Source organism: Lampetra planeri, chromosome 53, assembly GCF_965212315.1.
Source record: "Lampetra planeri chromosome 53, kcLamPlan1.2.h2, whole genome shotgun sequence".
Classification (NCBI taxonomy): domain Eukaryota; kingdom Metazoa; phylum Chordata; class Hyperoartia; order Petromyzontiformes; family Petromyzontidae; genus Lampetra; species Lampetra planeri.
In genome coordinates this window covers 8,733-152,911 of record NC_136159.1, presented here as the reverse complement: position 1 = coordinate 152,911, position 144,179 = coordinate 8,733, and the positions used below count along the sequence as shown (strand labels likewise).

At 49.0% G+C, this 144,179-nt stretch overlaps 1 protein-coding gene and 2 long non-coding RNA genes across 3 annotated transcripts; 2 read left to right on the top strand and 1 right to left on the bottom strand.

Annotated features, from left to right (window-relative positions):
* Positions 1 to 27,147: 27,147 nt before the first annotated feature.
* Positions 27,148 to 119,637, bottom strand: LOC144734908 (atrial natriuretic peptide receptor 1-like). Its single transcript, XM_078617349.1, has 22 exons — positions 118,251 to 119,637; positions 89,991 to 90,187; positions 85,662 to 85,775; positions 85,016 to 85,151; positions 82,343 to 82,437; positions 76,440 to 76,548; positions 74,872 to 74,953; positions 72,376 to 72,496; positions 70,350 to 70,424; positions 67,754 to 67,831; positions 64,950 to 65,054; positions 56,715 to 56,786; positions 54,232 to 54,391; positions 42,621 to 42,776; positions 41,520 to 41,688; positions 35,646 to 35,792; positions 34,710 to 34,833; positions 32,466 to 32,534; positions 31,226 to 31,400; positions 30,921 to 31,019; positions 30,281 to 30,372; positions 27,148 to 28,633 (listed from the first exon to the last, which is right to left on the bottom strand). The coding sequence occupies exons 1-22, from the start codon at positions 118,978 to 118,980 to the stop codon at positions 28,565 to 28,567; spliced, it is 3,174 nt and encodes a 1,057-aa protein (XP_078473475.1). The 5' UTR covers positions 118,981 to 119,637; the 3' UTR covers positions 27,148 to 28,564.
* On the top strand, positions 59,934 to 74,111 carry LOC144734909 (uncharacterized). The gene is made up of 2 exons (XR_013588568.1): positions 59,934 to 64,098; positions 70,395 to 74,111. It is a non-coding gene; the product is annotated as an uncharacterized LOC144734909 (long non-coding RNA).
* Positions 119,638 to 139,714: 20,077 nt separating the features above from the next.
* Positions 139,715 to 143,842, top strand: LOC144734763 (uncharacterized). Its single transcript, XR_013588543.1, has 3 exons — positions 139,715 to 142,188; positions 142,449 to 142,521; positions 143,682 to 143,842. It is a non-coding gene; the product is annotated as an uncharacterized LOC144734763 (long non-coding RNA).
* The last annotated feature ends 337 nt before the right edge of the window (positions 143,843 to 144,179 follow it).

Sequence of the window (144,179 nt, the reverse complement as noted above, 5' to 3'; positions counted from 1 at the left end):
ACAGTGGTTGCATAATGGGAAAACGGCCCCCACCATAGGAATGTGGAATTTGGTATGTTGGAAAAAGATTCCATAACATACACGGTATAGTGGTGGTGCAGTGGTTAGCACTGCGTTATGAGGTCAACAAACTGAGCTCCAGTCGCAGCCACGGATAACATCAGTGGCAAGTGATCATCTGAAGCGGCACTGGCCTCTGGCACCCTTCACTGACCCAGCACTCTTGATGTCGGTAAAGTTTGGTCAAGTAACCTCCACGACCAACCCAGCATGAGGAGGCCTTCCTCCAGTTGGCTTGAACAACTCCTCTAGGGTGCCACAGTGTCGAAATGTGAACTGCCTTGCCTGGTATATGTGATGTCTTGGGTTTTATCCTGACCCTGACACCTGTTGTATATTTGCAGTTGGCATCTCACTCTCCCTGTAGTGGCATGGATTTTTCTCCTCTGGTTTTTCCCTCCACATTTAGAATCAACATGCTGTTCGAATATTTGGCTGCTCTAAATTCCCATAAGATATTTCTACTTAATAATAATTTGTGGTCAGGTCCCTTGTGAAAAAGAGTGATATAGCTCAGTGGGCCTTAACTGATAAAATAAAATAAAAATTTATAGTTTAGTAAAAAAATTGTATTTCCGAACGGGCGGCGAGAGAATATTCAGTGTGCGATCTCTACCCTTGATTAAATCACTCATCCTCACCACAGCCACCGCACGCTCACCACAAATGTGCCCGCTAAATATTGGCTGCCGAGCGTCACACCCTTTTGAAGCTGCCCCACCACAGCACACTTTGTCCGTGCGTCACGCGGTTTCTTTTAAGGAGCATAAAACCTCCTGCCAGTGAACCGTGCAGACCCGGTATCCTCCTCTGCGCTCATCAACAAAACAACTCAACACGTTCGTCGATAACACTGTGTGTGCGCGGTCTCAAAAGAACAAATACATAATCGGCCATGACGTTTCTTGAAATGTACCATATTCATGGGACATATGTAAAGAGGTTAGAGAGATAGAGTGGATCATAACGGTTGGAGACTGCACTAACTTCAATGGGGCCTGATGAGAATTACACGTTTTAAATGTTCCCTGATGACCAGTTTATAAATAGGCATGTAACAAGTTTCGTACTCGTTTTTATTGAGTAACAAATCCCCTTAAATAATCACAAAACGTATTATAACTTAATTTATATTAAAAGTACATTTGTAAAATGTTGCTGTAACATTGCATCATGGGAAGATGTGTTCTTGTGAGATTAAGGCACAATCCACCCAGCAGTCCATTCCTGGGACTAACCGCCATCTCGTCTGCACACAGATCGCCGCTGTACAACGGCGATATGACGATATATCGTACCAGAGAAGGGTCACGATAATTGTATCGTGCGTTTAATTAATTATCTCTAAAGCAGTGGTTCTTAACCTCGGGTGCACGCAACCCCTGGGAGTGCGAGATGCACATTGAGGGTGCGAGACACGCCAGATGTTTTTAGGAGGCAAATAATCGAAATGCAAATGAAGCATGGGCACGTAAGTACAACTTCTTTGTTTTATCAAAATCCAGTGTGCTTATTAGCAAAGCCAAATGGGTGCAAGGCTGCAGTAAAGGTTAAGAACCACTGCTCTAGAGCATGGTGATTATAGTCGCTCGTTTGTATTTGTTGTCATGTTCTACTTTTTCTGACAATACTTCTGACAATACAAACTGTTACAGAAGCAAACCAAAATGCAATAATTACAAATTGAAGTGCTACATGAAGAGCTAGTATCCATCAAACTAGTGCTTTGATGAAATGCCTTCCAGAGTGATTGACGTGTGATGGTTATTAGTTTCATTATTTGATATATTCCGTGACTGATGGCCATGCTCATGACAAGCATGACTGAATGTATGAAGATGCTATCGTTAAAACATTTCTTGTGGTGGGTGACTGGTTTTGAGTGAACTGCAGACGATTATCTTTGCAACTACTATTTATCAGTCAATCATCCCTCCTGGGTCGATGATATGAGTATCACTTTGCTAGGAAGTAGGAAGTCACAGTGGTTGTTCTCTGGAGAGACCCCCCACCACCATAGGAATGTGGAATTTTCACCACTGGCTACTCAGGGCTGGACAGTGGAGAAAATGACCGATGCTTCATTTCTTAACAAATCACCCTGACACTGTCGTTGTGAGACGCAATTTGGAATCTCCTTCGTGGTATTTTTTTTATCGTGTGGTGAAAACTAATATCGTATCATAACAAGAATGTGATGATGGCAGAGCCTTTCCCACAATACAGGGAGGAGGGCATCCGTTGCGTCTCATGGCAGCGATAGCGAAGTGGAGAAATGGAAAATGTATCAGGCAAAGGCAACCATGGGTTGGGCAGGATTTGTGAAGTTCGTTTCCACTTCATGACTGACAAGGGGAGTTCTGCATCCTTATTATACTGAACATGGCTACTGACTCAGAGAATCGAGCCGACTGTGCCCTGCTGCGTGATCAAAGGTGCTGCCAGCACCACAATCAGCATCGATGTCTTCGGTAAGAGTCGTTCGCGCGATTGAAGTCTGTATTGAAAACTCACCTCTTTAAAGTGGCCTTTCCCCCACCGTAATTCTGGCCGTGTATCCTGCAGCTTCTGTTCTTTTTCCTGCTTTTAATACACGGGGCACATTGGGGTCTGCGTTAGAAATGCGCCACTTTACAAATGTAAACAATGATAATAATGTTTAGTAAACGTGCAGACTCAATATTCCCTGACTTTGGTCCAATATTTCTAGGTGTGTGAATCTTAGCTGTATCCACAGACGTTACATAAGGGCACACAGCCACGACACCCACCCGTGGCTGTGTGCCCTTCTGCTTGGGTCTGCGTTCTCTATGGGTCGTTGAAGGGCACTCGCCTTAGAGTTCAAGGTTTTGGATGCCTCCACCAACAACCTGGCCAGATGTACTATCCGTTCCTTAGCGGACACGCAAGGTCCAACAGACTCGTGTGCCAAGTCGGTTACCAATTTCACACTGCCCGAACCACAGATCAAAAATCCACATTGCTACAGTCTCCGAAATATATTTACGCGATCTAACCCAAAAACCTCTATTATGGATAATATTGGTCGCGAAAGGCTACGTGTTAAACTCCCTGAAAGGTATTGGAAAATGTCATAACTGAGAACATTTCTCTGTCTCCAGCCATTTGTGTAACGATGATGATGATTCCAAATGTTAAATAAGGAGAGCCACAAGGCTCTTTTAAGGAGGGTTCTGCATTGGGACGTTTGGGCAATACCTTGAATAATCGGCATGTCAAACAAACACTGGAATATCTGGAGAAAGCCAAGGTAATAACAGGGGTGACGATGACTACCTTGCAGCCTCCACACCTACAACACCTGGCAAACCTTGACAGTCGCCCATCCAGGCACTAACTGGGCTCAACTCTGCTTAGCGTCTGAGATTGTGTAAGATGGTAAACGCACTCGGGGTGTGTTAGTCGTCGGCTGCAAAGAGAAGGAAGAGCGAGTAAACCAATGGATAATGGAGAGTAACACAAAATGAAATTCTGACAGAAAGAAACGAAAGTGTGAGGAAGACGCAGAATGATAATGACATGGCGTTAAATACATTCATTCGTGATACTGCGTCGGCAGTGTCACACTGGCACAATTAACAACAGCAGCAACGCAAACTCGGACACATCCGGCAGTAGCACTGTGTGTGGCCCTACAAGGAGCAATGTATAAATGGCGACGTTTTGGGCAATGGCCCTTCATGGCACGTGAATCGGTGTCAATATATAGATGGGTATTTGAGATCGTAAGTCGTGTATTGTATTTCGCCAGCTGCAAGCCACGGCCTTGTAAGCTGCGCACCTCTTACGGGCTGAGTTCGTTACTGCTCACTGGGAGACGTCAGCCGTTGCAACACCAACAAAAAATAGCAACAACAAAATAATCCAGAACGCAGCAATGTTTTCGCTTTCTCAAGCGCCTGTTCCCACCGGCCTTATCTGCACGGCCTCTGGAATAGCTGCGTGTTTACTCAAACGATAAGCTAAAAGGGCCTTGCTCTGACACCAGGAAATGTCAATGCCCCAGACCACGTCTTGCGTTTCGTTAATTGATGGGAAAAACAATCTTGTATTTCGGTTTGTTTTTACTTGTGGGGGGTTGGGGGAGGGCGGATTGTGTTGTGCAGGATGTGGAGCGTTTGTTGTTCGCCTGTGGACCTGCGATTTGCATGGTTGGCTACGTACGGTATGAAAGAAGTTCAACATACATACAGTACATGTCTTGTACTTGTCTTCTTACATACGTATATATCTACATTTGTACGGTTCGATTGAGCGTAGATTCTGGTCGAATACTACCTCTTGAGAGCCCACCAAGAAGTCAGAAACATCAACAACTGGGTTGATTTTATTTTGTAAAAAGTTGGGGTGTCTCGAGTTTGATTTAACAATCATCATCATCATCATCATCACTCGATCGAATGTATATTTAATTAAAAAAATGCGTAGAGGGGAAGAGGTTCGGGACTTCGTGACAAGTAACAGAGAAGGAGAACAAACAACAAGAACAGCAAACCAATTATGAGCGCACCGATGTCCGTAAATAAGAAAACTGACCGAAGGTAACATCCAAAAACTCACCACTTTCGTTAATCATAACACTGTGTGGCCTTACAATTAGTCATATATAATCGTTTCAGGCATTGACTCTTCTTTATAGAACATTTAGAGGCCAGAAAGGGCAGAGTGGATGAGAAGAGTTGGAGACTGGACAGGGGTACACCGTGGGGCCTCATGAGAATTATTTAAAAAAATTCTGATGACCGGTTTTTAAATGAATATGTGAATAGTTACCAAATACAGCAGTAGCTGTTGAGTAACGGACAAGCCCCGCAATCATCAAACAATATTTATGACTAAATAAACTCATTTCTATTAAAAGTTAAATTGTAAAAAGGTTGCTGGCACAAAGCATTGTGTAAATCTTCGTTTTTGGTAAAATTGATATTATTTTATATTTATAGAATGCCTTCGCTTTACTAAGTTCAAAAAGCGGTAAGAAAAACCGAGCGGGTTTTTAGATGGCAGGGGCATGTCAGGGCCGAGGAATGAGTGACCGTAACAGAAGGGCGAGAGGGACAGGAAGGAGTGGAGGGGTGAGGGGAGTAACAAAAAATGGAATGGGCAATAGAGAAGAGGTGAGGCTTTGAGAGAGGAATAAAAGTCGATGAACGAGGGGAACTGCTTAATGTACAGGGGCAGTGCTGAGTCTATGGGCAGTGTTCAGTCGATGGGCAATCTTGAGTCTATGGGCAGTGCTGAGTATGGGCAGTGCTGAGTCTATGGGCAGTGTTGAGTCTATGGGCAGTGTTCAGTCTATGGGCAATCTTGAGTCTATGGGCAGTGCTGAGTATGGGCAGTGTTGAGTCTATGGGCAGTGTTGAGTCTATAGGCAGTGCTGAGTCTATGGGCAATCTTGAGTCTATGGGCAGTGTTGAGTCTATGGGCAGTGTTGAGTCTATGGGCAGTGCTGAGTCTATGGGCAATCTTGAGTCTATGGGCAGTGTTGAGTCTATGGGCAGTATTGCTCAATGTACAGGGGATGTTGATTCCAGTAGAGGGGTGCAATGAGGGTGAAGAATCGAAAACGGGATTCGGCACAGGGAGAATGAGGGACAGAGAGAGCAGATTGAGAACGAAGAGGACGAGAGGAGGGAACATGGCAGGAGATGAGAGGCGAGATCATATATTATTTTTTTTATCAGAAATTCAGAATTCAGCTTTTTCCTGTAAAGTGCGTGACTGTAGAAATGAAAGGCATTCCATCTTGTGAGCAAATATTTCTCAGCATCTCCTCACAGTAATGGGTTGATGCATGGCCGCTCGTGATTTATTAACGTGTTTTGCAAGCCTTAAAAGACAACTTTATTTAAATTAATAGTAAAAAAATGGAATGTGCTATAATGTATACCATCAACATACCCACGTTATTGCTCCCTGATGGGTTTTCAGGTCGTGCTGTCTGTCGTTCGGCACGATGTCCGACGTTTCGCTCCACCTTCCGGGAGCAGAATGGAGTTTTTTAAACTGAATTTATCTCCTGGAGCTGCAAGTTTGTGCAGCAAATCGTCGGACATCGTGCCACGAATGCGAAAACCTGCACGGTAGTACCATGTCACTCAATGTTAACTCCCTTAGGGTACACCAGGTGTAATCATCCAGATTGCACTCGGTCTAATCACATCAAGTAGGGTTGAGCCTGTATAGTGCTTGCATGGGTGACTACCGTGCACAGGTTGTTATAGCTATGGAACCCTTTCGGCAATATAAAGCCTGATTTTAATCGTTCAATAGGTTTCCATAGGGCTGTGGGACTTTCCAGTAAACATTAAACTGTTGGATCAACGTTGGCCCAACGTTTCCATCCACATGCCGACATTGGTGTGTTTACTGTGTTGTGGTGAACAGAAGGCAGTGCTGCAAAATCCGTTGCTGTACTGTAATTACAATATCATCACGTCTCTGCTCCCTGCCTTCACCACCCTGCACTCACCCATGTGGTGAAGTTGGCCAGAGGCCCTCATCCAGCAGTGGAATGACACAATTATGCCGTACATACACAATCGCGGATCTCCCAAATTCTCAACTAATCGAAAACTATTTTTTATTTTACCAGGTAAGGCCCACTGAACAATATGGCTCTTCTTCAGAAGCGGTCTGGCCACAAATGACAGCTCAACGAAGTTGCTCAGCATGTGGAAATTTATAGCAGGCAAATACTCTAAACGCATGTGGATTCTAAATGTGGAGGGAAAAACCGGGGGACTCAGAGAAAAAAACCTAAGTGACCACAGGGAGAGAGAACGAGACATGCAAACTGCAAATATACAGGCAACGTCAGGGTCGGGATCGAACCCACGACCTCCTTCGTACCAGACGAGGTAGTTAACATCTCGCGACTGGGGGCATCGACTGCGGTTGGCCGTGGCACACCTTTATGGGGTGGGGGGGGGGGTGTTTAGGTAGCTGAGACAATATTTTTTCCGTGATTCTGCTGAAGTTCCCAGTGAGCCTGTGGTGCCCATCTGTTGCTGTGGAATCGCCAAGGCTGCACGATACTCGTCTTTCATCGCGACTGTTTATGTTCATTTCGCGATCGCCTTTGAGGGCTTCTGTGTGAACGTCAGCAATCGCCGTGTCACCTGCCTGCCGGGAAAGCCGCGTGTGAAGGGTCAGTGGGTCACACCGCGCCGCGTGTGAAGGGTCAGTGGGTCACACCGCTCCGCGTGTGAAGGGTCAGTGGGTCACACCGCGCCGCGTGTGAAGGGTCAGTGGGTCACACCGCGCCGCGTGTGAAGGGTCAGTGGGTCACACCGCTCCGCGTGTGAAGGGTCAGTGGGTCACACCGCGCCGCGTGTGAAGGGTCAGTGGGTCACACCGCTCCGCGTGTGAAGGGTCAGTGGGTCACACCGCGCCGCGTGTGAAGGGTCAGTGGGTCACACTACGCCGCGTGTGAAGGGTCAGTGGGTCACACCGCGCCGCGTGTGAAGGGTCAGTGGGTCACACCGCGCCGCGTGTGAAGGGTCAGTGGGTCACACCGCGCCGCGTGTGAAGGGTCAGTGGGTCACACCGCGCTGCGTGTGAAGGGTCAGTGGGTCACACCGCGCCGCGTGTGAAGGGTCAGTGGGTCACACCACGCCGCGTGTGAAGGGTCAGTGGGTCACACCGCGCCGCGTGTGAAGGGTCAGTGGGTCACACCGCGCCGCGTGTGAAGGGTCAGTGGGTCACACCGCGCCGCGTGTCAAGGGTCAGTGGGTCACACCGCGCCGCGTGTGAAGGGTCAGTGGGTCACACCGCGCCGCGTGTGAAGGGTCAGTGGGTCACACCGCGCCGCGTGTGAAGGGTCAGTGGGTCACACCGCGCCGCGTGTGAAGGGTCAGTGGGTCACACCGCACCGCGTGTGAAGGGTCAGTGGGTCACACCGCGCCGCGTGTGAAGGGTCAGTGGGTCACACCGCGCCGCGTGTGAAGGGTCAGTGGGTCACACCGCGCTGCGTGTGAAAGGTCAGTGGGTCACACCGCGCCGCGTGTGAAGGGTCAGTGGGTCACACCGCGCCGCGTGTGAAGGGTCAGTGGGTCACACCGCGCCGAGTGTGAAGGGTCAGTGGGTCACACCGCGCCGCGTGTGAAGGGTCAGTGGGTCACACCGCACCGCGTGTGAAGGGTCAGTGGGTCACACCGCGCCGCGTGTGCGTCTCCCTGTCGTGTTCTATCGATGTGCCTGGCCAAAGCAAACCATGTAAATGCCATTTGTGATGTTAGCGATGTACCACTCCTGACTATGACTCAGTATTGGCTTAGTGGATTGTATTATTCTTCCTGGAACTTGTTATAAATATGTATGGGCAGTCCTACACCTACGAACGTCCGATTTACCAACATCCACACTTAGGAAACAGCTTCCATTAAATATAAAAATGTACATTGCTTTATAACGCTAACTCGCACTTGCAAACTGAACTGCAGAACTATTTTGTTCAGCGGAGCGATCCTCCGTGAGATGTAGTGAGTCGGTCTCGCACTCCGAGTGAGTGTTTGTGCGTGTGAGATTGAGTGTGTGGGGAGCAGCATCATAGCGCGGTTCGTGCGCTGCACTACGAAAGCAGCGACCCGAGTTCGAACCTCGCTCACTGCCAACACGAGTAAGGATTTATCTGAACTGGTCCTGGGCCTCACCTAGGTCAGCCTATAAATGAGTACTTGGTGTGGTGTGTAACCATCACCACTGGGGAGACAAAGGCGGCCGGGCATGGTGTTAGCCACCCACCCCCTCGTGTGCCGTTCCGGCCATCATAGGTGCGACTCGCTAAATGCACTTGCCTCAACAGTCTGTTAAGGCTATACAGAGGATCTTTGTCTTGTGTGTGGGAAGAGTGGAAGTGCAATGGTTAGCGACCAGAGTTCGATTCCCCTTCCCACTCACTCAACGAGTCACTCACTAACCACTCACTCACCCACTCACTCACCCACTCACTAACCACTCACTCACACACTCACTCACCCACTCACTCACCCACTCACTCACTCACCCACTCACTTACCCACTCACCCACTCACTCACACACTCACTCACACACTCCCCCACTCACTCACTCACCCACTCACTCACCCACACACTCACTCACTCACCCACTCACTCACCCACCCACCCACTCACCCACTCAACTCACCCATCCACCTCCTCACCCATCCACCTACTCAACCACCCACTCACTCACTAACCACTCACTCACTCACCCACTCACTCACGAGGGTTGCCACCTGTCTAAATATGAGCCAGACATTCTGGGAATTGGTATCTGTGTACGGGTGGCAGTACATTATTTGTGCTGATATCTGGAACGAGTATTGAGTTGAACTTTACGGAATTTGCCGTTTTGATGGACCTAAGCTGACTGGGATATGTGTCCGTGATTGGTTCACGGTGGTGAGATTTTAACTACCTCGCCTGGTATGCAGGAGGTCGTGGGTTCGATTCCGACCCTAACGCCTGTTGTATATTTGGAGTTTGCATCTCTCTTTCCACGTGGTCGTCTCGATTTTTCTCCGGGTCCTCCCGTTTTTCCCTCCACATATAGAAACATGCACTTTGAGTATTTGGCTGACATAAATTTCCATTTGTGGCCAGGTTGCTTCTGAAAAGAGCTCTATGGGCCCAGTAGACCATACCTGGTAAAATACAAAGAGTTTAGTTTTACTTTATTTTTTTAAAGGTGGCAACCGTAATACCTCCTCTTGCATGGAACACCTGTTCAAAGTATGATGAGCCAACTAAATCATCTTGTTGGGCCTGCAGAACACGTGCAATTACACATTACACTCAAAAGGCCTATTTCCATGTCCCATACCACTGGAGTTTTTCTAGAACTGTAAAAGAATAGTTTGTTTTCGTTATTTATCTGTTTCTACTTCTCTTTCACTTCGTAGAGGTGGCTGCTGTGGGGGATGACGGTCGCCGCTTGTTTCAGCAAGTCCAGAGCCACTGCCACGCCACTCCCTCTCTACCTCGTCACTCCCTCTCTACCTCGTCACTCCCTCTCTACCTCGTCATTGTGTCTCTACCTCGTCACTGCGTCTCTACCTCGTCACTGTGTCTCTACCTCGTCACTGTGTCTCTCCCTCGTCACTGCGTCTCTACCTCGTCATTGTGTCTCTCCCTCGTCACTGTGTCTCTCCCTCGTCACTGTGTCTCTACCTCGTCATTGTGTCTCTACCTCGTCACTGCGTCTCTCCCTCGTCACTGCGTCTCTACCTCGTCACTGCGTCTCTACCTCGTCATTGTGTCTCTCCCTCGTCACTGTGTCTCTCCCTCGTCACTGTGTCTCTACCTCGTCACTGTGTCTCTACCTCGTCATTGTGTCTCTACCTCGTCACTGCGTCTCTCCCTCGTCACTGTGTCTCTACCTCGTCATTGTGTCTCTACCTCGTCATTGTGTCTCTACCTCGTCACTGCGTCTCTACCTCGTCACTGTGTCTCTACCTCGTCACTGTGTCTCTCCCTCGTCACTGTGTCTCTACCTCGTCATTGTGTCTCTACCTCGTCACTGCGTCTCTACCTCGTCACTGTGTCTCTACCTCGTCACTGTGTCTCTCCCTCGTCACTGTGTCTCTACCTCGTCATTGTGTCTCTACCTCGTCACTGCGTCTCTCCCTCGTCACTGTGTCTCTCCCTCGTCACTGTGTCTCTACCTCGTCATTGTGTCTCTACCTCGTCACTGCGTCTCTCCCTCGTCACTGTGTCTCTACCTCGTCACTGTGTCTCTACCTCGTCACTGTGTCTCTACCTCGTCATTGTGTCTCTCCCTCGTCACTGCGTCTCTACCTCGTCATTGTGTCTCTACCTCGTCATTGTGTCTCTACCTCGTCACTGTATCTCTACCTCGTCACTCCCTCTTTACCTCGTCACTGTGTCTCTACCTCGCCATTGTGTCTCTACCTCGTCATTGTGTCTCTACCTCGTCACTCCCTCTCTACCTCGTCACTGTGTCTCTACCTCGTCACTGTGTCTCTACCTCGTCACTGTGTCTCTACCTCGTCACTCCCTCTCTACCTCGTCACTGCGTCTCTACCTCGTCACTGCGTCTCTGCCTGGTCGCTCCATCTCTACCTCGTCATTCCGTCTCTGCCTACCGCCATTGACGCCGTACGGCACTTTTGCTGTTTTGGTCAACACTCTAAGGCTCCAGAAGCCGGCGGCAGCAGTCCGCGGCTCTCAGTGAGCACTATTGTCCAGTATCAGCCACACGGGTAAACATCGAGCGGGGAAGGCAGGCAGCGTTCCTTGTGCCAAGGCTTCTGAAGTGGGGCAGGGGGAAATGTCAAAAAAGCAAACGGCAGTCGCTCTCTTTCATTTGCCTGGTGTTTTTTTGCTTTCTGTCTTTTCTCCTACGGCTCTGTCTCTTTGCTTGCGACAGCTCTGGGAATTTATCGTGGCTTTGCGAAGCCATTTACTTTGTCCAGATTTATATTAATCATGGCATTGCATCCAATCACGCGAGCCGTAATTCTCGAGACCCATCGCCCTGATTTGTGCTGGCACGGCGTGCGTGCAAGGAGGGAGGCTCTGTGAAATATTCCAGCGATTCCAGACCTAGCGGCTGTATATATGAAAAATGTAAGAGAGCAAACTTGGTTTTAATTTTGGAACAATGATCGTCCTAAATTGTTGTTATATAATATCAAGTGTAAACAGATCGGATATGAATTTACATTCCTGCGTCTAAACAAATATGTTTTTAAATTAATATTTTTAAAGTTTGGTTTGTAATTAAATGTGGGGAAAATATGTATTTCTGTTCTTCGTTCGAGGTTTTTCTCGTGCATACAATGCAGCAGTGCGGGAGCGGTGGCGCAGTTGTTAGCACGCTGTGCGACGAACTCGGTGGCCAAAGTTCAATTCCTGGTCTCGGCTACCCTCAGCGGCAACTAATAGTCGCTCGTTGAGGACCCCGCCGTCACTTTGTTCTGCCAAGGGAACTACGGTGGCTCCACCAGTCGCTTTGGGACAGCAACCGCTCGCTACGCACACCTCTTCCACACATGGGAAGTTAAAAATAACCCCCACGCACAATACAGTGACTGAGGCCACCTGAAAGTTTGTTACCGCATTACCTGATTTCAGATGCGCTTCTGCAGCCGTCTGGAACGCTCTTCCTTCCGATATTAGGAAGTTAATGGAGCTATACACTTTCTCCCCCATAAACCAATGAGCCCAAACCAGAGCTAATTAACTTGTCGGTACTACATGTGATGGCGTCACTTTAGCGGCTATGTGCCCAATAACGGTGAATTATGCGATAACCGTTTGAAATGAGTTGGATTATCAAGTAATCCGCTCTTGTTGGCCATGTAAATCAATCGGCGTGACTAAAGTTGTGGTACATTAGGTGGTACTGCCATCTGCTCTGGCCCCAGGGGCTGACTCCCAGGAAAGCACAGATTGAAAATAGCGGCATGCAATTTGGCAAAAAAATAGCTACGAAGGAAATGCTTTGTTACGCTAAAAATTAAGAGAAAAACATTGCATTCCTAAGCCGCCTCATGCTTTGCCCCACATGTTACAAAGATTGGCTGCAAAGTAACAATGTTTTCTTTTTTGTTTTCATATTCTTTGGGTCTTTCGGTAAAGTCACGTAGAACATTTTTTTTTAACTACGACGTTTCGATCGCAACACAAGCAATCGTCATCAGGAGAAAGAAGAGCAGGAAAGCTGCTGAGGCAGGCTGTTTGAAAGGTATTCTTAGGTTTTTTCGGTAAAGTCACGTAGGTAAAACATCAAAATTAATGAAAATAAAAGAAAAAAAAAATCACGACGTTTCGGAGGCTTGTGTTGCCTCCGAAACGTCGTGATTTTTTGTTTTATTTTATTTTATTTTCATTAATTTTGATGTTTTACCTACGTGACTTTACCGAAAAAACCTAAGAATATGATTCCTTGCAGTCACGAAAGCTTCAAATCTAGAATGTTTGAAAGGTTTTAAATGGGTGTAGCCCAAGGGTCATAAACGAAGTGGGCGGGGCTCGTGATGTTGAAGTGAGAAACTTGCAAGTCAATGTGAGATCGGAGAGCGGCCTCCACGGCGAGGGCGCGGAGGTGGCTATTAATCTCTCACCATACAAAGGCAGCCGGGTGTGGTGCTGGCCACCCACCCCATCGTGTGCTGTGCCAGTCCTTCATAGGTGCTGCTCGCTAATAGCACTTGCCCCAATAGTCTGTATAAGGCTGTGCGGGGGGGGGATCTTTGGTGTAAATTGTGGGTCATCTCGAGATTCATCTCTCACAATGCAATGGCCACCTCCGCGCCCTCGTCGTGGAGGCCGCTCTCCGATCTCACATTGACTTGCAAATTTCTCAATTCAACATCACGAGCCCCGCCCACTTCGTTTATGACCCTTGGGCTACACTCATTTCAAACCTCTCAAACAGCCTGCCTCAAGCAGCTTTCCCGCTCCTTTTTCTCCTGATGATGATTGCTTGTGTTGCGATCGGAACGTTGTAGTTTTTTGTAAAAAAGAATTGTTCTACGTGACTTTACCGAAAGACCCAAAGAATATGAACTCCTGCAGTCACGAAAGCTTCAAGTCGAGATAATTTTTTGTTGTTTAAGAATAGGGTTAACATGTTTATTAAGTTATAGATAATTTCATAATTTACTTTAAAATTATAAATTCAAAACACCACAAAATAATAACTGCAAGCCCGCCATATTAGAAGGGGGCCTGCGCACTTTAAAAATATTGACAAAATGCCAATTAAAATCTGAAACACATTTTTATTTATTCATGCAGTGGCTACTCAATGAACAGCCATGCACAATGCATGTCTGTGTATGGATATACAATGTAAATGTAACATTCAGTGTATATATATACACACATTAATTTACAAAGGGGATGCTACTTTGATGTACTGGCTAGCACATCGATCGTGAGGTTTGATTCCATCTTCTGGCGTGGCAGTTTAAACAATGGGCTATTGTCTCTCCATCCAGCAGGCAAGTTTATGGGCACACCGTAGTTCACCGATCGGCACGTCACGTATGGTAGTGCTGGGCGCCACGGTGGTGAAATGTTAACTATCTCGCCTGGTATACAGGAGGTTGTGGGTTCGATCCCGGCCTTGATGCCTGTATATTTGAGTTTGCATGATCTCCCGGGAAGTGGTCGCGTGGATTTTCCCCGGGTCCTCCGGTTTTTCCCTCTATATTTAAAAACATGCGTTTTGAATATTTGGCTGCTATACATTTCCACATGATAAGCCACTTTTTTAGGCTATAATTTATTACCGGGTTGCTTCTAAAAGAATTATATATAGCCACATGGGCCTTACCTGGTAAAATAAAACATTGTTTATAGTAAAAAAAATGTTACATCAGTTTCAAATTAGTACGTGGTGTGGTGTGTAAACATCACCACTAGGGAAACAGGCAGCCGGGTGTGGTGCTGGCCACCCACCCCCTCGTGTGCTGTGCCAATCCTTCATAGGTGCTCGCTAACAGCACTTGCCCCAACAGTCTGTAAATGGCTCTGCGGGGGATCTTTGGTGTAAATCGTGGGTCATCCCGCCTCTTCCAAGACGCACTGGCGAGCATAAACAGTAGGCCAGAACTCCCCTCTGGACGTGCACTCGAGAGCTCCCCTTCTCGTGGAGGCCAGCAGTGGCGTGGGCTGGCAGTGCAGGGCTGTGCCTTTATCTTCACCACTGCCTAGACGCTTTCGACTCGGCCCGGGAACTCTGCAAGGGGTGGCGAGGTGACTCGCTTGGCACCGCTCGTGAATTTGCACAGTCGAGGAACGAGCAGTTTCGAGCATTGGCTTCTTCCACCTTCGAGTCGCATTATCATTACCCCGTCAGTTTGACGCGTTCACAATATCAGCATAAAGCCGTCCTCGGCTGAGTTTTTGGCACTGCTCTCAAGGCTAAGCGAAAGCAGATGTGCTGCTCTCCTCTCGCGTCCGCGCTTCTCGGAATTGTTCTTGCAAAATTTAAGTGCATCAATTTAAAATGCTCCGACAGTGAGTAGTGACTTACATTCTTACTTTGAATTCCTTTCTATTTTCATGTGTGTGCGTGTGTATATCTATATATGTGTGTGTGTATACATATACAGCCGGCATCTCGAGTTTGATTACCGCTCATGACCAACACCAGTGACGATTATCTGAGCCCATCCTGGGCATCCCCTTGGTATACTCAGCCTCAGATGGGTACCTCGTGTGGTATGTAAATATCCCCCCCCCACCCCCTTGTTGTGTGCCGTGCCGGCCTTCATCGGTGTTGGCTTGCGGCATTGCCCCAACAGTCTGTTAAGACTATCGGGGGGATCTTTGTCTTTGTGTGTATATATTGACGCACACGGAGCGTTATTGCCACATGCCATCCTGTAAATAACACAAATGTATAATTAATCATTTAAGAGGCCCTTACAGGCAATAGAGAGAATGACTTCTAGTGAAAATCCGAAAGATTTTCATGATTAATTTCAAGTTCCTTCCTTCAATCCAGAAAGGCGTTTTTATATTTCTGTCAGGATTTTATTGTTTAAGTTGTGGCATGAAGTGAGAAGTGAGATTTATGTAGCAAGTGAGTTCCACAGTACCACAGTGTTTGTGCTAAACAGAGCAATATGTGTGAATCTTGAAAGTGCTTGATATTAGTATAGTGTTTCCTTTTATACGCAGGTTTTCACGATGAATAATACGATTGACAATTGGTTGTATTTGAGTCAGATAGTCGTGTCGGTGTAAATTGAATTTTACAATTATAACCCTCCACCACCAGACAGAGATAATCGAATCAAGTTTTGTGTTGTAGTAAAATTTGTGAATTGATTTGGTTTTCCAACAAACCCGAAAAATGTTAAAGTGCAAAGCTAAATGTTGACAATTTGTGTGCAACGTTTTTGCTGTAGATTACATCCGCCATCATGAGGTTATTTAACAGAAACTCATATCGGATGATGGTAAATTACCTCCTTATATTTTGGAAACAAATGGATATTTTAATGCTTAGGTTTTCTCAACCAATTTCATGAATCGTAATTGATTTTTGGGGTTAGGCCATATAATGATCTGGCCACCCGATGCAGTCGAATACATTAAATGGTCATGTGTGCCGGCGTTTAACAATGCACCAATGATTGTGTCAACTCGCTCACTGCGGCAAAATTGAAGAAACATTCTCACAACCAAATGTAGCAGTTCGATTTGTGACGTTTCACTTTAAGGGAGTCCCAAAGGGAGGGGGAGTAGTGCCTAAAACGGTGGCCACAAACCCAGAGACCCATAGACTAACATAGCGACCCATAGACTAAGATAGTGACCCAGAGACTGACAGTGACCCAGAGACTAAGAGAGTGACTCAGAGACTATCATAGCGACCCATAGACTAAGATAGTGACCCAGAGACTGACAGTGACCCAGAGACTAAGAGAGTGACTCAGAGACTATCATAGTGACCCATAGACTAAGAGAGTGACTCAGAGACTGACAGTGACCCAGAGACTAAGAGAGTGACTCAGAGACTATCATAGTGACCCATAGACTAAGAGAGTGACTCAGAGACTATCATAGTGACCCATAGACTAAGAGAGTGACTCAGAGACTGACAGTGACCCAGAGACTAAGAGAGTGACTCAGAGACTATCATAGTGACCCATAGACTAAGATAGTGACCCAGAGACTAACATAGTGACCCAGAGACTAAGAGAGTGACTCAGAGACTAACATAGTGACTCAGAGACTAAGAGAGTGACCCAGAGACTAACATAGTGACCCAGAGACTAAGAGAGTGACTCAGAGACTGACAGTGACCCAGAGACTAAGAGAGTGACCCAGAGACTGAGAGAGTGACCTAGAGACTGAGAGAGTGACTCAGAGACTGACAGTGACCCAGAGACTAAGAGAGTGACCCAGAGACTGAGAGAGTGACCCAGAGACTGAGAGAGTGACCCAGAGACTGAGAGAGTGACTCAGATACTATCATAGTGACCCATAGACTAAGAGAGTGACCCAGAGACTGATAGTGACCCATAGACTAAGAGAGTGACCCAGAGACTGAGAGAGTGACCCAGAGACTGAGAGAGTGACTCAGAGACTGACAGTGACCCAGAGACTAAGAGAGTGACCCAGAGACTGACAGTGACCCAGAGACTAAGAGAGTGACCCAGAGACTGAGATAGTGACCCAGAGACTGAGAGAGCGACCCAGAGACTAACATAGTGACCCAGAGACTAATGCAGAAAACCGTAGACTAACATAGAAACCCATAGGATAGCACAAAGACACCTATAGACTCACATGGAGATCCATAGACTCATACGGAGACCCAAAGACTAACAAGGACCCAGATACTAACACAGAGATCCAGCGACCAGATATCGCAAACGGGTTTTGATTCATCTTTTGATTCCTTACCCGTACCCGTACCCGGCCGCACCAGGGTCGCAAACGGGTACCCGTACCCGGCCGGGTACGGGTACGGATATCGGGTACCCGATTGCGACCTCTGCCAGCGACTAAAATAGAAACCCATATACCTACTGTAATCATCCATGAATGTCTGTTCTTAATGCTCGTGACGTCACGCCACATCGAACAGCCCCCCTCATTAATAATCATGAGCAGGTGACGTCCTCCAAATGGACACCCCTCCATTCATAATAATTAGCGGCTGACGTCACTCCACATGGGGGGCCGAGGCGCCTCCTCCCCACTCCTCAGCGTCAACTGACAACCCTCACTATGAATGCAGAACCCTCACGTCACGCGATCTCCGCCACGCTGTTCAGACATCAAAGTAAAAAAGGACGTCACGATGAACAAGGGATTATAGCCTTAAAATGAAATAGCTCTGTGTCACCGCGCCCTTACTAATTGCACACGCATTGATGCAATGAAGATCACGTCGCGGTCTGCTTTTCGCTTTCAAGTTTCAGATTTACTGCAATACACCCGTCCTTGGATGGAAAGAGGCTAGTACAGTCCTTACATATTGACCCAGAGACTAACACAGAGATGCAGTTGCTAACCATAGAAACCTGTAGACTAATATAGAAACCCATAGACTCACACAGAGACCCATATACTCACGCAGAGACCCGGAGACTAACATAGCATAACCAAAAGAATTAGCCGACACTCCGACGAGCACAGAAGCCTTGACCGGGTTCAGAAATGACCGCCCTTGCTGGCTACCGCAACTTCCCCGGCATTTGGCTGCGAACGATACACACGCTTTTGGTTAAATGCTTTTCTCCAGCCACTCTTGTGCACCCGCTGTTATTCCTTCCACTTCAAATTTCCTGAATTAATGTTTATTTTTTGCGAAGTATTTTATTATTATGCTGTATGTGCATGTTTGTATGTTTGTCACGATTAGCATGCTGCGCTATGAACCGGCGAACCGGATTCGATTCCCGTTCACAACCAACACCAGTGACGATTATCTGAACCGGTCCTGGGCCTCCCCTAGGTCGTCTCAGCCTCAAATGAGCACCGGGTGCGGTGTGTAAACATCGCCACGAGGGAAACAAAGGCGGCCGGGCGTGGTTACTGGCCACCCACCCACCCCTCGTGTGCCGTGCCGGACTTCACAGGTGCTCGCTAACAGAACTTGCCCCTACAGTCTGTAAAGGCTATATGGGGCGTGTTTGTCTTGTATTGCGGGGGGGAGTGGTAGTGCAGCGGTGAGGACACCGCTCGACAAACCGTGCAACCTGAGTTCGATTCCTTTTGCGGGCCAACGTCGGTAATATTTGAGCTGTTCCTGGGACCTTCCCTACCTCGACTCGGCCTTAGACGTGAGCACTGAGGAGACACGGTGGGCCGAGTGTGGTGTTTGTCCTGGGTCTCCCATGGGTCGACTCAGCATGACATGGTGCCGTATGGTTAACACCAGCACGAGGCATGCATGTTTTGGCCACGTGACCCCCTACCGTACCACTCTGGCCTCAAATAGATACTGGCTCACAGCGCTTGGCCCAACGGTGACAATAAAACACGTGATGAAAGTCAGGAACTCTTTGCGAGCATCACAAGCAACAGCGACACTTCGAAGTGACGTTTGACGTAGTTTGCTATCCGTCGCCGGGGCATCGATTCCATTGTCCTGCTGCTTCTGCATGTGCAACCACTTCCTTTTGATTCCCCCCCCTCCCCCCGCCATAGGAATATGGAATTTCCACCACTGGCTCTGTGGGACCGTAAATTCGCACCTCCAGTTAGCACGTTTGGCTCCGTGGTGCGAAAGAAGTTCATACATAAATAGGACATGAGCATCGCCTCTAAGCTAACTCAAGCTGGAAATCTCTTCGACGAACTTGCTTAAACAACGCAACCCTATCTCACAATGTCGCGTTGCGAGATAAAGCCTTACTACACAATCGACTCTACATTACAAGCGGTATTTTTGTTTTTACTAAACAAAACAAAATTACATTAACGATTTTGCACTCGAACCAAGAATGAAAGCCTGCGTCCTTTCAAAGCAGTGGCCCCAATGGGATTAGGCCTTGACGAGACGCAGCCTCAGTCGTGTGTCCCTGCTGTAGCAAGCAGAGGTTTTGCCAAAATTATCTGGCCGGCTTGGCTTCACCGCCAAGAGATAATTTGATTGTGTGACCAGTCGAGGGGCTTGGGGGGTGGCGGAGACAGCACGAACCGCGGTGGGGGGCATCCCAACCCTCCGTGGCTATTGCAGCAGACGCCCCCCCCCCGCCACCTACCCCCCCGCCACCGATCCCCCCCCTCCACCGCCCATCTCACTTTTGGAGCCACGTCTGGCGCTGCTTGCGTGGATTTTATCGTCTTCCGGAGGTTCTGGAGGAGGGTGGGGGGGTTGATGGATTGAATTACAGAGTTTCTGCAGAGAGGGCCTTGCTTGTGTGCTGGTGGCTGCTACTGCTGCGGCTGCTATTGCAGTGAAAGTTGGGAGTGGCGGCATCGTTTGGGTTATTTTACTTGGGTCGCAGGGCCAGAAACGCTCGCCGTTTTTATACAAAATTTGTAAGACAGGGTTTTTTTTAACCATCTTGTGTACTATATGGGATGCTGCCATGGTATTATTAATTGATAGTACGCTGGAATCGTATGTAATCCAGGGGTTGCCGGTTTGGTTCAATCATCACCACCCTCTCATCCGAGACATCTTGGTCTGGTTACGACGGCATCTCTGGTCCGTCTTGGGGATTTCCGACCCGACATCACTTCCCTTTCTCATTTCCCATTCATTACATCCTTGACTCTACTACCATGAGACCTCCTTTACCAGTGGCAAAATATAGTAATAGGTTTTTAACCTTTCAACTGGTACAAAAACTGACACCTTTATACGAGGTGTCGTTTTTTTTTACCAGTTGAAAGGGTAAAAACCTATTACTATATTTTGCCACTGGTAAAGGAGGTCTCATAGTGTAAATTCGTACCCCGAGCTCTCAATACTCTGATAGTGCGCTGGCTTTGAGTTGTACGTCTTTTGGCGTCATCTGGTCCAACACCAATGGAGACTAGGCTCTAAGAAAAGCTGTCTCGGGTGTGGACCAATCAACTTCAAGGACAGTGCATATCATTATCAGAGTTGTTTATTTTTGTTTGAATTTCGACTGCCTGTGTTGTGGTTATTGCAAACATGATGCCTTGTATAAAGGTGTCCGTTTTTGTACCAGTTGAAAGGGTAAAAACCTATTACTATTCTTGACTCTACTTCCATTCCCATGGTGTACGACGGGTACAATATTTTATCAAGCCTTAAATAGAGGACTTTCATTTGTTTGAAATGTTTTGTTCAAATGTTTTAACAGTTATTTATAATTTTTAATCATCGTGTTTATCCGTTGTATTATCTTTTCCACTATCATACAATATCTCACTTTCCTGCTGTGCAATTGCTTTTTTACGTTTGTCTTCGTCTTTTGTAACAAATTTCTCTCTTGAGAAAGATACTTCAAGTCTAAACTGGATTTTCACCCGGTTGTAAAGTAAATAAATTAACAAATAAATCGCAAATAACGGTGTCAAAATATCCATCGACACACCACTGCGGAGGCTTTTCGCAGTTGCCCGTACCCCATGTTGTTCGGCGCGGTGTCTGACGTTTCGCTCAATGTGCTGGAAGCTTCTTCAGGACCTGAACTTAATTCCCACACAGCACGTGGAGTGGACCGTAACGCAGCGTGCCGAACAATAATCGGTACAACTCGAAAAGCCTCGAAGCGGCTGTTCATCCCTGAATTTGGACAGTGTGGTGCATCGTGCTGTCTGTCCCATATTCAAGCTGTTGTACAGGACAACCTCTGTTGACGCGACCAAGCAACCTTGGCTGTGTCTGCTGGGTGAGAGATCCCCTCACGTCTCGCCCGCAGCCCGCCACCGCCGATGTTTGTTTGTGATTACTGTGCCAGCCTGGTTAATAACGCCATTGGCCTGTGTCAACGTACGAGGAATTTATTTTCTAAAACAAATTACGATCGTTATGTCTCACACGGCCGATTTACCGCAGGCATCAAGATAACTATCACTTTGAGAGATTGCAGCGTCATTTTTCCTCGCCCCCACCCCATGAGAAACAGAGAACTCGTTGAGTCCAAGTTAGGTCACTGAGCTGGTGAGATGTGAAATCTACTTATCGGGTCGTGGATTCTGGAATCTTATATATGCATGTTGAACTTTCTCGACCTTACGTAGCCAACCGTGCTAATCCGAGGTGCGGGGGAAGGGCAACAAACTAAACACAAAACGCAGTTCTAAAGAAATTAGTTTTCAATCTCGATTTAAAAGTGATATAGCTCCAGTGGATTCGCAATACACCGTTCCAGACGAACGCAGAAGCGCATCTGAAAGAACACGATGCTGTGACCGTCTTTGTTCGATGGTTAGAACCGTAGGGCGTTTGCAACTTCTTTGATACAACCTTTGCTCAATGTGCCAATCCAAAGTTAACTTTAAATTCCAAACTCCAGATCTTATTCAGTTTGGGTACATTACCTCAACTGATATTTGCAGTGGAATTATCATTAGAACAAGGCCATGGCTTCTTGGATCCTGTCCTGATGATGCTTGACGTAGTTTCAAGGGAAACGTCGCATATCTAACATAGCTAAATCCGCTCATGGGGATCGTTTCTTCTTCAACAGTGCGGATGCGTAAGCGTGTACACCACTTGACCATTCAATTTGTTAATTACCTCGCCTGGTATACAAAAAGTCATGGGTTCCATCGCGATCCTGACGTCTGTATGTTTGCTTGTCTCTCTCTCCCCATGGGCGTGTGGATTTTTTTCAGGGTCCTCCGGTTTTTCCCTCCACATTTAGAAACATGCGTTTAGAGTATTTGGCTGCTATACATTTCCACGTGATAAGCCATTTTATTGAGCTATCATTTGTGACCAGGTCACTTCTGAAAAAGAGCTACATAGCTCAGTGGGTCTTACCTGGTAATAGTTTCGTTTTGCTATGTCGGGTGGCAGAGGGTCTCGACAGCACAGATTTGGTTAATGTATCCACGAGCACGGCGGATAACGAGATTGCCACACAGTCACCCATTTACTTAACGTTTTCGATTTACATTTCACGTCCAGACGTTTCTCGTCGTGAACCAAGCAAACCCGTGCACCGATAAATGTGTCTCCGTGCTCACTGACCCACACGTAGTGCGGGTGGGATGTATAGGCTTCGTCGAATAAAATAATAAACACGACGACCGATCGCAGTGTCTCACCAACTCTGAGACACAGACACCATGTTTGTTTTCTTTGTCTTGTACTCGTAACGACAGTCTTGCAATGGCGTTTCTTGTTGTGGGGTTTTTCATGCCGTCTCAATGATTCGGCAATGAAGGAAACCAACACAACCTCAACCCTAAATGCCATATGGGCTCAATGTTTACATTCATGTCAGACTGACCACGGATGTTGCTGCACCGAGTTACAGAGTTTTCTGCAGAGAGGGCTTTGTGTGGTGGTGCCGCTGCTGCTGCCGCTGTGAATCTGAATCTTTATTTAGACTGCAGCAAGAGGAATCCGATGAGCTACTAAGCTCTTCGTCACAGATGTCCTCCAGTAGGGGCAGGTGGTCAGCAAGTTACAACAACAAACAATACAACAACATCGTAAGAGTGCAACATAGAGAAGAAGCTAATCAAGTAAATATAAGTAAATATAAATAAAGTATTTTAAACAAAAAAATGCAACACTAAATGCAAGCTTGGGCAAGGCAGCAAAATAACAACAACAGTCTCAGACTACACCAAGATAACACACAATAAAGTGGCACATTAAAATGTAACTATCAATACACGGGTAAGCATCGACGTTAAAAATCACATTTGCAAACGTGATTGTACGGTATGTTGCCACTGCTATTGCTGCTACGAAAGCTGTATGTTGAACTTCTTTTGCACCGTACGTAGCCGACCGTGCTAATCGGAGGTGCTGTTGCTGCAAATGCTGCTACTAATACTTGCTGTTGTCGCAAATGCTGCTGATACTCATGCTGGTGCTGCTGCTGCTTATTCTATTGTTGCTGTTGCAAATGCTACTTCTGCTGTTGCTGCTGCCTGTGCAGTGAAAGTTGTTAGCCGTGTCGTGTTTTCCCCTTAATTGTCGGGCCTTAAACAATTGCGGTTGGAGGTCTTGGAAAAATATTGTGGAAAATGTACAGACATACAAGTCGTGTATTACTATGTGGGATTATGCCATAATGCTCAGCACATTTGACTTGCCATCTAAAGGTCGCTGGTTCTATCTACTAGGACGGAAGTTGAAAATGAAGTTGCTGAAATCTCTCCGTCTCTGTCCTCCCAGCAATGTAGATGGGAACACCGCGGTTCTGTTATTGGTAGGTCCGCGTGGCAGGGGGGAAACGCGTGGGTGGTCCACCCTGGGGAGATATTAACTCCCTCGCCTGGTATGCGGGAGGTCGTGGGTTCGATCCCGACCCTGACGAGTGGATTTTTCTCCCGGTCCTCCATTTTTTCCCCTCCACATTTAGAATCAACATCACACGTTGAGAGTGTTTGTCTGCTATACATTCGCACGCGATAAGCCACTTAGTAGTTGAGCTGTCATTTGCGGCCAGGTTGCTTCTGAAAAAGTGCTTCATAGCTCATTGGGCCTTACATGGTAAAATGAATCAAATAGTTATCCTCTGGACAGCGTGGAAGAGTAGGCCTAATACCGTTCAGGGGGGGGGGGCTCCCTAGAGCTTCCTCTCATGGGAGGCCCTTCCACCAGCAGTGGCATGAGCGAGCAATTGCAGGGCCGCAACTTTATTGAAGCAGCTAGGAATCAGAATATTTATACTGGAGGATCCGATTAGCTATGAAGCTCCTTTTACAGATGTCCAGTAATAAATGAAGACGCCTTGTTAATTCGTCCACTGGACACTGTCACACGAGGAATACGTGGGACACGTGGCCACGTGTATCACCAAACCATCGCCCTCAGTCCATCCCTCCAATCCCCGCCACTCCCACGTGCCCCGCGCCTACTCAGTCACGCCCTACGAACCTCCTCGTCAATGTGCCTGGGACGAAACCCCCCGCGGGCAGACACGTGTCGCTCACAAACGCGCGGCTGTTTTGCCCCACCGAACTGTTTATTTGGTTAGCTTTGTAAGTGACAGGCGCTCAAACACCCAGCAGGGAAAGCTAACACACACACACGCGCACGTGCTACATTACACGAGCGTGCATGTTTGCGCTCCATGTAACGTGGCTTAAAAAAACCGGACCATTACAAATGTGTTTCACTTGCAAGACACCTTTGTTTTGTTAATCCAAGTGGTAGATCCTGGGGGCTGAGGGGAGGGAGGGTTGTTGATTGGCGGGCAATTGCAACAGCATCAACAACTGCAGTTCACCACGAAGTGGCGGTGACGTCAACACGGCGCTTGTACCATACTAGGTGCACTTTGAGGTCAAGTGAAGTGTCAAAAGCCCACTGGCAGGAGGTCACGGAACAGACCCAGGTGCCATGGGTTGACTGACCGAGATGGCTGGCAGATGCACCAACTGTGCCCCCTACTGTGCCAACTCTCTGCGCTTTAGCCACCCGGCGCTCCGCTCATGTTTGTGAGCGGCGCTCCTCTGCTCTCCGTTGTTGCTGGAGGGCGACTGCCTCCAACTCCCCAGCAGTGTCCTCCATGGATCTCTACAGGCAACTGCCATCACCCTGTCACACCCCTCCGCCCTCATGGAGACCCTAACAATGGCTATTCTATTGAGTTGCCATAGAAAAATATATGGAATGGTTTCGTATTTTAACGTAGGTCCCTATTTAATTAGATGGACATTTCTGGACCTCCCCGTGTTCCCCACCTCCAACCCAAGGAATTTTTTAGATCTGGCTCTACTCGGTCAACTCGTGGTGGTGAGATGTTAACTACCTCGCCTGGTATGCAGGAGGTCGTGGGTTCGATCCCGACCCTGACGCCTGCTGCTGTATATTTGGAGTTTGTATGTTCTTCCTGTGGGCGTGTGGATTTTTCTCCGGGTACTCTGGTTTTTCCCTCGACATTTCGAATCAACATGCGTTTAGAGTATTTGGCTGCTGTACATTTCCACATAAGCCACTTCATTGAGATATCATTTGTGGCCAGGTAGTTTTTGAAAAACAGCGATATTTCTCAGTTGGCCTTACCTCGTAAAATAAATATAGTTTAGTTGAATGTTTTTAATTTAACTCTTGTACATTTCACCGAGGCTTCTGCAGATGTTTATCAAAACACGGCCCTCTCGCTGTGCGTCAGTTGCAGCTGCCGGCGTCTCATCCGGCCTTCAGAGCCCGAGAATGAAATGCAAGGCATGTCCTGTATGTACGTTGAACTTCTTTCTCACCATATGTAACCGACCGCGCTAATCACTAAGGCGCGACTAACCCGGCGAGAGTTTTTGCGATTCCTTCAAACCAGTCCGCAATGATTCAAGACCTTTGCATACATCCACACTGTGGCGGTTGAGATGCACAAATAAACTCTCACGCGAAGCCGGTGAGGTGCTGACATGAGTCCACTGCTTGTTGCACCTTATTCTGTTTCTTTGGACATGTGGGGGTGGGAGTTGTCCTACGCAACCTCTAGTCCCCCCTGCTGCGATCTGTATCTCGCAGTGGCAGATGTATATAGTTTATGATCATTTGGTTCCAAAATGTTCTTGCTGTGGCAATCTCTAACATTCCAGATGCTTCTTCGGGTGACTTGGTAAACATGGAGCACTGGCCCAAAGCTTGGGCAAACGTTGGTCAAACGGTTTCATCCACATGCCAACGTTGGACTAATGTTGGCATATTTACTCGGGAGGTGCAGGTATTATCACTTGTGTGCATATTCGCACCATGATCTTACCGTATTTGTCGTTTGGCACCTCTGAGCGCAATACTTGTTTATTGATTCATCGTACTTTTTGAGTTAAGCAACATGATTTGACCACTTCTGTCATAAAACCGTCCATCACCCAACATAGCCAAACAAATTAAATTGTCACGTACAACTTACTATTGTTTTAGTTTGGATTCTGGCAGAAGATGCTTCGTGCAGTTTCAAGTGAAACATTATCTCATTACCAAATTTGTTTGTGAGAATCGCTCAACTCGCCAAAGAGACTCAAGACACACGTCAGCAACAGTATCAAAGACATATAGAACAGGTGCCGTTTCTGTCAATGGCCCTTTATCATAGCACACAGTGGCCAGAGAGAGAGAGAGGATAATGAGTTGGAGATTCCAATTAACGCCATGGGGCCTGATGAGAATTAATAATAATTAAAAAATTGCTTAGCGGTGGGTGAGCTATAACATTAAGTCGGCACGTTGCTGAACACTTTGTACACCACGTGAGTGTGGATTTTGAGTTGGTTATCTCAGGTGGTGGGGGGGTTTCACAACAACAAAACATTTGTCCACATCATTCCGTATGTGGCCTAACCAAATACAAATATAATTATGAATCCAAATATTGGCTGGGAAAACCGACTGTGCGTTCAGCTTCTGTTGTTTTTGGTGAGTTTGGCAGCTGCTTTAACATAACTTCTGAATGTGTTGCTTTGCACCATTCCAGTCTGAAAATATCACAAATTTGAAAGAAACATTAACACCAACAGTCGAAAAAGCATTTTAATAAATAAATGCAATCATAATTATAGAAACGCTGCATTATATTGTCAACAATAGCAAATACGGCAATTCAAATAACTAAACTTGGAAATATTTGTGAAGCTTGTAATATATACCGTATATTTGAAAATAATTATAGATTAGCTTCTATGTACATTATCTACAATAATATACCAACAAAATCACGCGAGGCAGTCTTTACACTAAGTATTTAACATTACAGTAGGAACCTCTTGAGAAGTACAAAAGGCAACGATATAGGCTGATGTCTCTTAAAGGTAACAAGTCATAGCAGCTTGATGCCAATGGTTTACAAAAAGGTGCCGACTGAAAAAAAATACCACGATGACAAAAAAAACACGAAATAAAATAAACATCACATGACAATTAATACCTCTTCTCCACCGGCATACCCGGGCCGAGCCAGCACAACATGGGTGGATTTTCCACTCTATATTTGCCATGCCAAGCCGTAGCAAAATCGTGATATGCTGGCCTAATAGGAAGGTATTCTTTGGGTCTTTTGGTAAAGTGAGTAGATGGCTCAAAGAAAATAACAAAAAACTACGACGTTTCAATCACAACACAAGCAATCGTCATCAAGATTTAATAGGAAGGTGTTTGAGTCTAGCTTGGGGCCAAGCAGGGCCAGAGGCGAAGCTAATGAAGCATTCATTTCACGTGAAATCAGTCAGTGCACTGTGAGGACGCGCAGTCACTGCGTCACCGACAGGAAACTCAACTACTCTAACTATTTTTTATTTTACCAGGTGTAAGGCCCACTAAGCTATATCGCTCTATTTCAGAAGCGACCTGGCCACAAATGATAGCTCAAGTAAGTCACTTGTCACGTGAAAATGTATTGCAGCAAAGCACTCTTAAGCACACGTTGATTCTAAATGTGGAGGAAACAACTAGAGAACCCAGAGAAAAATCCACGCGACTACGGGGAGAGAGCGACACGCAAACTCCAAATATACAGCAGGTGCCAAGAGTCGGGAACCAACCGACGACCTCCTGTATACCAGGTGAGGAAGTTAACGTCTCGCCATCTCGCATCTCAACTCATCCATTCCATGTGATGTCAGTTGCACGGCTCGGCTTCTGTAGGGGAAAAACAACGCTGGCGTTGCCTTGAACCGCGTCAGGCACGGCCCCGGCGCGATGCGGGTTTGTGCCAGTGGTACATGGCATCAGTGTATAAATCTGCTGGGTTGTTTTGCTCACGCACATATATGTAGTTTTTTATGTTTCTTTACGCCACTACGAAATCATTGGATATGCACTCGGGGGGGGGGGGGGGTGAGAAAACAGAACGCACGTCGTACGGGAGGACTGCACGGCAGCATCCCCTGGGGGCTCGGCTAGAGGAGCGGTAAACAGTTCGGACTCGAGCGCTCGCTAGCAGAGCTCGTTCAACGTTTCCGGGTCCTCTCCAAGAAGCCAGTAGGTGGTCATCTTCCCCTTCCCCTGCAGACAAAGCGAGACGCGAGGGTAGGCAATTTTTACGGCGTTTAGGGCGTGCGCCTAAAACGCGTCCATAGAAGGCAGTTGGGCGTGCTTATTTCATTAGGGAGAAATAGGCAGGAAGTTATCGGAAAACGAGTAAAGTCTGGAGACTGGACTTACAACTGGAGCCTGAACTTACAGAGAGAGAGACCCAGAGACTCGCATACACGTACGTGATCGACACATAGACTTACACAGAGACTTGTATCTTATCAACGGAGAGACCCGGTATCCTGCTTTTAAGCCAGTAGTCCCATCATTACATCTGGTTGGCTGTTCGGATTTTCTTTCTCCACGTGCTTCTATTTATAAGTGCCGCATCTCTAGTCACATAAACTAAAAACTAAACTATTTTTATTTTACCAGGTAAGGCCCACTGAGCTATGTAGCTCTTTTTCAGAAGCGACCTGGCCACAAATGATCGCTCAATTAAGTCACTTATCACGTGAAAATGTATTGCAGCCAAATACTCTAAACCCGTGTTGATTCTAAATGTGGAGAGAAAATCCGGAGGACCCGGAGAATAATCCATGTGACCACAGGGAGAATATGAAAATTCCAAATATACAGGCGTCAGGCTCGGGATCGAACCTCCGACCTCCTGCATACCTGGTGAGGGAGTTAACATCTCACTACCCTTTCACAGCGTGAAGTTGTAAAACGAGCGGCACGCGATAAGAAATGTATGGAGCCCTTATTCCATGGTGCACTCACGCCGTGCACCATGGAATTGAAAGAAACATTTATTTTTTTAATCGCGCTGATTGCGCACGCGGGCAGCGGGATGACTATCACGGGCGGCATCACGGACATGCTCGAGCGATTGCATCGCGAGTAATTTGACGACGCACTGCTAATGGCCCTGCTAATGCGGGTTACGGGATTATTTAACGTTAACCTCCTGCCACCTCAATCTGAAGCGTTGCTTCACAGCAGAATGAGATGCTATCAGATGTCAGCTGTTCCACTCGAGTGATTAAATCAATACCTACTGGGTAGTTTTCCACGAGAAGCCTGTTTGCTGTATGTGCCACGAGCTCGCTACGACTTTACCGGACTCGGCTACATTTCCTGCACTTTATTCAGGCTCAGATGTCTAGCGCCTCCGAGCTGGACAAACTGAGATGGCGGGTAGCACTCCGTTAACGATTGAGCTTACATCGGGTTTCGCAAGCTCAGCATGGTGAAGTATGGCCAAGTTTCAGACACAAATTTCAAGTTGATTTTGTTTACCAAGCTGAGAACTCAGCAGCCCAGGATAGGAATCTCATTTGCACAGTGACCTGAGTCACCACAACGACAAAAGCTTGAACGTAAAATAAAAGGACGGCAGTGGCGTTAACAGGACACCGTTAAAATACTACACGGACATAAAGATATAGGAAGTGAACTAAATGTGTCGAAAGGAAACTTGCCTTCAACACAAAAACGATGTGAGTAAATAAATAAATAATCGCCCCATCGCTGCACCCCCTCTCCATTCCCGTCCCCCGGACCCTGCACAGTGAGAGGACGCGCTTACCCAGCAGCCAGCGGTGAAGCCACAAAAGCAGTTGAGGTCTGAACATCGTGGGGCCATGTTGGTGACACGGCGATGGTTGACCTCACCTTCATTTCCACGTCGCCTCGTAATTCCAGCTGGAAGGACCCCAACTCATCGAGCACCTCTTTTGTTGCCAGTGACACGTGGATCTTCAAGGCTGAAATGGAAATCGAACAAAAAAACACGACAAATGGGCAAAGCAAGGCATGTGGTTACAATTGGTGGGTCTGGTCAGACCCTGAAAAATCGTGTTTTATTGATAATTACCGGGAAAATATACACTGAGTGTTTCTTGTAAGAATAATGAAAGTGTGACTCCCGTCCCCCTCTTCCCATTCCTTCCCCTCCCCTGCAAATACACTACTCCCGATCGTCATCCCTACGATGGTAGGCTGTGAGCCCAAGTGCCTCCAGCAGGTCCCCTCTTTGAGGTTATGGGGTGAAGGTCATGGGGACGGGTGGGTGAAGGTCATGGGGATGGGTAGGTGAAGGTTATATATTTGGATATTCTTTCTCACGTCCGGCACGGTGATGTTGACGGTGCGGACCTGGTGAGCGGGTGAGCAAGCGGGCGAGTGTACGAGAGAGCGAGTGTGCGAGCGAGCGAGCGAGTGTGCAGGCGAGTGTGCAGGCGAGCGGGCGAGCGTGTGAGCATGCGAATGGGTGAGCGTGTGGGTGGGCGAGGGAGGGCCTCGTCCTTCTCACCTTGGCTGTTGGACTCCATGCGTGAGGCCGTGTTGACGGTGTCACCGAAGAGGCAGTACCTCGGCATCTTGAGGCCCACTACCCCAGCGCACACCGGCCCTGCAGCCACACGTGACGCAACACAGACGTCACATGCTCGATAATGATGATGATTAGAATTTTTTATTACTAATAATTTTGTTCACCCTGGAAAGCCTCGCCGAGTCTCAAAAGGCCCTACGTAATCGGGAAACTTGGCCCTGCCAAGTTTCCCGATTACGTATGTACGACCGTGCTAATCGGAGGTGTGGATGTTGGCGTGGTACCCGTGTGGATGCCGATGCGGAGCTTGAGCTGGTCATCGGGGCAGTGGCGGATCCGGAACGAGCGCACGGCGTCGAGCAGCGCGAGCGACATGCGAGCGATCTCGCGCGCGTGCTGCTTGCCATTCCGCACGGGCAACCCTGACACCACCATGTACGCGTCGCCAATCGTCTCCACCTGCCACCACCACCAACACCACCGCGATCGTCACAACTGTCACCACCACCACCGCCATCGTCACCATCACCACCACCGCGATTTCCACCACCGTCACCACCACCATCACCGCTACCACTACCACCATCACATCACGGCCACCACTACTATCACCGTCACCACCACTGCCGCCATCATCACCATCACCACCACCACCACCACCACCGCGATTTCCACCACCGTCACCACCACCATCACCGCTACCACCACCACCATCACATCACGGCCACCACTACTATCACTGTCACCACCACTGCCGCCATCATCACCATCACCACCACCACCACCACCGCGATTTCCACCACCGTCACCACCACCATCACCTTTACCGCCACCACTACCATCAATCATGTGCTGCCACACTGTGCCTCGCACATTGGTTAGTGATCGACTAGCGAGGCAGGTGATAGTGGGGTTTGAGTGCTGTTGAAAACCCTGAACTTATGAAAAGGAAAGCAACGTACTGAAGTGCAACCCTTCGTCTTGCCCCCTCCTCTCTCTCTCACTCCCCCCCCCCACTTTCACCGACGATATCAAAGTGATGATTCAAAGGGGAGGGACAAAGAAGTTTGCAATGCTTTAACGACGGCAACAAAAACCCTGAGCTTAACAGTGCAAAGGAACAAGATGGTGCCGTAATAATTAAACCGACTGAACCACATCAGCAGGCAGTGGCATGAGAGTGCGATCCAAAACATGTTTACTGCCTTCACAATCATCAGTGGCTGCATTGAAAAATGAAAAATACGACTGTGTAGGAATCACACTGTGTGGAGGTGGAGTGGTGTTGCGGCGGTTGGCGCATTATGCTGCAAACCCGGTGGCCTGAACTTGATTCCCGGCCACAGGTAATAAAAGCCTCCTGATGCCCCCCACCCCACCTTCATCAGCTCACACTGACCATCGTGGTGAAGTACGGTCAAACAAACCCCCAAGACCAACACGGCATGGGGTATTCATCCAGCAGTGGATTGACAAATGGCAGCAAATTCGTACATATTGTTAAACTTCAAAGGTATTCCTCACCTTATAGACGTCGAAATTGTCGATGATAGCGTCGAAGCAGGTGTACAGGTCGTTGAGTAATGTCACCACCTGCGGTCGCACACACCCGGGCGCATTGTTCACGCGATTAACACAGCCGCCCGGTGAGGTTTTGGAACCAAACTCCTCAGCGGGTTCCCACTGTCGGCAACTCACTATCGCCAGGCATCCATGCTGTCGACTTCCTGCTTCGGGTTCCCACCTCGGAGGTACGAAAGAAAACGCACTCGAGTGGCCGTCACTACATAAAAGTGGGATAGAGGGAGCAAAACAAGACAAAGAAATGGAGGGAGGGGAGCTGCCAGCTCACCACCATGTGTCCTGGTTGAGCCTCCCAGGAATTTGGTATATTTAGGCAGCAAGTTCAACCTCAGGTGCTATAATTACAGGTGAAACTAGCATGTGTTGAATTAAAATGCAGTCAGGGAGCGGAGGCGATGCTTAATGTACCGGTGAGTGTTGCTGTGCTGTCGCCAGACCTGTCCTCCCAGGGGATTATACGTGGATTTCTGTTGGCGGTAAAATCTGAAGCGGTGCTCCCTGCCTGCCTGACTATGGGCCAACTACAATGTTCCTGGTGAAGGCAGCAGGAGGGTGAGGGCAACAGGAGGGTGGAGGCAGCAGGAGGCAGCAGGAGGGTGAAGGCAGCAGGAGGGTGGAGGCAGCAGGAGGGTGGAGGCAGCAGGAGGGTGGAGGCAGCAGGAGGCAGCAGGAGGGTGAAGGCAGCAGGAGGGTGAAGGCAGCAGGAGGGTGAAGGCAACAGGAGGGTGGAGGCAGCACGAGGGTGGAGGCAGCAGGAGGCAGCAGGAGGGTGAAGGCAGCAGGAGGGTGAAGGCAGCAGGAGGGTGGAGGCAGCAGGAGGGTGGAGGCAGCTGGAGGCAGCAGGAAGGTGGAGGCAGCAGGAAGGTGGAGGCAGCAGGAGGGCGGAGGCAGCAGGAGGGTGGAGGCAGCCGGAGCGTGGAGGCAGCTGGAGGCAGCAGGAAGGTGGAGGCAGCAGGAGGGTGGAGGCAGCAGGAGGGTGAAGGCAACAGGAGGGTGGAGGCAGCAGGAGGGTGAAGGCAGCAGGAGGGCGGAGGCAGCTGGAGGCAGCAGGAAGGTGGAGGCAGCAGGAGGGCGGAGGCAGCAGGAGGGTGGAGGCAGCCGGAGCGTGGAGGCAGCTGGAGGCAGCAGGAAGGTGGAGGCAGCAGGAGGGTGGAGGCAGCAGGAGGGTGAAGGCAACAGTAGGGTGGAGGCAGCAGGCAGGTGAAGGCAGCAGGAGGGTGGAGGCAGCAGAAGGCAGCAGGAGGGTGGAGGCAGCAGGAGGGTGGAGGCAGCAGGAGGGTGGAGGCAGCAGGAGGGTGAAGGCAGCAGGAGGGTGGAGGCAGCAGGAGGGTGAAGGCAGCACAAGGGTGGAGGCAGCAGGAGGGTGAAGGCAGCAGGAGGGTGGAGGCAGCAGGAGGGTGGAGGCAGCAGGAGGGTGAAAGCAGCAGGAGGGTGGAGGCAGCAGGAGGGTGGAGGCAGCAGGAGGGTGGAGGCAGCAGGAGGGTGGAGGCAGCAGGAGGGTGGAGGCAGCAGGAGGGTGAAGGCAGCAGGACGGTGGAGGCAGCAGGAGGGTGGAGGCAGCAGGATGGTGGAGGCAACAGGAGGGTGGAGGCAACAGGAGGGTGGAGGCAGCAGGAGGGTGGAGGCAGCAGGAGGGTGGAGGCAGCAGGAGGGTGAAGGCAGCAGGAGGGTGGAGGCAGCAGGAGGGTGGAGGCAGCTGGAGGCAGCAGCAAGGTGGAGGCAGCAGGAGGGTGGAGGCAGCAGGATGGTGGAGGCAGCAGGAGGGTGGAGGCAGCAGGAGGGGGGAGGCAGCAGGAGGGTGAAGGCAGCAGGAGGGTGGAGGCAGCAGGAGGGTGGAGGCAGCAGGAGGGTGAAGGCAGCAGGATGGTGAAGGCAGCAGGAGGGTGGAGGCAGCAGGAGGGTGGAGGCAGCAGGAGGCAGCAGGAGGGTGGAGGCAGCAGGAGGGTGGAGGCAGCAGGAGGGTGGAGGCAGCTGGAGGCAGCAGGAGGGTGGAGGCAGCAGGAGGGTGGAGGCAGCAGGAGGCAGCAGGAGGGTGGAGGCAGCAGGTGGGTGGAGGCAGCAGGAGGGTGGAGGCAGCAGGAGGCAGCAGGAGGGTGGAGGCAGCAGGAGGGTGGAGGCAGCTGGAGTCAGCAGGAGGGTGAAGGCAGCAGGAGGGTGGAGGCAGCAGAAGGGTGGAGGTCTCGCCTGCATGGGCGTGCTGGCAGCCGAGATGGCTGTGAAGCCCACGATGTCGCTGAAGTAGATGGTGACGCTGTCGAAGGCCTCGGCCGCAACCATCTCCCCGCGCTTCAGCTGCTCGGCGACGGGACTGGAAAAAGGGGGATGAGAAATAAAACGGGGAAGGCCCAGAACCCATTCAAATATTTTGCCAATGATGTTAGCCATGGCTGGGAACTCAGGTCGCCAGGTTCGTAGCAGGGTACGGTAAACCGTTGCACCATCTCTTTCCACATACAAATCAAAAGCAATATATTCCTACATGCAAGATTTCACGCAGTCTTCAATTTAAGTATGAGACAGACAAGGCCAAGGCGAGAGTCAAAGCCTGAAAGATCTTGAGATTGAGGCCAGTGTCAAGGCCGAATCCTCTAGAACATGTGGTCTGCAAACCACCGGTGGTCTGCAAGGCTGTGGGAAGCAGTCTACAAAAACATTGCAGATACTGAGATTTAGTCGTTTTCATTTTGAAAAATTAGCTTTTTGGTGGATGGCAGTTTCATGAAACCATGTTGGTGGTTGACAGTGGTGTAGGGGTCCAGAAAGGTTATAAAACACTGCTCAAGACTGAGGCCAGTGTCAAGTCCAGTCAAGGCCAGATCCTCTTGACTGAGGCCAGTATCATGGCTGGTCAAGGCCAGATCCTCTTGACTGAGGCCAGTACAAAGGCCGGTCAAGTCCAGGTTCTCTACACTGAGGCCAGTGTGAAGACTAGTGCCTCTAAGACTAGTCATTGCATTGAGGTCACATACCTGAGGCCAAGGTCAAGAACGAGAGTCAGGAAAATGTCCCCGAGCCGGCCTCGAGGACTGGTCTCGAGAACCCGCGGCTGACTGGATGCCCTGTCATGAGCGTAACGGTGGCTTAGACCGGTTTTAATTGATGCGTTGGAAGCGCGCTCACTGGGGCAGGATCTGGTAGAGCAGGGCTTCGGCCTTGCGTTTTTCCTCCAGGTAGGCCTGTGTCCGTTCCTCCACGAGCCCTTCCAGGTTGTTGGCATACTGCTCCATCCTGGACAGCAGGTTGTCCAATATGTTGCTGCTGCGCTCTCTGTGGGCAAAGCACAACAGTTTTTGTAGAAAAAATAATTGCCATGATCTCTGGATTAGAAGATGCTCGGTGCACTGTAAGACACACCCCAAAACTTGTGCCCGGGTATCAATGAAGTGAAACAAATCTGGTATCACACACATGCACATACCTACCAGATTATAAGACGCACCCCAAAATTAGCTTGGAAATACAGAGAATATGGTAAAAGCAACGCAATTAAACAAGGATAATATTTTATATTCACACCATTCTCATAGCGCAGGGCGGTCACCACGAAAGAAGGCGTCGTGTTTCAGACACAGGCTGCTGCTGAGGTAGAGTCACGGTAAGGAGCGATGTCGCTGTGCGTGACCCCAAATTGAATAATAAGCAGTGTCATTTTTTTTTTATCTGGCAAGTTGGGACCTTGACAATTTTCTATTTGCTTCGAGTGACGTTGGAGGATCTCAGAGGATCTCTGATGGCCGCTTTGAATCAGATGGCATGTATTTTATGGTTGACACACCCAGAGTAATAACCCCATGTTTGTTAATGTTATTCCTCGATCAGAGATCTTGCCGCGGCAAGATGGACTGTCCTATGCCAGAGGGCTCTGTCCTCGGTAGATCTTGAGAATTGTCCCATACTCAGCCCTGTCCAAGTAACAACAGTGTCGTCAATCCAGGTTCAGGCCTCACAACCTACAATTAGGGTTTATGGATCATCTAAAAGCAACCACATCTCAAGACACTATACATATGAGAGGGAATATCTGCGACTGCTGAAAACGTTTTTTTTTAACTCAACTAGTTTTATTTGACCAGTTAAGGCCCACTGAGCTACTATATAGCTCATTTTCAGAAGAGACCTGGTCACAAATGATAACTCAACGAAGTGGCTTCTCATGTGGAAATTTAAAGCAGCCAAATACTCTAAAAGGATGTTTTTAAAATGTGGAGGGAAAAACTGGAGAACCCGGAGAAAAAATCCACGCGACCACAGGAAAGCATGCAAGCTCCAGATATACAGCAGGCGTCAGGGTCGGGATCGAACGCATGACCTCCTGCATACCAGGCGAGGTCGTTAACATCTCACCACCTTGGCAAGATGTTACAGGCAGCAGAGGCCGGTGCAGTAACATCCATGTTTGTACTGTACTTGTGCTCCCAAACGTATGCTCTCCCTGAACTTCACCAACTTGGCACTGACCAGAGTGGTGAAGTACGGTCAAACTACATCACCAACACATTTGTTGGGAGGCCCTCATCCAGCAATGGATTGACTAAAAGCGCTGCGCGTGTTTGTCTAGAGAGTTTGAAGAAATATTTAATACCAGGAAATTATGGGTAGAATTCCACAGGCCCGAGAAGAAACTGAGGCAGCACTGGTAGAAGGAGGCCTGTCGAAACTCATTTTCCCTCCTCCACACAGGACATTGATGTGGACCCCCAAATCAATGTCCATCTTCCCTATCGCCATATTGAGCGTGTGTAAATTAGTATTGTTATTCACTATCCCTCATGTAAATTTGCTCTATGCTCGTATCTGGCTTGTGTTCATCAGTTACACAAATGAATTTTTATATAAATTTCAGGCAAAATTGATCCTCCTGACTGAGTCCAGTGGCAGGGCCACTCAAGACCAGATTTACACTCGGGGCCACATGGCGTTACTTACACCGACGCTAGCTATATTTACTCTCCAGTTGATCGTGAAATTAAATAAAACATCTTACAATTGGTGCAGTTGTACTAGTGGCAGGTGGATGCAAGGTGGGAGAGGGGGCGGTGGAGGGGACATAACCCCCCTCCGCCACACCCCATCCCCTTTGTTGAGACACAAAAAAGTGGTGTTTTTATTGATGTTTACCAAAAAAAATGCATTGTCTTTGTTCATTATAATTAATTCTGCTACTCCCAATCGTTCCCCCGTGTGTTGTAGGGCAGTGAGCCCAAGTACCTCCCAGATGCCCCCCCCCCCCCCCCCCCCCCATTTGAGGGTGTATCGTTCTGGGTTTGGAACATGTTCGTGATTTGTAGCTTCCTCTGTGATGTTTGGGTTCTTGAAAATATATATATAATGAATCCAGGGCCCTATTTAATTAAAAAGCTTCAAATTTCGGGATCCCCCCCCCACCCCGCCGCTTCCCACCCCCTTTGGGAAGGTTCTAGATCCGCCGCCTGTGAGTGGTTGTCCCTCCTGTGCCCCTCCTATCTTCTGGGTAGGAGGAGCACGTAGGGAGGAGACACTTGATGGATATACCGCTCATCTTGGGAACGCAGACCAAGCTGCCATGGGAGGTCCGAGGGACGTCCTTCCACAAACTGCTCAAGTCGCGCGCGGGCCCTGCACTTCTATTTTTGGCCTCTCTTACAGCCGAGCGAGACACTGCAGCTCTGAGCGGCAACTGCCGCTGAGGAATGGCGTTTTTTGTTTACAATTTTTTTTTACTTTATTATATTTAATGACTAACAATCGAAATATATTAAGGACATCATAGTTCATAATGTTCCTTTACATATTCGGAAGCGACTGGAGCTATGCACGTTTGGCGACGTACGTGCGAAATAAGTTCAACATATATACATATGTGGTAGTCATGCCGGGACACGCGCGCGTCAAGCCACAGTGCTTACCATTGCGAGGTGGTGGGTCAGCCTCCCCTAGGTCCAGCTAGCCGGAGGGCCATGGGAGCAGTTAGCCCGGTGGCTAGGGTACGTGAGCCCGGAGACTGCACCTCCCTAGGTCGTGGGTAGGCCTCGGCAAGGTAAGGTAAATTACCCTTTTTACTGGGTAAAAGGGTAAAGGTGTCGACATGCCAAGGGGTAAGGTAAAGGGTAGGGTAAAGGTAGCTCGGAAGAATAACCCGGTAGGGTAAAGGTAGCGCAAAGTATTACCCGGTAAATACGGTACCTTGTTTACTGCTAAAAGCTCCGTGGCACAGTCCGTGGCCTCCATTTAATAAGTAATATTTAAAAAAGTTTTTTTTAAAACACGCTTTTATTAAATGTACTAGTAATGGAAGAACTCCACGACTCCAGGAAGTGGCCCCGAAGCTTGCCATAACGTAAGGGATCGTGGCCAATTACAGCCAACGTCAGTTGAGCGTGGACAATTAGAGCCAAGCCGAAACATAGCATAAAAATAATGTTTAAAAATATATATTTTTTGATAGAATATAGTATTGTCATCAGTATGACGTAAGTATACCAAGTTTGCAGTCGATACCACATTGGGAAGTGGGTTAAAATTGAGTTACAAGATTTGAGCATACGACAACGACGATGACAACAACGACAACAATGACAACGACAACAAGCGTGTAAATTTAGAATCATTGAGAGTATTCTATATGAATAAAGCGCTCTACCTAGCATTTACCGTTATAAACCTTGTTCATGTGTAGTAGTTCCCTAGTAATTACCCTGTAATCGGGTAATTTGTATGGGGTAAGGGTAAAAGGTAGGGTAAAGGTAGGCTCGTTGCTTTTTACCTTTTACCTTTTATTTTACCTGCTAAAGGGTAAAAGGTAGGGTAGAGTGATTGTATTGTGGTAAGGTAAAAAGGTAGGGTAAAGGTAGGCTCGTTGTTTTTACCTTTTAACTTTTACCTTACCTTGCCGAGGCCTAGTCGTGGGTGGGAGGGGCCGTTACCCCTCCGTGTCAGGGACCTCGTCGTTGTGTTGCTGTGATGATTCTAAATAAAACGTGTTGCCTCCTACGACGACTCTGTCTCCAGACGAGACGACTACACGGACATTATACGTAACGTGCAGAGTATCAAAGCTTATCGAGTTCACAACACGGGTGCGTCGACTACTACAGGACCGCTCCACAACCGTGCAAAATTAGGACATTGTCATTCTCATTCAGGGGTGCCACCTTGGCGAGATGTTAACTCCCTCGTCTGGTATGCAGCAGATTGTGGGTTCAATCCCGACCCTGACCTTTGTAAATTTGGAGTTTGCATGTTCTCCCCGTGGTTCCGTGGTTCCGTGGATTTTTCTCTTGGTCCTTTGGTTTCCCCTCCCTATTTTAGAATCAACGTGCATTTAGATTGAGCTGCTATAAATCCCCATGTGATAAGCAACTTCGTTGAGCTATAATTTTGTGGCCAGGTCACTTCTGAAAAAGAGCTATAAAGCTTAATGGGCCTTACCTGGTGAAAAAAATATATTTTCATAGTTGAGTTATTATTATAGACTCAACTCTGCACCAAAGACTAAGGACTGCCATAGATTCAGCACTGCCCATAGACTCAACACTGCCCATAGACTCAACACTGCCCATAGACTCAACACTGTCCATAGACTCAACACTGCCCATAGACTCAGCACTGCCCATAGACCAAACACTGCCCATAGACTCAACACTGCCCATAGACTCAACACTGCCCATAGACCCAACACTGCCCATAGACTCAACACTGCCCATAGACCCAACACTGCCCATAGACTCAACACTGCCCATAGACCCAACACTGCCCATAGACTCAACACTGCCCATAGACCCAACACTGCCCATAGACTCAACACTGCCCATAGACCCAACACTGCCCATAGACTCAACACTGCCCATAGACCCAACACTGCCCATAGACTCAACACTGCCCATAGACTCAACACTGCCCATAGACTCAACACTGCCCATATACCCAACACTGCCCATAGACTCAACACTGCCCATAGACCCAACACTGCCCATAGACTCAACACTGCCCATAGACCCAACACTGCCCATAGACTCAACACTGCCCATAGACCCAACACTGCCCATAGACTCAACACTGCCCATAGACCCAACACTGCCCATAGACTCAACACTGCCCATAGACTCAACACTGCCCATAGACTCAACACTGCCCATAGACTCAGCACTGCCCATAGACTCAACACTGCCCATAGACTCAACACTGCACCATAGACTCAACACTGCCCATAGACTAACACTGCCCATAGACTCAACACTGCCCATAGACTCAACACTGCCCATAGACTCAACACTGCCCATAGACTCAACACTGCCCATAGACCCAACACTGCCCATAGACTCAACACTGCCCATAGACCCAACACTGCCCATAGACTCAACACTGCCCATAGACCCCACACTGCCCATAGACTCAACACTGCCCATAGACCCAACACTGCCCATAGACTCAACACTGCCCATAGACCCAGCACTGCCCATAGACTCAACATTGCCCATAGACTCAACACTGCCCATAGACTCAACACTGCCCATAGACTCAGCACTGCCCATAGACTCAACACTGCCCATAGACTCAACACTGCACCATAGACTCAACACTGCCCATAGACTCAACACTGCCCATAGACTCAACACTGCCCATAGACTCAACACTGCCCATAGACTCAACACTGCCCATAGGCTCAACACTGCCCATAGACTCAACACTGCCCATAGACCCAACACTGCCCATAGACTCAACATTGCCCATAGACTCAACACTGCCCATAGACTCAACACTGCCCATAGACTCAGCACTGCCCATAGACTCAACACTGCCCATAGACTCAACACTGCACCATAGACTCAACACTGCCCATAGACTCAACACTGCCCATAGACTCAACACTGCCCATAGACTCAACACTGCCCATAGACTCAACACTGCACCATAGACTCAACACTGCCCATAGACTAACACTGCCCATAGACTCAGCACTGCCCATAGACTCAGCACTGCCCATAGAGTGTGGCGACGCTAAACTCGGGCACGCACTTGTTAAACTTCCTCAGCAGGATCTTGACATAGCCAAAGTCTGGCCTCTCGGAGGGCTCCTCGGCCCAGCAGCGCCGCATGAGCGTGCCCAGCTCCTCCACGTGGCGGCTCGTGTCTGTGCTCGGCCGGAAGTGGGGCCGCTGCCCGTTCTTCACCTTCTGAACGATCTCTGTGGTGGGCGCGCAACAGAGTGCACGAAGCGAGGCAGGGGAGCGGGCAGGAAGATGTCTGGGGTCAGGGCTCATGGCACACGGAAGAGGTATATTCCATTTAACACGTCGGATTTCGCGACCAATATCATCCATAATCGAGGTTTTTGGGTTAGATCGCGTAAATATATAAATGTGTTGTTAAAACCCACCACCACCCAACACAGCCAACTAGTAAGAAATCAAAATAACTTTAACCGTTCGGATAGTTACCGCCTTAGTGCTGTGTGGAAGCAAATCATCAAATAATACGTTATTTAAATGCATTCCTACAAAGGGCAGCGTACTTCAATAGTGATATCCGTTGGTAGGGCTATTTTAATAAACACAATAGACAGGAAGGACAAGTTCAAAGGGCTCACATAATGCACATGCATAATGTACGTTGCCTCAATAATCCCCCCCCCCCCCACCACATGGTGCAATATACGTTTGATGATCGTGGTTGTTTCTTGTTGTTGAATTATGCATAACCTTGACATTTGAGCATAATCGAATGTTTAGGGGTCGCTATTGGAGAGAAGAACCTTCAAACTAGTATACCTTTCAACTAATATACCTATTGCAAAAAATATTCACTTAAAGGCATCTCAGACATGCTTCTGTGATATCTGCTTTCTCTGCTGGCTGCTCTAAACCAATTATAAACGGCAACTTCAACACACATTAAATAAGATCGCGATAAAACGATTAAAGACATCATCATATCTAGATGCTTGGTCGGGGATGTGCAAAATGTTTCCGCATACCCAGCACACCACATCCACCATACCTCTTGCTGTGACTGTAGCGACGGCAAGTCACGTCCCATCTACGTCGGCCTACCGGCAGTGACCCTGAAGAGACTGAGTGGGGAAACGATCGAGTGCCCGGCGCAAGGTGCAAGCGGTGCCTTTGGGACTTAGGTCCATGTTTTCGATGTAGAAGGGGCCGCAGCGGAACGCGACCTCCTGCAGGATGATCCCGAAGCTGTAGACGTCACCCTTCTGGGAGCCCTGGGGAGGGACCACTTCCATCCTTAGCAGCTCAGGGGCAGTCCACAGGACCTCTGTAGCAACAACAAACGACAGCGGTCACGGATTCACTCGGGTCACTCGCACACTGTCCGTCATCAGTTGCCCGCTTATCGTGGCGATTTTTTTTTACTCAAAATGAGCCCAGTACAAAGCATGAACTGTAACCATGCGCAGAGGGGGCACAAAAACTCCGTGGACAAAACTCCCAGGGCTCGTTGCTCCTGGGTTTAAGGAAGGGGCGATAAATTGGGGGAAGGAAGGATCGGGGGGTAGGATAACAAAAGTATAGAGTACTTACTCTTTGGGTCTTTCGGTAAAGTCACGTAGATATAAAAACAATTTAAATCATGACGTTTCGATCGCAACACAAGCAATCGTCTCCAGGTGAAAAAATACAGCAGGCGGACAGCTGAGGCAGGAAGAAATATAGCGGCGTACTCCATTTGTGCAGGTAACTATAGAGTACTTACCTGCACAAACGGAGAGGCAGTCAGACACATGCGTGAGCATTATCTGGACCGTGCAGCCGACGAACGACATGGCTCCCTATTGGCTGAAAGAGCGCACCTACGAATAAACTCACTTGCCGTTGGTGGAGGAAGATGAATGACGTCAGACGTACCTTCCGACTCGGAAGGTGAGAGGTCGGAAGGTGCACGAAGGAACTGGGAGATGAAAAGAGGTATGACGAGGGACTGGAGGAGAAAATTGATTGGAAGGACAGAAACGGGAAAAAGCAGGAAAGAGAGAGGATAAGAGAATGGGGGAAGGCTCGGGGCTTTTGATGGTGGAAGTTGACATGAACGCAAGCTGCAGAAGATAATCAAATCTTCTTGCACCTTTTCTACAACCAACGTGTTGGAGTCATTACAGTGGTGGCAGTGGTGGGATCGACGACAAGATGTCTCACGATGGTCGCAAAAGGAACCCCACTGAGACTCCAGGAGAAGACGAGGATGGGGCAGCGACCACCCCAAGCGCCCCGGGCCGAAATGGCCCAGAAGGCCGACCATTAAGAAGCCTGTTAGTGGCCACATTCCACGAAGGGGCAGAGCTGGGGCAGCAAGCTGAAGAGAGAGATGCTGGATACAGAAGGGCCACAGACGACCAGGGGATGGAGACGGATGGAAGAGCGAATGGATCGTCTCACAGATGCCGTATTCCTGCTACTACAACAAATGTCGGAGGGAACCGGTCAAGCAAGGGGACTACCTTGCTTGGCCGGACAGACAGGAGACGCCACAGCAAGAACCACCTCCAGGATCGTCAAACAAGTAAACCCGTAAAAACAAAGTTTTTCACTATAAATCCTTTATATGCGTGGCAGCGAACTTAATATAAAGGATTTAAAAATATATTCGCCTGTGGAGGACGCGGGGATCGATCCCGCGACCTTTGCCATGGGAAGCGAGGGCGCTACCAACTGCGCTACTCCGCCACGGCCTGTGGATGGGTTACGCTCTGGGCTCTTACACTCTGACGTTCAGCCAAAGCCATGAATGCGTTCTATTTGAATATATGTAAAATAAACATTTTTTGCCTAAAAAGTGTAAAATTTTGGGAATTTTTTTTCACGACCAATAATTGTCTGGCACAACGAGTCTGTGTGGAAAATGTCAGCTCGATTGGATCACGGGAAGTGGGTTAAAAAACGACCGAAAGATTTGCACGGTCCTAAGCAAGCAAGCAAGCACGCGAACTTAATATAAAGGATTTAAAAAACCACATCATCAGACAGTGCTTGCAACAGGGATGGTGTCCACCATTACAGGCCCAGCCACAGAGGCTACCGCGCTACCCAGGGAGAATCCTCGATTGGAGGGAGAACTGGAAAATTGCTCTCTCTTCCTCGGGGAGAGTGAGTGACAACAGGTGAATATACCTGTGGAAGAAGAGAGAAAGTCACCTCGACAGTCACAGAGGACGGGCAGACAAGAACGAAGAGAGGCAAGCAGGAGACAGCCATCTCCATGTGAAGAACGTGGAGACCATGGAAGGAGGGCCTGGAACCACAAGCTGGGTCCCATGAAGGAGTTGATGGTGGTGAGAGGCGACTGGGGCGCTTTTGTACGGCGATTTTAAGTGTCCTACAATAACCTGGAGTGGTCAGAGGAAGAGGCGCTGAAAGCCCTACCCACAGTCCTCGATGGCGACGCCTTGACCATCTTCTCAACAATTCCAGAGGCAAGAAGGACCGAGGTCGCGGGGGTGGATACCCAACCTGCGGTGCTCTCTGTGCAGGCTCTGGTCAGAAAGTCTGTCACTATTCTGCCAGCAGCACAGATGCTGGTCCCTCTTCGACATCGAAATCCCTTTGTTACAACATGGCCAGATTCCCCTATTTTGGTTACTCCGGTGGAATCCCTGCCTCACTTGATGCAGCAAATCTGGCTGTGACGGTCCCACCTGATGACGGAGACTTGTATTGCCTCCGAAACGTCGTGATTTTATTGTTTTATTTTTATTAATTTTAATTTCATTTTTTACCTACGTTACTTTACCGAAAGAACTAAGAGTATGAATCCTTGCAGTCACGAAAGCTTCAAATCTAGAGATTCTGGATACCAAATATTTTTCAATAAGTGTTGACTCCACCCCAGACCTGTCACATGTGGACCAATTAACGTTCATATTCTGGTTTGTTAACAGCAGCGGGAATGTGGTGGAGCGATTCATGGGCTTTGAGCCAATTGAGAGCCAAACTGGTAAAAGTTTAGCAGACTGTGTGACTTTGATGGTGGAGGGCCTTGGGTTGGACCTCTCAAACTATGGAGGTCAGTCATATGACAATGCAAGCAACATGTCAGCAGAATACAATGGGCTACAGGCCCACCTGAAACAAAAAAAAACCTCTGATAGAGTATGTGCCTTGTGCAGCACATTCACTTAACATAGTTGGTGTTAACACCTTAGACAGCAGTAGCCCAGAGGCTGACGAGTTTTTTAACATGTTGCAGTCACTACACATTTTGCTCTTCATCCACACACAGATGGGGGCAAGTCTTTCGGAAGACAGATGTCAGACTGGCGTTATGTGACAGGTGTCTCTCACTCATCTGAGCACGATCTTCAGCGAGAGAGGAAACGCTAAACATTTGCAGATTAGAGCTCAGAGCCAGGTGTGACACTTGAGGGGAGGGAGAAGTTAAAAATAGAAACATTTTATGTGGTCATTAATAAGCTAGTGGCATGCCTTGAACATCGCTTGGACGCTTACAAGCGCTTGACCAGTCTCTTTGGAGTTCTGTTTATGTCAGAACAGGTGTCTAACAGTGGTGTCATAGTGGAAAAGGTCAATGCACTCTCCGCTGCATATCCATCAGACCTGGACATGAACTTTTCTAACGAACTCATCCAATTAAAGTATTTCATGTCTGACTCTGAGGGTGAGAATTGCCCAACTAAATTGCTTCAGACGTTGCAGGCACTTAATCTGCAGTCAGTGTTCCCCAACGTTTTCGTGTCACTTCGGATTTTTCTTACTTTGTCAGTGACAAACTGCCAGGGTGAGCGGACATTTTCCCTTTTAGATGTTATTAACCATGCAAAAAAGATTTAACTACACATATTTGGAGCATTTTTGGCAGCGATTTCAACCGCACCACCTCTACATAATAATAGGCTCAGTCAACCATTCTACACAACAAAGACTAATTTCCTGGCAGCGATTTCAGCCGCATCATCTCTACATAACAAAAAGGCTCAGTCCCTTTTACACGCACCTTTACATCATCCGCACCTAGTTTACACAACAAAGGCTTATTCCTAGCAGCGTGCTTCAGCCACACCGAACCTCACAAAAATAATATTCAGGGCCTACCTTGGCTCCTCCCACCCTCAACCAGTATATATAAAACACGGTTTTCTTGGAATTTCTCTCACTTGATACAGCTATCGTGCTGTGACTGTTCCACCTGAAAACGGAAGCTTGTGTTGCCTCCGAAACGTCGTCATTTTTATTTTTATTTTTATTTTTTAATTGTACTTTTATTAATTTAAATTTTTTACCTACGTGACTTTACCGAAAAAACCTAAGAATATGAATCCTTTCAGTCACGAAAGCTTCAAATCTAGAAAGAATAAAAATGAGCTGCAGAGTAGCATGTGCCATACACGTCTCAGCTCATTGTCACTTATGTCAATAGAGTCAGACCTTGTCAGACAGCTAGATTTTGATGATCTAGTGGATGATTTTGCGAGGAGGAAGGCAAGAAAGACACGAATATAGGAAAGCGGTTGGGGGGGGCTCCAAAAGACATGTGCCCAGAGGCCTCACGGGACCATGATCCGGCCCTGTTCCGAGGTCAGGAGGTTTGTTGGCTTTGTGTTATATTACCGCCGCTTCCTGCTGCAATTTACGAGCATTGCCAAGCCCCTGCATGCACTCACTGGCAAAAACCAGAGGTTTCACTGGGGGGAGGCCAAAGAATAGGCCTTCACTACCTTGCGTGATCAGTTGACCAAGGCTCTGACTCTAGCATACCCTGATTTTTCTCTGCCGTTCATTCTTGACACTGATGCGAGTGATGTAGGCATCGGGGGAGTTTTGTCACAATTGCAGAATGGAGTAGAGGTGGTCATAGCCTACAGCAGTCGCGTGCTGTCTCCGGCCGAGCAACGCTATTGCATAACCCACAAGGAGCTACTGGCGGTTGTCCACTTTGTACAGCAATTTAGGCCATATCTCTGTGGACGACTGTTCACGGTGTGCACAGACCATGCAGCACTTCAACATTCGTTATGCATGGCCCATCCATCGGGTCAGATCGCTTGCTGGATGGAACGACTCCAGAAGTTCAAGTACAAAAGTGTGCACCGAAAAGGCTTGTGACACAATAATGCTGATGCACTATCACGACTGCCACCATTGGAATCCTGCTCATGTGATTCAGGGGCGGCTCATTGCAGACAGCAGCGCCCTAGGACATCATCTGTGGTTGCGATGGTGCAGTCTATAGGGGACGGTCATGCTATGGCTCCAACAGACTGTCACCTGGCATGGAATGGATCACGCTACAATTGGCTGAGAGCTCCTTTTGAGCGCTACAAGAACGGGTAGAGACACACACACCACAAGGGGAGGTGTTACTGGAGCTGCACTTCATTGTGTGCCACGGATTCTCGATGTCTCAGAGGCGTTGTCTTGTACTACCAGAAGCTCTGCATCAACAACTATTCCACGAAATCCACATTAACCGCTTGGTCCATCTGGGTCACCGAAAGATACTCTTAACCTTGAAACAGAACTACTATTGGTGGGGAATGTTGGTAGATGTGCAGAAATGGGTAGCGGAATGCTTGAAGTGCATGAGCCAGAAACTACCCGCTCAACCCATACAACCCATACAACCCATAAAACCCATACAACCCATAGAACCCATACAACGCCCCTTTCAGTCCATTAGAAAAGGGGATAAATGGGCGGAGAAGGGCCCTTATCGTGCTTCTATTGTGACCACCACAGACCCAGTTGTGTGAATATATGTTGATTATTATCTTATCTTATAATTATATAACGCTTTTATCCAAGGCGCTTTACAAAGGTTATGAGTGGTACAATTAGGGGAACTAAAATGATATGGTGAATAGGGATGGAGTATAGGGAGGGCGGTTAGTGGGTACCGGAATTACGGGGGTGCCTAGGGATGGAGGGAAGGATGCACCAGGGAAAAGCGGTGGGTTTTCAGGGAGGAGCCGAAACTGGACAAGGAGGGTGCTTCTCGCTTAATGTGGAGGGGAAGTTCGTTCCAGTGCAAGGGTGCAAGTGGGAATAAGGAGCAGAAACGGGATTGTGCACAAGGAGAGGGGGGACGGTTAGGATTAGGAGAAATTGAGAGTGGAGCAGGCGGGAGGGGACACGAGACGAGACGAGGGAAGCGAGGTAATGAAGAGATTTAAATACTCGTGTAAGGAGCTTTAATAGACACCGGTAGTAGATGGGGAGCCAGTGCATTTCTATAAGAAGGGCAGAGGTGTGGGAGCAGTGTGGTAGGCTGTAAATGAAACGCGCAGACGCATTTTGGATCTGTTGTAGTGGAATTAATGCATATGTAGGGTCATAAATGGTGTCACTCTATTGTAGCAACAATCGCGAGTGAAGAGTGGTACTGTATGTGTGGAGCCCCTCTCTAGCACCAGAGTGAATATGGCATGGAAGGGCTCAATAGAGGACGTAACAGTCTGGGTGAACCCGTGAGGGCACGTGACTGGACGAGGTGGTAACGAGGGCCAAAGAGGAGGTGAGAGGGACACGTGATGTGGGCCCTGAGTCTCCGAGAAGGAGCTGGAAAGGGGCGTGGCCAAGGGCTGGGCCTGGCCACACCGGAGTGGATAAAGGCCGAGTCCCGAGAGTGATCATGGCGGTTCATCTCTGGGAAGAAATCCTCCATCTTCGAGCCTGGGTTCTCGGTCTTGCGCACGTGGAACAGGCAGCGTGTTCGCTGTCCTGATCCGACTTAGTAATTATCCCGTCCAGTGTGTAGATAGTCAGCCGTGGTGGTCACCACCCTAAGTCATTATACTCTTAATGTTAACCTGTGGTATTAGTTAATAAACGTGTTGCCTCCAAGATCAAGAGTGCACCTCAATTGAACCCACTCCACATATGCTGGGAGACCGAGTAGGAGAGAGTTATAGTAGTCTAACCGAGGGAAGATGAGTGAGTGTATTAGTAGTTTGGCAGTGGATTGAGTGATGAGAGGGAATATTTTGTGAATGCTGACAAGGTGGAAACGACAGGTGCGGGTGATGGCGGAGATGTGAGAGGGGAGGGAAAGGGAAGAGTCAAAGAGGATACCAAGGTTGTGGGCATAGGGAAAAGGGGTGAGTGAGAAGGGTGTGAAGGTGATGGTGTGGGTGGGTGAAGGAAAAAGAGCAGCGGGGAAAAATAAAACCTGGGTTTTAGAGGGGTTGATGGCAAGGAAGTGAAGCGACATCCAAGACTGAAGGGCAGTTAAGCAGGCTGCAAAGCGAGAAGAGAGGTCCGGAGTTAAAGTGGAGAAAGAGAAGAACGTTTGGATGTCGTTGGTGAAGAAGTGGTGGGAGAAGTTAAAGGAGGAGATAAGTGTTTCGAGAGGGGAGATGTAGAGAGAGAAGAGAAGGGAGCCCAGGATAGAACCTTGGGGAACACCTGCTGTGACGGGTGAAGTAGCGCTGCAGAAGTGATTGAAGGAGACCGAGGACGAGCGTGCCGGAATGCCCAGATTAGAGAGAGTCGAGTTGGATGATCGACAGTGCCAAAAGCCGAGGAGAAGGAGGACTGAGGAGAGATGTGCGTGGGCCGAGTTAGTCAGGTGGTTCTGGAATGGTAATGAGTGCAGTTTCTGTGGAGTGGAGTGGAGCGTGCGAAAACCGGATTGATGAAGTGGGTAGAGGGAGTGGGTGAAGATTAGGTTGTTGAGGTGGGAGTGGACAAGACGTTTGAGAACTTTGGAGAGGAAGGGAAGCAGGGAAATGGGACGGTACTTTGAGATGAAGTTGGCATTGAGGGAGGGTTTCTTAATGAGAGGGGTAATGATGACCGACTTTCAATTAGCAGAAAAGGCACCGGAGGATAGAGAATCATTTAAAAGGGAGAGTAAGTAGGGAAGGATAGCGGGTAGAAGGGAAGTAGGGATCGGGTCAAGGGGTGAGGTGGTGAGATGGACTTTGGAGATGGTAACGGAGAGGTCCGCTAGACTCACGGGGGGCATATTGGTGAAGGCAGACGGAGTCGGGTGTTGGTGCGCAGCTAAGGATGGAAGGGTCTGGATGGGATACGGGGAAGCTTAGAAAGAGGAGCGAATGGCATACGTTTTGGAGAGAAGAAAAGAGCAAAGTCAGTAGCAGAGATGCCAGTGGAAAGGGCGGGGAGGAGTTGGGGAGAAGTGTGCAGAGGTTATTAAGGGTAGAGAAGAGTAGGAGGGGATGAGAGGAAAGGGAGTAATGTGTTAATGTGTTGATGGTGGAGTGTAAGATGGCAGAGGCAGCATCTGGGTGGAGGGAGGAAAAAGAGGGCAAGGAAGGCAGAGAGATTAGGGATGCGGAGTCTCTAGTGAGCGGAGATCGTGGGAAAGAAAGTGGTGGGGTAGGATGGGGCTGGTAAGGGGTGGAATGGGTAAGGTGATGGTGAGAGAGAGGAGGAAGTAGTCCGATGGAGGGTGGGGTCGGATACAATGGGGGAAGCCTACCAATCTGATATAAAGATGAGGTCGAGGGTGCTGCCAGAGGTGTGAGTAGGGGGCGAGGGAAGGAGATAGAGATCGAAGGAGTTAGTGAGGGGAAGGAGGGTCGGGGCAATCTAGAGAAGACTAAGATCCAGACTTAAATCACCTTGAAGAATAAAAGGGTGTGGGAGAGGGAGGACAGTGGAAAGAAGACAGTCGAGGTGGTCAAGGATAGAGGGACTGGGGGGACAATAGATAATGAGGAAGGTGATAGAGTGGGGGGAGTAGAAGGAGGATAATTGGTGTTAAAATGAGGGAAGGACAGGATAGAGGGGAGTGTAGGCGCAGGGATTCAGGATGGAGGATTGAGCAAGGATATGCCTCCACCTTTGCCCACCCAAAGAGGGGTGTGGGAAAGGAGGAGGCAGAGGATGAAAGGGTGGCGGGGGTGGTGGTGGTGTTTAATGGGGCGATCCAGGTTTCTGTGATAGCGAGGGCGGTGAATTTAAGGGAGAGAAAAGCATCCAAGGTGGAGGCAGATTTATTGCACACGGAATGAGAGTTCCAGAGGCCTAATTTGAGGGAAAAATCAGCAGATGGCGGGGTCGGAGGGAGTGCAGGTGTATGTTGCACTTCTTTTGCACCGTATGTAGCCAACCGTGCTTATTGGAGGTGAGGGGGAAGGACAGTAAACTAAACACAAAAAGCATTTCCAAAGAAATTAGTTTTCAATTTAGATTTGAAAGCGCAAAGCTCCAGTGGCTTCCTAATATCCGCAGGAAGAGCATTCCAGAATGCCGCAGAAGTACATCTGAAAGCGTGCGATGCGGTGACCATATTTGTTTGATGGTTCGCCAAAAGCTGCTGTGAGGATGGCCGGAATTTGCGTGATGGTGTATGCTCCTTTAAGAGACTAGAAAGGTATTATGGTTAATTTCTGGATAACACTTTGTGTGTAATGAGCTGTTCCCCTGCACTTGACTCGTTGTTTCCTACAGGTTTAATGGCATTAGGATGCCAATTGATATTATTTTTCTGGACACATAGGCCTGATGCTGTAGGCCGAAACACCTCTGCGGTGTCCAGGATTGCTTACAAGTCTGAAATACATCATTTGAACCAGGCTGGGAGGCACAGTTTTAAGGACAATTAAAAAAGAAAAATTCCCCACTCCCATTTGTGCATTATTATTTAAGCAAACAAGTGGTAGTCAAACATTATAAACTTACGAAAATAAATATTTCAGCGTTGTCGTGCCTGTCTCGAGTTAAGCAATAATAGAAGATTTATGTTTTATTATTTTACGGTGGAAAAGCACATCGCGATTTACAGTCGCGTATCTATTAACCACAAATATTTCGCTCACGGCCGCCGGGTAGGGCGGGCGGTGCTGCTGCAGCTCAGCGATAATGCTCTCGCACGTCAACCATAAAACACTCCTGTATGCATCAGGCACTTGAAAATATAATGGCTTTTCCATAAAGGTATCGTCCATTATTCAATAATCATTATTGGACCTTCCCTTCGCTGTAAAAAAAAGTTCCTACATAAAACTAAAATAAACTTTATTTTTTATTTACCCAGGTAAGGCTCACTGAGCTATATAACTATTTTTCAGAAGCGACCTGGCCACAAATAATAGCTCAATGAAGTGGCTTATCAAGTGGAAATTTATAGCAGCCAGACTCAAAATGCATGACCCTAAATTTGGAGGGCAAAACCAGAGGACCTGGAGACAAATCCATACGACCATGGGAAGACTATGCAAACTCCACATATATTATCTTAAAATAATTTATACAGTGCCTTAACAAATATACAGGCATCAAGGGTGCCTCGGTGGCGAGATAGTTAACTACGTTGAAATATTTATTTCGAGATAGTTAAATATTTATTTAGTTAACTATCTCGCCACCGAGGCACCCGACATAAGTGGGGCAGTGAGCCCATTATCCCCCCTTTCCCGCAACCCGTAAGCTCTGTGATCGGTCTTCTGCCCACAAAAATGTTGTACCCCCCTTCCTTATTCTTGCTCGCGTTCTGTTCCGGGCTGTTGTCTAATAAAATTAACAAAATTATAAATGGATGGCAGTTTGGACCGTGTCGACGAAACATTGGCAACGTTTTCCTTACGCACTTAAAGTAGTTTTTTATGTCAATGTCAACACCCGAGCAATCTTCAACGGCACGTAACAAAGTGTTTCCAAATGATCGGAGGCGACACACTAGCGAGCCCCTGGCACTCTCTGGAATGTCGGTTCGATTCGTGCCGCCAACACTGTGGAGGTGGTGGTGGTGGGCCACTGGTATCAGAATTCTCATTCTCAGTACCTGGATCTCGATTATTTGACTTTGAGACATTTTGGCCGGCACTGTAAGCTTCTTGACTCAACGTTTGGGGTCTGTTCGCTGCCAAGCACAGCTGAATCAGCGGCTGTAACTGCCGACACTGCCGACGGTCCTGGGCTGTGGTCTATCTCCATATATATAAAAGGCAAAGTTGTGAATATGTGTGTCTGTTCAAAATGTTTAGCGTACAACCCGACATGCAACAAACTGCAAATTTGCCATGTGGGAACTTTCCAGACTGTACACCATGCAAAAATGAGAAAAATACACTTTTTTTGGGGGGGGGGGGGGGGAGATCAATAATGCATATGTTTTTTGCACGGCAAGTGAGCTGTGACGTACCATCTGTCACGTGACCCGCGCATGTGGAAGCGTAATGCATTGTAGTGTAGTGGTTAGCGCGCTGCGCTACGAACCCGGCGACCCGAGTTCGATTCCCGCTCACGGCCACCACCGGTGACGATTATTTGAACCGGTCCTGGGCCTCCCCTAGGTCGACTCAGCCTCAAACGAGTAACTGCTGTGGTGTGTGAACATTTCCACTGGGGAGACAAAGGCGGCCGGGTGTGGTGAATCCAAGTCCCGGGCGATGCCAGGTAGTACAGCTAGTTGGTTTATATGTAGCTCTATATTGGTCTCTGTGTACCCGATGGATCTCATGCAACTCTGTGTAACTGCAGTGTCCTGTAACTAACCACTGCAGTCTTGGGCTGTGATCTATGGCTCTCTATGTAACTCTGTGGATCTATATGCAACCCTATGGATCTCTGTGAAACTCTATGGCTCTCTATGCAACTCTGTGTAACTGCAGTGGCCTGGAACTGCCACCACTGCTGACCGTCCTCGTTTGTAGTTGTCCTTGCAACAGAGCTACTGAGCTCATTGGGGCCTCATCAGCTGAAGTAATAAAACCTGAGTGTGAGGTTTGAGGAGGCTTAGCCACCGTCAGCCAGAGCCACACACCATCCTCCCACCTGTGATTACCACCACTTACTTGCGAAGAGCATGGTGCCCTCCGCCGCCTCTGGGTCAGAGCGGAGGGTGGCCAGGCCATAGTCGGTGATCTTGAGGACAAAGCGACTGTCCACCACGCAGTTGGATGACTTGAGCGCGCCGTGCGAACCGATGACGCTGGCGTGGAGGTAGGCCATGCCCTGCCGGGATGGGAAGAAAGACACAACACACACCGTGCTTGGAGACACGACTTGTAGCGACGCTTGCAAGCGCGCTAGCTGCTACACCACTGCTCTCTCCAAAACTCGTCCATGGTTTTGTAACGTCCAGGCCAAAGAGCTTCCCAGTGGCTCAGGAGACAGACAGCTTAGCTGGCACCACAGGGATCCTGATGATGAAACCAGGGTCATCTACAGCAGCGAGCGATTTGAAGTTTTTGGCCCAGTTGCCAGTGACTGGCTACACAAAATAATGTTACATTTGCATTTCCACTTAACTTTGGCTAAAGTCTAGCTGTGAGAATTTAAAGCATCACTGTCTTACTGTCACGCGATGAACATTTCTGCACCTCCGATGAGCACGGTTGGCTACGTATGGTGCAACAGAAGTTCAACATATGGTACATTTTCTTGGTTCTTTCGGTAAAGTCACGTAGAAGGGAAGTAATAAAATAATTAAAATAAAACATAATAAGATAATTCTTCTACGTGACTTTACCGAAAGAACCAAGAAGATGAATCCCTGCAGTCACGAAAGCTTTAAATCGAAATATGGTACATTATTTCTGAGCCCAGCGACCTGAGACCGATTCCCAGCCATGGCCGGTCGTTAGCAACGAGTGAAATCTCAGGCAACCCTGGGCTCCCCCACTTCACCAAACCGACAATGACCAACATGGTGAAGTATGGCCAAACAACCCCCAACCACCGACACAGCATGGAAAGGCTGAAAATATTGGTTGATAAAGGGTTGAAATTATGAATATTAATTTATTACATCGTTTTACCTCCACCTCTCTAAAATAAATACAAATTCTGATTCTGTTAAATGTTTTGTCATTGAATTTTTACTGATCAATATCATCATTGTCAGCCATGATCAATACACTGCGGGATGAAGGCCTCCCCCAAGCCGGCCATGACCTCTCGTGATTTCATGATGCAACAAACCACCCAGGACCTGCCCGACATGAGAGCCGATTGCAAGGCTCCATCTCCTCGGAGCATGTCCTCTCGTGGCTCGTTCTATCCCTATCCCTTGGCTGCCCCTCCGCTATTATTCTTGACCGTCAGCCGTCGTCCCCTTCTAGCCCACAACAGGCATCGCCCAAGCCCCACTCACTTTCCTTAACGGTCTGAATGATATTCTTGGTTCCTTCGGTAAAGTTGGATGCTGCTAATCCTGCATAATGCACGGGCATAAGTAGTACTAATCACATACCCGCATTTTCCATATCCCCTCCATTGGATGCTGCTAACCTGCATAATGCACGGACATAAATAGTACTAATCACATACCTGCTTGTCCCATAAATATGCTGAATTCCTCTTTATATGCAAATTATTTTGTCAAGGCGCCCTTTCCCCCCCCCCTCCAACCCAGCTTATATATATGCTCCAAGCACGTGTGCTGTTTCATTCAGACGCTGTCGCCTCGACAGACCTGGTTTCACCTGAGGACGGCTGCTGGCGTTGTGGCCGAAACGTCGTGAGAGTTGTTTTGTTATGTTTTATTTTTATTATTTTATTACTTCCCTTCTACGTGACTTTACCAAAAGAACCAAGAAGAAGAAAAAGTCACGTGACTTTACCGAAAGAACCAAGAATATGAACCCCTGCAGTCACGAAAGCTTTAAATCGAAAAAGGTCTGAATGATGTCATTAACCTGCGCGTGTCCTCCTATCCACGCGTCCCTCTCCCTGGCTCCTTGTGTAAGGGGACACCACGGTTGTAAGATGTTAACTACCTCGCCTGGTATCCAGGAGGTCGTGGGCTCTATCCCAACCCTGATGCCTGCTGTATATTTGGAGTTTGTGTGTCTCTTTCTCATTATCATCACGGTTGTAAGATGTTAACGACCTCGCCTGCTATCCAGGAGGTCGTGGGCTCGATCCCAACCCTGACGCCTGCTGTATATTTGGAGTTTGTGTGTCTCTCTCTCCCCGTGGTCACATGGATTTTTTCCAGGTCCCCTCCGGATTTTCCCTCCACATTTAGAAACAACATGTCTTTAAAGTATTTGTCTACTATACATTTCCACACTATGAGCCACTTCGTTGAGCGATCATTTGTGGCCAGGTCGCTTCTGAAAAAGAGCTATCTTTATAGCTCATTGGGCCTTACTTGGTAGAATAAAAAATAGTTTGCTGGAGTTTAGGAATTCCACACGTATCTCTCCCAATCGATCCACTGCTGCGCCCGTCGCAGACAAAAGTCGGAAGCTGCCATTAAATTTAAATCCATTTTACTGAGGGCCGATGGACCTTAAGCACTCAATAGCGTGCTCCTGACAGTGGTATTCACCTTGACGATGTCGTTGATGAGTGAGAAACGAAACATCCAATCCAGGTTTATGCTTTCGTTTTCCAAAATATCCTGAAAAAATAGTTGGGAAAAAAATACATAAAGGTTAAAATGCATTATGAGCTCACGAGTTTAAAATATATATATATAAATAAAGAAAAACCAGGTACATGCTTTAATTTTCCTAAATATGTATTTTTATAATTTACAAGAAGCTTAAAATGCATTCCGAATTGACAATGGAATTTTCTACTTGCATGTATATGTAATGCGGGCGTAAGCGACCTTCCGGAGGTGACGTCACGGGGGGTGGAGTCATGTGACGTGGGGGTAAGGTTCGGGGCTTTAAGCGGGTAAACCGGAAGGGGAAGTCAGTCGGGGTGTGAGCGGAAAAGAGTGAGGCCACGCGGGCAAGTGTGGAGAAGGGGGGGCGCCGACGGCGATCGGGAGCCAACCCCGAAGATAAGAGCAAGCTGCGGAGTGGTGTGCAGCTGGGGAGGAGACAGCCAGGAGGGCTGCGAGTTAGAGGCAGCGGTGTGGCTGCCAGGAGGAGCTGCGGAGAGAGAGAGAGAGGGGGCTGCTTGATAGAGGCAGCGGTGTGGCTGCCAGGAGGAGCTGCGGAGGGAGAGAGAGAGAGCAAGAAGCTGTGAGAGCTGCGGAGGGAGAAGAGCAGCAGAGAGTACAGCCAAGGGGGGCTGTGTGAGAGAAACAGCAGCGGAGCTGCTGTTGGGGATCGGGCCGACATTGGAGTCAGCACCGTGGAGAAGCTACAGAGTAAAGACAGCCGTGTGGGTGTACAGCACGAACCGAATAATAAAGGACACTGAGCCAGACATCGTGGTCCAGTCGTTTATTACACTGGTGTCGGAAGTGCAACGGCATGTCGAAACAAGTGAGGAAGAAAGTTAATCCGGCGCCTGCATCGGCTTCTTCGTCCGACGACGACGAACTCCCTCCAACCACGGATCCTGTTGGGGTGGTGGAGGAGAGCCAGGCTGAGGCGACCACGGGAACGGGTGTGGAGGATGTTGGCGCGGTGGCGGGTCCGTCGACATCATCAGACGCGGATCAACGATGGCAAGCGATGGCGGTACAACTGGAGGCACTTCAGGACGTCCTGGCGCATCTATGCCATCTCGTCGCGCCTGGGACGATGGATGATGCAAGTGGTGCTCCGCGGGCCGCCACGTTGCCTGTCCTGCCGCCGCCATTGCCCACGCGGCAAGAGGCCGCCATTTTGCGCGCTCCGTGGCGCCAAACCGCCATCTTGGCCACGCCGCGGGCCGACGCCATTTTGAATTTGCCATCACAACCACCACCATTGGAAGACGGCGGGAAGAGGAGTCGGAGTCGCCACCTTACAACAGTTAAAGAATTTTCCGTCGGTGGGGACTGGAGCGCGTTCGCCTGCCGCTTCTTGGCGGCGGTACGCACAGCAAGATGGACCGATGCGGAGGCTTTGGAGGTGTTGCCGACTCTTCTGGACGACGAATCTGTCCGATTCTTCCGTTCCATAGCGACCGATAAGAAGGCAACTTTATGTGGTGTTTTTCAAGAAATGGCCGATGCTTATGAGCCACCAGATGATGCGCATCGGCGATTCGCTCAACGACAACGAGCACCAGAGGAGTCGCCCGTGGCGTTCAGGGGTGCGGTGCTGGAGCTGGCCATGGCAGCTTATCCTGAGACGCCACAGGACCTGCTTGAGCCTCTCATATTAGGGAAAATGTTGGAGTTGTCTCGGGATCTAGGGATCCCCATGCCTGTGTGTGGGCATGAGAAGCTAACTTCCCGGATGGCTGCTAAGTGTCTCGATGCGCAATTCAACCTCCGTCGCTGGAAACAAGTGACGGCGTGGACGGGGGGGCCCGTCAAAGAAGGGGATGCGCTGGGGTGGGACCCTGCGCAGGCCGTCTATGTTCCGGATGACCGGGGCCCTCAACAACTGACGGCCGCCTCCGCTCCATGGACGGGACGCGGCGGGCCGAGACCGCGCGCGATGCTACCAGAACGGGGCCGTCAGGAGGCGAGGCCTGCGCTTCGGCGCAACGAGGCCGAATGTTTCCGCTGCGGGCGTAGGGGCCACTACGCCAGAGACTGCTGGGCCCGCTTCCCGGCTCCGCCGCAGCAGGAGGCCTCGGCACCGGTCAAGTCGGCTAAAGATCCTCCGAAACAGGCATGTCGGCACGCACCAGACACTCGGCAAGGCTTTCCACCTCACCCACCACCTGTGTTGCGCGATCCTATTGTTGTTGTTAAAGAAAGGCCATCGACGGGGCCTTGTCATTCAGTTACGCAGTGGCGCAAATTGGCACGGAGAGTTGTCGCGGCCGCTACGGGTTCGTCCACTGTACCGGGGTCCATACAAGGTGTGGACGTGCGCATTTTGGTCGACTCGGGGGCGTCTGCGACTATTATATCGGATGTCATTTTCCATCTGTTGGGCATTCCGTCGGGGGCTGTGCGTCCGGTTTATGGGTCGTGCGTCGCTGCGAACGGGGGTAGCATGGGCATCGTGGGTCAGGTGGATGCTAAGATATCTATTGGGGATGTGTCGGCCTCGGGTGTTGTGTTGATATCGAGATCTTTGGCGGTTCCTTGTTTGTTAGGCACCGATTTTTTGGCTAAGATGCCCATTTTGATCAAAATCAATGAGAATTGTATTGAACTGCCGGGGGGCCGTCAAATCTCGTTTCTGCCGTCGCCCTGGGGGCGACCTGCTTCGGCCGTACAAGTGCAGGCGCTGTCCGTCGCATCTGTGGACATTCCACCTGGTACACAGATGCTTATACCCTTGCGGTATCGGAAGCCCCTGCCTGATCGGCTAGGAGCAGTAGGGGTCTTGTTGTCACCGTCCGCCACGATAACAACCGGGTTGGCGTTAGTGGGGGCACAGACCATCGTCCGGCCGGATCAATTACCGTTTTTACAGGTGCTTAATGCGGGGGGAGAAAACGTCCGTGTCTCGGCCGGTACGGTTGTGGCACATGCCACTACGGCGTTTGCGACCCATGATTGTCCACATAGCCGGGGAGTTGTTGCTGGGGTTTCCGAGCCAAGGAGTTCGGATGATCGTTGGGTTGCTCAATTATGTGACGAAAATTCTTCCCTGTCCATGGAGCAACGTGGTGCGCTGCGTAAATTGTTGTTGACATATTCCGATGTGTTCAGCTCCGATGATTTGGATTTGGGCCGCACTTCCTTGCTTTACCATCACATTGAGACGGGCGATGCTGCCCCTATTCGATTAAATTCGCATCGGATGAGTCCTGCGGAGCGAGAACACGTACGGGGGGCAGTGGAAGACATGTTGGCTGCGGACATTATATCGCCATCTAACAGCCCATGGGGCGCTCCAGTCGTCTTGGTTAAGAAGAAGGATGGCAAATTGCGATTTTGTGTTGATTTCCGCAAATTGAATAAGATATCGGTGGCAGATGCGTACCCCCTGCCGCGTATGGATGACTCCCTCGACGCATTGTCGGGGGCTAAGTTCTTTTCCACACTGAACCTCTCTTCGGGATTTTGGCAGCTTCCCCTTGACGAGTCCTCACGGGAGAAAACCGCTTTCCGTACGCCGCAGGGGTTATTTCAATTCAACTGTCTCCCGATGGGATTGAATGCGGCCCCTGCTACATTTCAAAGATTGATGGAGCTCGTTTTGACGGGGTTGCAGTGGGAGACATGTCTTATATATTTGGACGATATCATTGTCTTCAGCCGCACATTCGATGAACATTTGACGCGGCTGGAGACAGTGTTCACGAGGATGCGTTCTGCCAAATTGAAATTCAAACTAAAGAAATGTCACCTACTGCAACGGTCCGTCCGCTATTTGGGGCACATTGTGAGCGCTGAGGGAGTGTCCACGGATCCGGAAAAGACGGCGTGCGTCCGGGATTGGCCGACTCCGGCCACCGTGGGGGATGTTCGGCGGTTTTTGGGATTTGCCTCGTATTACCGAAGATTCGTGCCGGGTTTTGCGACGATTGCGAGGCCTTTGCATCTCCTTACGGGTAAAGGACGGAAGTTTGGTTGGGGACAGCCGGAGGAGGCGGCCTTTCGGAGTCTGCGTGATCTATTGGCCACGGCCCCAACATTGGATTATCCCGATTTCGATCACCCATTCATTCTTGATACGGACGCGAGTGACACAGGTATTGGGGCGGTGTTATCACAGTCTAAAGGGGGTGTAGAGCGTGTCGTGGCGTATGGTAGCCGAGTCTTGTCTCCTGCGGAAACCCGCTACTGTGTCACTCGCAGAGAACTATTGGCGGTTGTTTTTTTCCTACGGCAATTTCGACCATACCTCTACGGTCGTTCTTTTATTGTGCGTACGGATCATGCGGCCTTGCAATATGCCCTTAAAATTGACCAGCCATCCGGACAGTTGGCACGTTGGTTGGACACGCTACAGGAATTTTCCTTCCAAATTCAACATCGGAAGGGTGTGCGCCATGCGAACGCTGACGCACTTTCCAGATTACCGCGGCGCGCCCCTTGTAAATGTGAGTCGGGGACGCATAGGTGTTCGCCGATTCCAAACCCCCCTCAGCCGCTCACGTTGGCCGTCGAGAAGTCGGACACTCCGATGGAACCGGGACCGGCTGACGGGGTTTTGAATCTGCCGCGGTCTGTCTGGATCCGGGAACAGATGATGGATGAGTCATTGGTGTCCTTGCGGAAGCGGTCTGCTAAGGACAATGGGAGTCCGAGTACGGCTGTGGGGCCGCAAACCGCTCTCCGAGATGGTCTGCTTATGTGGCGGGAGGGGTTCCAGGAACGTTGGCGCCTGGTGGTACCAACGTCCTTGCGGTTCGAGTTGATTAGAACCCTCCATTGTGACACTCTCTTACATTTAGGGGTGCAGAAGACCTTGTTGACGTTGCAACGTCATTATTTTTGGCACGGCATGGCGACAGATGTCGTAGGGCACGTGCGCGCGTGCCCTGCGTGTGCACAACGTAAGCCGCCGAAACATCCTTACGTGCCGCCTCTCCAGTCGATTCAGGTGTCTCGAGTCAATGAATTGGTGGCACTGGACATATTGGGACCTTTTCCACCATCGGCGAGGGGTAATAAATATTTGCTGGTAGGGGTTGAGTACCTCTCCCGTTGGCCGATGGCCTGGCCGTTGCCTGATCAGTCGGCCGCGGCCATTACCGACGCCTTTTTGTTTGGGTATATTATGGATAAGGGGGCGCCTGAGAGACTCCTCACGGACCAGGGCAGGAATTTCTCTTCTAAATTATTGGCGGAAGTGTGCGCGGGCCTTGGGACTAAGAAAGTACGGACATCCCCATACCATCCGCAGACGGATGGTATGGTTGAACGGCTGAACAGGACATTGTCTGCCATGCTTTGCCATACCGTGAGTGAACAACAATCAGATTGGGATCTGCACATCCCCGGGGTGCTTTCGGCGTACAGGATGACGCCTCATGCGGCTACGGGATATTCGCCGTTTTACCTTATGTATGGTCGGGAAAACGTGCCGCCGGTGGATGTGCAATTGGGAACTGGGGTGAAGGGACCTCGGAAACCACTTCCTGAATACATTCAGGACACGGTTCGCCGAGTCACGGAGGCGCGGGAGAATGCCCGCGTGGCTACGGCCAAAGCCCAGGCCCGGAACGAGCGATATGCGCGACGGTCTGAGGGGGAGTGCCCTTGGAAGGTTGGGGACCTAGCCTGGCTTCATTGTCCACAGGTACGTCCGGGGACCTCGCCGAAATTGCACAAACCCTGGCATGGTCCCGTACGCCTCATTGCGGTTCCCAACCCACAGACAGCACGCGTCCAGATTGGGTCTCGTCGCTGGGTTGTGCATACGTCGCGCTTGAAACCATATGTTGCTCCCTTACATGATGCGTCATCCCCCAATGTTGCCTTGCCGGGGTCTGTTGCTGCTGACTCTCCCCTGCCTGCGTCCATTGATTTTGCTAGAGCGCCTGTCGTACCTGTTCCAGACAGGCCGGCCGTGACATTGCGGGGGACGAGGGGCCCTGCTCGGAGGACGCCTGCCAGGTCTGCGGGACCTTCGAGCCCTGCAGCCCTTCCGACCCAGCTGCGGGCACGGTCACAGGACAAGCCCAAGACTAACTCTTTAGAGACACGGGACGGCGGTGGACTTCCAGCTGCGACAGGGGGATTACCCCCTGTCGTTCCTCGACTTTCATCGCGTTCCCGTTCTGCGAGTGGGCCGCCGACCGTCCGGGACGGGCCGGCGACCCGCACACGTTCCAAATCGCTTACGTTTCGTTGAGTGTTGTTGTCTTGTTATTTTCTTCTTACAGTTGTATTTATTGCATGCTTTTGTACGATCGTTGATGTTGATTGCGTTGTTGTTGTTCTTGCTGTTACATTATATGCTTAGTGTCCTTTAGGGGGGGAAGCTCGGTTCGCCGCATTACGATTTGCTATTGGTCAGCCGAGGTCGGCTGGGATTTTTCTACGGGGGAGGGTGGTGTAATGCGGGCGTAAGCGACCTTCCGGAGGTGACGTCACGGGGGGTGGAGTCATGTGACGTGGGGGTAAGGTTCGGGGCTTTAAGCGGGTAAACCGGAAGGGGAAGTCAGTCGGGGTGTGAGCGGAAAAGAGTGAGGCCACGCGGGCAAGTGTGGAGAAGGGGGGGCGCCGACGGCGATCGGGAGCCAACCCCGAAGATAAGAGCAAGCTGCGGAGTGGTGTGCAGCTGGGGAGGAGACAGCCAGGAGGGCTGCGAGTTAGAGGCAGCGGTGTGGCTGCCAGGAGGAGCTGCGGAGAGAGAGAGAGAGGGGGCTGCTTGATAGAGGCAGCGGTGTGGCTGCCAGGAGGAGCTGCGGAGGGAGAGAGAGAGAGCAAGAAGCTGTGAGAGCTGCGGAGGGAGAAGAGCAGCAGAGAGTACAGCCAAGGGGGGCTGTGTGAGAGAAACAGCAGCGGAGCTGCTGTTGGGGATCGGGCCGACATTGGAGTCAGCACCGTGGAGAAGCTACAGAGTAAAGACAGCCGTGTGGGTGTACAGCACGAACCGAATAATAAAGGACACTGAGCCAGACATCGTGGTCCAGTCGTTTATTACATATATATAATGGGGATTCATGCACAATGCTTTATTAATTATGATCATATTTACTGCCAAATCCAAGCCAGTCTGCGTTAAGCCACCACCACCACCATGAGGAAGCAATTATATTGTTAAGAGCTCCCATCGTGGACAAATTATATACTGATGCAGGCTGTGCAATTTCATCCCATCATTATGCGACGATCCAGTGTACTGTTACGACTTATGCAATTACTTCCAAACCAGAAGCAGCCCATCATTTGAGACCTCCGGAAAAATGGAGCGTGTCAAGTCGTGAACAAATGTGCCCGCCGTTCGAAGGATGCTAACACCGACGACGTAAGTCATTAACTATTTTAAATCGTGCCGGGCCATATGCTGCATGCAACGTCTGAATCGTGCCGGCTTTAGTTTGTTTCGTTCCTAAAAAAGCCAAAATAAAAATGTAAACATAAAGCAAAACAATCAGGTATGTCTAAGATTTTGTCAACAATGTAATCGCTCATGGCACCTGGAGAGAATACTTAGTGGCACTTATTTTATCATTCAATGCAGGTGGCCCATTTTAGTTTGTTTTCACTGCTTAAACGGGCGACGTAGCAATTGCGTTATTCAAGCAGCCAAAATAGAACATGAGTCACATTTTCTTAAGACCACACACTAACGGAGCTCTTTTTTTCAGAGCCCATGTTAATCAATAAAATGTATTACAGAGGAAAACAATTAAATACAAGTATCCATATATTTATATAGAGTACACACACAAGACAAATATTCCCTATGTAAACTCCACAGGACATGAGGGAAAGATGCAAGATGAGGTGGGGTGGCCAGGATGATGCCAGGCCACCTTTGTCTCCCCAGTGCTGAAGTTTACACACCGCTATGTACTCATTTAATCGAACATGGTTTTCTGTATATGCAGCGCAGTGCCGATCCCCGCACAAAATTTTCAAGCAAAATTACACACACATTTTAATAGACACATATAATGGAGCTACGCGACATCGGACAAAAAACAAAGCATTCAGCATTGCAGCAAATTAGACTCCAGAGTTTTACCCTGAAGCATGTAGCATCGAAAGCAGCCACTTGATTCATAGCTGTTTATATCGGAGGGAGGGAGCGAAGTGGAGGGAGAGGGTGAGGCCTCTTTCCGGCACGGATGCTCACAGCTTGACACGACTGACCTTCAGGCTGCCTCGGGGACAGTACTCGGTGACGATGCAGATGTTGGGTGGGTCGATGCAGGCTCCCACGAACCTGGTCAGGTGGTCGTTTTGCACGTCCCTCATCTGCACAGACAAGGGGCAGTTTCCACAAATGAAGTAACCTCCCAGGCCAAAATGTCAACAGCCGAACGATACGACGAATACTCAGCACGAAAATGTATTTTCGGTTATGTGTCATCACTGCATAATGTTGCGTCGAACTAGAACCCATGACGTGAATCGAGGGTCCTTGCCTTTTAGACCGTCAATTCGCCAGCATTTATTCAAACCAGCGTGACTCTGCTAATGATTGAAAACTACTTTTCGTGTTTAGTTTGTTGTCCTTCCCCCACACCTCCGATTATCACGGTTGGCTATGCACGGTGTGAAAGAAGTTCAACATATGGCGAAATCAGCCAAGAGTTGTGTTTATTTGAATGAACGCTGCTGACATTATTTGCCTCCCACAAGGCAATGTCGGCAAGTGCGTTGTGCCAGAAATAATTTTATTTTTTATGTAGAGAGCCGAATCTATGGAGGAGACATGGTCTGCTTATTTACGTTGCAATTTATATTCCCCACAACAGCGCTATTTATGAATTGTTGTTACTAATATTCACAGTGAGTTCTTGCTCAGATGAGTGGCCCTGAGCCAGTGATGGAAATTCTACATCTCTCTGGCGGAGACGAGTCTATCCATAGGACACCCTAAAAGTGGTGCATCTAGAAACTTTCCATTAAATACAGTCCTTACAATGATAACATAGCATTCAATCTACTCTCTGGTAAATATAAACTAAATACCAATTTTTGAAGTCTCAATGGGTCACTTCGATCTGTTTATTCAAATTCATGATGTGGGGCTGACTCGATGCGTTTCATCAGGACACTCATCTGTACCTCCTGCGAGTTCTGTTTGTGCGATTTCGTGGACATATGGCTAACCTATATCTACCCAAAATTAGCGATGGTCTGTGCACTTTGAATTCACTCATACCCAGATATGTGGTTGGACGTGGGATAACATTTTGTGCATTGCATTACTTTCCCAAATTTTACTAAGTTTGTTTTACTAAGTTTGTTTTCTCTGTGTCTCTATGTTGTCTCTCTAGTATTTCCTGCAGTCACGAAAGCTCCAAATCTCTCATTGACATGCTCATTTCTTTACCCCCCCCCCTCTCTCTGTGCCTCCCTCTCTGTCTATTTAAGACCTCGACACAGAGGCGTTGTTTCTCTGTGTGCCTATTTGTGTGTCTCTCTCTGTGTGTCTCTGTGTTATCTCTCTCTGCTTGTGTGTCTGTCTGTGTGTCTCCGTGTCTGTGTTTTGTCTCGCTCTCAAATTTAGCACTCTTTGGAAGAACCTAATCAACCAGGTAGGGTGTTGACTGTTATCTGTGTTGTGTTGCATTATATTTCTAAGTTTACTAGTTTTTTTCCTCATTCATTCGTACCTGATGATGATTGCTTGTGTTGCAATCGAAACGTTGTATTCTATTATTTAATGTATGTTCTTTCTTCGTGACTTTACCGAAAGAACCAAAAAGTAATTCCTGCAGTCACGAGAGCTCCGAATGAATATTGTGTGTTGTATTGTGTCCTTGAGGACGGCTGTTTGCATTGTGGCCGAAACGTCGTGAGAATAATTGTATTATGTTTATTTTTATTATTTTATTATTTCCCTTTTACGTGACTTTACCGAAAGAACCAAGAATATATAGTTTTGTTAAATAAATAATTATTCCTGGCCACTTGCCAAGTGTGTAAGCACGGTTTGTGCCAGACGTTAACTCCCCAGGACGTTTCCCAATGGCGTGTGAACGTCGGCTCGCTCTGAAATCCCTGGGCCCTCTGCTTGCAACACGTTGCTTCTTTCTGCTCCTTCACTGGCACCGCTCAACTTTGGGATTCCCACCCTTCGTCCCTTCCCCCCCCCCCCCACGTTCTTACTATGCAAGTGCGTGTGTTCTTTCACACCGTCCGTAGTCAACTGCACTAACCGGAGATGCGAGTGAAGGACAACAAACTAAACACTAAAAACAACACCAGTGATGATTATCTGAACCGGTCCTGGGCCTCCTCTATGTCCACTCTGCCGCAAATGAGTACCTGGTGTGGTGTGTAAACATCGCCACTGGGGAGACAAAGGCGGTCGGGCGTGGTGCTGGCCACCCACCCCCTCGTGTACATTACCGGCCTTCATAGGTGCTCGCTAACAGCACTTGCCCCTACAGTCTGTTAAGGCTATACGGGGGATCTTTGTCTTTGTTGGGAGCGCCAGGTGGCTAAACACAGCAAGTTGGCACAGTAGGTGGCACAGGTGGTGCATCTGCCGGTCATCTCAGTCAGTCCACCCATGGCACCTGGGTCTGTCCTGTGACCTCCTGTCAGTGGGCATTCGACACTTCACATGGCCTTAAAGTGCACATAGCCTGGCACAAGCGCCGTGGTGACGTCACAGACATTTAGTGGCGAATGGCAGTTGTTGTTGTGCTGGGAATGGTGCAGGTTGCCCCAACAGTATGTTAAGGCTATACGGGGTATCTTTGTCTTTGTGTTGGACATGGCGCAACGGTTAGCACGCTGCTTCGAACCCGGCGACCCGAGTGTGGACACAAAGACGGCCGTGAGTGGTGCTGGCCACCCACCTACTCATGTGCTGCCATGCTGGCCTTCATAGGTGCTACTCGCAAACAGCACTTGCCTCAAGAGTCTACTGTGGCTATACGGGGGGGGGGTAGCTTTGAGCTGTGTGTGCGCACGCCATTCCTTCGTCTGTTACTTACGTGCTTCATCTCAAACAGGACCTGGCGGGTTAGCTCGATGCGTTTCTTTGGCACCCGCTTAATTGCCACAATATTGCCCTGTAAGCAATTCATACACACAGACATAGTCATTTTAAACTTCATAAAATATATATGTAACCGTGTGTGTGTATGTCTGTGTAAGCCATATATTATAATAGTAATCATTTATTTCCCTTTGTCAATTACACTACGCCGCTATTCAGGACAACATTGCTCAACCCTAGTGGCCCTGTGCTGTGTCAGGAGGCACGTGAGGCAGAGTCACGGCTCACCGGGCCTTCGGGGATGGCTGGGGGGGGCTGCACCACCATGTGTCCATTGAGCCCCCCACCCAAGTTGACTTCCCGTAGTGGTGAATCACTGTTGCGGTGCCCCCCCCACCCCCCCACATGACAGGTCCACTGGCCCCCTCCCCATCCGAGAGGAGCAGGAGCCGGGCTGAGTTGTTCCCACTTTCGTTTATTCTGGGCAAGGTGCTTCATGTCAATATTAACCCTATCCTGTTCCGAGACAACTGCAAGTTTCAGGGCAAGTTTCGTTCACTGCTGAACACACCAGCAGTTGGCGTTAATTGTATGTAGAGAGGCGTGGCGCAGCTGTTTTTAAAGACTTTCTACTGTACCCACCGCAGAGAACTGTCGCGACACGACTGCACTCTACCATAGCTGGCTCCAAACTGTGCCACATGCCTCCCACATGGCATTGTGGGAGCCTCGATACTGATAAAGGTATTTTATTTTAATTTTAATTCTAGTTCCGTTCTGATGACGTACATGTACGTACTCATACGGCATTGGTGTCTGATGCTAGGGAAAGAAAGTGCCCCTTTAGGTCATCCCCCTCCAACATGAACTGCTTGGCCACCCGGTTTTCAGTAGAAAGCCTTAACACGTCAGTTTCCACAGCCAAAAGTCCAGGAATTCCCAATGATGCTTGCCGTCGTTTCAAGTAAAATGTCACGTAGCTAATCAAGGAGAATCTAACTGTGAGAATGGCTCTTTAGCTCACCGGTGGGTGAGCCGAACGATAACAACTAACCCATGATAGTAGTACCCATTAAACGTTTGCATAAGTGACAAATGTATGTACTTGACTATGTCAGGTGGTGGAGGGTCTTACGATACACACTTTTAGCCAGATCATTGGCCGTGCGGTGGTAATAGCGCAAATAGATCCATCTTGACATCTGTGCCTAGTGGATGTTGGATGTTTCCCTTCAACTTGATATTCAAGTTTCCATTTTACTTTCGTTTAGCCATGTGGGAACTCGAGAGCAGGATGGTCTCATTTGCAAGAGTGATCCAGGTGACCAAAGGTACAAAAAAATAACGAACCAAATAGAATTCAGAGAAAAAACAACATTGCACAATAAATCAAAACCTTTGCGCTAATATAAGTCAATATTATATGAAATACATTTTCTGAAATAATATTGGCTTGGACAAATAACCTTTAAAAACCATTCATAGTAAAATTAAGTAACTGAAACATCAACATGGATGTGAATGTAAAAATCACTAGTATGGAAACAGGCAAGGATATACATTAAACATTTAGTTAATCTGTTGATAAACATTTGACCGTTGGATCTTTATACAGTAAAGTAATACCCCGTGTTGCGTTGGTAATTTATTTCTGAAAGGTGTGATGCCGAATATCGAAACGACGTAAATCAAAGCGATTTACAGGTGGAAGTGCTTGCACAAAGGATAGTAACATCTCATCCTGTGTTCTTGGAATCTAGGTGGAGGTGAAGGCCGAAAGGCGACGGATACTAGAAAGGACGGGCGATGCTGTCAGCCACGAGACTGTGGGTTGAGGCAATGCTCATCAGGTAGTGGTGTTCATAAAGTGACGACCCATTTGTGAAACGACATAAAAGGGGGAGATGTAAATCAAATGTCTTACTTTATTATAATGACACAGGCTGTTCGTGAAGCTATACATTTTTTTTGCTTGACAAAAATATTTTATTTCGATGTTTAACCATGATTTCTCAATTGGGAAACAGGCAGTAATCATCGTCCCCTCCTGCGAAAACCTCACAGCACCCTCCTGAAAACATTGATTCTTGAGATCACACAGTGGCCATGGAACGTAGTTTAAGGTATTTACTGACGGAATTTGACTTCCAGCTGTTGTTCAGCTATTGAAACGCTACTCTGACCTCTGACCTTTTCTACTCTGGCCTTCATATCAGAGGTGACATCTCTGTTGTAGAAAATTATACTTCAAGGACAAGAGGCTGTTTCCGGTCTACTCTGCAGCTGTTCCCGATCCAACAAAATGCTTTACTTGGAGACTCGTGTTTTACAGTCATAATTTAGTTATCTATTTAGTTATATATTCACATCAACAGCACAATCCATTTTAACAAAAAATCTAAACAATTTTTATTTTACTAGGTAAGGGCCACTGAGCTATATGGCTCAATTTCACAAACAATAGCTCAACTCCAAATATACAGCACGTGTCAGGGTCGAGATCGAACCCATGACCTCCTGTATACCAGGTGAGGGAGTTAACATCTCGCTACCGCAGTACCATACGTAAAAGTTAATCATTTGACCGGCACCTTGTAATATGCTGTCTGTACAAAGAATTGTTTCTTTCCCTGCAGGGTCATGAAGGAGTTGTAGCTGGAGCCATGCTGGGAGAGGAGAGAGAGAGAGGGAGACAAACCATAAGCACGAGGTCACATCGTACACGTCAGTACATCGGGGCAATAACCGACGACAAGAGCCAAGTTATGTAAAACGACAAAGCACTATCTGGCACGCGACGACTTTTTGCCACAACGGAGAGACATGCAGCCAGGAAAGCGGGGCCTCAGCGTGAGTGAACTACATAAATAGTGGACATTAGCAAAAAAGTGCTGCGTAGCTCAACGGATTCCTCTGGTCTAAATAAAAAATTCTGATTCTGACATCTGAGCTCATTTGTCAGTGAGACTATTTATTTATATTGGAGGAATCCAATGCGCTATGAAGCTCTTTTGCAAAGATGTCCAGTATGTATGTACGTTGAACTTCTTTCGTGCCATACGTAGCCAACCGTGCTAATCAGAGGTGTGAAGGAAGGACAACAAAAAATCGCTTCAAGTTATTTTGGAAGTAGTTCTGTGACATCTGCTTTCACGGGTCATTCACCAACGCGGGGGGAGGGGGGGTGATGCACGCTTTGTCTTGATTCGTGACGCAGAGAGCCCTTCAGAATGAGAGTGTGCAGGGCAGGAGAAGAGCCTCGGTGCGCGTTGCTCAAGGCTCTCACTATCTGCGAGCCGACAGTGGTGCTGTCAGCAAGGCAACAATGCACAGATCAGAATCTAAATCTTGATTTGGACTGGAGCAGGAATTTGATGAGCTATTAAGCTCTTTTTCACAGATGTCCAGTTGGGACAGGTCAAATCATAACAACAAACAATAAAAAACACGATCAGAGTGCAAAGTATAGGAAAGGTAAGCAAATCAAATTTACAAAATATATACAATTAAAACTAAACTATTTTTTTTATCTTATCAGGTAAAGCCCACTAAGTTATTAGATTTGTTTTTCAGAAGCGACAAATGAAAGCTCAACGAAGTTGCTTATCATGTACGAAGTGGCTTATCATGTGTGTAAATATCACCATGAGGGCGGGTGAACAAGTTACAACAGCAGTCAATACAAAAAACAACACATCACAAATGAAAGCTCAACGAAGTGGCTTATCATGTACAAAGTGGCTTATCATGTGTGTAAATATCACCATGAGGGCGGGTGAACAAGTCACAACAGCAATCAATACAAACAACAACACATCACAAATGAAAGCTCAACGAAGTGGCTTATCATGTACGAAGTGGCTTATCATGTGTGTAAATATCACCATGAGGGCGGGTGAACAAGTCACAACAGCAATCAATACAAACGACAACACATCACACGGCCCGGAGAGGAATTCGGTTGTGATGGGAGACGTGTTGGACTTGTTCTGCGTAGCAGGGAGAGATCGCTCAGCCCCTGGCTACCGAAAGTGTTAAGGAGCCCTCCCATTATGAATGGACAGGGCTGATGTGTGGACACTTTCAACACTTTGTTGGAAAATTGTCATTAAAATATTTGGAAAAAGGACGATAATAATCGTAAATTTTTGCATTTATATGGCATTGCTTAAAATGCCTCAGCAAACTAAAAAGCACATCTCATCTCAAACGTTCTAAGGGCACCCCTAGTGGCAGCTGCCCCTGTGCGGCACATGGTGACTTGGCGGCTGGCCTGCGAGCGGGCGTGAGTCGGCTATTGGAGGGTGATGATTGCAGCTATCACCCACGAGTCATTTTTGTGAATTTGTGCAACATTTTGGACCGCACACAATGGCCTCCTACCCGCTTCAAACAACGTCATGGAATCTTTAACGTTCCATTGAGAGCGAAGCTGATGGCGCGTAGTTTCCCCGCTTCATACACACGACCGCAGTATTAACCAGGGCAGCCTGCCGAATCGGAACTGCAAACCTCTGCAGAAAGCGGCGAACGCGCTAAGGTCGGGCCGCGTCACCACCCCCCGTCGATGGCGGTGGCGGTTGCGGCGGTGATGGTGGCAGTGACGGTGGTGCTCACCATGGAGAGCGTGAGTCGACTGCCGGCCGTGCGCCTGCTCTTCTCGAGCTTGCTGAAGTGGATGTCCTCCCACTGAAGCCGCCACAGCATGCTCGCCAGCTCCTTCTCCACCTTCAGCTTCCTGGCAAAGCGACGTCGCAAAGCACAATTGACATTCAACTCCTGCAGAGGCTCTCGAAAACGAATTGAGTCTCGACAGATGCTTCGCTTCCAACTGAATCTAAAATGACGGGCGGTTTCCCGCTGTTTACGACGTGGCAATGCGTTCCCGGAAACTTGGTAGATGTAAATCGGACCCCATTTTCCCATTGACGAAGAAACAGTAGAGACATCACTTGCCGATGTTTTCCCATTTATCGACCATATTTAACAAGGCTCAATAGAAGAATTCCCTCATCAAAACTCGACACCATAGAGCTCGTTGTATTTCCGACCATCACCACCTAGCCAGTGAACTGGAGCACGTACACCAAGCCCTCAAGATGAATGGATACTTGAACTACACAATCGGTAAAGCTATCACCCCAACCGTTGGGAAAGAACCATCTGAGGACCAAATCTAAACCATCACCTTGCGATACATAGCAGGAGTTACCAAAAATATTTCCAAAATCATGAGCAAACACAAGATCCAGGTTCGATTTAACACAGTACATAAAATTCGTGATCTGATCCCATCTGTGAAGGATGTGATCCCTGACATGCAATACCCCGGTGTCTACAAACTAAGCTGTGTCTGCGGCAGTAGTTACATTGGGGAAACTAAGCGACGTGTCTCGGACCTTGTTCGTGAACATAAGGTAGATCTGAAACACGGTAGGACCAATACCTCGACCGTGGCTGATCATTGTTTTAACGCTGTGGGCACACACAAAATAGATTTTTCCAAGACGAAGGTACTCTGCAAACCTACTGGCTATCAACAAAGATTTGTTCATGAAGCCATCCAGATATATAAACACAGACACAATTTCAACCGAGAAGATGGGTACAAAGTGAGCAATCATTGGAAGGATGTTATTAATCAGTTTAAGTCATAACTGGCTGTGATGTTTCCATCCTTCCTGCTGATGTTAGTAGTTATTTCCGACTCTCTGAGTTACATTACCAGGTTAAATGTCTTTACATTAACAGGCAAAATGTCTCATTAACACAGCCACCGTTGCGGTGGTTTTCTTACATTTGTAGGGGTGTTAGAGAGAGAGCCCGTTATGCATGGCAGCTTATGGCAAACAAACACAGTGGGCGGGGCTATGTGAGTGCACGGGGAGGTGCTCTCTACGACGTCCGCGCCAGGCACCCTGGGGGGGGGCTGATTCGGAGTTATGATCCCCCGGGGCCCCACCCCTCAGCGGGGGGTTGGGTATAAAAGATGATGTATCGGAGGGCTCGGGGCTCCTGTTAAGCTAACCAGTGAAGACTGAAGACGTCTTAGCTAGAGCCCTGGACTCCCCTGGTTCGCCGTCCTTATCAGGGCCGAACAGGACCGAGCCAGCGGCGTGGTCCCGAGATCCAGAGCCAGTGCTCCTGTCAGAGCTGGTCTGGGACTCAGGGTACTGGGCCCGACTTACCAGTGTCGGGCCAGATAGCCTCCCCTAGCCCGTTAGTGGAGGACTAGGAGGCAGGCTAGGAGTAGCTAGCGCGTGTATCCCCAGCTAGCCGGGTGAGGGGGCCGATACCCCCTCTAGTGTTGTATGCCACAACCGTGCTGTGTGAATAAACCCGTGTGCCTCCAACTCCGGCGTCCAAGAGTCGTGAACTCTACTACACATTGACATGCTAATCTTACATGAACAGATTGACATGCTAATCTCTCACAATACAATGGCCACCTTCACAGGTTCGTAGTCGTGGAGGTATATCCGCTCTCCGATCTTACATTTACATGCAAATTCCATCTCTAGCCACACCCACCTACCCTTGGGCTACACCCATCTCAAACCTATATAACATCCTGCCTTAGCAGCTCTCCCGCTATATTTTTTCACCTGATGACGATTGCTTGTGTTGCGATTGAAACGTCGTGATATTTTAATGTTTTTTATTATTATTTTTCTATCTACGTGACATTACCAAAAGACCCAAAGAATATGAAATCCTGCAGTCACGAAAGCTTTAAGTCAAGATTTAAGGCTCAATAGGTATAAATCATCTAAAAAAACACTCTAGAATAACAAAGCTCCATGCCAAGTCATGTCAGAAACCAGACCGACTGTTCAAATGCATTCGGAGTCATGTTGAAAGGTGCGTCGTAAATCAAGTTTCTGCGTTGATAATCGACCCATGGTGGCAATTATATAAATGTCGTAAATGTGGATTGTCGTAAGTCAAACTGTTCTAAACCAGAGACCGCCTGTAGTTGCTCATAAGGGGTCAAACAAATGTAAGAAGAAGAAGATGATGATTCAGAAAATTATATATTTTGATAATAAATTAAAATAACCAAGCTCAACCCTGTTCGGCTTGCCAGGATGCTATAATATCGGCAGCACTCACCGGTAAATCAAGAAGAATGTCGCAAGCACCACCAGCACCAGGAGGCTCACCACAATCAGCAGCTGCTGCACCATGGTTATGACTGCAAGGGAGGGAGATGGGCCACCTCAATAAAACGCAACACAAACACAAGACTCCAATGGCTCAATCCCCACCAAGCGAGGGCATTCTTCTCATTGTTGACGTACTACGGGAGGGCACAAAACTAGCGGCACAATAGGATTAATTTGTGTCAGCGCAGTAAGATTTGTAAACGAACCCTACACTTCGGTCCTTGGGAGAATGTTAAAGTTTTGTGACTCCACTTCTGAGCGAAGGCCTCCCCCGCGAGCCACGTCAGTCACTGGGGGGCTGTGTGACTTTACTTCACCATGCTGGTCATTACAGGTTAGTGAAAGTGGTGTGTGTGGGGGGGGCAAGTCCATCTCTTCAGGAACGCTGTCGACGGAGAGCTGAGTTACAAAAAAAAAGAAACTAAAAATGTTGACCAGGTGAGGCCCACTGAGCTTCATAACTATTTTTCAGAAGTCACCTGGCCACTTTTGATAGCCCAACGAAGTGACTCATTATGTTTAAATTTGATTGCAGCCAAATACTCTGAAACACATGTTTCTAAATGTGGAGGGAAAAACCGGAGGACCTGGAGAAAAATCCAAGCGACCACGGGGAGAACATGCAAACTACAAATATACAGACGTCAGGGTCGGGATCGAACGCACGACCTCCTGTATACCAAGTGAGGTAGTTAACATCTCACCAACGTGGCGCCCAATCTGATGGCTGGCATAGTCAGGGCTACCACCCTTCCGACTGTAGACCAAACCTGGACGTCATATTTCTCAGTCGACACTAGGCTGATGAAAACTGTCCAGTGTCCTGTCATGAAGTTCGACACAAAACCGGTCCAGGATCTCAGTGCAAATCAATTATTGCCACCTAGACACAGACGCCAATTCCCAAACTGTCGAGATTACAACGGGCATCTAACAAACAGGTCACACTTTTTGGATTAAAACGTGAAAAACACAATGTCTGCTCATAGGCCATCATCTAGAGGACTACCATGCAGTTCTCCAGGAAGTACTGATGGTTTTCTGCTTAATGCACAAAGGCCGAGTGATTCGTGTGCACATTTCTTCCGTGCTGTTTGATTATAATCAGTCAAATATTGACACTGGAGGAATACGATGAGCTATGAAGCTCTTTTTGTCCAGTAGGGACAGGTCAGAACCTTACAACAATACAAAACACGATAGGAGTTAAAAGTATAGGAAAGATAAAACAATTACTTTCAAATATACAAATAAAACTAAACAATTTTTGTTATCTTACAAAGGAAAGCCACTGAGCAAATGGCTTATTTTTCAGACACGACCTGGCCACAAACGATAGCTCAACGAAGTGGCTTGTCATGTGGAAATTTATAGCAGCAAAATAATCGTGACGGTTTAGTGGCCTGCACCATTACTCCATTACAACGGGGTATGGAGAGGGCGGGGATTATTCTTCATTGTCTACTTATCTGACTTGAGCCCTTCGCAGTACAGAGTCTGGGAGAAAGGTGCCACCTTTGTTGTCGGGCAGCAGGTCGGAGGGGACGTAGCCCCCGGGCCAGTGGATGAGGACGCCAGGCATGGGCACCATCTCCTGCCTGCTGCCATCGTAGTTGTAGACGATCTGCCCGTGATCGAGACAGCAGCAGCAGCAGGGAGCAGCAGGGAGCAGCAGGCATCAGCAGCAGCAATGAGACACAATAGCCAAACAACCCAAAGAGAGCTCCTGCTCAAATGAGCACTGAGGCAATAATGGTGCTAATTTCCCGTTCACAGCCCCTGAGCTGGTGATGTGATGGAAATTCCACGGTGCTATGGCAAGGGTGAGTCGTCCAAAGAACAGCCGCTGTTGACTCCCCCCCCCCCCCCCCCCCAAGTTAGAAGTTTATTTCCACAGCAAAGCCCGTTGAACTGGACAAAGCTCTTTCAAGGGCCACTTGGTCAGCAGACAATCGCGGGCGGTGGGATTAATTGTATCGACCATAGAGAGAGTGGATGAGGAGCTGAATCAACTTTCCGACCAGGAGTTTAACTGACAACGGTTCGACCGCGAGCTGCCCGCTCTGCTACTGAGCCACCCGCTTAGATGGTCACGAGGAGTGGGGTTTTTTGAGAAGGGGATCACGTCCAAGTGGATGTTCGCCGTGGAGATGGAGCGATAAAATAAACTCGCTTGCAGGAGCTACATATGGATTGTTGGATTGCGGTACCATAAGGTACTGCAGTGACGGGATAGTCAGGTCTTCATCTAGCAGTGGATTGATCATGACTGATGACGATGGGGTCTTTTTTACTTGACCTCTTTTGCTTGGTTGATGTTTTTTACTGGTTATTTGTGTGCATGTGAATGTATTGAACCCAGTCAACCGAGTTCGATTCCCGCTCATGGCCACCAACACCAGTGACGATTATCTGAACCGGTCCTGGGCCTCCCCAAAGTCGACTCAGCTTCCACTGAGTACCTGGAGCAATGTGTAGTAATCATCGTCATGAGGGAGACGAAGGCGGCTGGGCGTGGTTCTGGCAACTGACCCCCTCCTGTGCTATGGCGGCTACAGCACTTGCCCCAAAAGTTTGTGAAGGCTACATGGGGGGTCTTTGTCTTTGTATCATCCGTTAAATTCTAAATGTCCTGCACATTCCGTTAGAAGGCATCCGATCTGAGCACTGATCTGCGATGTTGTGAAAGATAAGAGAGGGGGGATAGATCTTGTGGGATGCAGAATGAAGCTAGAATCAGGGACTTGCCCTTGGATTGAGAACGATGTGCTTCTAAGAAACTCCAACTGTTTCACATTATGAACAGAGGCAGCTTGTAAATATTGCGCTTATACAGACATTGTTAAATGTAATACAAATTCACGGCCAAGTAAGGGCACCAAGATGAAAAACACCTTGTTTTGATATCAATCTCCTGACATATTTGTTTTTTATTTGAAGATGTTTTCAAAAAATTAACAATGAGCATTTATTATACACATGGGAGTAAACCGGAGCACCCGGAGAAACCCCACTCGTGCGAGAGAGCAACGCTCCATCCCTGTACAGATGGAAACAGATGGCGATTAGTTCACTTTGCTGTATTGCCTTCTCTTGGCGAGCCAGGATATGGCTCCTCCTTGATGCCAGCAGGAAGAGAGTTTCACGACAATCTGTGTGTGATCCACCAATCCCGGCCTCCACAGGCGTGGACCACCACATTATTTATCGTGCACAAACTACGATGGGGTTCAAAGGCGAAGAAGGAGGAGATGGCGATGAAATTCTGGCAAACAAAACAACGAGCAAATATTTACCAGAGCAGTAAGTTCATAATTCTTCTTCATTTGTGATTATTCAAACCATTGAGGAATTGGTGAAAAAAGCAGACTCATTCCTGCTGCAGTGAAAAAAGCGAGTGCATTTCCGGTAAGTGCCGCCTAATGCATTTCTAAATGGCACGACGCACGCCGTTTCCGAGATCCCTGCGGTCTGCCCCATGAGGCATTCACATTTCTCGTAGCTTCGACTCCCGCGCGTGGCGACGTTCGTGGCATTCGCGTTCTGCGTGTGCGGTAGAGTGTCCCCCATGTCGTCCGGCATAGCGGTCGACGGACCTGGCAGACCAGGGTTCGTAATGGCGCGATTCCCACTTACGGCCACCAATATCAGTGACAGTTATCAGACCCTACCCTAGGTCGATTCAGTCTCAAATTAGTTATTGGTGCAATGTTGTAAACATCGACACCGGGGAGGCAAAGGCATGGTGCTGACCACCCACTCATTCGTGTGCTGTGTCGGCCTTCACAGGTTCTACTTGCTAACATCACTTTGCCCAACAGTCTGTTAAGGCGATGCGGGCTGTATGTCTTTGGACATAGAATGGTGACAGAGCTCGGTGTGTGAGCAGTGTTCAAAATGAGGTGACGCCTGTCGTCTTACGAGCTGATCAGGCGAAATTAAAAGTTTTAAACGGACGCAGTACATTATCCGTGAATCATACACGCGATTTTACATTTGTGCGCTCCAAGCTCTCACTGTTATGTATGTTTAATTGTTGAAAAGTCTTAATCGATTTATTTATTTGGTGATACAGTTCCTGGTTCTGCGTTGGCAGCCGTGTGCGTGCACAATTAACAAACTCAACGTGTTCGTCGATAGCACTGCGCGGCCTTAAAACGAAAAAAAAACTATAACAGGCGACATTTAGGCAATTTCCCTTCATAGTGCATGCGTACAGGGAGCAGAAAGAGACTGGACAATGTGAGTTGGAGACTGCACTTTACACTATGGAGGCCTGTTGAGAATTAGATTTACAAATTTAAGTATTTAATGTTATTTATATTCTTCACAATGACGCAAATTATTATTGAGTTGTGTATTGTAAAATATTTTTTGCATTGAACCGAGACCCCACATCATAAGGGGAGGAGGGGTCCTTGACTATAAGACCGGCAGTTCACCACCATTGATTAGAGCGAGCCTCACTCTGCTGATGAGACACTGAAGGTCGAAACTGGGCCAGAGCTTGCTTGCATTAAATCGATGCTACCGAAATGACACGACTCCCACGGAAGGCCGTGCGGAGAGACAGAGTGAAGGGGAGTTTATCGTCCGATGATTTACAGCGGCAGCCTGGCTCGGTGCATGTGAAGCCAGCCAGGCTCTGCCGTGCAGAGAAGAGGCACCCAGGGAGACACCAGGGCATTTACATTCTTTGATGACCACTTTTTCTGAACATTGCACGTAGACAAAATGTTTTAAAGTAAACACAGAGACAACTGGGATATAATGCCATGCATTGCCAATTGGCGTGGCCCCAAACGTATGGCGAGGATACGAGCCTGGCAACTGTATGCATCTATGTTGAACTTCTTTCGCACCATACTTAGCAAACCGTGCTAATTAAAGGTGCGGGGGAGAACAACATACTAAAGACAAAAGCAGTTCGAAACATGATTATAGTACGTATGTATGTTTAATTTCTATGTTGAACTGACAAGGACTGGATATCTGTTTTTTCTCATGTACGTTACTTGACATACTCTTTATCCCCACGCCTCCCCCCAACCCCCACCCCTCCACTCTCATAACACTCATTCTTTCTTTGATCCGGCTCTGGCCTAAATAAACACGTAGCATCACCCTGAAAATGAAACCTCTACTCGGCCAATATTTATTAACGAAATATCGGTAGTTGTTTTTGTTAACGTGAAGAATTTTCATTTGTACATTTTACAAATGTTTTGTTTAACAAGTGCCCGTACATTTGCCATGAATGCACAATGAATGTAACAAAAGGAGCCTTTCATATTTGTTTAACAAGGAAAGCCGAGCTGAGTCTCAAGACACATTTTCAGGAGGCGCACTGGAAAATTTTCTCAGTTGGAAGAGGGCAATTCATTATGTCAGCATGTGCGTGGCTGTATGTAGTTCCCATAGAGGTCCCTTGAATTCAGTGGACAATTATTAATAACACGCGGCACTGTTTGTACAGAGCCACAGCTGCAGTGCGGATTGTCATGAAGACTACAATGGTGGAGGCTGGCTGCAATTAGACCTTGCCCTGTGTCCAGCAAGGCCCACTGCCGCCGTGGCAGGGGTGAAGCCAGGTGGACAAACTGCAGGATCTGGGGGTGCGATGATTGCTATGAGTAATCCCAATTGCGTTATCTTTCGGCACATTTGGACCGCGGTGCCAGCGCACAATGGCCTACTTTTACGAATGACGTCGCAGGACATTCGCCGTCCACCATGGTGAGTGAAGCAAATGGTGCGTGGTTATTATTTTTAAGGTCAATGCAAACACTGCCGCAGCGATAACCAGGGCTTCCACTGGAGTCGAACCGCAAACCTCTGCAACATAAACAAGTGGCTAACGTCCCACCGCTGGGCCACGTCGCCATCGTAAACGATAAACTTTCTTTTATTTTACCAGGTAAGGCTCACTGAGCTATATAGCTCTCTTTCAGAAATGACCTGGCCACAAATGATAGCTCAACGAAGTGGCTTATCATTTGGAACTGTATAGCAGCCAAATACTCTAAACAAATGTTGATTCTAAATGTGTAGGGAAAAACCGGAGGATCCTGAGAAAAATCCACACGACCACGGGAGAACATTCAAACTCCAAATATACAGGCGCCAGGGTCAGGATCGAACCCACGGCCTCCTTTATACCAGGTGAGGTAGATAACATCTCGCCACTGAGAGAGATCTGATGAGATCGGGCGCATTCAAGGCGATTTGGTCACGGTCCATTTGTATGTATGTTGAACTTATTTTGCGCCGTACGTAGCCAACCGTGCTAAACAGAGGTGCAGGGGAAGGACAACAAACTAAACGCAAAACTCAGTTTGAAAAAATAAATACATTTAGATTTAAAAGTGCATAGCTCCAGCGGCTTTCTAATATCAGAAGGAATAGCGTTCCAGATGGCTGCAGAAGGGCATCTTAAAGTGCCGATGCAGTGACCGTCTTACAGTATTTAAGCATTTCATTGTGATAATTGAACATACATGTTTCGATGAAAGTATTTAGATATAGGATATTTTGTACATTGTCATACTTGTACTGAGTTTTATCAATCCCTTGCTAGATGAAGGCCTCCCCACACCGTGTCAATCATTGGGGTTGTTAGAGCATATTTTACCGTGCTGGTCTAGTGCGGGTAGGTGAAAGCGTGGAGGCCAAAAGTTGTGGCCAAGAATCAAACTCGGGTTTCTAGGTTTGTAGTGCAACGCTCTGACCACCGCATCGTCGCCCCATGAAAATGAAGTGTTGTAAACAAAACTATATGAAACGACGTGTAATGAGCTCACTGGTGTCTGTTTTATAAAATACCAGCGACACACATGCTCTAGTTTTCTGTGTTCCAAATGGGTATATGGGTCAAGTCTCTCACTGACTGAACCCAAATGAAAAACATATTTGGTTATGCTGCTGCATTGGCAGTGGTGGACAAGCATAATTAACAAAAGGAAATTCATCACATTCGTCAATCACAACATTGTGCGACCTTAAAAGGAAGAATATATAATATGCGACGTTTCGGGCTGTGGTCCTTCATCATAGCATATGATTTATGGCCCTTCAGCATGACCCTTCTACACAGCACTTGATTTATGTGCTATAAAGAAGGGCAATTTCCCAAAACGTCACCTATTATATATTGTTTCCTTATAAGGCCACACAATGTCATCAAGTGAAGCAGCAAGACAACCCCAAGTTAATTGAACCATTTGAAAAAAAATAATAATCCAAAAGCAAAAGGGGTCTCCGACTCGAGCGAGATTTCAGGCATCGTTGCTCATCTTCCCTCGACACCATTGAGCCAGTGTTGAGAATGTCACGTTTCTATGGCAAGTGGGGGGGGGGGGGTGCATGAGTCTGTCCTTAGATCTGTATAGAATATTTGATTTTAAAGTGGCCTCTCTTACCTTGAACTGGCCCGCCTCTGGGTCCGTCATGTCCCAGATGGAGAAATCAACTTCCCTGTCTCCATTGGCATCGATTGTGACTCTTCCTATGACACCTGAGCACGGGTACACCACGTACAAAGTACACCACTCGCTGCGCTTAGCACCACTGCAGGCGCAACGCACACAGGGCACACGCCGTTAAGCTGATCGTACTGACTAAAAGATACAGGCAAAGGTGCGACCCTGCAATTGCCATAGTCGAACTAAAGCAGTTTAACACGTAGGCTTTTGCAGCCAATATCATCCATAATATAGGTTTTTTTGGTTGGATCGCATAAATATAAATGTGTCGTTAAACCCGCCACCACCCGACACAGCCAATTCAGCCAATTTAGTAAGATTTGTCACGTAAACAGAACGTGCCAATTCGTTACTAGTACAGCACACCGGTGTGTTGGAGAGCAAATCCACAACATTTACAATCCGAGTACGACGTTTCACCACTAATTACAACTAGCATCAAGCGTACAGCCAAATTTGTGGAGAAATCCTGTTTCGTTCCTTAAATAGAGGGATGACATAACTTGTGAGCTCTTCACGTGTGAAGGGAATGCATATAAATTACAATGTGTGTCTATTGCCGGTTGCCTTATTCATGGTAATCAACGTCATTGTGCATGAAGGTGAAGCATGCACTCGGCTCTTGTACCTCCCGTCGTCGTGTCTGCGTACTCCCCATTGGCGTATGGTGGCCTGTATAGGCATTTAACAATGTGTTATTTTATTATTCGCTTCCAAGCAGCACTAAGCCTGTAGATTTCTCTCAATTCCAATAGATTATCTAATTAGTCTTGGCCAGTAGTAACTAGTTTTGCACAGAACTTCAACATCAAATTCAATCGAGCGTCCTTGTTGGCACGTGTGTTCTGCCACTACTGACATTTGTATTTGGGAGTATTCAATATTGCTTTGGTGTTCTTTTAGTCTCATGCCCGTCATTCGTTCTGTCTGCCCAAAATATCATTTGACACAAGTGCAATTAATCCGGTACACACCTTCTGTTGATAGTTTCGGCAATACATATTTAGTACCAGATATTAGTTTCTGTATTTTATGCACCGTACCAAATCTGACTCGGATGTTTTGTTTTTACAAAAGTCTGGTTAGTTTATCAGTTACTCCCACAATGTACAGTATTTTAATAGTTTAAATTATTTGGTGAGTTTCAGCTCTCATGGAATTTGATTTGGTTTTGGCATTCAGTGGCCTGTTGATTTGTGCATCATTGTAACCGTTCAATTGCAGCCGTGCTTTAGCATGTTTAATTTCACTTCAGAACTAAAGCAGCTTGCACTTGTGAAATGAGGCCGCCAGACAAAAGGTTAAAATGCCGTTAAGTACGCAAAGGAGCCGAGCGGAACTCGGCGTGTGCACAGGAAGCCCCCCAAATAAAAGTATTCGTCAGTGTAGATTTTGCATCATGAATTGTAATTCAACACCGCCGTTGGCCAAAATCACCAACATAGCTCAAATCCCATTTGTCACCGTAAACCCAAATTACAGCTGTGAAAATGTACACTGCTGGCTGGATTGAGGCGGTGCAATGGTCAGCAGCACGACGGCCTCGCGATCCAGAGGTTACCAGTTTGATTCAATTTCCTCGCCGCACGGCAGTTGACCCAATAGGAGTGATTTCCTTAAACTCCCCTCTTCCCCCACCGCCTCAATCCACCCCGCAATGTAGATGGGTATAAAACCGCAGTTACTCATTCGGTAGGTCGCGCGGGGTGCGGTAAAGCGTGGGTGCTCTCACCTCTTCCGATATGTCTGACCAGCGTGGAAGAGTTGGCCAAAACATCTTCGACAGGGGCTCTCTGGAGCTCCATCTAGGCCTGCACCTTTAGCTTTATACAGCAAGAGCTCTGTTATCGAGCACTTTACCGTCCAGAATGCTCTATTAACCGGCATCTATCATAGACGGAAACTTTCAGATGACCGGCAAATTTCATGCACCGGCACCTTCTATTCCCAATGGATGCCTGATAAGGTCGCACTCATTACACGCAGACTGCTTGCCACAAATGAACCTCAATACCTTCCCGATGTCGTCAAGGAGCATAAACCAACATGCAAACTCCCGTCATCCTCGCAGCGTTTTTTTGGCTAACCATCGAACAAAGATGGTCACTGCATTGTGTGCTTTCCGATGCGCTTCTGCGGCCGTCTAAAACGCTCTTCAATCCAATATTAGGAAGCCACTGGAGCTATGCACTTTTAAATATAAGTTGAAAACTAATTTATTTAGAACTGATTTTTGAGTTTAGTTTTTTGTCGTTCCCCCCGCACCTCTAATTAGCTCACTTAGCTATGTACGGTGCAAAAGAAGTTTAAAATACATACTTACGTTGAACATACATACGTTGAACTCCTTTCAAACCGTCCATAGCCAACCATGCTGATTGGAGGTGCCGGGGGAAGGACAACAAACTAAATGCAACCAAAGACATTCATACATGGCAGAGCTTTAGCTTTGAACGTAGAACACAAAACTGCCATCCCTTTAATGCTCCCAACCCGAGCCTCGTCGCTCACCTATTTTTTGCCATACCATTGGCACGAAAATGGAGATGGCGAATCGCTCGGCACTCTGGTCATGCGCCGCGCACACCGCGCACGCCGCACACACCGCACCTTGAAATGTTCGGTTCCACATGTATCGCTTGAGCACCACTCCGTCTTTGACCAGCCTTCCTGCGGTGAGGGTGTCATTAAGAGCCAACGCGTAGAGCAGAATCCCATCGTAGAAGCCAGCAGGAATGATGTTTTTCTGAAACGGTAAATATAGAAATCAAAGGAGTGTGCGCTTTGGCAGAAATGAGCGAGACCCGAAATAGAGGCATAGTCGATTTAAAAACAGACGGGTTTATTTTTTTTGCATAATTTTACACAAAAATACATGCACGTAAAGATACCTGAAATAAACATGCCAAGATATGGTTTCCTAGGATGAATATGTACAATGTTACTTTGCCATTTATGAAACGGCCAGTGAGTTTCGTGAGTTTATAATGGCCGGCGATATTAGTCTTCGCGTTGGATTAAGCAATCAAGTCGAGTCGCAGTGTTTACGCCCCGGGAGCTTGTATTAACCGAGGCACGTGAGTAAAATAGGCTGTCGAGTCCTCTAAACTCAGAGCGAGAAAAGGCATGCGCCGTTTCTCCTTGAAAACTAATTTCTTTAAAACTGCTTTTTGTGTTTAGTTTGTCGTCCTTGTCAAAATGGCGAGAGAACCCGTGAAAAGACAGCTGCCATCACTGGCCAGAGAGCCACGCTTACCAGCGAGTCGCTAGCTGTGAAGTTATACTGCTCCGGTGCTCGCCTCTTCAGCTCCTCGATGAATGTCCTGTACTCAGCGCCCTCTGGTTGCTTGTAGGTGATGATCAGAACGGACTGCGGATGCACGACAGAGGGAGGGGGGTAACAATGTCTACGATTCGTCAATAGATATATCGATTTTCTCGGGCGCAGGATCAAAGGTGATGTGGACTTCATGACGCAGCCCTGCAATTTCTCGCTCAGGCCAATGCCAGCAGAAGGGGTCTCCACTCGTGGGAGTTCCATCTATTGAGTATTAATGGTTTACTCTTCATCGCCAGCCAGTACGTCCTTGAAGAAAAGCTCAACAATAAAAAAAAATGTATTCTATCAGGCAAGGTCCACTGAGCAATATAGCTTATTGTCAGAAGCGACATGGCCACAAATGATAGCTCAACAAAGTTGCTTATCACATGCAGCCAAATGCTCAAAATGTATGTTGATTCTAAATGCGGAGGGAAAAACGGGAGAAGACAGAGAACAATCCACGCGATCACTGGGAGGTGTTAGGGTCGGGATCGAACCCACAACTTCCTGCATACCAGGCGAGGGAGTGAACGTTTCGCCACCGCGGCGACAACTGACGGAGGTGGGAGACCCACACTTGACCCCACCACGACCACACGTGACCTGCCGACTGTGTAATTCTCGCACGGGGAATTCGGGAGCCCTCATCTCTGGCCACGATGACGGTCGCACTATCCTAAGCTCGGCCAGACTTGCAACAGCGTCTAACCTCTCTGGCGGCCTTGCTGCAAATTTATAGATTTATATTCCACCCGATTATTACTATTTTTTCTACGATCAAAGTGCAAAGTGAGCACTCATGGCCGAGCCCTCTCTCAGGCCCAGTTGAAATGTTTTTACATTGTATGATTACATCATGAGCTTAATTCACAGATTCGCGGATACTGTTTTGTTCTTGTAACATTGGACTTATTCTATGGAGTCACAACACAAAAACTGCCTAAATATTTGGAGTGGACACTGTGCCCCCCCCCATTGAACTGTATTCACTCAGCAGCAGTCAAAACGGGTTCTCCACAGTTCATCGGTAGGACGTGTGGTGGGGTAAAGCGTGGGTATTTCCTCCTCTTCCAAGACGTCTGACCAACGAGGAATAGGCCAAAAACAATTTTTAAAAATACCCTTCGGGTGGGCCTCTATAGTGCTCCCTCTCGTTGAGGCCCTTCCGCCAACAATTTAAACTGAAACTAAACAATTTATATTTTTCCAGTTAAGGTCCATTGAGTTATATAGCTTTTTCAGAAGCGACAGACCACAAATAATAGCTCAACGAAATGGCTTATCATCATGAGGAAAATTATAGCAGCCAAATACTCTACATGCATTTTGATTCTAAATGTGGAGGGAAAACCGCAGGACCTGGAGAAAAAATCCATGCTACCACGGGGAGAACATGCAAACTCCAAATATACAGGTGTCAGGGTCGGGAACAAACCCACGACCTCCTGTTTACCAGGCGATGTAGTTAACATGTCGCCATCGCGGTGCCCTCGGAGAGAGAAGGCCATTGCAGAGCTGATTTCTCAAACCTTCAATGCGCCCCCCGGTTGAAAGGAGATGGGAAATTCACGCTCGTAATCCAAAAAGCGGTTCATCCCTTCTGATTCCCTGCTGATAATGGACTCTCCGAACAGAAAGCACGACCACCCTGCAATTTTAATCCCCAGCAGCTGCAAAATTCCTCGCTGAGTCCAGACTAAGCAATACATACTCTATCACGGTATTATTATTACCGTGTTATTAATACACAACCGCGGAGATGTTCGCGGTTGTGCTGCAGAGCTTCCCGATGCATTTTCGGGTTGTAGCGCGTGTTATTGATGTCCACCGTTTCACTCCACGTGGTTGTAAATTCTTCTTCAGCAACTGGATCGAGCAGTTCCACCCTCTTCCTCGTAGGACTTATGATTTGGCGACGGTCCTACTGCTGCTGCTGTGTTGGCAATGCTGCACAAGCACACTTAACAACAATGCTCAATACTTCGATTTAAAGCTTTCGTGACTGCAGGGATTCATCTTCTTGGTTCTTTCGGTAAAGTCACGTAGAAGGGAAGTAATAAAATAATAAAAATAAAACATAATAATACGCCCTTTCCCCCCCCCTCCCAACCCAGCTTATATATATGCTCCAAGCACGTGTGCTGTTTCATTCAGACGCTGTCGCCTCGACAGACCTGGCTTCACCTGAGGACGGCTGCTTGCGTTGTGGCCGAAACGTCGTGAGAATTATTTTATTATGTTTTATTTTTATTATTTTATTACTTCCCTTCTACGTGACTTTACCGAAAGAACCAAGAAAATGCTCAACACATTAATCAATCTTGACATAAGGCTTTCGTGACTGCTTGTGTTGTGATCGAAACGTCGTAGTTTTTTTTTTGTTGAACCTATCTACGTGACTTTACCGAAAGACCCAAAGAATATGACATTCGTCAATTATAACCCTGTGGCCTGAAAAGAAAAAAATATAATCTGGTGACATTTTGGGCTATGGCCCTTATTCATGGCACATAAACAAAGAGGCCAGAGAGATGGAGTGAATAATAAGTGTTTGAACACCGCACTTAGCACCTTGTGGCCTAATGAGAATTTGTTTTGTTTTCCGACGACCCGTTTTAAATGGGCATACAGAAGCTCTATGCATCTTCCTCGATCGTACAGCGGTCAACTCAGGTGGGGGCCCCAGGACCGGGTTCAGATACCACCGTAGTGGATTCAACTGAATCGCAGACGTACTCTTTGGAGGAAACACATTTATTGACACCAACACATTAACACAAAGGGGTTACTGCCCCTTTTCCAGATAACCTATGGTGGTGGGCCACCAGGCTAACTACGCTAGTTACTGGGAGTAGCTGCAACGGACAGGACCCTGACTTGGGTCCTCGTCCACGTGTTAGTGACTTTTTCTTGGACGTAGAACGTAGATCGTAGATCTTCAAATGACGGCAACAACGCAGAGCCCCGGTCCCTGTGGGGACCCAGTTTATATGCTCCAGGTCGTGGCTGGCCCCGCCCTTGGCCACGACCACCTTCGAGAAACCTCTTGTCGTTTCTGGACCCTTCCCGTAGGATCTCACCCTGACACGTGACCACCCCCTAGCCCCCACCTGGGGCCCCTGTGTAGATCTTACCGGTCACGTGCCTTCCAGGGTCAACCAGAGTGCCATGGCCTAGGGCAGGGGTCGGCAACCAAAATAACAAGAAGAGCCATTTCTTTCCAATTCGGTACAAAATTCAGTATTTCAAGAGCCGCAATGCATCTGAGTACATACTGTACATACGTACATATCGTCAAGAAGCAGCCCGTAAAGAGCCGCATGCGGCTCCGGAGCCGTAGGTTGCCGACCCCTGGCCTAGGGTAACCTCATCCCATGGCTGACACTCTCACACTCCCTCCTGTAGGAGTCAGCGTGGTGCCACTGCGCTATCCCAGCGCTCACCGAGCCCCCTCTGGGGCTGGTACTACACCCACCTACGGGGTGTCCGCGATGGTGATGCATCGCACGCCGTGCCTCGCTAGAGCCGCATTACACAGCAACATTCACGATGTCGCTACATACGTGATGTCCGCGATGCAAGTACATCGCACGCCGTGCCCCTCTAGGGCCAGCACCACACAGTGACATCCGCACAATGCGCCAGGATAGCTGCGTCACCACTCTCCCAAGAGTTGAATCACTCGAATAACGTTGGTATAAAAATGTGTTTGGTTCTTTGTGTGCATAAACAATCGATTTGCCGGAAAATGAATTCCAAAGAATAGCAATGGTCACCCCCTACTGGCAGACTGATAGCCGCTTGCAGGCCACGTGCTGAGTCACATTGTGTCACGCAGGGGCAGCTGCTACTAGGGGTCCCCTCGGCTAGATCACATTGCAATTATCGTCCCCTACTGGCAGACTGATCCCAGTTTGCAGGCCAGGTGCTACCAAGTCACCTTGCCCCACACAGGGACAGCTGCCACTGAGGGTGCCGATTCGAACGTTTACGATTGTGATGTACGACTCTTTGGGTTGCCGCAGCACCGAAGCAAACGCCATGCAAATGTAATTTTATTTTTTGTAAAAGTGATCTATCATCTAGCACCTCATTCGATGCCCACAGGGGAAGTTATTCTTTTTCACAACATCTCTGTGTGATCCACACGAAACCCTCCACATCGCTGGCAAGAGGGTGCATTGCAGGATGCAAAGAGAGTGCTGCGGAGGGCCCAGAGGGTCCCCAAGGGTCCCCGCCGCAGAGAGAAGCGATGGCGTGCACCTGGTAGGCCTTTTTGGCGACGGGGTCGTTGGCGTCGCCGCGGTGCCAGGGGGGTCGTGGCATGCCCTGGGCCCCCACCAGGCTCTCGCCATAGAGGTCCACGTAGATGAAGGCGTAGTTGTCGAGGGAGAGGCCCACGTAGAGCGCATGGATCATCAGGCGCCGGAAGTCGTCCGCCCTGCAGGAGAAGTAGATCACTGCAACGACACGACGGGGGGCCCGCGTGAAACAACTGTCCGTAGCAGCAGCTGGCACGGAATAACGTTGGGAATTGAGCTCACTTTGGTATTCGCGCCATTCCTATTGCTGTCGCAAAAGTAGGACTTGCCTTTCACAGATGCAGTCTTTGGCAGTTTCGCAGGAAAGTGCCGTTGTTGTTTTTTTAGCTGGGCGATGGTGGCTATGCACGTGGCCTTGAATCCGGCACTGTGAGGGTGAGGATTTGTGTGGATTGCACACAGACGTTGTGAAACTCCGAGAACCCTATGAAGGCACGGCACACGAGGGGGTGGGTGGCCAGCACCACACCTGGCCGCCTTTGTCGCCCGAGTGGCGATGTTCACACACTGCACCGGGTACTCAGTCGACCTAGGGGAGGTCCAGGACCGATGCAGACAATTTTCACTCGTGTTGGCTGTGAGCGAGAATCGAATCCGGGTCGCCGGGTTCGTAGCGCAGCGCGGTAACCGTGACACTACCGTGGCCGTTCTCATTGCACACGTACAGACTTCTGATTTCCTTTGTTGTGCATATTTCTCTACGGGGCATTAAGGAGATGTATGCAGCCAAGGTGCCCCCCTCCCCCCCATGAACAATAGACGTGTGCGTCGTAAGTGGAGCTCTTAGTGCGTGCTTTGTGTACGCGCATAACAGTCTGCACAGAGTGTTTTAGCATCTGTAGAGCTCTCGTAAGTATTGTGCTCACGACTCGTAAGGTGCCAGTGAGTACCGTATGTGCAATACATACCGTGTAAGAGTACACGCACATCCCTTCTCCCAGTGTGTATCCCGCTGAATGATCAGGGCTTCCCTCAATGCCACGTGGGTCATGGGGGTCATTTTAACATATTTCACCGTGCTGGTCAGTGCGAGTTGGAGACGGGCATTGAGCATATAAACGTGGCGCCATAGAAGCACACTACAACAACGGAATTCATACTCTTTGGTTCTTTCAGTAAAGTCACGTAGAAAAATAATAATAGATCACGACGTTTCGATCGCCACACAAGCAATCGTCCTCAGGAGGAAGAACCAAAGAGTATGAATTTCGTTGTTGTAGTGTGCTTCTATGGCGCCACGTTGATGTGCTCAATGTCCGTCTCCTCAGGAGGACGATCGCTTGTGTGGCGATCGAAACGTTGTTATCTATTATTATTTTTCTGCGTGACTTTACCGAAAGAACCAAAGAGTATGGATTCCTGCAGTCACGAAAGCTTCAAATCAAGAACGGAATTTACCACACCGCCCAATGCTGCCCATCGCTTAGCCCAATTGCCCTATGACCAAATCCTTTGGAATGAATTTGTCACAGGCAATTGGGCTGGGTGCATATTGCAGATTTAGATATAGGGAGCTCAGCATGGATGACTCAAAATCCCGGGCAACAGGTTGTTGTTATAGGCAGCAGCTCTACTTGGACATACACATACTGTCTTCGTTCTTATGAAAATAATAAATTGATGATTCAAGGCAGAGTGATTTCCCTGCTGCTCAAATATGCATTGAGGCATTGGTGCTTATCTCCAATTTACAGCCCTGCAGATGCCGGTGGTGGAAATTCCACATTAATATGACTGGGGTGAGTCTTCCCATAGTTGATTTATGAAGATGTATACTTTATGGGGCGGGGAGTATCAGACTGATCTGATTAAATAAAGAGGAAACAAAGAATAGGAAGGACTGCTTTTGAAAAAGTTACTTTCATCACGAAATAGAATTTTAACTGAAGAACACGTTTTCAACCAGTGCGCATTGCCAGCTGTGCAGGACGGTTCAGAAACGCTCGCAAAGAAGGAAGTCAAACACAATTAGAAAATTATGCAAGCACGCGCGGAGAGATGCACGCTTGGAAGTTGACTGACAGAAGTTCAAGTTTACTTTGTTTAACTAGGTGAAAACATTGGAGACCAGGATAGTCTCATTTGCCAGAATAACCTGGGACATTAATCTGGCAGTAGGAGGTAATGATTGCTGCTATGTGTGCATTATCCCATTTTAGTGATTTTAGAATTTGACTTCGGCAGACCCGGGCCTACTCTTGCGAATATTTGATCTTACACTGTGAAGCAGATGGCATGTAGTATTATTTCCGTTATCACACACCGAAGTATTATAAACTAAAACTGTAAAAAAGATCGTTTTTATTTTATCAGGCAAGGTTCACTGAGCTTTGTAGCTCTTTTTCAGAAGCGACCTGGCCACAGATGATATCTCAATGAAGTGGATTATAGTGTGGAATTGTATAGCAGCCAAATACTTTAAACGTGTGATGTTGATTCTAAATGTTAATCAGGGCGACTGCTGGATTCGAACCGTGAACCTCTGAATCTGATTTTAACAGATGTACAGTAGGAGCCGGTCAGAAAGCTACAACAACAAACAATACAAAAACAAGATCGCAGTGCAAAGTATAGGAAAGGTAAGAAAATCACCAAAAAATTACCTGAACAATTTTTTTCACACCGACTTTCACGACCAATATGAAAATATTCAAAAATCTTTCTTATAATATTTTTTTTTACCAGGTAAAGCCCACTGAGCGATAAGCTTCTTTTTCGGAAGCGACCTGGCCACAAATGATAGCTAAACGAAGTAGCTTATGATCATGTGAAAATTTATGGATTGTGGAATCACAACACTGCAGTTTTAGTGTCGGCCTTCAACCTTCAGCAGTGGATAGACAATGGCTGCCAATGACGCTTGATGGCGGTGTCTATTGAAAGGCCTGCATGCATTGCGGACAATGGCATACTGTGAGGGTGTGATCAACATCGTGATGAAACGAGCGGAACGCATCACTTTGGCGACTCGCCCCCGGCGGCAATGGAGTTATAGGCACGACTTTGCCAACAATCTGATTACAAGGAGATGCTCGCTAATGCGGGAGTTGGCACCAACCTTCTCAACAAATTTCAAATGGACTAATCATCGCGTCACGGAGCCAAGGATGGAAACAGCTGCTGCATTTAAAGGCCGATTTGCAAGTCCCCGTTGACCAAACATTGACAGGTAAAGGTGCATTACTGCAATTTCTTGCTCATGCCACTGCTGGCAGAAGAGGCCTTCCACTAGACAGAGCGCCTCTCGAGTGGGCATTTTTTCACTGCTCGTCCACGCTGGCCAGACCTTCTTTAAAGAGGTGAGAATACCCACAGTTTACCCCACCACACGCGCGACTTGGTGACTGACTAACTGTTGTGAACCCATCAATTCCGCTGAGGTGGACAAAAGTCAGCAGGAAGAGTTTCAGGCACAGCAATACCCCGATTTACGTTTCCTCCTTTCACGTCGTGTCACAAATACGTCGTCACTTTAGTAGCACCGCCCAGTGGCGTAGCTAGGATAATTTGCGCCCGGGGACGAACTATAAAATTGGCGCTCCCCCCCGTTTAATCACATACCAAAATGTAATTACATGACATGTCGGCTGTGTGTGGCGGGATATATAAACTTTTAGGTTGAGGTGTATATTTGTGCAGCCGTTTCAGGCTGCCGCGCCCGCCGCAATAAGTTATAATGTAACGTTGTAAGCCTCATTTTGGCGCCCCTTTACCTTGGCGCCCGGGGACATATGTACCCCCCTGCCCCCCCCCTAGCTACGCCTCTGGCACCGCGCCCTGATTAGAGTCGCCTCAGCCCCACACTTACGTCGCTCACGGCACCGTCCGTCCTTTCTCGTGTCTGCCGCCTCTCAGCCTTCGCCTCCGCCACCACCTGCCCTGTACACGAACGACTTTGCGTCGCGCGTAAAAAAATTACTGTATTGCAGAGTACAATACATGATTTATGTATTTTGGCTATTCATAGTGTACTTTATCTTGTTGTACCCTGTATATTTTGTGTTTAAGTTTACTGCAGTGCACTAGTAATTTAATAAATGTATTTATGTATGTTGAACTTCTTTCGCGGGACAAGGACAACAAACTGAACATTTAAAGCAGTTCTAAAGAAACGAGTTTTCAATCTAGATTTAAAATTGCTTAATGTCACGTTGTGAGTACACGTAGGATTAAGATGCGCGCGTTCACATCGCTTTCACCATACCCTCCGTTGCGTTTGTTTGACTCGTGTGGAAACATCGCTTTGATTTACGTCGTTTCGATATTCGTCATCGCACCTTTCAGGAACGCATCCCCGACCTAAACTATTCCAGAAAACCAATCGCCACCCCCCAGAGATGGAATGGGATTGCAAGCCAGTGCCAGCGTGCCTACCATTACGACAAGCAGCACTGCAAACATTGATGCACGGCGTTAAATGAGGCATACAAGGAACAATCGTGCGTGCGCTCTCCAAAAATGTGCCCTCGTCTCCACACCGAGTGGGCGAATGAGACTAAACAGCGAGCATGGTTGAGCAGCGTTCATCGCCTTCACCAAGGGGCACAACTGGACTGGTACACTGAAGTTAAAACGGAAACAAAACACGTCGGGCCAAGAGTTTCATTTTTTTTCTTTGCACTTATTCGGGTAAAAAACACACGGCCAGAAATGCGCATTTGCGGACCTCAGCGATCCAGCTGGTGGCTTGCACGCGTTTATTTTCTGGACGGTCTATTTATTTATTAAATTAAAACCCATCACTCATCATTGGGGTTGTGTTGGGTTATGAAAACCATGACGTCGTTGATTACAACACCGCCGCGTAACCCCAGCCCTACCCCCACCCAAAAACAAACACATCTCCGATTAATGCCTCTATTTGGTGATGCATTCAATAACCCAAGACCATACGTATGTCATAATTAGATGGAATCACAAAGGTATAGTAATAGTTTATCGCGCCCTTTCTCGATCCACTGCTGCATGAAGGCCTCCCCGCGGCCGCGTGTTCATCTTGAGAGTGGTTTGACGAGAGACGTCGCCGTGCAGCCAGTCGGTACGGGTCGGCGCACTGGTCGTGGTGCACCAGCACCGTGTCAGATATCGCCGCTAACCGCCGATGTTCTATATGTATGTATGTTGAACTTCTTTCGCATCGTACGTAGCCAACAGTGCTAATTGGCCATGTTTGCCATGGCCGGTAATTCAACTTAGGTTACCTGGTTCGCTGCACGACAGAGGAATGATAAATAATGAATTAAACCCAATTAAAGTGTCTCACGTTTGTTTGCTTCTAAATCGGAGGAGCATTCACAAGGGTGTGTAATGTTCGCCCATTCCAGCTGAATCTATACATGCTACCTTTAAAAGTTACTTTAAAATCCTGTACTAGGAAATAAATAAGCAGTAAATATGCCTCCTTCACATAACTGTCCTGCCACACAAAGAAAATATGAACTTATTTATTTCACACATCCCATTGGCCACACAGAATTCATTCTGGGACTGCCTAATTTCAGAAGCATTTGTTCAAAACAAGCAAATCTCCGGACCGGTTTCAACATTCAACGTCTCATCAGCAGAGTCCGGCTTGCTTAAACTAATGCCGGGCACACTGCCAAATGTTCACAGGCAAGGCTCCTTCCTCTCTAATACAAACGGGTCCTAGATGGCTTTCAAATTCGATAAAGCACAACACTTCCTCTCGCTGTCTGTTTCATGGCCCTGTTGATGACATCATAACAAACAAAACGTGAAATTGCTATCTCGTTTTTTTCCAGCTGCGGCGCAGCATTCAGTAGAGCAAGAGTCATCTTAGTGTGACTTCTTTACCTTTTTGTTGTAAAAGCCGTCACTCAGTGCTCACACTGATCATTATTCCACCAAACAATTTATTTTTGCGTGTGAGGCCGAATGCTGCTGAATTGCAAATCATTGTGCTATTAAGAAGCCAATGATGCTATGCACTTTAAATCTCGATTGAAAACAAATTCCTTTTCAACTGATTTTTGTGTTTAGATTGTTGTCCTTCTCCCGCACCTCCAATTAGCACGGTTGGCTACATACGGTGCAAAAGAAGTTCTACATACATACATGCACGCACTCGAATACACTGGGGGGTTTTTGTGTCTCTGTTGTTGAGCAAAAAGCGCAACACACCAAGCGGCCAGCAACAAACAGCACAATGGAAGGTGGAAGAGATACGAGTTAATCTGTTCATTGAATTGACAAAGACCATATAAACATTTGGGAAAGGAGATGATGGCAGGGAATTCCAAAGTGGAGCGGTGCGAGAGAAGAAGCAGGAAGAGAAGTGAGGTGACCTGTAGTGTGGCGAATGGGTGGGTGAATGTGTGAATGAGTGAGTGACTGCATGTGTACAGTGGTTGAACACAGTGTTATGGATGAGACGAAACAGTTTGGTAGACCAATAAGTCCTCAACATGGGTGGAGGAATCAACGAGTGACGTTCACGGGAACAGCAACCATGGTAGCAGCGATATAAGAGTGCTAAGGGGGAAATTGACCGCCCAGTGAGTGAGCGATTTACTGGAGTGAATCAGTGAGTGCTGGATCATCAATCAACTTGACTGCTCTCTGCTTATAATTGTATCATGCAGAGTGAGATGAGTAACTAGGAGCTGTGCGCACCACCCCAGATGTAACCACACACGGTACAGACTGTGGAGCGACTTATTCAATGCCACTGCACTGCATTCCTATGAACCCTCGTGCGTAATCTTTGGGGGAGTTTTAAACTGTATTCAGCTTGGACGCTGGCTTTATTAAAGACATATTGCCGTTAACACAGTCCACGCTCGCCAAAATACTACGCGGTGGAAATGTCTTTTGCTTTTGTTTCTGATTGGGTCCAGTGAGCGGGGCTGTTGGCTTTTCGCTAGGGATCTCACTCTGCAAACCACGGTCCTCCAGGGAGGAGCGGGAAAGTGGTGACCCAAGCACAATGTAAACACAAACACACACGCGAGCTTGGGAGGATGCAGCGCTTCAGAAAACAACCATTTACCGCATCCTCCGCATTATAAGACGGCACGTCTCCCACCCCACCACCCAACTCCCTGTATTTTAGGGCAAAAGACACGGGGGGTGAGTCTTATGATCCGGTCACAAATGTATTGCTAGTGTCATTGTGGAGCAAAGAACAAAACAATAAGCAGACAATAATAATAGTATCATTAAGCAGACAATACGCCACCTTCCCATAGCTGTCTCTACACGTAAACTAATCGACGTTTCATCTATATGTATACTGTACTTATCGAGAACCCATGGCTCTGCAACAAAAGCTAAGAGACAGCTGTCATTGGTCATGCTCTTCCCACAACCGTCCTGTACTCCAAGCACAACCACTAACATTAGGGGTGCCACGGTGGCGAGATGTTAACTACCTTACCTGGTATCCAGGAGGTCGTGGGTTCCATCCTGACCCTGATGCCTGTATATTTGGAGTTTGCATGTCTCTCTCCCCGTGGTCACGTAGATTTTTCTCTGGGTCCTCCGGGTTTTCCCTCCACACTTGGAAACATGCGTTTACAGTATTTGGATATTATACATTTCCACGTGATTAGCCACTTCCTTGAGCTATCATTTGAGGCCAGGTCGTTTCTGAAAAAGAGCTATATAGCTCAGTGGGCCTTATTTTGTCAAATAAAATATAGTTCGTTTGATCAGCTTTTTTATGTACGAGTAAAACGCCGAGATAATATGTATTGTGATTGGTATATTATCTTTGATTTAATATTATGGCGAAAGAATTACATTAATAGGAGCACAAATTGAAAAGTTAGAGCGATGCTAAAAAAGTCGTCAGACTTCTGTATTCATTAATCCCACATCTTCTATGACATAGTTGTTGCTCAGTTTGATTCTTTGTATGTGTTTTATGTTTGACAACATATTACAAAACCGTGTTAATGTACCAATTATCGACAGCATTTTCAATAATTTTCTAGAAATAAAATGTGTTTTACTTTGTTGCAAATTTTCAAGTAAGTTATAAATCATAAGTTTTATTCTTGGCAATATAAAATAATGTATACGTTGATTGTTTGCAATATAAATTAATCATGTGCTTATTGGTAATAAAAAAAGTCATTTATGTTTGACAATCGAGGACATTGTGCATTCTTGGAGGTCCGTGTGTGGTTGATGGGATATGGAAACAAAAACTTTGTTTTGGTTTTGTGCAGAGGGCCGGATATGGGAAGAGAGACGTGTTTTGTTTGTTTATTTTACACATTTGTGAATGATTTGCAAGTTTTAAAATGCATCCTTTATTGGTGTTTTCGTATTTACATTAAGGGGGCGGATAGATATCAACGGTGCGTAGTCATCAGGTATGAAAAGGGTTAGGGGCCTCAAAAGAAACGCGACGAAACCAAATCCCAGATTCACACACAGCACTGCCTTTGGCGCTATTCTAAATTGTTAATTTCCGCTCTAACCAACAGCTTCCTCGATTAAAATGTTTTCCGATGGACAGATGGCTCCTCTTCAGTGGAACATCCCGGTGTATTGTGTTACTGCGGGAGTAATTTGCCCACTTTGAAAGAAACCTGCAAGCCATTATGATGCATTAGCCACATGAAGGCACTTCTCTTAGAGGCTCAGGCGGCAGAGCACATTGGCTCTATCAGGAGCGATAAGGGGAAATCCTGTTAGGGTGTTGGTGGACACGGGAGCATCAGTCACCATCATTTACACACTTGTGCTCAATATGTTACCTACAGCTAAACGTTGCCTAGAACCGGTTTACAGTAAATTTGTCGCGGCAAACGGCAGTAGCTTGGGAATTGTCGGTAAAGTAAAAACGGAATCTGCATAGGAGAAATGTGTTTATCGGGCCCTGTATTGGAATCTTCGTCCCAAGCAGTATCATGCTTATTGGGAACCGATTATTTAAGTTAGCTAACCATTAAAATACCAATGGACCATGGCTGTATAGAGACGCCGTCGAGAGGACGGATATATTTTGTGCAACCTGACAAGGAGACAGGGAAGGCCGCCAGAGTACACGCCCTGGTGGGGGAGTCGATGACGATTCCGCCGCTAGCACAGGTGTTGGTCCCTTTGCTATATTGCATCGCCATTAATTACCTAATGCGGGGATGCGCTGACTATAGTGTCACCACTGGGACCAACGATGAGTCGGCATTCATTAGCAGCGGCGGACACCTTTTAAGACCGAACCAACGATTGTGTATACAAGTTTTAAACACATCAGAGCGGGCAATTGCACTGCAAGATGGGACAGTAATAGCCCAGATTTCCCCAGCAAGTGTAATACAGGAGGTTGAAGTAGTTGCGACTAAATAAAGTTACGATAGCGGACGTGTATCCCCTGAAGTGTATTGATGACTCACTGGACACATTGGCAGGATGATGAATCCAAATTAAAGACGTCTTTTCAGACACCGCAGGGATTGTTTCAATTTAATTGCCTCCCAATGGGATTGCTTACTGCACTGGCAACATTCCAACGCCTCATGAAGCCAGGACTGTCGGGCCTACAATGAGAGATATGAGATATGTTTAGATGATGTCATTGCATTTATTAGGTCGTTTGAGAACACCTGGTGAGATAACGACAAGTTTTCTTAAAGGAGCCAGCTGCTAGACTGAAACTGAAACCATCAAAATGTAATTTTGTAAAGTTCTATTAAATATTTGGACATGTGGTCAGCGGCAAGGTGGTAGCAACAGACCTTGAGAAAACGTCTGCCATAGAGATTTGGCTGACACCCACTTCGGTATAGGAAGTGTGATGATTCCTAGGATTTGTTTGGTACTATCGCATATTTGTACCCCGGTTCGCTATCGTAGCAAACCATTGGACGCCCTCACATCAAAAGGCGTGCGATTCCGGTCGGGAAGAAAGAAGAATTGACCTTCCAAGCACTTCATTCAAGGTTGACTAATGCTCCCGCACTTGCAATATATGGATGTTTCACTACCGTTCGTTATAGATACTGATGCTCGTGATGTCCGTATAGGTGCTGCGTTGTCACAAATACAAGGGAACATGGAAGCGGTAATTACGTACGGGAGTCGCGTGCTTTCCACTGCAGAACAACGCTACTGTGTGACTCATAGAGAACTCCTGGCAGTGGTAAGATGTGTCACGTTGTTTTGGCCCTACCTATACGGCCGCCGGTTTACTGTGCGGACCGATCATGCGACATTAAAATTCTCGCTAAGAATGGATCAACCTTCAGGACAGACGGCGAGGTGGATTGAAAAACTCCAGGAATACTTTTACAATGTCACACACAGGAAGGGTACCCGTCATTGTAATGCCGACACATTATCAAAGTTACCGTGCAAACACTCGTGTACATGTACAATGGGAGCTGCCCGGTGTAAACCGACCCTCCCTGACTCACCGGGACAGGCAATGTCAATAAATGCAGGAACATATGAAAATGATGTACCGCCTGTAGATCATGATCTCGGGCTGATAAGGACTGAATGGATCCGACTACAGGAAGATGATGACTCACTGGAGTCCGCTGCACAAGCAGCTAAAAATTGCCAAGCAGGGGCGCCATTTGTAAAATGGCGAGGCCTTCTGATGAGGTGGGACACTAGAATGTAGTGCCGTTGCCTGGTGATATCCACCCCCTACAACAGCCGTTGTTATTAGAAGTGCATTCTGAACAACTTATGCACTTGGGCCACCGTAAAACATTGCTGACGATGTGCGAGAGTTGGTAAATCGTTGCCAAGATTGTACAAAAAGGAAACCTTTCCAACCCATACAGCCTCCCTTGCAGTCGATCGCAGTATCAAGGGTCAATGAGCGGATGGAATTGGATATCCTGGGTCCATTCCCTATAACATCAAGAAGAAATACATATTTGTTTGATAGGATGGAGTATTGCACTCGTTGACACGTCGCATGGCCACTACCGGATCAGATGGTTGTGACTATAGCAGAGGCCTTTCTCCATGGGTATGTATTGAACAAAGCCCCCCCGCCCCCCCCAGAGAAACTTCTCACAGACCAGGGTCAACATTGTTCTGCTAAACTGTTGCACGATGTCTGTGACATCATGGGCACTAAGAAAATTGGAACTTTACCGTACCACCCTCAGTGTGAATGACAAGTGGAATGGCTTAACCGCACGCTGTCCGCAATGTTGTGCCATGTTGTCACGGATGATCAGACAGACTGGGACTTACACATCCCAGGGGTCCTAGGGGCATACCGTAGAATGCCACACGCATCGACCAAGCTTTCCCCCTTGTTTTTGATGTACGGGAGGGACCCAGAGCCGCCTATTGAAGATCAACTGGTGGCTCTCCCTGCAAAATCGGTTTCGTGGCCAGCCTCCCTCAGGCTACCACAAGAAAGGCTGCAAAAGCTCGTGAAGTCGCTATAGCGGAGTCTGGCAGATTGCAATCAGCGAATGAACGCATGCAACAAAAAAAAACAGCGGCATTGCCTTTCGATCAGGGGGATCGGGCCTGGTTACACTGTCCTCAGGTCCGGATGGGCATGTCAGCTAAGCTGGACCATCCCTGGCAGGGTCCTATAGAGATTGTCCAAGTTATCTACCCGCAAAGTGTACGCATCCAGATGGGATGCTGGTGATGGGTGATCCATCTGAGCCGCTTAAAACCCTATAAGGAACCACCGACACAAGGTGTCATTCAGGTTCAGAAAGGCCGGGTCCGGGGGTGTAGTGACGAAAGCCCGGGACAAAGGCATCCTCCTCCAGAAAATACTGCTCCCGTACTGTCTTCCACTCTTCTCAGGAACGTCCACAATGAAGATCAGTAGGATGGGGGAGGTCGATGGAGTCGCCTGGATGGGTGTGTCATTCCATCACACACACACATTGATGAATGGCAGTGGATGTCAGAGTACCCATTGGATTGTGTATTGCCTTGTGTTAACAGGGTAGTTAATGTAAAGGTTAGTTTAGTTGACCGTACCTGCGGTAAGCAGTGATAATATTTGATCATTCTGCCTTCCCCCCTTGCTTTCCATGTCCCCAGGGAAGATTCTACTTTCTGCCCTGCCTCCTCCCCCCTTCTCTCTCCCCCCTACGCCCATTTCAAACCTTTATAAACAGTTGTCTTTAGAAGCTAACCCCCATTTTCCTGATGACGACCGCTTGTGTTGCAATCGAAACGTTTTTTTTTGTTATTTTTGTTATTTCTTTGAACCTATCTACGTGACTTTACTGAAAGACCCAAAGAATAAGTCTGCAATTACCACACGTACTTATGGTGAACATGCAAAACATCATTTGAAGCTTTCGTGACTGCAAGGATTCATACTCTTAGGTTTTTTCGGTTAAGTCACGTAGGTAAAAATTAAAAATAAATAATAAAAATAATAGAAATAATAATATAAAAAAATAATAAATCACGACGTTTCGGAGGCAACACAAGCTTCCTTCATCAGGTGTAAAAAGGCACAGCAAAATAACTGTAGTGGGAGTTATTTGTGATGGGGCATTAATATATAGGGTAAAAGGAGGGGGGAGGAGCCAAGGGGGACGGGTGCAGGATGGGGAGTGGGTTTGGGGTGTGGGTGGACCCAGGAAGGTGAAGGTGGAGCCAGGAAGGTGAAGGTGGTAATAAAGGGTGGCGAAATGGAGGTGGAGGGAGGACGAGGTGCAAGATGGGGGGGGGGTTGGGGTGTGGGTGGAGCCAGGAAGGTGAAGGTGGTACAGAGGCATAGGACACATCCATGCGGACGTAGCAAGAGCTGAAATAGCCACTATTCTTAAGAATGCTAAGAAACCCACTAGCAAAATTAGCAAAAACGAACGCTTTGAACTCGCGAACTTAAAAAAAGAGATGATATAGTCATCCTCTCGGCCGACAAGGGCAATGCCACGGTTATCATGGATAAAGGCTCATACAACAATACAATCCTGGACCTACTCAATGATGGTAGTTACTCCAAAATTAAAAGTGATCCTACTAACAGCCTAACGACAAAAAACAACAAGATCATCACGAGTTCGACTTCCCTAATTGAACTAACCAAACATCCCTCCTTAAAACCATCAGCTGCAAGACCTCCCAGATTCTATGGTCTTCCCAAGATCCATAAAGAAGGCACCCCACTACGGCCCATAGTGTCCACGATCAACTCTCTTACCTACAAACTAGCCCGTTTTCTATCAGATACTCTGCTCCCCTTCACTGGCAAGACCTCTTCAGCAGTCCTTAACTCAACCCAATTTGTCTCTATGGTCAAGGACATGGTACTGACAATATCCTCGTCAGTTTTGATGTGGTATCTCTGTTTACCAAAGTCCCAGTGCCTGACACCTTAACAATAATTGAAGACTTGGTCCAACATGGACTGAACTCGGATATACCTGTGCTGGTTAGGCATTGCCTCACCAACACTTACTTTACCTGGAATGGCACATTCTACAAACAGAATGAGGGTACCCCTATGGGCTCCCCCTTGTCACTAGTGATAGCCAATGTGTTCATGGAAAAGTTTGAATCAGACGCCATCCAGACGTCCACCCTACATCCTTCCCTGTGGAAGAGATATGTGGATGACACTTTCGTCATTTGACCACATGGCCTCCCAGCATTGAACCATTTCCTGAACCACGTCAATCCCAGGCACCCATCCATCAGATTAACCATGGAAGTGGAGAAAGATGGCAAACTACCATTATTGGATGTTTTGTTTGAGAGAAGACCTGATGGATTCTTGAGAAATTCTGTCTACAGGAAGGCCACCCATACAGATTCCTACTTGAAACCTGATTTCCACCACCCGGCTCAAAATAATTATCTCATCAAAACACTATACCACAGAGCTCATCGCATCTCTGACCAACACCACCTGGCCAGTGAATTAAAACATGTACATTTGGCCCTCAAGATGAACGGATACTCTGACCGCACTATCCGCCAAGCTGTTTCTCCCACCATACAAAAACAACCACCTGAAACTCCGATCAAAACTATCACGTTGCCATACATAGCAGGCGTGACCAAAAAGATCTCCAAAATTCTAAACAAACATAAGATCCAAGTCCGATTCAGTACAGTACATTAAATCCGTGATCTGATCCCATCCATAAAGAATGTCATTCCTGACTTACAGTACCCCAGTGAATACAAATTGAGTTGTACCTGCGGTGACTGCTATATCGGGGAGACAAAACGAAATATTTCGGACCGAATTCGCGAGCACAAATCAGATTTAAAATATGGCAGAACAAATTCTTCAACCGTGGCTGATCATTGTTACAACGCTGTGGGTGATCATGATATCGTTTTCTCCGATACGAAGGTACTCTGCAAGCTTTTTAGATACCACCAAAGATTTGGCCATGACTTGAAAAGATCTCCAAAATTCTAAACAAACATAAGATTCAAGTCCGATTCAGTACAGTACATAAAATCCGTGATCTAATTCCATCTGTGAAAGATGTCATTCCTGACTTACAATACCCTGGAGTCTACAAACTGAGTTGCAGTTGTGGTGATTGCTACATTGGAGAAACGAAACGTCATATCTCTGATCGTGTCCGCGAGCACAAGTCAGATCTGAAACACGGCAAAACTGATTCTTCCGCCGTTGCCGATCATTGCTACAACGCTGTGGGCTCTCATGAAATTGTATTTTCCGAGACTAAGGTGCTCTGCACGCCTCCTGGCTACCATCAAAAGTTTGTATACGAGGCCATCCAAATATACAAACACAGACATAATTTCAACCGTGATGATGGGTACAAACTTAGTAATCATTGGAAAGATGTTATTAACCATGCAAAAAAGATTTAACTACACATATTTGGAGCATTCCTGGCAGCGATTTCAGCCGCACCACCTCTACATAATAATAGGCTCAGTCAACCATTCTACACAACAAAGACTCATTTCCTGGCAGCGATTTAAGCTGCACCACCTCTACATAATAATAGGCTCAGTCAACCATTCTACACAACAAAGACTCATTTCCTGGCAGCGATTTCAGCCGCATCATCTCTAAATAACAAAAAGGCTCAGTCGCTTTTACACGCACCTTTACATCATCCGCACCTAGTTTACACAACAAAGGCTCATTCCTAACAGTGTGCTTCAGCCGCACCGAACCTCACAAAAATAATATTCAGGGCCTACCTTGGCTCCTCCCACCCTCAACCAGTATATATACAAATACTGTTTTCTAGGAATTTCTCTCACTTGATACAGCTATCGTGCTGTGACGGTTCCACCTGAAGACGGCAGCTTGTGTTGCCTCCGAAACGTCGTGATTTTTATTTTATTTTTATTTTACTTTTATTAATTTCAATTTTTTACCTACGTGACTTTACCAAAAAAAAACCTAAGAATATAGCGGAGAATAGGCTAGCAGGAGATTCAGTGAGATGTTAGTGGGGTGAGAAGCTAGCGAAGTATACAGTAAGAGGCTAGTGGAGGACAGGCTAGTGGAGCCAGGGAGAGAGAGCGTCCGTGACAGGCTAGCAGAGTGCGGAGTAACAGGCTAGTGGAGCAAGAGAGAGTGAGCTCGGAGTAGCAGGCTAGCGGAGCAAGAGAGGGGGAGTTCGCGAGAAGAGTATGTGTGGTGGAACGTGAGGAGCATCCGTGTGGGATGCTGCGAATAAAGTGACACAGGAGAAAAAGAAGAAGTTGTCCGCGTGAATAACCTCCACTACACTTTGATACTGGTAAAAAGGTCCCATTTTGTAGCTGTTCACCCCGAGCTATAAATGCTCTCGTAGTGCATTGTCTTTGTACTGTTTGCCTTTGGTGTTCTAAGGTCTGACACTGGTGAGGCTAGGCCCTAAAAGAAGGCTGTCTCTGGTGTAGGCCAATAAGTTTCAAAGACAATGCATATATTATACCACTCTTCGATTTCACATTAACATGCTAATCTCTCACATTAACATATCCACTTCTGTGCCCTCGTTGAGGAGGCCACTTTTCTATCTTACAGTTACATGCTAATTTCTCAGATTAACATAACTAGCCCCTGCCACTTCTTTATGACCCTTGGGCTACACCCATTTCAAACCTTTTAAAACAGTCTACCTCAGCAGCAGTCGATGGTTTTCCACCTGATGACGGACGCTTGTGTTGCGCCCGAAACGTCGTGATTTATTTTATTTTATACCTACGTGACTTTACCGAAAGAACCAAAGAGTATGGATTCCTGCAGTCACAAAAGCTTCAAATCAAGATATATTATATTATCAGAGCATGTTTTTTGCATGTTCACAAATATGTGTGGTTATTGCAGACTTGATTCCTTGCAAAAAGTTTACATTAGGTGTTAGAACATCTAAACACCTGTTTTATTGCCAGAAGGGGTAAAAACTATTCAATTTTTTTCATACTTTGACACTGGCAAAAAGGTCCAATATTGGTTAGAGCCTGTGAAGTGATTTTGCCGGTTTGACCAGATCGGCCCAGGACTGCTGGATAATCGTGCGCCGGATAATTGATGATCAATTGTATCGCTTAAATTTAATGATAAAAAATATACATTATGGATATTTCCTCCATCGTGTTTCGTCTTCGGAGGCAAAGCAGACGATCCAGAAATACCATCCTGAAATCGAAGTAGATAATCCAGGAACCGGAAGCCAGCTGAGTTGTTGCAGACATCCTTAGCCTTTTATATCTGTTTAGTGACGTAAATGGAGTCACGATGGTGTTTAGCGCCAGCTATTGTCACGAGTGGAACTGTATGTCTTGAGCCTCTCTCTGGCACCAGAGTAAGCGGGCCCTAGGGGGCATAGTTCTGGTGACGGTCTGAAAGAGGGCAAGTAAGGACGTGACAGTCTGGGTGAACCCGAGAGGGCACATGACTGGGACAGGGTAGCAAGGGGGCCCAACAGGGGGCTCGAGGGACACGTGATGCTTGGTCGAGAACCTTCTGGTAAGAGCCAGAAGGGGGCGTGGCCGAAGGCGGAGCGAGGCCACGCTCGGGAGTTCAAGAACCTTTAACTAGCATTTACACTTATCAAATACTTCATTTTCATGAGCATTTCGAAGCAGCCCTGTATATTTTAAAAGTTTTCCTTTTTGAATAGCAAACTTATTTGTGACATTTTAAAGCAATGACTCAAACATTGCTTTAAAATGTGTGTAAAAAAGCACAATCTTAAACAGCATTTTAAAGAGTTTACCTTAACCTATAATGTTTACGATATTTTTTTGAGGAGTGGATGAGTTGTGTTAAAGAGTTGCGACGATATTTTGCGATAAAGTCCGCGCCGATTTCAATGAGCACGCAGTATGCACGCGAGAGAACACGATGGGACTGAGAATATGGTGGCGCATGCGCGAGTTGTACAGTACCTCTATCCCCCCCCCCCTGAGCCAAGTTCAGCTGAGTCGAGTTGAAAATTATAATTGAAAACGATAATCGTCACAGGTGTTGGCCGTAAGCAGGAATGTAAGTCGAGTCGCAGCGCAGCATGCTAACCGTTACGCACTCACGCACAATGTTTTCGACTTGGCTAGGCTGAACTGAGTTAAAAACGATGTATTACGTTGTGTTCCTCAAAAAGTCCGCGCCATGAGTGCAAATCAATGTATATCAATACGATGTATATTGGGGACCCCCTGTACTCATTTGAGGTTGAGTCGACCCAGGGGAGGCCCAGGACCGGTTCAATAATCGTCACCATTCTTGGTCGTGAGCGGGAATCGAACTCGGGTCGCCGGCATATCAACAGCCTGGTGTAACGAGGCAGTCTGCCCTCGCTCCGTGAAACGGCCAGTCCATAGTTTCTCCCGGAACCGCCCGGAACGCTGTTCCAGGAATTATTTTGGCAACGCCACAACCATTTTGCCCTGTTTCGTCCTTCCAATTTTTATGAATAAAACTAATCAGCGATGCTACTGCGGTGTTGGCTGTGGTGCAAAAGCACAAATAGCAAAGACAAAAAAACTCAACACATTCGTCAATAACAAAGCACTTACATGATAAAGTACTTTGTACTCTTGTACCCTGGTGGTAATGTCTCGTGCATTTTGCCAATAATCCTTACTCCAGAGTAGGCCTCGGCAACGTAAGGTAAAAGTTAAAAGGTAAAAACAATGAGCCTACCTTTACCCTACCTTTTACCTTCCCACAATACAATAACTCTACCCTACATTTTACCCTTTAGCAGGTAAGGTAAAAGGTCAAAAGCAACGAGCCTACCTTTACCCTACCTTTTACCCTTACCCCATACAAATTACCCGATTACAGGGTAATTACTAGGGAACTACACATGAAAAAGGTTTATAATGGTAAATGCTAGGTAGAGCGCTTTATTCATATAAAATACTCTTGATGATTCCAATTTTACACGCTTTCTTTGAACTCACTCTGTTGTTGTTGTCGTTGTTGTATCCTCAAATCTTGTAACTCAATTTTAACCCACTTCCTAATGTGGTATCGACTGCAAACTTGGTATACTTATGTCATACTGATGACAATATATTCTATCATAAAAATATATATTTTTAAACATTCTTTTTTATGTTTGTTTCGGCTTGGGTCTAATTGTCCACGCTCAACTGACGTTGGCTGTAATTGGCCACAGTCCCTTACGTTATGGCAAGCTTCTGGGCCACTTCCTGGAGTCGTGAAGTTCCGCCATTACTCGCACATTTCATAAAATGGTGTAAATTTTTTTTATATATTAATAATTAAATTAGGGCCTCGGACTGCGCCACGGAGCTTTTAGCGGTAAACAAGGCACCGTATTTACCGGGTAATACTTCGCGCTATCTTTACCCTACCGGGTAATTCTTCCGAGCTACCTTTACCCTACCCTTTACCTTAGCCCTTGGCATGTCGACACCTTTACCCTTTACCTTTACCATTTTACTCGGTAAAAAGGATAAATTACCTTACCTTGCCGAGGCCTACTCCAGAGTCAGCTTCGCAACGTTCCAGAAAAATATTGAGCGAGAAAATTAAGCTCAATAAATGTGTGTCTGTACCACAGGGTTCCTTAAAAATAATAACGATGTGTAACTATTATTGCTGATACATGTCGACGCTGTTGTTGAAGCAAAGGAAAAATAAAAAATGCGCAGGACACGTCACGGGAACAAATAACAAGGTGCATAAACCATCACGCAAACTCCGGTCATTCTCGCAGAGGCTTTTGGCTAATCAATCTTAATTTAATTCTCGCAGAGGCTTTTGGCTAATCAATCTTAATTTTGGCTAATCATCTAACAAAGACTGTCACTGTATCGCACGCTTTTGAATGCGCTTCTGCGGCCATCTGGAATGCTCTTCATTCCGATATTTGGAAGCCACTGGAGCTACGCACTTTTAAATCTCAATTGAAAACTCATTTCTCTCTAACTGCTTTTTGTGTTTAGTTTTTAGTCCTTCCCCCATACCTCCGATTAGCGTGGCTGGCTACATATTCAACATACGTACATACAAATAAACTCCGGAGTGCAGACCAAAGGATTTGGGGAGAGACGCAGAGGAAGACATTGGAAGAGATGGCATCTAACAGTTCAAAGGTCACGTCTAGATAGGTGCGACTGGGCAAAGGAGGGTATGGGAGGAAATCAGGGACAGGCCTTTGCCCTCAGATGGGAAGTTGTTAGCAGGCTGACAACATTGTTCACTGCTGGATGACAGCATCCCCATTAACCTCCTGTGTGTATTATTGGGGGCAACGCGACTGTGTTTCACCACACCGGTCAGTGTGGGTTGGTGAAGTTGGGGGAGCATGGATGTTGGGAGCATCGGAATACGGTTCAACAATTGATTTTGCTGTACCACTTTCTGCTGCCCACAATGTAGCCCCCGCAGCCGATATGATACCTATTGTGCATGGTCATCAACCATACAAGCACTGTGCGGGACTGATCTGATAGGGATCTGAGATCTGGCGCGTTCAAAATTATTCGGTCATGTGCTTGTTATCAAAAAGGATCAGCTGTAAACAACCGGCTCATGCTCATTGTCCATTAAAAAGAAATTTCCTGCTGAAATAGTCATCAAGGCATGGGGGTCATTTCCCGTTTACAGCCTTGCCGAGCCAGTGGCTGGAAATTCCTATGCAAGGGGGCGAGTCTATCCATGGAACAACCACTTTCGCATTCCCCACAACGTGGTACTGATTTTATCGACCCCAGAGGGACGATGATGAATGTACATATATTGACCTTTCGCACGGTACCTAGAAAACCGTGTTAATTGGAGGTGCGAGGGAAGGTTGATGATGAGCTGTCAACCCTCACCATCCAAACCAGGATTTGAACCAGCAGCCATCCGATTGCGAGCTGCTCACTCGAAGCCAGTGATAAACCCACCGATACACTCCGCTACAGCTGACGTAATCATCTGGCTCAGCCAGCTCAATGTGTAGTGACATCGGGGATGTCACTGTATGGTGCCGGCCCGGGAGGGTCGTGGGGTGCGATGTTCCTACGTCGCAGACAGCACTGGGTGGGTTGCTGTGTGATGCCGGCTTTAATATAGCACGGCGTGCGATGCACCGTCATCGCGTACACCCCGTAGATGGGTGCAGTACTAGCCCTAGCGGGGCTTGGTCAGCGCTGGGATAGCGCGGGCACCACGCATGGCGTGTAGTGCGGGCTCCCACAAGGGAGAGTGGGAGAGTTTCAGCCCAGGGACAGGGTTGCCCCGGGCTATGGCACTCTGGTTGATCCCGTAGACACGTGATCCGGAGTGTCCACAGAGAAGCCCCCAGGTGGGGGGGCTAGGGGGTGATCACGTGTCCGGGGAGAGCTCTCGAGAGGGATCGAGAGGGAGCTAGAACGCTCGAGAAGGCGGGCGGGTCCTGGGCGGAGCCAGCCCCGACCCAGGAGCATATAAGGTGGGTCCCTGAGAGGGACTGGGTCGCTTCGTCCTACAAGCTGAAAGCTGGACGTCCTACAAGGCATCAACACGTGGCCAGGACCCGAGTGAGGGTCCGACCCTTCGTAGCAGTAACTCCTCCGTATAGTGTAGTTAGCTGGGTGCTCACCACCCTAGGCTGTACTGTATCTGGTAAAGGGGCAGTTACCCCTTTGTGTATTACGTGTTGATATAATAAATGTGTTGCCTCTAAAGAATAACGTCTGCGACTCAGTTGGACTCACTACAAATGTAAAAAGCAGCTGTTGCTCAACATCAACAATATCAGCCGTATGAAGAAGGAAGATATCTTTTCTATATATTTTCCCCATTTAACTTCAAATACCAGGGTTCTTCAACTGTAATTCCTGCTGGGCCATACGGCACGTGTTCGCCACGTGCACAAACGTCTTTAAATTGCATAAGACTATGCCACAGTGGCGAGATGTTAACTTTCTCGCCTGGTATACAGGAGGTCATGGGTTTGATCCCGACCCCGACGTCTGTATATTTTAAGTTTGCATGTTCTGCCCGTGGTCGCATGGATTTTTCTCTCGATCCTCCTGTTTCTTCCTCCACATTTAGAAACATACGTTTAGAGTGTTTGGCTGCTATACATTTCCACGTGATAAGCCACTTCGCTGAGCTATCGTTTGTGGCCAGGTTGCTTCTGAAAAGAGCTATAAAGTTCAGTGGGCCTTACCTGGTAAAACAAACATATCTTAAATAGGTTAGTTTTAGTTTCTGTCCACACCCTCACCGAAAAGTCCTGGTGGTCATCCATAAAAGTGCTAACCAGGTACTGTCCTCCTTAGCTTCAAAGAGCCAACCAGACCGGGTTGCATATATAATGTGGTTATTATGCAGGGGTGAAAGTGGGAACATCCTTCTCTGGGGAAGGCAGCACCCATTAATCCTATAAACATATTGCTCAATTAGATCCGGATATATCAACTACAGCTTCATAAGAGCTTAATTAAGAGGAGGAGGAAGGTGTGAAGACCACGTGGTACGCTTAATGCTTCCATGGATAATTATCAAGCACCATGTAACTGCATCAGCCTGTGTTTTATATGCAGCTGCTGCTGCTGCAACAGAGAGAGAGAGTTTATACCGTACACAACGTGAATTATGACGAACGCCACCCTGGCACGCGCCCGATCTTGCCAGATCTCGGAAAGCAAAGCGGCTTTGAGCCGGGGCGCCACTCGCGTTGAGTGACCATCATCCATGCACGGCAGGTTTCATTGATTGGATTGATTTTGTTTGCTTACGCGGCTGAGAAACATTCAGCCTTAAGCTGTTTAACAAGAATGACCTACGGATGACCTTGACGAGTGGGTGGTATAGGCTTAATACTGAACACCTTTTAAAAAAAGAGCTTCATAGCTCATCGGATTCCTCCAGTATAAATATTCTGATTCTGATACTGCGAGACTATGTTCTGGGCAGAGCATAAAAGTCATCATTGTACCGTACTTATGTGCTCCCTCATCTATTCCCGTTTTCACCAAGCCACAATTACCAGCATGATGAAGTATGGTCAAACGACCTCCAATGATCGTCACAGTGTTGGGAGGTCGTAATCCAGCAGTGGATTACAGCTGCTGATGATGTAAAACTATGAAATAGGTCACGTAACATGACATTCAAGAACTATCTCTGAATGAAGAGCTTAATTGGGCTTTAAATTAATGGTATATAAGGTATGCATAAATGTAGCTTCAAGAGCAAAACATGAATATCAACATGCTTTGTTTGTTTGGATGACATCGACATTCTCTCCTATATTACACTACTTCTGTACAGTCCGGTATGTTAATCCACTGCTGGATGAAGGCCTTTCCACGCTTTGTGGGCCCGAAAGTGATATGTTGTTTTACCATACTTCACCACGCTGGTCAATGCGGGTTGGTAAAGATATGGGGGAGAACATATCCGTGGATATTACTACACTGTCCGCGAAGTGCCCACAATGTCGATAACGCCTGTCTTCTGTGGACTGTGGTCCCTCCAAGCAGGCAATGGCCAAGCTCCATCCTGCTTAGCTTGCAGAGATATGACGCGGTGGGACGAGTTGTCCCGGGTCATGTGGATAACAATTCGCGTAGTGTAACGAGCAGCAGGGCTTCACTCGAAGTTCGTGAATTGGGATAGAGCAGAGGTTGGCAACCTTTCAAAGAATAAGAGCCATTTTTGTTGTATTTGACCAAAATAGTTCGAGAGCTGCATCACACGCAGTTACTTGTACACAAACACAGCAGCAGATGTCCAATACATTCTGACTTAAACGGAATAGGTGATGGAATAAACTGCGTCTCTTTAGCTACCCCCCCCCCCTTCGTTTTTCTTTAACAATACAGTTTGACTGTACATTTTATCGTCACCAAGACATTCCATAGTGACCCACCCCTTGCCATATTAATAAATTATGTTTACGTAAAATGATGGTTCACATTTACGGTTTTTTATTAATCCGCTGCCCGCAAAGGGGAAGCCAAGGAGCCGTCGCATGCGGCTCTGGAGCCGCAGGTTGCCCACCCGGAGGATAGAGTCATGTGACTTGGTGAGGCTTTTCTGCGTAAACAAAGTTAATAAACAATTACATATATTACACACAGAGAGACCAGCGGCCTTGCAAACCACCACCGAGATGAATATTGAGAATATTTCTGCTCCGGGGAAATATTTGTTGATGTTTTTCTGGAGCTCAGCCTCACTGGACCTTTGGATATACTTGTGACGTAAAACTTTCGCGGCTGCAGGAATTCATATTCTATTGTTCTTTCGGTAAAGTCACGTAGATAGAAAAAATAACAATCAAATAATATAAATAAAGTTAATACAAATATCACGACGTTTCTATCGCAACACAAGCGGTCCTCATCAGGAACAGAATGATGACGACCGCTCCGTGACTTTACCGAAAGAACCATGGCATATTGGATACACTTGAAAAAGAGCATAGCTCATCGGTTTTCTCCAGGATAAATTAAGATTCTGATTCTGAACTCCAGACTGAAATGAAGCCCTGGCTATTGGGCAAATGGCATTGTACAAACGCAAGGTAACGGATAGCAGGAACAATTAAGAGCGCGCCAGTGACCTCGAGCCGATAATGAAAACATTGTGACGGAGCCAGTTGAAGCATCGCGACAGCTGCGACAGCCACCCCGGGCGAATGATCAAAATAGCCACGCGCGGACGGAGCAAGTATTCTTAAAGATGTTGTCACACAAGCACACGCACGGACACTCTCTCGCTACAACCTACAATGCATCACTTGCCGCGAGTTATTCTGAGCGAACTCCTGTGCGGCTGTCGCCCTTTATAATTTGAACAAGAATAACAATCATAATTTACAGGCCTTTGTCAATCCACTTCTGGATGAAGGACTCCCTTCCCTCTTGGTCGTGTCGGTTTGATCTCCGTGCTCATTTGATTATATTTCAACACGCTGAGTACCGAGTGGCTTGCACTCTTCTGATGAGTCCTATTCTTTACGAAGCTGGCATATGGTTGTTCTATCGCTGCCCTCTGCTGCCCATCACAAAGCCCCGCGGCTGCCTATAACAACCTGACATGCATCGTGGTCAGAATCTGAATCTGTATGTATACTGGAGGAATCCGATGCGTTATAGAGCTATTTTTCACAGATGTCTGTTGGGGCGGGTCAGAATGTTACAATGATGGCCACCCATCCCTGCACTTTGCAGGCTCACACCTGCTCAGCTTCCGGCGAGATTGACCATTGCCTTTAATAACGAGGAAAATAATCATGTACAGCCCTCTTGTCGATCCACTGCTGAAATTAAGACCTACCCATGGCCGTGTCACGATCGGTCTTCAGAGGAGTTTGACAATATTTCAACATGCGCTGGATGTCCACGCTTGTTGCTGAAGGATGGAAGGTGGTAGACCGGGTGAGATATTACACTACCCAACTTGCCAGGGCACTTTTGCAAATGAGACTCGTCTTGGCCTTTCGCGCTTGAACTATCTCACGTGGTTAAACAAAATTAACGTGGCTTGATGTTAGCCGAGCCCGTAGCGCAGAACCAATCACTGCGCCAGCGCTCCCCCATCACGTCCTTTATAAACGGTGATATCAATTGGTTTGTTCACATTGGCCGCGGTGTGTGACTAAACTGGCATACACAAACATAAACGACCTCCGATTCAAGTATCTTCACATAAGTAATATAAATATTTTCTTTAGTCTATGCCTCTTAAATTTTGAGTCCACACATCACACATGTTAACTAACAGCAGTGTCAGCATGTGTTCAAGCTCGCAGGCAGTGGACCCCTTTCGCCCATTTTAAGGCTCATCAGCGGAGTCTGACTTTTTATATTTTAATAACAAATACAACTGGTTCACAAGATTTGTATTTTGTGAGAGCACTCTTTCCAAACCACGGGCGACCCGTCGGTATAAAACTCTCTTATTATCTGTGAAATGGCAGTCCAATATTGAGGATGATCCCATTATCCGTAGGGTTATCCGCGATTTTAATCCTCTTATCCACGGGGGGAATATGCGATCACAGATGACCCCGCGGATATTCGGAAGAAAGTGCCGTTCTACTTTTCTTATCCGTGAGAAAAATCGCGAGTATTAGGAAGAAGCTTTTTGCCACGCATGGCTAAAATCGCGGATAATAGGCTGAAATACATCCGTGGATTATAGGAGTGTTTTGTGAATGATAAGATGAGTTCTCCCGTACTAAGAAAACAACTCGCGCGCTGTAGAGGGGGCAGTGTGGAGCTATACGTGTTGGACATCCCCATTCAGTGTCGCTGCTATTGCGACTAACAGCCGCAATTCCATTGACAAACCGATTCTTTTTCCTCTCCTTTTTACTGCATCGTTCGTATTGATTCTCGTGACTGTTTTCTCTGCGCCTCTTTTGAATCTGTTCTCTATTAGCCTTTTAAAATGATATGATTAGTCCATATAGAATAACTCACTTGGCTAAACAGTCTCACATTGCAGCTGATTCACCCCATGTTATTGTGATGTGATAATGGGATTATTATATTTTTTAAGATACCTATTTAAGATGAATACTAAACCTTCAAAATATCTAAATATCCAATTGATCGCAAGTGTAAAGATAAAATAATCAGCGTTAGGAGGGGCGTAAAACCTAAATGCCATGGCAAATGCATCACTTGTAAACTCAACTGCTAGTTTGCTAAAGATAAACATGCATTGGAATACCAGCACCACGTCACTAAAGACTCACTTATATACTGATTATATACAACAGTGACTGGGCTACGTCATTTCTGATGTTCTAGAAGGAATGCAAACAACACATCCGCCAATAACGTTGCGTGTACTTAAACGTAAAATATGTACTGTACAGTATAATAAGCGACGTTTCGGGTAATGGCCCTTCTTCATAGCAGATACATTTATTCATATGAGGAAAGGTCATTGCCCAAAACATCGCCCATTACATACAGTATATTGTCACACTGTTATTGACGAATGTGTTGAGTTATTTTTATTAATTGTGCACCTCTGCCAACGCACCAGCAGCATCACCAAATCATGCATTCTAGATGAAAGCGAAAGCTGAAATATTGAAGGAAAAGAGTATAGCCTATGTCCATAATAAAAAAAAATATCTGAAAACTAATATTTTTTTAGGGCCCCTAAAATTACGGCCGGCACAGAGGTTATTAATCAGTTGCACTCGGAGAGCAAGGTTCATCTTCTAAGTTCTACTTAGCTCATCGTCTCGTGTGAAATCCACACGAGAACGAAGTCAATTGCCTCCCGTGGAGTGTGACGCTAGAGCCGATGGAGCGCGGGTGAAGCCCATATCGGGGCCATCCATTTAGTAGGTACACAAACATCTGTCAAAACTTGACCCCCTCCTCCCTGTACGCACGCGTACTTTTTACCCCCCCCCCCCACCTGCGTACGTACGCTTGACCCCCCCCCCTCCGAATCCTATAGAACGGCCGATATTTAATCCACGCAGAAACGATGAAGGATTAATAATATTAACGTGTTTAAGCTAACAGATAAGCCACCGCCGGACCATCTAACTCATTTAAAGGCCAATGTAGACAAATTATTATCGAGGCTTCACCCCCCCCCGGTTTCCTATGCGTACATTGTCAGTAGACCCCCCCCCCATACGCAAGCGTACGCATTTGGGTTAACCCCCCCTCCCCGCTCCATGCATACGTACTAAATGGATAGCCCCATACCAGTCACTTGTGAGTTACAACAAATATTTATCTTGAAATAAAGTAAAAAAAATCTATAAAATTGTAAAAACTGCGTTCTGTATATCCACTAGAAATATAATTCGATCATGAAACAGAGGCATGCTGATGTGCCTGACGAAGAAAATATTTCTGAATAGATCCATGTCATTCCAGGTTAATAATATACACTGATAAAACACGTTCTTGTTTTGGTACATCGATTTATACATCGCTTTTCATTCAGTTGAGTTTTCCAAAATCACGCCATCCAACGTGCTCTCATCCACGTCACACGTAACGATACATGGCACGTCACATTAATATTTATCCAGAAAAGTCCAATGACTAGTTTTCAGGAGGGTCCTGCTATTTACATTGAGGTGTTTAATTTAAGATGTTTTCAGACAATTTTTGAAGTTGTTTATATACAGGTGGGAGGAAACCCGGAGCAAACGGAGAAAACCCTCCGCATGCAAAGTGGGCAACACCGAATCCCTGGTACACACGGAAACAAGACGGGAGATTCGTCCACTTGCTGTCCTGCGAAGCCAGGGTTATGGCAAACCCGTCGACGCTCAGGGGGGAAGGAAGTTTCACAATCCTTGTGTGAACCACCAACCCTCGCTGCGTTTACAGTGTTGTATTAACAAGCTGCGTGTTAAACCACCACCTGCTCGGCTCATGGATATAAACAAAGTGGACGATGACAAAGCAAATGAAGCAAAAACTAAAACGTGTTGGGAAAGAATTGGGCTGGCACGTCGAACACGAGTTCTCAGCACGGCGGGCGACACCCGCGATCACGACGGCGGAGTACACAAAGACAAGATAAAGACTTTCCCCGTGTAGCCTTAACAGACATTTGGGGCAAGTGCTGTTATCGAGTAGCACTAATGAAGGCCGGCATAGTACACAAGGGGGTGGGGGGTGGCCAGCACCACGCACAACCGTTTTTGTTTCCCAGTGGCGAGGTTTTTTTACACGCCGCAACCAGATACTCGCCTAGGGGAGGTCCAGGGACCGGTACAGATACTCGTCACTGGCATTTAGTTGTAAGCGGGAATCGAACTTGGGTGGCCACGTTTTGTAGTGCAGGGCGTTACACGACCGCGGCGAAGCAGAGCGACCAAGCAAACATAGGGGGAGACCTCACCGCGGCCAGCGTTCTTGATGAACCCGATGATGTTCTCGATGTCCTCGTCAAGCAGGATGCGGTCGGTGAAGACCTCGTGTTCCAAGAACGGTAGGTGATCTTTGAGCACCGTGTAGATGCCCTCGGTGATGAAGTAGTTGGTCCGGTCGTCCACATTCTCGTCTTCGTAAATCAACACGGCGCGGTGCGTCCAGTTGAAGTGCCTGTGCATGTGCATCGCGAACTCCCCCAGCTTGTTGTAAGAAGGTCCCGTGCGGGTGACCAGCGCGTACTCCTGGTCCTTCTGAAAGCCCATCGCTGGCGCTCCTCCTGTGATCATGGGCATCTTCCAGTGCGTGCTGAAGCGAGCCACGGGTGCCGACGTGTAGACACAACCGGGTCCCACGAACGCGTCTGGCGGCTTGGAGCTCAGCTTGAAGTCCACCGCGGTCAGCTGAGCCACGGACACCGAACAGAGGCCGCTCACCGGGTCCTCGGAGTTGCCCCGGTCATACCTCAGCCGGTAGCCGGGTAAGAGGTGGACATCTTGGTTGATTCTCTCCATGGCCAGATCTATGGCAGGACCGGTCCACGGCCACGCGAAGTCGTAGGCGTCGTTGGAGTTGGGTAAGATGATGCCCATGTTGATGTCCTGGAGGGCAGCGTCGTTGTCCGAGTTGGGAGAAGAGGCCACGAGGCAGCAGGCGCATAGAGAGGCAAGGAGGCAGCAAAGGCGTGCGGGTGCCGGCATGCTCACGTCGGCGATCTCACGCTCGGCGCGTTAAAACACAAAACACCGCGTGGACAGCAACTCTCCGAAGAACTTGGGCGGCACGTCAAGACCGGCTCACAGACCTCGAGAGTTCGACGTTCTTTGTTGCTCTTGCTTGCCTTCCCTTTTATACCGTGTCATATGAGCCTTTCCCCTTAATTAGAATTGATTGCGTCTCTTAAAAATGTACCAACCACATTAAAAAAAACTACACTAATGTTATAACAATGATTAGTTGCCCACTTAAACAAAAAAACAATACGCGAGATGATGATCTCGCGTGAACTCAAATTGAAATGACCGCTGTGGTATATTGTCCACTCGCCCTGCCACTCTTCGTGCTGCTCGTCTGAGCCACCTCGAGAGGCCCAGGAATGACGATGACGAAGATGGTGCAGCAGCCGGTGACCCCCGCAGGGCACAGTGAGCAGACTCCGCGGCGCTTGCAAAGGGCCCGCAGCATGGTCGGTGGTGCTGCTCCTTCGCCCGTGCCCTGCAGACTCGATGCGCGTGCCTTGTGGGAGGGAAATCTTTCCTCCGGCCGCCTTCGAGGTCGAGTAGTTTTGCCTGCTTACCAGCTTAGCGCTTGTGGGGGAGAGATGTAGAGGAGTGAGTGGGATTGAGGGGCGTTGTAAGTGGAGAGTGGGGGGAGGGGTGGAACTTGGTGGAGAGGTGGTGGGGTGGCGCATGTCTGGTGGGCTTCGGGTGAGTACACGGCTCACGGGATGCGAGTAAATGCCTCACCACAGTATGGGAACACACAGCTTGTAGACATACGACATCTAACGCCTCTATATTGCAACTGCAATTGCTCCCATCCGCCAATCCCATTTTGGACAGACCACCAGCGTAAATACCGCACGGCATTGTTCTTCACAACATTTTAGAGGGGGTCCACTTTCGCCGATAAGGCATCACTATTGATAGCCGCCGTACATTTGAAACCATCGGGTTTGACGGCACGATGTTGGGGTGTTTTCACGTTTGTGTGAGGCAGCACGTCACGGGCCGCACTAAAGACCATCAGGGGTCGCCAGTGGCCCGCGGGCGTTACAATTAAGAACACTGCTGGACATGGTGATCCAAATGTCTTGTGACCCGCAATTAATTGACCCCTAACATTTTTTCCTGCGCATATTAATTTCAGTTTTAAACAAACATTACTTAACACATTAAGTTTTGGGGAATTACAAGGGGGTCACACGACATCTGGACCACCCTGTAGTTTGCTACAGGACAGTAAAAGTACTCTATATTAAGTCAAAAGCCTATCCCACCAATCTCAGAAGACTTTAGTGCATCTTTAAAGACTCTCCTCTAAGATCACGTTAATCAAATATTAGATCACAATTTGGGAAAATGGTCCCGCAGCGCGCGTGCGGCGCGCGTGCGCGTGCTGTGGTCCCGCTGCGCGCGTGCGGCGCGCGTGCGCGTGCTGTGGTCCTGCTGCGCGCGTGCGGCGCGCGTGCGCGTGCTGTGGTCCCGCTGCGCGCGTGCGGCGCGCGTGCGCATGCTGTGGTCCCGCTGCGCGCGTGCGGCGCGCGTGCGCGTGCTGTGGTCCCCCTGCGCGCGTGCGGCGCGCGTGCGCGTGCTGTGGTCCCGCTGCGTGCGTACGGCGCGCGTGCGCGTGCTGTGGTCCCGCTGCGCGCGTGCGGCGCGCATGCGCGTGCTGTGGTCCCGCTGCGGGCGTGCGGCGCGCGTGCGCGTGCTGTGGTCCCGCTGCGCGCGTGCGGCGCGCGTGCGCGTGCTGTGGTCCCGCTGCGCGCGTGCGGCGCGCGTGCGCGTGCTGTGGTCCCGCAGCGCGCGTGCGGCGCGCGTGCGCGTGCTGTGGTCCCGCTGCGCGCGTGCGGCGCGCGTGCGCGTGCTGTGGTCCCGCTGCGCGCGTGCGGCGCGCGTGCGCGTGCTGTGGTCCCGCAGCGCGCGTGCGGCGCGCGTGCGCGTGCTGTGGTCACGCAGCGCGCGTGCGGCGCGCGTGCTGTGGTCCCGCTGCGCGCGTGTGGCGCGCGTGCGCGTGCTGTGGTCCCGCAGCACGCGTGCGGCGCGAGTGCACGTGCTGTGGTCCCGCTGCGCGCGTGCGGCGCGAGTGCTGTGGTCCCGCTGCGCGAGTGCGGCGCGCGTGCGCGTGCTGTGGTCCCGCTGCGCTCGTGCGGCGCGCGTGCGCGTGCTGTTGTCCCGCTGCGCGCGTGCGGCGCGCGTGCGCGTGCTGTGGTCCCGCTGCGCACGTGCGGCGCGCGTGCGCGTGCTGTGGTCCCGCTGCGCGCGTGCGGCGCGCGTGCTGTGGTCCCGCTGCGCGCGTGCGGTGCGCGTGCGCGTGCTGTGGTCCCGCTGCGCGCGTGCGGCGCGCGTGCGGCGCGCGTGCGCGTGCTGTGGTCCCGCTGCGCGCGTGCGGCACGCGTGCGCGTGCTGTGGTCCCGCAGCGCGTGTGCGCGTGCTGTGGTCCCGCAGCGCGCGTGCGGCGCGCGTGCGCGTGCTGTGGTCCCACTGCGCGCGTGCGCGTGCTGTGATCCCGCTGCGCGCGTGCGGCGCGCGTGCTGTGGTCCCGCAGCGCGCGTGCGGCGCGCGTGCGCGTGCTGTGGTCCCGCAGCGCGCGTGCGGCGAGCGTGCGCGTGCTGTGGTCACGCAGCGCGCGTGCGGCGCGCGTGCTGTGGTCCCACTGCGCGCGTGTGGCGCACGTGCGCGTGCTGTGGTCCCGCAGCGCGCGTGCGGCGCGTGTACGCGTGCTGTGGTCCCGCTGCGCGCGTGCGGCGCGCGTGCGCATGCTGTGGTCCCGCTGCGCGCGTGCGGCGCGCATGCACGTGCTGTGGTCCCGCTGCGCGCGTGCGGCGCGCGTGCTGTGGTCCCGCTGCGCGAGTGCGGCGCGCGTGCGCGTGCTGTGGTCCCGCTGCGCTCGTGCGGCGCGCGTGCGCGTGCTGTTGTCCCGCTGCGCGCGTGCGGCGCGCGTGCGCGTGCTGTTGTCCCGCAGCGCGCGTGCGGCGCGCGTGCGCGTGCTGTGGTCCCGCAGCGCGCGTGCGGCGCGCGTGCGCGTGCTGTGGTCCCGCTGCGCGCGTGCGGCGCGCGTGCGCGTGCTGTGTCCCGCTGCGCGCGTGCGGCGCGCGTGCGCGTGCTGCGCACGTGCGCGTGCTGTGGTCCCGCTGCGCGCGTGCGGCGCGCGTGCGCGTGCTGTGGTCCCGCTGCGCGCGTGCGGCGCGCGTGCTGTGGTCCTGCTGCGCGCGTGCGGCGCGCGTGCGCGTGCTGTGGTCCCGCTGCGCGCGTGCGGCGCGCGTGCGCTTGCTGTGGTCCCGCTGCGCGCGTGCGGCACGCGTGCGCGTGCTGTGGTCCCGCTGCGCGCGTGCGGCGCGCGTGCGCGTGCTGTGGTCCCGCTGCTCGCGTGCGGCGCGCGTGCGCGCGCTGTGGTCCCGCTGCGCGCGTGCGGCGCGCGTGCGCGTGCTGTGGTCCCGCTGCGCGCGTGCGGCGCGCGTGCGCGCGCTGTGGTCCCGCTGCGCGCGTGCGGCGCGCGTGCGCGCGCTGTGGTCCCGCTGCGCGCGTGCGCGTGCTGTGATCCCGCAGCGCGCGTGCGGCGCGCGTGCGCATGCTGTGGTCCCGCTGCGCGCGTGCGGCGCGCGTGCTGTGGTCCCGCTGCGCGCGTACGGCGCGCATGCACGTGCTGTGGTCCCGCTGCGCGCGTGCGGCGCGCGTGCTGTGGTCCCGCTGCGCTCGTGCAGCGCGCGTGCGCGTGCTGTTGTCCCGCTGCGCGCGTGCGGCGCGCGTGCGCGTGCTGTTGTCCCGCAGCGCGCGTGCGGCGCACGTGCGCGTGCTGTGGTCCCGCAGCGCGCGTGCGGCGCGCGTGCGCGTGCTGTGGTCCCGCTGCGCGCGTGCGGCGCGCGTGCGCGTGCTGTGGTCCCGCTGCGCGCGTGCGGCGCGCGTGCTGTGGTCCCGCTGCGCGTGTGCGGCGCGCGTGCGGCGCGCGTGCGCGTGCTGTGGGCCCGCTGCGCGCGTGCGGCGCGCGTGCTGTGGTCCCGCTGCGCGTGTGCGGCGCACGTGCGCGTGCTGTGGTCCCGCTGTGCGCGCGCGTGCGGCGCGCGTGCTGTGGTCCCGCTGCGCGCGTGCGCGTGCTGTGGTCCCGCTGCACGCGTGCGGCGCGCGTGCTGTGGTCCCGCTGCGCGCGTGCGGCGCGCGTGCGCGTGCTGTGGTCCGGCTGCGCGCGTGCGGCGCGCGTGCGGCGCGCGTGCGCGTGCTGTGGTCCCGCTGCGCGCGTGCGGCGCGTGTGCTGTGGTCCCGCTGCGCGTGTGCGGCGCGCGTGCGCGTGCTGTGGTCCCGCTGCGCGCGTGCGGCGCGCGTGCGCGTGCTGTGGTCCCTCTGCGCGCGTGCGGCGCGCGTGCTGTGGTCCCGCTGCGCGCGTGCGGCGCGCGTGCGCGTGCTGTGGTCCCGCTGCGCGCGTGCGGCGCGCGTGCGGCGCGCGTGCGCGTGCTGTGGTCCCGCTGCGCGCGTGCGGCACGCGTGCGCGTGCTGTGGTCCCGCAGCGCGCGTGCGCGTGCTGTGGTCCCGCAGCGCGCGTGCGGCGCGCGTGCGCGTGCTGTGGTCCCGCTGCGCGGGTGCGGCGTGCGTGCGCGTGCGGTGCGCGTGCGCGTGCTGTGGTCCCGCTGCGCGCGTGCGGCGCGCGTGCGCGTGCTGTGGTCCCGCTGCGCGCGTGCGGCGCGCGTGCGCGTGCTGTGGTCCCGCAGCGCGCGTGCGGCGCGCGTGCGCGTGCTGTGGTCCCGCAGCGCGCGTGCGGCGCGCGTGCTGTGGTCCCGCTGCGCGCGTGTGGCGCGCGTGCGCATGCTGTGGTCCCGCAGCGCGCGTGCGGCGCGCGTACGCGTGCTGTGGTCCCGCTGTGCGCGTGCGGCGCGCGTGCGCATGCTGTGGTCCCGCTGCGCGCGTGCGGCGCGCATGCACGTGCTGTGGTCCCGCTGCGCGCGTGCGGCGCGCGTGCTGTGGTCCCGCTGCGCGAGTGCGGCGCGCGTGCGCGTGCTGTGGTCCCGCTGCGCTCGTGCGGCGCGCGTGCGCGTGCTGTTGTCCCGCTGCGCGCGTGCGGCGCGCGTGCGCGTGCTGTTGTCCCGCAGCGCGCGTGCGGCGCGCGTGCGCGTGCTGTGGTCCCGCAGCGCGCGTGCGGCGCGCGTGCGCGTGCTGTGGTCCCGCTGCGCGCGTGCGGCGCGCGTGCGCGTGCTGTGTCCCGCTGCTCGCGTGCGGCGCGCGTGCGCGTGCTGCGCACCTGCGCGTGCTGTGGTCCCGCTGCGCGCGTGCGGCGCGCGTGCGCGTGCTGTGGTCCCGCTGCGCGCGTGTGGCGCGCGTGCGCTTGCTGTGGTCCCGCTGCGCGCGTGCGGCGCGCGTGCGCGTGCTGTGGTCCCGCTGCGCGCGTGCGGCGCGCGTGCTGTGGTCCCGCTGCGCGTGTGCGGCGCGCGTGCGCGTGCTGTGGTCCCGCTGCGCGCGTGCGGCGCGCGTGCGCTTGCTGTGGTCCCGCTGCGTGCGTGCGGCGCGCGTGCGCGTGCTGTGGTCCCGCTGCGCGCGTGCGGCGCGCGTGCGCGTGCTGTGGTCCCGCTGCGCGCGTGCGGCGCGCGTGCGCGTGCTGTGGTCCCGCAGCGCGCGTGCGGCGTGCGTGCGCGTGCTGTGGTCCCGCTGCGCGCGTGCGGCGCGCGTGCTGTGGTCCCGCTGCGCACGTGCGGCGTGCATGCACGTGCTGTGGTCCCGCTGCGCGCGTGCGGCGCGCGTGCTGTGGTCCCGCTGCGCGAGTGCGGCGCGCGTGCGCGTGCTGTGGTCCCGCTGCGCTCGTGCGGCGCGTGTGCGCGTGCTGTGGTCCCGCTGCGCGCGTGCGGCGCGCGTGCGCGTGCTGTGGTCCCGCTGCGCGCGTGCGGCGCGCGTGCGCGTGCTGTGGTCCCGCTGCGCGCGTACGGCGCGCGTGCGCTTGCTGTGGTCCCGCTGCGCGCGTGCGGCGCGCGTGCGCGTGCTGTGGTCCCGCTGCGCGCGTGCGGCGCGCGTGCGCGTGCTGTGGTCCCGCTGCGCGCGTGCGGCGCGCGTGCGCGTGCTGTGGTCCCGCTGCGCGCGTGCGGCGCGCGTGCGCGTGCTGTGGTCCCGCTGCGCGCGTGCGGCGCGCGTGCGCGTGCTGTGGTCCCGCTGCGCGCGTGCGGCGTGCGTGCGCGTGCTGTAGTCCCGCTGCGCGCGTGCGGCGCGCGTGCTGTGGTCCCGCTGCGCGCGTGCGGCGTGCATGCACGTGCTGTGGTCCCGCTGCGCACGTGCGGCGCGCGTGCTGTGGTCCCGCTGCGCGAGTGCGGCGCGCGTGCGCGTGCTGTGGTCCCGCTGCGCTCGTGCAGCGCGCGTGCGCGTGCTGTGGTCCCGCTGCGCGCGTGCGGCGCGCGTGCGCGTGCTGTGGTCCCGCTGCGCGCGTGCGGCGCGCGTGCGCGTGCTGTGGTCCCGCTGCGCGCGTGCGGCGCGCGTGCGCGTGCTGTGGTCCCGCAGCGCGCGTGCGGCGTGCGTGCGCGTGCTGTGGTCCCGCTGCGCGCGTGCGGCGCGCGTGCTGTGGTCCCGCTGCGCGCGTGCGGCGTGCATGCACGTGCTGTGGTCCCGCTGCGCGCGTGCGGCGCGCGTGCTGTGGTCCCGCTGCGCGAGTGCGGCGCGCGTGCGCGTGCTGTGGTCCCGCTGCGCTCGTGCAGCGCGCGTGCGCGTGCTGTTGTCCCGCTGCGCGCGTGCGGCGCGCGTGCGCGTGCTGTTGTCCCGCAGCGCGCGTGCGGCGCGCGTGCGCGTGCTGTGGTCCCGCAGCGCGCGTGCGGCGCGCGTGCGCGTGCTGTGGTCCCGCTGCGCGCGTGCGGCGGGCGTGCGCGTGCTGTGTCCCGCTGCGCGCGTGCGGCGTGCGTGCGCGTGCTGCGCACGTGCGCGTGCTGTGGTCCCGCTGCGCACGTGCGGCGCGCGTGCGCGTGCTGTGGTCCCGCTGCGCGCGTGCGGCGCGCGTGCGCGTGCTGTGGTCCCGCTGCGCGCGTGCGGCGTGCGTGCGCGTGCTGTGGTCCCTCTGCGCGCGTGCGGCGCGCGTGCTGTGGTCCCGCTGCGCGTGTGCGGCGCACGTGCTGTGGTCCCGCTGCGCGCGTGCGGCGCGCGTGCGGCGCGCGTGCACGTGCTGTGGTCCCGCTGCGCGCGTGCGGCGCGCGTGCGCTTGCTGTGGTCCCGCTGCGCGCGTGCGGCGCGCGTGCGCGTGCTGTGGTCCCGCTGCGCGCGTGCGGCGCGCGTGCGCGTGCTGTGGTCCCGCTGCGCGCGTGCGGCGCGCGTGCGCGTGCTGTGGTCCCGCTGCGCGCGTGCGGCGCGCGTGCGCGTGCTGTGGTCCCGCTGCGCGCGTGCGGCGCGCGTGCGCGTGCTGTGGTCCCGCTGCGCGCGTGCGGCGCGCGTGCGCGTGCTGTGGTCCCGCTGCGCGCGTGCGGCGCGCGAGCGCGTGCTGTGGTCCCGCTGCGCGCGTGCGGCGCGCGTGCGCGTGCTGTGGTCCCGCAGCGCGCGTGCGGCGTGCGTGCGCGTGCTGTGGTCCCGCTGCGCGCGTGCGGCGCGCGTGCTGTGGTCCCGCTGCTCGCTAAATAACTTAACCATCATGGACACTCGCTAAATAACTTAACCAACATGGACACTCGCTAAATAAGCTAACCATCATGGACACTCGCTAAATAACCTAACCATCATGGACACTCGCTAAATAACCTAACCAACATGGACACTCGCTAAATAAGCTAACCATCATGGACACTCGCTAAATAACCTAACCATCATGGACACTCGCTAAATAACCTAACCAACATGGACACTCGCTAAATAACCTAACCATCATGGACACTCGCAAAATAACCTAACCAACATGGACACTCGCTAAATAACCTAACCATCATGGACACTCGCTAAATAACTTAACCAACATGGACACTCGCTAAATAACTTAACCATCATGGACACTCGCTAAATAACTTAACCAACATGGACACTCGCTAAATAAGCTAACCATCATGGACACTCGCTAAATAACCTAACCATCATGGACACTCGCTAAATAACCTAACCAACATGGACACTCGCTAAATAACCTAACCATCATGGACACTCGCTAAATAACTTAACCAACATGGACACTCGCTAAATAACCTAACCATCATGGACACTCGCTAAATAACCTAACCAACATGGACACTCGCTAAATATACTAACCAACATGGACACTCGCTAAATAACCTAACCATCATGGACACTCGCTAAATGACCTAACCAACATGGACACTCGCTAAATAACCTAACCAACATGGACACTCGCTAAATGACCTAACCAACATGGACACTCGCTAAATAACCTAACCAACATGGACACTCGCTAAATGACCTAACCAACATGGACACTCGCTAAATGACCTAACCAACATGGACACTCGCTAAATAACCTAACCAACATGGACACTCTCTAAACAACGTAACCAACATGGTGCTGTAGCGCCACCGTGTGGTCACGTGGTACCACTGCAGCGCCTGGCGCGGTGACAGCAGCAGTGGCGCTGTGCGGCGTCTTCACGGCTTCATTGCAGCCAACCCGCTTGGGACTAACGCCAGGACGCAGCAGCAGCAGGACTCACAACTGCGGGAACGCGCGGGGTGACGCCTGACAGCGGCAACTGCTGGCGAACTGTGTTGGCCTGTACTGCACATGTCCACCAAGATGGCAGACGTAACCACGAATTAAATACCAGCCAAGTTTGGTGGCGATTGCTTTCACGGTGTGGATTTGTATTTGGAACATACTTTCATTTTCATACATGGAAGTGTCGGAGATTGAATAACAAAAATACACGTTACATGGAGTTACTATTTTTTTAATATGAAGCACACAGGTGCTGAGAGAAATTAGAAAGGGGAAGAGATAATTAAGGAAGTGGCACTGTCGATGCAATGAACGAGGGCGCAGCGAGCAGTAGAGGCCAGGTGGTGAACGAGAGTCGTGACAGGCGGCTAGAGGATGATTGATGGGAAGGCGCGTGCGGAGCGAGGCGTCACGTGGGGGGAAGTTGAGGGCGGGGCGGGGATTCCCCACGCAGGGCGCCATCTCGGCTGGGCACCGCGTGGAGGACGCGTGGTTCTTGTGGCGTCGTTGAATTCGTCTTCAACTACCGATCACAGCTGCTCCATGTGGCTTAGCAGCTCCTCAAGGTGGATCACCAGCTCGACCATATGGCTTACCAGCTCGTCAAGGTGGATTCCCAGCTCCTCAAGGTGAGTTGCCAGCTCATTCAGTGGAATTTTTTTGTCAAACACAGTTACGAGGCCTGTCTTGTGTTTAGAGTTAGTAATAGCCTAGATTCGTAGACCGTCGCTTTTTTAAGTGTAACATTTAAGCTATTTAAGTGCAAAATCCTCTCATTGTTTTTCATTGTAATGAGGCGAGGAGGAGACTGTAACACGTTCCCAAGAGGGATGAAGTTTTAAATCGTGCGTCAACACGTGTTTAGATTGCGGCCTGCGTGGTGATTATCGGCAGCCTGTATGTAATTCAGGCGAGTCCGTGCTCTGAATATTGAGTTTTTGCGAGGTTTTTTCAAATATACTTCCCTACGATCGATTTCGTTTATTTTGTGTAATCTGACAGTGATTGTCAACCCCCCCCCCCCGCAATCATTTCCCGAAATATATTTCAGAACAAACGTTAAGGTGCAAAGTTGACAATTTGTCAATACAAAAGAGGGTTGGGTTTGGGTTTGTTTAGGGTTAGCGGTTAAGGGTTAGGGTCAGGGGGGTTAGGGTTTAAGGGATAGGGTTAGTATGATATATGTAGATTAAAAGTCAGACATTTCACGATGAAATGTTCAAGTAAATATTCAAATTGGAATACTAACCTATGCCGTTTTTAGCCAAAATAAGCCAAATTTCCACAGCTTTATTTTTCAACAAATTCAGTTGGGTCAGCCTTAGTATGCCATATGTTTAATTAAAAGTCAGAAATTTCACTATGCAATTTTCACGTCCATAAAAAATAAGCATGCTAAACTATGTCGTTTTAGCCAAAATTAGCTAAATTTTTACATCTTTATTTTTCAACAAAACGTTCATTCATCTTTTGTATTTAGCCGTAGTATGCTATATATTACACTAGCGGAAGTACCCGGCATTGCCCGGGTGAAAAAAATATTCCTTTACAACCTTACATTTATATACACAGATACGAAGGTATTGTCAAAGCCCGGTTGGCCGTTTGTACATTTCTCCACCAACAAATATATGAGGCTTGCACAAGCCCAAAAATTTGTAGAAAGTGTGGGGTAAATAGTTTATGTAAAAGGTTTCTGAAAATTGTGGACCCCCCCATCCCGCTCAAAAAAAATATTTACCCCTCGTAGGTATATATACCTACACACCACTCACTAATCACCACTCACAACCGCCACTCACCCTCACCACTCACTCTCACCACTCACCCTCACAACAACCACTCACCCTCACCGCTAACCACTCACCCTCACCACCGACCCTCACCACTCGCCCTCACCACTCACCTTCACCAATCACTGCTCACCCTCACCGCTCACCACTCACCCCTCACCACTCACCCACACCACTCACGCTCACCACTCACCCCTCACTAATCACCACTCACAACCGCCACTCGCCCGCACCACTCACCCTCACCACTCACCCTCACCACTCACCCTCACCACTCACCCTCCCCACTCACTACTCACCACTCATCCTCACCAATCACACCCTCACCAATCACCACTCACCCTCACCACTCACTCTCACCACTCACCACTCACGCTCACCACTCACTACTCACCCTCACCACTCACCCTCACCACTCACCAGTCACGCTCACCACTCACCACTCACGCTCACCACTCACCCTCAACACTCACCCTCACCACCACCACTAACCCTATTCCCGTTTTAAAAACTTGCTTACGTGTCGCCAAGTACTGTATGCTTAACATTTCGAACAGACACACACATTCACTAATTTAGCTTTTCACATTTAACATACAAAACGTCAGCTTGTACTACTGTCATCATAGCAGATACCACCACCACAGTGATGGTGAGTGTTGAGGGTGAGTGGTGAGCGGTGAGGGTGAGTGGTGAGGGTGAGTGATGAGAGTGAGGGTGAGTGGTGAGTGTGAGTGGTGAGGGTGAGTGGTGAGGGAGAGGGGTGAGGGTGAGTGGTGAGGAAGAGTGGTGAGTAGTGAGGATGATTGGGGAGGGTGATTGGTGAGTGGTGAGGGTGAGTGGTGAGGGTGAGTGGTGAGGGTGAGTGGTGAGCGTGAGTGGTGAGTGTGAGTGGTGAGGGAGAGGGGTGAGTGGTGTGGGTGAGTGGTGAGGGTGAGTGGTGAGGGTGAGTGGTGAGGGTGAGTGGTGAGTAGTGAGGATGATTGGCGAGGATGATTGGCGAGGGTGAGTGGTGAGCGCGAGTGTTGAGAGAGTGGTGAGGGAGAGTAGTGAGGGTGAGTGGTGAGGGTGAGTGAGTGATGGTGAGGGTGCGTGCTGAGGGAGAGGGGTGAGTGGTGAGGGTGAGTGGTGAGAGTGAGTAGTGGTGGTGAGGGTGAGTAGTGAGGGTGAGTGGTGAGGGTGAGTGGTGAGTGAGTGGTGAGGGTGAGTGGTGAGAGTGAGTGGTGAGGGTGAGAGTGAGTGGTGGTGGTGAGGGTGAGTAGTGAGAGTGGTGAGGGTGAGTGGTGAGGGTGAGTGGTGGTGGTGAGGGTGAGTGGTGGTGGTGGGGGTGAGTAGTGAGAGTGGTGAGGGTGAGTGGTGAGGGTGAGTGGTGGTGGTGAGGGTGAGTGTTGAGTGTGAGTGGTGAGGGTGAGTGGTGGTGGTGAGGATGATTGGTGAGGGTGAGTGTTGAGGGAGAGGGGTGAGTGGTGAGGAAGAGTGGTGAGGGAGAGTGGTGAGGGTGTATATATTTTTGCCTATGATGACAGCAGTACATTGTTGTATATGTTGGTTATGAAAATTTTGATGTGTTGTATGCGTGCGTGGGTGAAATTATGTCGTATATGTGGGTTATGAATATTCAGTGAAAATAATAATAATCAAATGAAATTTGGCCAAATGTGTAATTATCCGGAAATATGTTAATTTATGTAATTATGCACATTTAATTATGCCAATTCGAGAGGTAATTGTAGTAATTATGCGAGTGGGTGTAATTATGATAATGCAAGTCGTTATGATAACCAGACCCCGCCTCGGTGACGAGGGTGGGTTATCGATCGGAATAAGGCAATTAATCGTATGCAGTTATGCAGGTGTGGTGTAAGTATGCAAGATTAACTTAGATTAACTCGGCATCGTTGTCTAGGTTCGTCTCATTCTCGCTTATCTTTAGGTCCCCGGTTCGCCCCGTTATCGCTTTAACATTTACTGAGTATGTATAAGTGTGTTTATTAAGGTCACCAAGTTCAGATCTCAACGCAGAAGCAGATCTTATGCATAGTTCAGGAAAGAATCACACAACCACTTCTGTATTAATCAATTTATTACTAATTCAACCTCAACTATGATATAGTATGCGAACTCTCAATCTCGGAACGTCAATACGGCATCAATACAGTATCATCAACGATTGTCTGATTTCACTTGACAACGGCACACAGATCCCGCATAACGCGATGGTTGTTAGTGAGAGAGAGAGTCGTTAAAACATGCAAATACTATGCTAAGAAAAACCTTAACGTTAATGAATGAAAGATACTTGAAAGATTATACGGCGATAAAAAACACAATCAAAACAGTTATTATTCTTAAAGGCACCAATCTCAACAGATACATTGGCAGGTTATCTGACAACAGAATGGCTCGGAGTAAAGGCCTGCGACGGCGCTCCTTTTCCGAAGATCGTTATCTTATACAGAGTTTACTAATTGGGGACCAGATCACCTGATAAGGATCTGGTGGGCCACCACTCCCCACGTGAGCGTGGCTCGGCGGAAGGAGGTGCCAAGAATCAATTCGTATTGATGGATCTGTTGGGAATTTATGCGATTAAGAGTACAGCCCACTAAATATTAAAGATAAAAATTACGAATACTCTTATAAACGACGGATGGCCATCACTCGGTCTCGAGTGTTTTCTTCACAGCCACGGATGGCTTATGGGTTCGAGTGTGTTTGAGTGGTAAGAGTGGTCTTGAATAGTCAATGTTCGGAGTCGGTTCTTTATGTCAAACAGACGCCTGGGTCGTGTGGTGAGGGGGCGGTGCGCGTCATACGTATCAATCGCTTCCCTGTCGCGGTGAACTTGGTTCGGATGTCCGTCGATACGCTGTCGTAATTCGGAACCCGGTCGGTAGGTGGCGCCCACAGCTCGCTCGCAGCGTCGTCGCCAAACCGCGATTCTCGCGGCAGCAGGGAAACCGACTCGGCAGAGGTTGAGCTGTCAAGCGGGTCTTGCCCGCCTGCAGAGGAGATGGGGAGCCGCTTGAGTCGAGCCCCGAGAGCCGGCTGAACTCGGCTGAGTCCCAGAAGCTGAAGAGTCGAGCCGACCCGTTAGTCGCAGCTCGCCCTTGAGTCGACCCGCTCGGTCGAGCTGAAGATGAGTCGAGCCGACCCGCTGGTCGAGCTCGGCTGGTGAGTTGACCCTTCTGGTCGAACTCGGCTGGTGAGTTGACCCTTCTGGTCGAACTCGGCTGATGAGTCGAGCCGACCCTTCCGGTCGAGCTCGCTCATGAGTCGACCCGTTGGTCGCACTCGTGATGAGTTGACTCTCCTAGTCGAACTGGTTTCCAATGCTCAGAGTCCTTTCTTTTATGCCGAAAAATCCCTTTGGGTCCTGCCCACAAGGCGGGGTTTTCTTTTGATTTACTGTGTCAGGATCTGTCCGTGTGTAGGTGTGTTCATGTGTGTGTCCGTACGTCCGTGTCCTTGTGTGCATCACCCACGGTATTTTCCGTTGTCATACTCCCTCCATAAAATCCATGAGCAAACAATCAGATGTTACAAATTGCCTCGAAGTCGTCTCTCTGTCTGGGTGCAATATTATCTCTTGTCTGGCCTTCTTCATGAACCAAAACACAGACGTTACAAATCGTCTCACAGGCGCCTCTGTCCGTGTTGCACGACCTGGAGGGAGGGGCACACTCCCTCCGACCCTCACAGACGCACACAGACATGGTTAAAAAGTTTTAAATTAACATTTGTCCCTTACCTTTTCCCAGTTATGATTCTGTATTTAACCTAAGGTCTGTCATTTCCCATCGTGGTGCTTGACTCAAGTGGAGGTGTTTCCCCGAGCGTATACACACTCATATCCCGCGCTGCGGGGATACAAAGACGGCCGGGATCTCCCTTTCTCTCCGACCCTGGATTTAACATCGCTCTTTTATTATGTATTTTATTTCGACCTGGTGGTGATTTATCCCGTTATGCTTCGGGTCGAGCCTACCCTGTTGTTAAGTTCCGACTTTAACGTGACTTTAATAGCAATACAGAATAATTGAGCTTTTTGACTTAACTAGGCAAACATGAACTCCCGGCGGCCCCCGCAGCCTCGCTGTTCAGCTGAGCCTGCAACCTTGAGAGTAACACAACACCCTATTCTCGTCTCACTGTGGTCATCCAACCTTCTGTCCTGGGAGGGTGATTAATTCCAGGACAAGGCCCCCTCACGTTCAGACGTGCAGTGGTTGTTAATCAGCCCCCTCTCCTGTGTACACAACCTTGAGCTGGGCTTATCTTGGCTCAGCTGCAGGAGAACAAGGCGTATTTCTCCTCCCTGTGTGCACGTGTTCCAATTAGCTCGAAATTCCTAACACACAATCAGTGATGACCCCCCGGCCTTCTGTGGCCGTGATCCAGACAAAGGCGCCTCTGCTTCCTTCATTGCCTTGAGTCGACACTGCTCCATTATTCGCCCATGTGCTGAGGTCATAGATGGTTGGGCTTTTTGCCTTAACTGTCTGGCTGACTCTCCCACTGTCTCTGCCCTTGCACGGGTGACATGCCCGTTCATCAGGCCTTATCTATCCTTGAAGCAAGGTTGCAATTCTGATCCTAGCCCTCCTCCCGTTCATTACTACAACACCTGGTGTTTTGCAGTTTGCTGCGCTTTGGTGTGTTTTCATTCATTATATATCAATGATGGAAGAAGGCTAGAATACAACATTCCGCCCTTTTAAAAATGGCCAGTGGTCAAATGGCCACGGGTTATTTTTAAAAAAATGTATACCCTTCTTCCATCATGAACCATCAATTGTCCTCAAGTTTTGCTGCTATTTCCTTACAACGCGCGCGTACGTGTCACAACTTAACATGATTATATGTGACAAGAGAGGAAAAAAAAAATATTCTAAAGGAAGGTAAAACGATAAGGGAGGGAGAAATTATTCTATTGACTACGTGTTATAGGAGATATCGTTAAAAAGATAGTTTCTACGGTTATTCTTGGGTGGCATCATCAGGCCTTGGCTCTATCCCTGTTCCTGGCTTGATCAGCTCTTGGCTCCCTTCTAGCTTGGCAAGGTACGTTAGCAGGAGCGTGAGCAGGAGGGCTGCCATTTCCTGGAAAACATGTTACACATTATTGTAGTGTGATATGCCCCTTAGTTTAGTTCCCCAGAGATTGGTGTTTTATTCTGAGTTAATTTTTTTTATGTCCTAAGGTTAAGCGATATTATGTTTCCACTTAAGCTTTCTGGAATTCGTACTCTTTAGTTTTTATTTTTAATTTTTTTTTTGGAAGGTCGTGTAGGTAGGAAACATATAATAATAAAATTATTGTTTGTTGGTTAATTATCTTTGTTAAGTTTCTACTTTTCGGTATTATTCTGCCCTTATCTGTATATCTCCAGATGTCTTGGGAGGCTAGTCCATACATCTTTTGTCCATTTGGATGTCCATGACCTCTTTGTGACCGAACTCTCAACATTTTAACCGCCCTCCATGTTTCATGGATTCCTGGTGTTCTTGTGAGGAGAAGTGAGTTGTTTTCATTAATTAATTAAAAAAAAAGGTATATATATAAATTTAAAAAATTATTATATTTTTTTTGAATTGTTCTTAATTAAAAAAAATAGACACAATAATCCGGCCGTTTGAATAATTATCAGGGGTCGATTTGGCCACTGGCGAATTTCCAAACCAAGTAAATGCCCCTTTTTTTGTGTTATGAATCTATAAGCCGCCCTCACTCTCGGCGGTTATTTCTTACGACGCGCGCATATGTATCACAATCGTAACATGGTTACATTTGAAATAAGCAAAAGAAATAAACTTTAACATCGATATCACCAGTTACATGGTTCTCATCCCTCATAACTCCGACGGATATTAATTTTTTTGTTTTTGTTAAATCCTGGGAAATGCTAGGTAGCGGTTTCGAACGCATTTTTGCGTTAATTCCCTCCTGTTACATCCTTGCAATCTTTTTACCAAGTTCCGAGTGTCTGGTTTACCACTTATCACTTTGATCATTCGATCACGGTTTTCCGGTTCGTTTTTGTAATTTCCCCTCTCACTCTCTCGCGTCGTGGGAGTGTGTGGTGTAAAATTGTGCTGCACATAATCAGAATTCGCGCACACAACCAACTTCTTTACTCCGTCACTGGCATTCGCTCTCTCTGCGATTACATGCACATTTGCCGAGTCAGTGTGTCGATTTAATTCTGTCCCTCGTAATGTTGCCCTCTTTGTTTTTACGAGTGTGTTGGATTTCAACACCATTCCCGATACGTCATGGACATTCGTCTTCATTTTAGCACTCCTATCCACATAAATTTTGGTTTCCCTTGGATATTTTCCATTCAAAGGCTCATGCCTGCGCTCCTCAGGGCGTCCCTGCTGTCGGTTTTTGTACTGTCCGATCACGCTTCAATGCAACCCTGTCCTTGTATTCGATCCGCGCGTCATTTACGGGAGTACTGTCCACGTTTCTGCCCGCCCAGTCACTTGCAGCCTGCCTGTATTCCTCATTGAGCTTCGGGTTTAATACCTCGGCGGGTGGGGCGCGTGTTGGCCGCTCGCTCGCGCTCACTGTGGGTTGTTTATCATGTCTTTGGACCGCATTCTGTGTTATTCCTCTATTCCCTCCTGGTATAGCCGGTGGAGGAATTGGTCGGAATTGGATCGATTGTGTTTGACCTCCCATCCTGCGATTCCTCTGAATGTTCGCATCCATACCTCCGCGGTCTGTGTAACACCTTCCCGCTAGGTGGTTATCTTGCCATCTCTGTGCGTAATTTGAACCTTGCGTGTGTCGTGGGATGGGGTGTTGATATGGTTCTGCTCTGAACCTCTCCCTCCTACGATTCTCCTGCATATTCGCATCCATACCTCCGCAGTCTGTGTACCTTCCCGCTGGATGGTTATCTCGCCATCTTAGTGTGCAACTTTGGCCTCGTGTGTGTCGTGGCATGGGGTGTTGGTATGGTTCTGTTCCGAACCTCCCCCTCCAGCGATTCCTCTGAATGTCCGGCTTTGTGCCGCTCTCATTCTCGTGCCAACCTCTCTCTGGGTTATTTTGCCATGTGTGCGTGCGTGTTTGCTCCGTCCTGCATTGTGGGACTGCTCGGTGATTTTTATTCCTCTCTGAGAGGCTGGGTTCCTTATCCCTCTCCCTGTGTTCTGGATCCGAATTATGATTCTTAGCTCTGTATAACCATGCCATGTACGCCTTGCTCTCTATGCGGCGTAAGGATGCGGTTTCTGGATTCACAACCATTCTCACCCTTTCTGTAATCTCTGGGCTCAAGGATTCAAAAAACATAATTTTGAACATTTTATCTCCTTCGTGGTATTGATTCACATCGCCTGCGTAATACGCTCTTTTAAATTGTACGAGGTAGTCACGTGGATCTTGGTCCATGCCCTGGGTCATCGATTTTACAGCATAAAACCCCTCAGTGAGTGTCGAATATTCTCCAAACTTCCGAATCACTGCCAGGCTCAGTTGTTTAAAATCATTTATAACCTTGTGTGGTAGTGACTTTACCCATGGGATAGAATCTTTATTTAAGCTTCGTTTCAACAAACTCGCTTTTTCATCCCGTCTCATCAACCCTCTAATCATTGCCTCCTCTTCCACTGTCGCGATATGTGTGTGGATATCCATAGTCTTATTGTGGGGGTCAAAATCGGGAATTCTGACTAGAGCCTTGTCCATCAATTTAAGGGTTTTACTGTTGAATAAGTATTCCGAAAGTTGCTCGCCGTCAGCGTCATCATCAAACAAGTTATCATCAGGCAATCTGTCACTTTTATCTGTTCTGTGTGGGGCGTGATCAAGCGGTGTGCATTTTCTGTGTGCGCGCCCAATGCCGTGTCGCTCGTGTTGCCATTTCCCTTCAGTTTTTGCCTCTGCCCTTAGCGGAGCACGTCCTGTCGACTTTACTTTAACATTTTGCTTCCCTCTACCTGTGAAGTTGTCAATCTCACATGTTTTTGTTTGCATATGTATCTCTCCATCCCTTCTCTCGAATGAGTGTGATTTAATGTTACTTCCATATTTATTCTGTGGATCCACGTCTGTGAGTTCCGCGGGTGTCGCGAGCCCTGATTTCTCCTCCCTTACGATGGTGTGAGGACATTTTTCCTCGTTTATTAGAGACGATTTCTCTCCTGTTTCCTTTCCGAATTTTCCTTTATTCCACCATCCCTGACTGTATGCCTGTGTGAGGAGGAATGAGTCCTGTCCTGCCTTCTCTGCAGCTTTTGCATCGTGTTCGCCTTTGTTACATTTTATCCAGTCAATTAGTTTCCCCCGAGGTGTGTTCGTGTTATCGATACAGCTCCCTTCCCATATGTCTCTCTGACTGTACTGCTTTGTAACAGATTGGTCGGTACGTTTTAATACGAGCTCCCCGTACCCCGTCACCAATTCAAAAATTATTCTTAATCCTATCATCTCAAGTGGCAGGAGTTACTTTAGAATTCCCCTTCAGCGCACATATAAACAATTGTATCACAGGATGCGTCAGTTCAACTCGAGCAAATAATTTCAGCCCAGCTGTCTTTTTATACTCTGCTACTCTGGTATTTCCCTTCAGAGCGCGTGTATACCCCCGTTTATAATCACAAGGCAACGTTAGTTCACAACTCTTTGATTAACACAACAGTGATTCGTTCCTGAATTCATGCATAAACTGTCTGCGAGAGATCCCGGACCCGAGCCCCCACTATGTTGTATATGTTGGTTATGAAAATTTGGATGTGTTGTATGCGTGCGTGGGTGAAATTATTATGTCGTATATGTGGGTTATGAATATTCAGTGAAAATAATAATAATCAAATGAAATTTGGCCAAATGTGTAATTATCCGGAAATATGTTAATTTATGTAATTATGCACATTTAATTATGCCAATTCGAGAGGTAATTGTAGTAATTATGCGAGTGGATGTAATTATGATAATGCAAGTCGTTATGATAACCAGACCCCGCCTCGGTGACGAGGGTGGGTTATCGATCGGAATAAGGCAATTAATCGTATGCAGTTATGCAGGTGTGGTGTAAGTATGCAAGATTAACTTAGATTAACTCGGCATCGTTGTCTAGGTTCGTCTAATTCTCGCTTATCTTTAGGTCCCCGGTTCGCCCCGTTATCGCTTTAACATTTACTGAGTATGTATAAGTGTGTTTATTAAGGTCACCAAGTTCAGATCTCAACGCAGAAGCAGATCTTATGCATAGTTCAGGAAAGAATCACACAACCACTTCCGTATTAATCAATTTATTACTAATTCAACCTCAACTATGATATAGTATGCGAACTCTCAATCTCGGAACGTCAATACGGCATCAATACAGTATCATCAACGATTGTCTGATTTCACTTGACAACGGCACACAGATCCTGCATAACGCGATGGTTGTTAGTGAGAGAGAGAGTCGTTAAAACATGCAAATACTATGCTAAGAAAAACCTTAACGTTAATGAATGAAAGATACTTGAAAGATTATACGGCGATAAAAAACACAATCAAAACAGTTATTATTCTTAAAGGCACCAATCTCAACAGATACATTGGCAGGTTATCTGACAACAGAATGGCTCGGAGTAAAGGCCTGCGACGGCGCTCCTTTTCCGAAGATCGTTATCTTATACAGAGTTTACTAATTGGGGACCAGATCACCTGATAAGGATCTGGTGGGCCACCACTCCCCACGTGAGCGTGGCTCGGCGGAAGGAGGTGCCAAGAATCAATTCGTATTGATGGATCTGTTGGGAATTTATGCGATTAAGAGTACAGCCCACTAAATATTAAAGATAAAAATTACGAATACTCTTATAAACGACGGATGGCCATCACTCGGTCTCGAGTGTTTTCTTCACAGCCACGGATGGCTTATGGGTTCGAGTGTGTTTGAGTGGTAAGAGTGGTCTTGAATAGTCAATGTTCGGAGTCGGTTCTTTATGTCAAACAGACGCCTGGGTCGTGTGGTGAGGGGGCGGTGCGCGTCATACGTATCAATCGCTTCCCTGTCGCGGTGAACTTGGTTCGGATGTCCGTCGATACGCTGTCGTAATTCGGAACCCGGTCGGTAGGTGGCGCCCACAGCTCGCTCGCAGCGTCGTCGCCAAACCGCGATTCTCGCGGCAGCAGGGAAACCGACTCGGCAGAGGTTGAGCTGTCAAGCGGGTCTTGCCCGCCTGCAGAGGAGATGGGGAGCCGCTTGAGTCGAGCCCCGAGAGCCGGCTGAACTCGGCTGAGTCCCAGAAGCTGAAGAGTCGAGCCGACCCGTTAGTCGCAGCTCGCCCTTGAGTCGACCCGCTCGGTCAACTCCTGAGCCGACCCACTGGTCGAGCTCGGCTGGTGAGTTGACCCTTCTGGTCGAACTCGTGATGAGTTGACTCTCCTGGTCGAACTGGTTTCCAATGCTCAGGGTCCTTTCTTTTATGCCGAAAAATCCCTTTGGGTCCTGCCCACAAGGCGGGGTTTCTTTCGATTTTTGCTGTGTCAGGATCTGTCCGTAGGTAGGTGTGTCCATGTGTGTGTCCGTACGTCCGTGTCCTTGTGTGCATCACCCACGGTATATTCCGTTGTCATACTCCCTCCATAAAATCCATGAGCAAACAATCAGATGTTACAAATTGCCTCGAAGTCGTCTCTCTGTCTGGGTGCAATATTATCTCTTGTCTGGCCTTCTTCATGAACCAAAACACAGACGTTACAAATCGTCTCACAGGCGTCTCTGTCCGTGTTGCACGGCCTGGAGGGAGGGGCACACTCCCTCCGACCCTCACAGACGCACACAGACATGGTTAAAAGTTTTAAATTAACATTTGTCCCTTACCATTTCCCAGTTATGATTCTGTATGTAACCTCATGTGTGTCGTTTCCCATCGTGGTGCTTGACCCAAGTGGAGGTGCCTCCCCGAGCACATACACACTCCCATCCCGCGCTGCGGGGATACAAAGACGGCCGGGATCTCCCTTTCTCTCCGACCCTGGGTTTAACATCGCTCTTTTATTATGTATTTTATTTCGACCTGGTGGTGATTTATCCCGCTATCCTGGCTTTTCATAGGTTTTACTTTTGTCTTTTCATGCATAGGCTTATTATTATTAATTTATTTCCGATATCTTAGGTTAAGGGGTAAGTTTCTTGATCCTAGGAATTCGTATTCCTTGGTGTCTGCATGGTTATATAAGCGGAATATAGTTTACGGTGAATAGCGTTAACATTGATGTTATGTACGATATTATGTATTGTGATGTTTTTAACTTAACTTGGTCAGGGCTTTACTGACATGAAGTTGCATTTCATAGCCTCGCAGGTTTTTGCCTCACTCTGTCTCTGCTCGCCGTTGTTGTTGCTGTCCAGCTGACGCCGTTAACTCAAGGCCTCATTAATTTCCGTCACTCCTTGTAGGTGAGGGCGGTTGAACCTTGGAGTCAGTTCTGGTTTTTGTCTGCTTGCTTTTTCTGATGTCCCCTGACCCCGGGAGTTATTATTTCTACTTTTATGGCCTGTCGAAGCCCGACTCGCTGTTGCTGGGCTTGGTGGGTCGCTGGGTTGGTGTGTTCCCGGCTTTTTTGCTTACGTTTGCAGTTCGCCGTGCTCTTAATTTCCTTCCCTCTTCAACCTTATATCGACTATTCGCTCCTGTCTGGGTGCGATTCAATTTTGACTTAGGAAGGTTCTGATTGTCATATGCTTTGGGTCGAGTTGTATATTAAAGTATGGAAATAACATTTCATATTGACTTAATGATGGTGATGGTTCAGTAGGCGTAACTTGTGGCCTGGTTTAATTGGATTGGGTGTGAATATCGATAACTTTAGCCTATCCTGTTGTTAAATTCCGACTTTAACGTTACTTTAATAGCAATACAGAATAATTGAGCTTTTCGTCTTAACTAGGCGAACGCGAACTTCTGTTGACCCCTGCAGCCTTGCTATTCAGCTGAGTCTGCATCCTTGATATACAACGCTCTTATTCGTCTCACTGTGGCCATCCAACCTTCTGCTCTGGGAGTGTTATTCTTAATTTCAGGTCAAAGGCCCCTCACGTTCAGACGCGCAGGGTTGTTAATCAGCTCCCCCCCCCTGTGCAACACAACCTTGAGCTGACCCACTTCGTTTGACCACTCACCCTGGATTTCTTTCCTTGAGGCAAGGTTGCAAATTCTGTCATCCCAGCCCTCCTCCAGTTCATCACTTAACAACACCTGGTGTTTTGCAGTTTGCTGCGCTTTGGGGTGTTTTCATTCATTATATATCAATGATGGAAGAAGGCTAGAATACAACAGTATTACAATACACTATTAGACATTATTGTATCAAATAAAACAAAGTCCATCTCATGTGTTAGTGATCTTTTAAAAATATTTTAGGGAGGAAATGGCAGGAAAATAGTTTTCAAATTTAGATATTTTTCTGGGGGGGGGACCCCAGACCCGTGGAAGATTTGGTCCCCCCCAATGTTGACTCCATGGCTACGGCCTTGCATTGACGTGCTAGTTTCTCTACCCCCCCCCCTCTCTATTTAAGGCCTCAACACAGAGGCGTTGTTTCTCTGTGTGCCTATGTGTGTCTCTCTCTGTGTGTCTCTGTGTCATCTCTCTCTGTGTGTCTATGTGTGTCTCTCTCTCTGTGTGTCTCTGTGTCATTTCTCTCTGTGTGTCTGTGTGTGTCTCTCTCTGTGTGTTTTTGTGTCATCTCTCTCTCTCTCTGCTTATGTGTCTGTCTATGTGTCTCCGTGTTTCTCTCTCAAATTGAGCAATCTTTGGAAGAACATTATCAACCAGGTAGGGTGTTGACTGTTATGTTAGCTGACTCTAAGTTTAATAGGTTTTTTTTCTCTTTCATTTGTACCTGATGATGATTGCTTGTGTTGCAGTTGAAACGTCGTATGCTATTATATAATGTATTTATTTATTCTACGTGACTTTACCGAAAGAACCAAAGAGTATCTTGCTTAAGTTTTAATTTCCCTTCACCTGGCTCGCTACTTTGTAACTTTGTTTTGTTTTAAATATTCACACAGTTTTTTTTCATTTTTTACCAGGCCACGCCCGCTTGAGCTGCTGTACCGCTCTTGTTTTCAGAAGCGACCTGCCCACAACAACAATAACAACAAGGTGAGGCTCGTCAACAGCGTGGTGGTGTTCACTCTAGACACGTGGCGATGTTCGCTCTAGACGCGTGGCGGTGTTCACTCTAGACGTGTGGCGGTGTTCACTCTAGACGCGTGGCGGTGTTCACTCTAGACGCGTGGCGGTGTTCACTCTCTACATGTGGAGGGGTAACCCGAGGATCGGGAAGGAAATCCACGCGACCACGGAGAGAGAGAGAGAGAGACACGTAAACTACAAATATACAGCAGGCGTCAGGGTCGGGATCGAACCCACGACTTCCTGTATGCCAGGACAGGTAGTTAACATCTCACCACAGAGAGACACGCAGCCTCGGCTGTGTTGGTTGATCCTCAATGAATTACTTGGTGGAGTGAGGAAGCATTAATACTGAGCAGGTGAAGGTGGCCAGGCGTGGGTCTGGACACACCACCACCTGTGAACCATGCCAGTGTGTGACAGTGGTGGAGCCAGTGGGGGTGGGGTGGCACGTGCCCCCCCAACGATCCGATAGAAATCCGTAATTTCGATAGGATCATTGGGGTTTATTAGTAACTAGCTTCACTACTCGGCTTCGCCCGGGACTTGGATTCTTGTCTTGGATTAATTTAATATTCCCTCATAATTCACTGAAAAACCCTGAAAAAATTGATGCTTGCAAGAAGGAAGCCGAAACACTTCAATTTACCTAAATCGGATGTTTTCACTCAAGGAAATTCAACCTGAACCCACTGCTACGTCAGGTCGATTTTTGCCACTCGGAAAGGGAATGACGTGGCGTTCGCTTAGACATTCCAGACAGCATAAGCTGTGAAAATTTCATGACGCCAGAGCTCAGCGTTGGAGAGTTTTTGCTGCTTCACACAAACAAACAGGTGTAAGTTCTGCTTTATATTTAAGATGGCAGTTGTACCCGTTCTGCACACGGATTTGTATTGAAACTTCGAGAAGCCATTGACTTTATCAGCCAGGAGCGAAGTGCCACCTAAAATCTCCCGGCACGCTGTGAACAGCTGTAGAAGTACGGCGCGCGAAGAGCCATGTGGTAGGGGGGTAAGCATTGCAGAGCGCTTAGCTCAGGTGTGATGCGGGTTGATGCCACATACGTCATGGTCATTTCCCCCCCCCCCCCCCAAAATACAAAAGTCTATTTTTCTTTCCTGAAGGCATCAACACGTTCAGCGAGCGCGATGACAATCACACGCGTCAAATGAAAAGCAAGGGACAAGTCCTTTCTTACTAACAACTCCTTTTTGTTGTCTGCTGGGGTTGTTGTCTGCTGGGGTTGGTGTCTGCTGGGGTTTTTGTCTGCTGGGGTTGTTGTCTGCTGGGGTTGTTGTCTGCTGGGGTTGTTGTCTGCTGGGGTTGTTGTCTGCTGGGGTTGTTGTCTGCTGGCGTTGTTGTCTGCTGGGGTTGTTGTCTGCTGGGGTTGTTGTCTGCTGGGGTTGTTGTCTGCTGGGGTTGTTGTCTGCTGGGGTTGTTGTCTGCTGGGGTTGTTGTCTGCTGGGGTTCTTGTCTGCTGGGGTTGTTGTCTGCTGGGGTTGTTGTCTGCTGGGGTTGTTGTCTGCTGGGGTTGTTGTCTGCTGGGGTTGTTGTCTGCTGGGGTTGTTGTCTGCTGGGGTTGTTGTCTGCTGGGGTGTTTGTCTGCTGGGGTGGTTGTCTGC

Bases quoted from the DNA above. Each gene is read 5' to 3' on its own strand.
- LOC144734908 (XM_078617349.1), bottom strand. From the start codon at position 118,980: ATGCCGGCACCCGCACGCCTTTGCTGCCTCCTTGCCTCTCTATGCGCC. The intron at 82,438-85,015 runs GTGCGGTGTGTG...ACCCGTGCTCAG, and splicing joins GTGGAACCGAACATTTCAAG to GTGTCATAGGAAGAGTCACA. The intron at 42,777-54,231 runs GTAAGTGGTGGT...TTGTTGCTACAG, and splicing joins GGGCACCATGCTCTTCGCAA to AGGTCCTGTGGACTGCCCCT.